Source organism: Spinacia oleracea, chromosome 6 (genome assembly GCF_020520425.1).
Source record: "Spinacia oleracea cultivar Varoflay chromosome 6, BTI_SOV_V1, whole genome shotgun sequence".
Lineage (NCBI taxonomy): Eukaryota > Viridiplantae > Streptophyta > Magnoliopsida > Caryophyllales > Amaranthaceae > Spinacia > Spinacia oleracea.
Window position 1 is genome coordinate 121,231,668 of NC_079492.1, and position 144,179 is coordinate 121,375,846.

At 35.3% G+C, this 144,179-nt stretch overlaps 11 protein-coding genes and 1 non-coding gene across 15 annotated transcripts; 6 read left to right on the forward strand and 6 right to left on the reverse strand.

Moving 5' to 3' along the window:
* Nucleotides 1–612: 612 nt before the first annotated feature.
* On the reverse strand, nt 613–11,535 carry LOC110805762 (protein ACCELERATED CELL DEATH 6). Of its 2 annotated transcripts, XR_008923119.1 has the most exons (10): nt 11,003–11,535; nt 8,911–9,046; nt 7,969–8,090; nt 7,126–7,195; nt 6,875–7,024; nt 6,448–6,583; nt 6,232–6,328; nt 5,709–5,792; nt 5,362–5,560; nt 4,707–5,248 (listed from the first exon to the last, which is right to left on the reverse strand). XR_008923119.1 is itself a non-coding variant. In XM_056831151.1 (4 exons), the coding sequence occupies exons 2-4, from the start codon at nt 4,354–4,356 to the stop codon at nt 711–713; spliced, it is 2,208 nt and encodes a 735-aa protein (XP_056687129.1). In that variant the 5' UTR covers nt 4,357–5,248; nt 5,362–5,560; the 3' UTR covers nt 613–710. The 2 variants fall into 2 exon arrangements, 1 of the variants encoding a protein (XP_056687129.1); XM_056831151.1 differs by lacking the exons at nt 5,709–5,792; nt 6,232–6,328; nt 6,448–6,583; ... (3 more) ...; nt 8,911–9,046; nt 11,003–11,535 and adding exons at nt 613–1,361; nt 2,499–3,025 and having other exon boundaries at nt 3,327–5,248.
* A 12,319-nt stretch (nt 11,536–23,854) lies between these two features.
* LOC110805754 (protease Do-like 2, chloroplastic) lies at nt 23,855–43,129 on the forward strand. The gene is made up of 21 exons (XM_056830904.1): nt 23,855–24,203; nt 25,504–25,683; nt 27,438–27,488; nt 27,798–27,871; nt 27,953–28,016; nt 31,179–31,223; nt 31,777–31,884; nt 34,098–34,175; nt 35,083–35,149; nt 37,944–38,002; nt 38,212–38,311; nt 39,032–39,111; nt 39,353–39,409; nt 40,031–40,134; nt 41,324–41,411; nt 41,521–41,606; nt 41,702–41,726; nt 41,840–41,911; nt 42,186–42,236; nt 42,321–42,381; nt 42,463–43,129. Exons 1-21 carry the CDS (start codon nt 23,991–23,993, stop codon nt 42,705–42,707), a joined length of 1,908 nt encoding a protein of 635 aa, XP_056686882.1. The 5' UTR covers nt 23,855–23,990; the 3' UTR covers nt 42,708–43,129.
* A 712-nt stretch (nt 43,130–43,841) lies between these two features.
* On the reverse strand, nt 43,842–50,987 carry LOC110805771 (probable indole-3-pyruvate monooxygenase YUCCA10). Its single transcript, XM_022011393.2, has 4 exons — nt 50,092–50,987; nt 46,499–46,732; nt 45,752–45,874; nt 43,842–44,284 (listed from the first exon to the last, which is right to left on the reverse strand). The coding sequence occupies exons 1-4, from the start codon at nt 50,728–50,730 to the stop codon at nt 44,114–44,116; spliced, it is 1,167 nt and encodes a 388-aa protein (XP_021867085.1). The 5' UTR covers nt 50,731–50,987; the 3' UTR covers nt 43,842–44,113.
* A 1,592-nt stretch (nt 50,988–52,579) lies between these two features.
* Nucleotides 52,580–61,665, forward strand: LOC110805770 (GTP 3',8-cyclase, mitochondrial). 2 transcript variants are annotated; one of them, XR_008923592.1, is made up of 9 exons: nt 52,580–52,736; nt 53,620–53,722; nt 54,395–55,003; nt 55,086–55,253; nt 55,362–55,553; nt 58,564–58,632; nt 59,124–59,240; nt 60,175–60,209; nt 61,308–61,665. XR_008923592.1 is itself a non-coding variant. In XM_022011392.2 (8 exons), exons 2-7 carry the CDS (start codon nt 53,660–53,662, stop codon nt 59,205–59,207), a joined length of 1,185 nt encoding a protein of 394 aa, XP_021867084.2. In that variant the 5' UTR covers nt 52,580–52,736; nt 53,620–53,659; the 3' UTR covers nt 59,208–59,240; nt 61,308–61,665. The 2 variants fall into 2 exon arrangements, 1 of the variants encoding a protein (XP_021867084.2); XM_022011392.2 differs by lacking the exon at nt 60,175–60,209.
* A 362-nt stretch (nt 61,666–62,027) lies between these two features.
* LOC110805772 (classical arabinogalactan protein 26) lies at nt 62,028–62,792 on the forward strand. The gene has a single exon (XM_022011394.2). The coding sequence runs from the start codon at nt 62,145–62,147 to the stop codon at nt 62,571–62,573; it is 429 nt and encodes a 142-aa protein (XP_021867086.1). The 5' UTR covers nt 62,028–62,144; the 3' UTR covers nt 62,574–62,792.
* Nucleotides 62,793–63,281: 489 nt separating this feature from the next.
* Nucleotides 63,282–67,928, reverse strand: LOC110805774 (protein NETWORKED 4B). Of its 2 annotated transcripts, none has more exons than XM_022011397.2 (3): nt 67,769–67,928; nt 67,463–67,578; nt 63,282–64,796 (listed from the first exon to the last, which is right to left on the reverse strand). In XM_022011397.2, exons 2-3 carry the CDS (start codon nt 67,551–67,553, stop codon nt 63,508–63,510), a joined length of 1,380 nt encoding a protein of 459 aa, XP_021867089.1. In that variant the 5' UTR covers nt 67,554–67,578; nt 67,769–67,928; the 3' UTR covers nt 63,282–63,507. The 2 variants fall into 2 exon arrangements, with proteins under 2 accessions (XP_021867089.1, XP_021867088.1); XM_022011396.2 differs by having other exon boundaries at nt 67,463–67,587; nt 67,769–67,926.
* Nucleotides 67,929–72,490: 4,562 nt separating this feature from the next.
* LOC130464205 (uncharacterized) lies at nt 72,491–74,018 on the forward strand. Its single transcript, XM_056833665.1, has 2 exons — nt 72,491–73,041; nt 73,131–74,018. Exons 1-2 carry the CDS (start codon nt 72,541–72,543, stop codon nt 73,929–73,931), a joined length of 1,302 nt encoding a protein of 433 aa, XP_056689643.1. The 5' UTR covers nt 72,491–72,540; the 3' UTR covers nt 73,932–74,018.
* Nucleotides 74,019–81,939: 7,921 nt separating this feature from the next.
* LOC110805758 (sodium/hydrogen exchanger 1-like) lies at nt 81,940–86,724 on the reverse strand. Its single transcript, XM_022011380.2, has 14 exons — nt 86,497–86,724; nt 86,284–86,402; nt 85,239–85,336; nt 85,070–85,129; nt 84,915–84,961; nt 84,632–84,832; nt 84,439–84,485; nt 84,261–84,327; nt 84,074–84,174; nt 83,880–83,981; nt 83,649–83,787; nt 83,486–83,548; nt 83,230–83,313; nt 81,940–82,495 (listed from the first exon to the last, which is right to left on the reverse strand). The coding sequence occupies exons 1-14, from the start codon at nt 86,629–86,631 to the stop codon at nt 82,199–82,201; spliced, it is 1,560 nt and encodes a 519-aa protein (XP_021867072.2). The 5' UTR covers nt 86,632–86,724; the 3' UTR covers nt 81,940–82,198.
* An 8,705-nt stretch (nt 86,725–95,429) lies between these two features.
* Nucleotides 95,430–95,536, forward strand: LOC130464521 (small nucleolar RNA R71). Its single transcript, XR_008924925.1, has one exon. It is a non-coding gene; the product is annotated as a small nucleolar RNA R71 (small nucleolar RNA).
* A 2,150-nt stretch (nt 95,537–97,686) lies between these two features.
* On the reverse strand, nt 97,687–116,437 carry LOC130463548 (factor of DNA methylation 4-like). The gene is made up of 8 exons (XM_056832708.1): nt 116,299–116,437; nt 116,046–116,182; nt 99,432–99,520; nt 98,703–99,285; nt 98,483–98,570; nt 98,200–98,381; nt 97,887–97,955; nt 97,687–97,781 (listed from the first exon to the last, which is right to left on the reverse strand). Exons 1-8 carry the CDS (start codon nt 116,435–116,437, stop codon nt 97,713–97,715), a joined length of 1,356 nt encoding a protein of 451 aa, XP_056688686.1. The 3' UTR covers nt 97,687–97,712.
* Nucleotides 116,438–118,604: 2,167 nt separating this feature from the next.
* Nucleotides 118,605–123,553, forward strand: LOC110805756 (tubby-like F-box protein 3). Its single transcript, XM_022011378.2, has 6 exons — nt 118,605–119,889; nt 121,349–121,436; nt 121,634–121,763; nt 121,934–122,113; nt 122,212–122,687; nt 123,145–123,553. Exons 1-5 carry the CDS (start codon nt 119,581–119,583, stop codon nt 122,672–122,674), a joined length of 1,170 nt encoding a protein of 389 aa, XP_021867070.2. The 5' UTR covers nt 118,605–119,580; the 3' UTR covers nt 122,675–122,687; nt 123,145–123,553.
* Nucleotides 123,554–133,841: 10,288 nt separating this feature from the next.
* LOC110805759 (protein FAR1-RELATED SEQUENCE 5-like) lies at nt 133,842–137,291 on the reverse strand. The gene is made up of 7 exons (XM_022011382.2): nt 137,168–137,291; nt 135,619–136,723; nt 134,509–135,529; nt 134,336–134,419; nt 134,216–134,257; nt 134,068–134,130; nt 133,842–133,979 (listed from the first exon to the last, which is right to left on the reverse strand). Exons 1-7 carry the CDS (start codon nt 137,289–137,291, stop codon nt 133,842–133,844), a joined length of 2,577 nt encoding a protein of 858 aa, XP_021867074.2.
* Between the last annotated feature and the right edge of the window lie 6,888 nt (nt 137,292–144,179).

The following is a 144,179-nucleotide window of genomic DNA, read 5'->3' on the forward strand; positions in this document are numbered from 1 at the left end:
TTCCTTTGTGAGTTTTTATAAAGAAAAACCTTAACTAATATTTTCTAACATCTTGTACATAACTTAAAAATCTAGCATAAGCTTATGTGTGCACTCGTTTACTACCAACAATAGCACCAGTATGAGATCTCCACCAAAGTATTGAGGTGTAAGAATATCGAACCATATGCCAGTTTTTTTTTCCTTTCGCTTTTGTGTGTGCAAAGATAGCCACAAAGACAATGATGTAGACGAGATTCGATCTCATGTCTTGAATTTCACCCCAAACACTTAATCAATCAAGTTAGTTGAAATCCATGCAATATCCACGTGGACGATGGACCATGTGCTATAACTTGTTGGTTTAAAATATTTTAGACAATAACATAATTTAACTTGTTCTTGTGAGTTTTTAAAAAGAAAAACCTTAACTAACATTTTCTAACAACTTGTGTATAACCTAAAAAGGTGGTTAATAAGGAGTGAAGTGATTTAAAGGAATGGAGGGAGTATCCCTTATGTAGTTATGTTAACCACTAATAGTATGCATTTGTGTTTGGATATCAGCAAGTATATTACGGCTTAATCATTGGTCAACCAAGGTAAAGTCAAGCCTGTAATTAAGAATTTAAGAGTGCTATATGAGTTATAATTAATCAAATTGAGTACTTGAATTCCTTGAAGATCACTTCAAATATATGACATTGCTCAAAAAGCTTTACAAAAATATCTTAGGCATACTCATTACTGCTGTTTTCACACACCAGGAGCAACAACAGGAAGGTACCCGAAAAGAAAAAACGAACAACAGAATTCCTAATATAAGACGGATTATAAAGTGGGATGAAGAACACAAGCACAACTAGCAAAAACACAGATCCCATCCCTAAAACCACATACGAAAGCCAAGTTACCGTCTTTAACACAACAAATATACCCATCATGAAAGCCAACGACATCATAGCGAGTGCAAATCCTAGCAAGGGAAGTGCAAACCTGAGGGAAACCAAGACTAACTTAAGATCACCCATGTGTGCCCAAATAAGAGTCACAACACTTAAGATAGAGCTGTATAATGCTGCTGTGTTGCATATTACAAACACCTTGAATGCCCATCTATGTGCCAAGACTGCCATGCCTATGTCTGGATCAGACTGGTTGTACCCTCCTGGGAGGGTAAACCCGGCTGCAAAGGTTACAGTAGCTACTAGTGTTGCTACTAGTAAGTGAGTGTCGACTCTGTCCTTGTAGCTTTCTAGCTCATTCTTGTCATTTGCTCTCTGATTTTGCTTTCTGGTTATGTCCTTTTGCACAAATCTCTTCCTTGTTGACTGTGAGCTTCGAGGTGCATCGACATATCTCAAGGCCATCCATGTCAACCGCTTCAAAAATAGAGAAGGAAACACGTTAAAATTAGAGCTGCCAATGGGTTGGATTGGGTCGGAATTAGGTTGACTCATTTATAAACGGATTGAGATTTTCCTAATCCAACCCGACCTATTTACTTAAACGGCTTGAGATTCTCAACCCAACCCGACCTGACTATAAACGGGTTCACCTGAATTTTATCCGTTTAAGTGTAAATTGACTTGTATTTATAACTAAGGGGAACATTTTTTTGAGGCAAATTTCATAGGAAAAAAATAATAACACTCCAACATGTATTGAGAAAAATAAGTTATGGCGGTTGCTAGACGTTTGTTTTAAGTTTTTCACTTATAATTTGTAAAAAGCTAAAAAGACCCAAATAAAATCTTTTATGCGGGTTGATCTGACCCAATTAGTTATTGTTTAGGCGGGTTGCTTGGGTTGAAATTTTCAACATGATCCAACCCTTTACTTAAATAGGTAGGGTTGAGTTGACCATTTAATTAAACGGATTGAAAATTTTGACCCAACCCTTTATTTTTGGGTTGGGTTCGGGCATGGTGTAAAAACTCGTCCGAGTTAACTCGTATCGCCCGAGTTAACAAGGTTTTGGAGGCTGGCGATACGAGATATCCCGAGTTGTAAAGGTGTTTTTAAAAACAGTGAGATCACGGCCGGTTCAACCGATCCGAACGAATTTTGTCCGCATTAAGCGTTATAAACCTCACATCTACTCGGTTTTCAGCCGAATTCCCCATGTTTTCGACAAAAAGAAAGGGGAAAAGGAAAGAAATGGAGAAACTCCATTGAAATAGAGTAGAGAACTCCATTTTCAAATCTTAAACAAGGGAGGAGAGAGAAGGTAGACAAAGGAACTCATTTTAATTATGCCACGTGTATGGTTTAGGGGAGGGGGACTAGGGTAGGTAGTGAATGGGGCTGACATGGGCTTATTTTTCAAATTTCAAATTCCTACGTGACAACCGCGACACGGTCCGCGACTAACGCATCATTTCCGTTACCGAGACTCCACGACCGTGACCGATACCGCATTTTTTATCTATGGGTTCGGGTTGGGTCAGCTTTAGTTAAAATAGATATTTTTCCATGAAATAATTGAATGAAGCAAGTCAAATTTAATAACCACATACCGCTTCAAAAGTGGGGAATGAGCCAGAATGGATCTCAGCCAAATCAAGAGCTGTCAAACCATCCTTGTTCTGCAGTTCACACTTGCATCTATTTTCTCGAGTCAAAATATACACCACCCTCGGATGAAACCCTTTTGTAGCCAAATGCAAAGGAGTATTTCCATCTTCATCTTTTAGATTAATAAGACCTTCCAACTCCTGCAATTTCAATAGATAAGATACTAGTTTGGATTTTCCACTTGCAGCTGCAATATGAAGAATGTTTTGCTCTTTCCTGTTCAGTAATCTCTTTGTATTATGCAGCTCTTTGATTACTTTTATGTTACCACCACTTGCTGCCTTATGAATAGGGAAGGAGCCTTCTTCGTCCTTATCACGTTTGAATGCACAGTCTGGGAATTCCTTAAGCAAGTATTGAACTCCTACAATGTAACCTTTGTATGCTGCATAGGATAATGGTGTACGACCTTCATCATCCATTGATACAATCAGGTGTCTATGATGGTTTAGTATCTCCTTCAGGATTTCTGTACACCATTCCAAAGAATTGGTATCAGTTTTCTGACATATTCCAACAAAAGAACTGTTTCTAGTTTTTACTACAGGAAAAGTTTTGTTACTAAAATAGGAAATATTCAACTTTCATCAGTTTTGCATTTATATTTTATACTACTGTAACTTCTTAAAATAAACATGAGTGTTGCACAAAATACAAACAGAATATATCTATCTATTACATTACATTATACTAAAACAAACATCAGGAATGGTGCAAAATAAGAAAGCAACAGAAGAAAGAAATATAATAAATATATCAGGCTTAGTTACCTAAATTCTTGGCCTCAATAGCAGCATGAACAATAGATTTTCCTCGAAGAAGAGCATCCTCTGAAGCCGCCTTCTGCTGCATTGTGCATGAGATCATGTGCTTCACAAGCATCCAGTAACCCGACTTGATAGCTAAATACAATGGAGAAATCATCTGCTTATTCAACTGATAACAAGCTTGATTAAACTCACCCACCAAAACCCGAGCCATATCTTGCTGGTTATTTTCCAAAGCAATATGCAGCGCGGTATTCCCTTCATTATTTTCCCACCCCAACATCTCCCTGCTAATTCCCTCCTTTACAATCCAATCAATCAGAGCTTTGAGTGCATTAAACTGTGCTGCTTTCGCAGCAGAATGAAATGCAAGATCACCTTTGCTGTTCTTCCACTCGATCATACCTTTACACTTAGGAAGAATATCAGTAATAAGCTCAGCTTGCCCTGCACTAGCTGCAATGTGAAGGACAGAGTTTTTATCCTCCTTAGTCTTTAACTCCTCAAGATTAACTCCAAAAGATAAAATCTCATCTTTTTTCCCATTGGTTAACAATCTGTACAGATGCTCTTCAATTGAAACAGAATGTTCATCGTCTGCAACTGATGCTGCGGTTCCACGACTCGAGTGGCTGTCACTGGTTGCCAGAGAAAATCTGTTGCTGTGAATTGGGTCCATGTTTTGACTTTCCAGTACTCTTAGGATGTCTTCAATGTTGCTCAGTTCTTCTGGGGTGACGTTATCTTCGGGTTGCGGGGATAATGGGGTGGTTTCCATGGAGGATAAAGCTTCTTGATCATTCAGGAGATTGCTCTCTGCAGTAGGAGAAGTAGAGTTGGGAGGAGTCATTTTTTTCTGAGAAAGTAGTAAAGTCGTTGAAGTCAATATATGCTGGTTTCTTGATTTCAATGTAAGTTTTGCTACGAAGTTTCCTTTTTTTGTGTCAAATAGACAGTTGAAGGTAGGCAAGTTGAGGCTTTTTGGAGTTGCTATGCTAGTACGTTGACTTGGCTCCCCACTTCGCAAGCACATTCATTTTTTTGTGAATTTAATTTAAGTTTCGATAATAATTCTATTTTTAAAAACTCATTCCGAAACGTTACCTTAATCATCAAGTTACATTAAAAAAATGCTTACCTCGAACAGTCGAACACAAGTAACTTCTACCCGTAATTATGCGCCAATAATACGACTCAAACAAGGATAGTCCAACTCCAAAATGGATGGATATAATCATATAATCATGAAATTTCAATCACAAAAGCGTTATGGAATATAAAATGTTTGCCAAAGGAGTAAACAAAATTTGAAATTTTACAGATTATGGCTAGTCAAAACTCAAAAGTAGAGAAAAATGACCAAAAAAAGGGTAAAATGTAAGATTGGAGCAAAAGGTAAATTATTTATATGTGGCTCAAATGAATGTGTTAGCCGCTCCAGTTACAACTTACAATTGTAATTAAACTGGGCACATAAATAATGTACTTCCTATATATAAGGGGAGGAGACCCAGAATAATAATCGCCTGTACAAACTCCTATCATTCTACTTATAAAACCTAATTTTAATTAGCACAAAAAATTGATGTGGAGGTCCTAGATGACCTAGAACACCTATTAAATTTCCGGCATAAGCGGAAAAAAAATTCGGGGAAATAATACCAAATTTTTGGTAAGAGAACAAAGATGGGAAGCTTTGAAGAGGAACAAAAACTTTGATTTTAGCCATATCCGTCAGTAGTATCACCTTCAAATGACAAGAGCCAATCATACCCGTAAAGAGGAACTTGACCACGCTTTTGAAGGAGGGCATGCATGACAACTGCCGGCCATGCTAAGAACAAGAGACCAAGAGTACCACGACAGATTTTATTCAGGCCGTACTGAAGTAAGGGCTGAAGGATGCCATGGCTTCAACTAGGATTCTGATTGTTCAAGCAGATAAGGAATGCAAAAGAAACTGTAATTAGTAACTCCATCAAAAGCAAACAACAAACAAGTGTTGTTTGAAAGGCTGAACAACAGATTCATTTGATACCGTTGTGGAATTAAGCAGGAAGTCTTGGAAGCACTATCAGATGCAAACATAGAATCCTTGAAAGAACCACAACATTCTGTACAAAGCTCCTTTGAAGAAACGAAGAGGAGATGTAACTGATAAATCCGAAATCAACCAAATGGAGCGCCTACCAACAGAATCTCTAGTCAACTTCTTCAGGGTTTTCTTAATTTATGTCCTACATAGGCACATAGAAAATAGAGAGATCAACTCATGTAAGTAATGCTCAATTGCTCACTGCCAGACAACATTAGCTCATGTCCACAACACACAATTATCCATTCTTCTAATACAAATCTAACAATAGAAATGAAAAGTTAGAATACCTTTATATTAACAGCTACGCAGCCAGTTTTCCAAACAGGATACCGCAAAAGATGAGAGCACCGAACCATTTATTTGAAACGAACCTTGCAATTCAGGAGGAGTAAGTAAATTTCAATAGGAGCACAGCTAAACAAGTTTGTAATGGCGTCAACTAAGAAATAAAAATGAGCCTTTGACAGTTTTACTAAACTAACATATATCACATCGTTTGAAGACAACTTCAAATTTGCATGAAATTTCAAAGAAAGTAAATAAAATTTGATAGGGTCCTTGAAAGCACACAATTACACCCTCCCCCCCCCCCCCCCCCCCCTCCAAAAAAAAAAAAAAAAGGAAGACCCATTGCATATTGCTGAGATCTCAACAAAACTGAGACAAGACCCATAATTCTTTGCAAGTTATGACAGCGTTTAAATTTTGCTGTTTGAAACGCTACACAAGGACATCAAAACTGATTCACCTACAAGCAATTGAGCATGAAATAGTAAAAACAGCAATTATATATATGGGAGAAGAACGCACTTTCTATTGCAATCAGCACGATTTGACAAGTCAGCTGCATAAATCTGCCATGCCATCTGCCCAGATGCAGCAGTCAGGCATGCATAATATGGCCATCCTGTTCCAACAGAAAAGAATAAAAGCAGGTGGGTTAAAATCATCAAATCCCATTAACTAGAACTCCAGGAAAAAGTGACAAATAAGAAAAATATAATCAGCAAAATACGACGTGCATACCCAAATGTGCGTTGTATCCGCTGAGAGCAAGACCACTGATGCTTACAAATCCAAACCCAGTAAGCCATTCCTTCGTTAAGTCCCCAAACCTCAAGGCTGTAGATTTCACACCCACTTTCAGATCATCTTCTTTATCCTGCAGCGAATTATAGTTTCACTGATCATATCCTGATCATAGATAATATTGGAAACTAATGATGGGTTACTTGGTTCTTAAGAAATAAAGGGAAGTTCTTATCATTTCCATTCCACAAGGCAACACAAATAAACAACCATGACTTGACACAGATCAACAACCTACACCTTGACAGGGAACAAGTCACATATATATATGCTTTTCTGTTTTTTAGGTAGGGGGATATCCTGTTATATCGGTCATTGATTATAGAAGATAGATGTTTATAAATTTATGAGAAGAAGATAGTACCTGGTGTGCATAAATAGTATCATAGACCAAAGTCCAACATACACCAGACACGTACAATGGGACGACTATATAAGGGTCTAAACTTCCTCTGACAGCAGACCATCCCAAAAGCGCTCCCCAGTTAAAGGTCAACCCAAGGTATGCTTGGGGCTGCAAAACCATATTCCAGACACATAAGCTGGGAATAACACTGATGTATACAAGCAAGGGCAAAGGAAAAGCATAATAGAATTCTTCACAAATATCATTACCCAAAATGTCAGCCTCTTCATGAGGGGATATGAGAAGACCAGAAGCAAGGATGAAGCTCCCAAAATGCGGCTGTTGATAAATGAATGTCAACACACTGATAGTCAAACAAAACATGGAGTAAATAAGAGTAAAGATACAATAGAAATTGAGTTCAAAAGATTCTCTCAAATTCACCATCAAGTTTTGTTTTGTATTATAATTACAATGTAGTTCGAGAGCAAATAAATAGTTCATTCTTCTGAATTTAGCAAGAATATTTTACCCTACATCGGAGGAGCTGCATGACGTAACCACAAATTAAGCACCAAACATGTTGAAATACTATTCGCCTCATTTTTTTATGTTAATTTACGTTTGAGGAGTCTCTGTAGCCGAACTCCATTGATTGACTAGGGTTAAAGCTATACCCGAACAGGCCTTTACTGTAATATTCATGAAATTTTATGGTAAAACTATGTAACATCAGCAACTGCTTTGCTTAGCAGGTAGTTTTGATCATTTAATCAAATTTAGGAGTCATGTATTTACTAGGGACACACAGCCACAGACATTTAGGCCACGTCCCCATGGATTACATTGTCCATTCCCCAAATGTGTGTGAGCTACACTTATAAGTTTGGTTGGACCTCAAAAGCTCAAATAGACAATAAAAACAGCTGCTTCACTTTGTTGGTGATAACCCATTTTGGCTTAAGTTGCAACAAAAACCCTCTGGAATAAGGATTACACGGTGTTGGGCTCATGGTATGGAGGCAAGAAGGGCAATGAAGAGTTGAAAAGTGGCAGATATCATCACTGAAGGAGTAGCTTGTCCATCTTAGTTACGCAGATGTAGAACTTACCTGTAATCATTCAGCTGAAGGAGAATTCCAAGACCCAATAGAAGCTGTACACCTAGAAATGAAATCCCTTGAAATGGAGTCAAAAGACCACTAGCAATTGGTCGTAGCTTAGTACGTTCCACCTGAAAAAAAATAACTTCATCATTGCTGAGAATTGTAAATCGGTTGAAGAAAACTCGCGGACAGCAACTACAAAAGGGAGATATTCTGACATTGATCGGCTATTCGGCTGGACGATATGTCTAATAAAATACTAAACAATGAGCAAAAACAAATACAAAGACTATAATATTGAGCCCACTCTGCTCCACACAAAATTCTAGTTCCGAATTCTTAATCCTTAATTCCTGATCCTAGTTATGACTTATGGCCGGTATTGTTCACAGTAAAAACTAACAATTCAAAAATCAATTCTCCTCCATGTAAAAACTAACAACACCTGAGTTTGAACTCAAGAAAGAACAATGGCTCCAATCTAAACAATTCATTACAAAAGACCCCTGTATACAGAACTACTGCAACTCCCTACAAGTTTTGATAAAAAAAATTATCGCTCACATCACATGATTATTTCGAACAAACGAGCAGGCTAAAGTTTTCTTTCCAATAAATTGAAAGGCATCTAAGCATGGGAAAATGAAGCTTTTATATTGCATCTTCATCAAACTAATAAACCCAAAAGGATGCCTAATAAAAACCTATAGAAAATTGATACAAGTTCAGAAAATAAATATTCTATAGCTGTCTATAGAAAACATAACCTGGATAAGTTAGAGCTAAAACCAAACCATAGCTAAGTGTTGGAGGGATAAAGAAAGTCAAGAAAATCATATGCAGGTACAAGTATTTAACAGCCAAGAAGTTCAGTTAAGCATTAACTCTGTTTACAGTATAACATGTGAGAGAGAGGCAAGCCATAAATAGAAAAAGTAAAGAAATTACCTTCACGTCAATATCCTGATCAAGGAGATCATTTACAGTACAACCAGCTCCCCGTAGAAGAAAAGCTCCACAACCAAATAGAGCCAGCATCTTAAAATCTGGAAGGTTTCCTGGCTCTGCTGCCAAGGTAATGGACCTAAGGACCAAAGAAGAGAAAAAAGAAGCCAAGTTGATTTTTCATTAATCAAGGACGACGTTTTTGACAATTTATGGGTGTAAGTGCGTGTAACTAATAGACATTCTTCAATATAGATAAAGAAAGAAAACTCGAGACTCATGACAACCAGTAAAATGAAGAAAGAGCAAGTATATAGCTATAGATTCAACCTTGTTTTTAACAATTCATTTAACAAGGTTTAATAAATCTATGTAAACAGAGAGGGAGGCCTTCGACTTATTTTAACTTATTTCAGATAAGATAAAATAATTCAGATAAGTTCAAATCAATTTAGTCCAAATAAGTAATTTTAAGATAGCAAATAAGTTTTTCTCGGACAATTTCACATACAAATAAATTTATTTCAGACAAAAATAAGTTTTTACCATAAGATAACTTCGGATAAAATATGTTAATATAAGTTCATATTAAAGTTCAGACAAAATAAGACGAATAGAACAAACCCGGACTAAAATCTCAGGTATTCATTAATACTCTCCAATTAAATAAAAAACTAAAACCTCTCCATGATAATAAACTACATGCACAAACTAATGAATGCAACTATTATGCCATCACGGGTAGTAGCAGGAACATTGCAAGAGCAACAGTAGCAGGAAACTATCTAAGGTAGCAGCATGAGACTAAATGTCAAATTTTGCAATGCATGAGATAGTATCATTGTATTACGGAAAAAAAAACATTGGCCCTGTTTGGTTAGAAGCTGTTATCTGTTAGCTGATAGCTGGTTTGACTAGCTGTTAGCTGTTTGCATTAGCTGATTTGACTAGCTGGTTGCATTAGCTGTTTGTGTAAAAGTGTTTGGTAAATTAGCTGATAGTTGTTAGCTGTTTAATATGTAAAATGACCATTAAGGACATTGACATACTATGTTTCTTATTAATATTAGACAAATATTTTTATTTTGTTACTTTTTTCTCTTTATATTTTTCTAATAAACATTGACTAAATAAAATAATTTTTTTAAAAAAATTATTCTTTATTTAATTTTTTAATAATATATATTTTTCAAATAGATAAATATTACTAATAAAATTTTAAGCATGATTGCAATATACTTCAATTGCTTCAAAGTACTAATATAAAATTTATTACAACAAAAAACGAATTTAGTAAATATGGTGAAATGAAAAAAAGTGTGAGTAATGTTTTTAAGAGAAAAATATATAGGGTACCAAGGTTGATAGTGGTTGTAATAATAGGCAATAGTAGGATAAAATAGTCATTTTCATCCACTTTCTCAAACCTCTAATTGCAAAAAGCTCCTATATTGAGCTTTTTCAAATTTAGCTTTTTCACCCAAAACTCTCTTCCAATCCTCTTCTAACCAAACACTCCCAATTAGCTTTTCTAAAGGTCAAACCTCTAATACACACCAAAAAGCTCTTTTTCCCTCAAACCTCCCCTAACCAAATACACAGCTGCTCAAACAACTACGAATGAGAACCTGTACTCCATAATTAACTACCAGGTCTACCACTATAGCCTCCCTAATCCCTCCATAGGTGGCAAACAGATCAAATTGTACATTGCTGAATCTACGACTTTACGAATTTGAGGTGCTAAGATACACAAGCACCATAAAGTAATAGCCTTTCTAACTAACTAAGACACGTTTAAGGTGCTTAGCGCGCACACCTGAACAGCTAAGAAGACATTCTTCTCTAAAATCCATGATCAGCAATTTCTACAGTGATGTTGCACTGCAATTCTCTCTTTATGAATTGCCAGATTATAAATAGTGATCAGTTACAAAGTAAGTACAGTCCGGGACAGCGACATAGAAAACCGCCTAATTAGTTGACACCGGTAGTGATGCCAGTATTGAATCATAAACAAAGTCGAGTACAATGAATATAATGAAAATCAAACTAAAAAGGGAAAACATGAGAAAACCCAAATTAAACCTCTTACCACATACATGGCCAAGCAAGCAACCAAGTACCAATGGGTTTATCCAACCGAGCAAGCTTAGCATAGGGACGGGCACTACGCGGCAAATACAAGTCAACCCACGAAGCCTCTCCCCGTTGCTTCGACTTCAACTGCTCGTCGTCATCGTCTTCTTTGCCAGAATTTGCAAGTTTTGAGCCTTGAGGCACAGTTGAATAGGCAGAGAAGAACGTTTTCTGGCATAATGTGAAATGGTCCCAAAAATTTGATATGAAATTGAAATTTGGTGTTGTGTAATGATTAGGAGATCGGGTGTGGAAGTAATTAGGGTTAGAATTGGGATGAGTAGATGATGGGGAGAGATGAGGAGAATGGTAGGAGAGAGAAAATGGGAGGAATTTACGGGTAGAGCGGGAGAGACGACACAAGGCCGCCATTGATGGAGTTATTGTAAAGCTTTGATCGGAATCTGGGGGATTTGCAGTTTTCCGCTGTGGATTTATTTATTTCAATTCTCAATCTTTTTCAATTTAACCAACGTTGGAGAAAGATTTTCCTAGAAATTGCAAAAATCATAACTAATTTTCCATTTGCATTATTTATCTAAAAGATTTTAGCCGTGCGATGCACGGATTCTATTAAATTGTTATGTTTAAATAATAATCTTATGTATATACCACTTTTATATACGAAGTATTATATTAGATTAGTTTTTTATTTTGCATTGAATTTCATTTTAGATTTTATTTATTTATTATGAAAGTGTTTGTTTTTGGATGAAATTGTATATGCGTAATATTAATAAATAAATAATAAAAAATATCTACGTGAAAGTTAATCATTTCTTTACGTGGCACTTGACTTTTTTAATTCAAAATTAATTTTGAAATATTATTTTTCATTGGCCGAAACCATTAGTTTTTCTATGTGGCGCTCTAATATTGGATTAATGTTTGATTTAAAATTGAATTTTATTTATTTTATTTTAGATTATTGCTTGATTTTGGATGAATTTTATTTTAGATTTATTTTTTAATTATCAGAGTGTTTGATTTTAGACGGAGTTGTATATATTAGTAATTAATTAAAATATCTACGTGGCACCTAATTAATTATCTACGTGAAAATCGATTATTTTTTAATTATTAGAGTGTTTGATTTTCGATGGAGTTGTATATATTAGTAATTAATTAATTAAAATATTTACGTGACACCTACTTAATTATCTACGTGTCACTTGATTTTTTAAATTCAAAAATAAATTAGAAATATTATTTTTCATTGGCCGAAACCATTAGTAATCCTAGGTGCCGCTCTAGTATTTCAGCAAATATTCCTCCATTGGCCGAAGCCATTAGATTTTTCTACGTGACGCTCTAATATTGGATTAATGTTTTATTTTAAATTGAATTTATTTATTTTATTTTAGATTATTGTTTGATTTTGGATGAATTTTATTTTAGATTTATTTTTTAATTATTAGAGTGTTTGATTTTAGATGGAGTTGTATATATTAGTAATTAATTAATTAATTAAAATATCTATGTGGCACCTAATTAATTATCTACTTGGCAATCGATTATTTTTTAATTATTAGAGTGTTTGATTTTCGATGGAGTTGTATGTATTAAAAATTAATTAATTTAAATATCTACCTGACACCTAATTAATTATCTACGTGGCACTTGATTTTTTTAATTCAAAAAGAAATTAGAAATCTTATTTTTCATTGGCCGAAACCATTGGTAATCGTAGGTGGCGCTCTAATCTTTCAGCAAATTTTCCTCCTTTATATATGTACTAGTTTTAAGCCCGTGCGAAGCACAGATTAATTTAATTGTTTCTTTTATGTATTATATATATTATTGCAGTCTAATTTTTTTATTGGTTGATTTGAAGCCCAATATTACAAGGTTTGTATTTATAAAATATCAAATTCAAATAATACAGGATAAGGGTTAATTTATGTTATGTTGTATTATTTGATTCTTCATCATTTTCTCAATCCATCAACTTAATTTATATCTGATTTTATCTTTTAGCAGAAAAAAAAAAAAGATATTTATCATATTATATCTTTTTCATATTCGTTTAATCTTATCTTTTCTTCCTAAACGTATTTACTTTGTTTTTACAATTGTTACATAAATCAAATCTTGTTTTAAGTGACATACTGATGAAAACTTTTATTCATCTTCTATTAATATTTCAAAAAATGTACCGAGTACATATATGCTTCTCAAAACATCATAAATATTTATGGGGAAAATATATTAGCATGTGCAAAAAGAAAACTATACGAAGTACTTGTTATTTATGGGGAAATATTTACAGAGTGTTGAGTGTTGACTAAGATGCAAATTATTTATAAGTAAATAAATTGGAAAAAAAAAAAGAGGAGAGAGAAAGGAAAATATTGGCCGGCAAAAAAGCATTAAACCCAATACTAACCAAATTGCATAGGAAGCACTACTTCCTTATGAAACCAACCGAGCCACACTGAAGTTGCCTTTTTATGTTAACTCTTTGGGTTTATATTAGTTTCAAGCTTCAGTGTTTGTGTCGATCCTCACATGGATCACTTTTGTAAAATCTATGTATTTGTCCACGTTCATCTATTGCTTGACGATAATTTTTATTATCTCTTTATCATATTAAGACTCTTATATTGACAATATCGTGGAAATCGTACGTGGAATTAATTCCTTTCCATCCTAAGATAAAAGTTGGGAAGTCTAAACAAGTAAAGCAACATCACAATGGAAAATAGGTGCGGAATTAGTAAAGTACAAGACCACCTAGAAATTGACTAGGAGGTGAAACCACATTGCCCAGAAGGACTAGGCAAGTAAAGTTGCGGAATTGAAATTGCATAATTGAAAGTGCGGAATTGAAATTGCATAATTGAAAGTGCGGAATTGAAATTGCATAATTGAAAGTGCGGAATTGAAATTGCATAATTGAAAGTGCGGTATTGAACTTGCATAATTAAAAGTGCGGTATTGAACTTGAATTTTAGCACATGAGATCCGAACGCCAAGCGACTCCTTAAGAATAAGTGCCCCGACACGGATTCAAAGCAAAAATCTCTACTTTAGGTCAAGTTGCTCAACCTAAAGTGTCTTGGATTTTGAACATAGAACTTGAACTTGAAAAGTTTGAATCTTGAAATATTGGACTTGAAATATTGAACTTGAAATGTTGAACTTTGAAATATTGAACTTGAACTTGAAACATTGAACTTAAGAGTCTTGAATCTCAAAGATTGGACCTTTTAATGTTGAAAAGGTTTGATCTTTGATATGCTCTTATTTTGAAATGATCCTAGTTTAGGGAAGTGATTACAAACAACCCTAAACATTATTGGATCTTGAAACTTGAACTTGAAATTTGAAGAGTGGAGTCTTGAATCTCAAAGATTAAACCTTTAAACATTAGAAAGGCATCATCTTTGATTACTCCATGTTTTGAAAATGATTCTAGTTCAAGGAATTGATTACAAACAACCTTGAACATCATTGAATCTCGAAAGCTTGCATTTTTGTATCACATAAAGTTTGGATTTTGTAAGAAATGTATGATTTTGTAAGTGACACTTTTAAGATTAAAAGTGCCAACTTACTAATCATTTTTTAAAGAGAAAATCAAGGAAACATGGTATATTAGGGTTGGGATTCGGAATTACCTAGTTAGGTTTAGGCAAGAATTCCTTTTAGAGCTCCCAATTGCTTAGAACTTGGAAATTGTATGTGATTTTGGAGGATTTTTGTATTTTGATTTGAGTGGCAATTTTTGTATTACGACGTTGTGTTTTCGATTTTGCCTCCCCATAATGCTCATAATTAGGGGTTTAAATAGGAGAATTTTCTGCTAAACGCCAGCTTACGCCAGCGTCCAGCGCAGCTGCCAACGCCAGGCGCTGCTGACGTGGCGTAGAAGCTGCCAAACAAGGACGAAAGATGTCGTCCTTGCTTTGGCTTGTAATGGTGTACCTTTGTACGAATTGTATGAAGTTGGCACGTAGTGTTTGCTTGATGATTAAGGCTTGGTTTGCATCTAAAAACAAGCCGTTTCGGGTTTTTGAATTCAGTTTTACGGGACGAGGCTCGGCTTGCTCGGTTTTGTAGGTCGGCGCCCGAATTTGGATTGCTTAGTGTCATTTCGACTGGAAAAGGCCTTGTAAAACCAATGGGATAGTCCATTGGGTGAGATTTTACTTGGATTTTGAAATTGATTTTTGGAAATTGTATTTTGTACCGAGTTCCGGAATGGGAACGGCCCCGGGGATTGGATTTTGGCTCTTGGACTTTGGAAATGTTCTTAGCAATTGGGACTTCCTCACGGAGTTGCTCCAACCGCCTAATAAGGATAATGGTATCGTCATCATCCCAATGGGGAGACACGATTTAGGTGTCTACAGGAGTGTTTTAAATTAAAGTACTAAAATTTTCAGATTTGATTATTTAATAAAGTGTCAATTTTTAAAGGTTTAAAGTGACTTTTATGGTAAATTAGGGTTAGGGTTTTACTCCCAACTTAATGATGGATTGATTTACATAATTTAATGTTAATTTCAATTATGGAAATCAAATATAATTTTCAGAATTATGTCAAGGTTTAAAAGTGTCGATTTTGAGATTTTAAAGGTGGAAAATTAATGTTTTCATACTAGGACTTTAGTTTTTCAATTGAGACTATTATTTCATTAATGGACAATTAATTTCTAACTAATTCAAAGGTTTTAGAATTTATAAAAGTTGCTGGAAATTTAGTGAATATGAATAATAAATGATTTTCATTATTTTAATGATAGGAGGTGATTTCTAATCTTGAATCGTGATTCACAAAGTGACTCCCGTACTTAAATATTCGAGGTACGTACATGTGACCACCGTTTACGTGAGGACTTTTGTGATACTTTATTATTGTGAATCTTGTGGCTTGAGTTATTATTGGATTCATGTTTGATGTTGTGAGCAAACATGTTATGGATTATTATTGAATTTATGAATTTTATGTGAACAAGCATGTTGTGGTTATTTATAATCGTTGAATTTAATGTCAAGCATGTTGTTCAAGTATTATTATGCATGTACGGGGTGTTGTTTCACATGCAAGGGATGATTATTATGCTATTGTACATAATGTCTAGCATATTTTGAGCCAAGTATTCGTGCCTCGTTGCACCATTTATTCTACCCCGTCTGTAGGGTATGTTTGGGAAGTCTATGTGAATTGAACTAAGGATTTTTCGTGCCTTATGCATACCCCGCTTGTTAACTGGAAATGTCGGATTATCTCAATAGTATATTGAGAAGGAACAATGGGAGTAATATCACTTGAGTCTTGTATGTTGATCACAAGTCCTAATGGATTAAAAAGAGTGTTGTTTGGTTGCCTTATTTTATGTCATGTTGTTGTGTCTTGAGTTCACCTTGTGAATAAAATATTAATTAACATAAAGTGCAACCAGAACAAGCTTCAAAACTCTTGGAACGTATATACCTTGAGTATGAACAGTGGGGGGAATCTTGCCGGAAAACTTGTACTCCTATGAATGATACAAGATGTTGTTTCATTCTTCTTTTTATGCGCTGAAATTCCGACACCTGGCATGGTCCGACATTTACTTTATTATTTATTTTGGTGTTTGGTGGGATCACAACACCCTTCCTTTTATGGATATTTTTTTGGGGCCCGTTCGAAGTTTTTTCTTAATTAATCTATGAGTCAAGAGTCGTGTCAAGTGTCGAGTCTTGTCTCCATGATTAATTGTTTATTAAATGGCTTTTGCTTGTGAATTATTTACTTTATTTGAGTGAAACATGTTAGACTAGGATTTCATTCTAGCTTGTTGGTACTCAGCTTTAGCTGACTTCATGCTTCATGTTTCCTTTTGGTCATGACATTTGCCTTAATGACCCTATGATGATCCATCATTGCATTTGCGTTGTTGGGGTGTAGATTTTAAATAACAGGTTTGTAGAGATAACTTGCGGGATAAGTTATCGAGCATGAGATTGAGTTTGAGAGATGTTTTTCTCCTGCATCATAAACTCTATTATTTTACTAGTCATGACTACTTAAATTATTTAAATTGTTAGTTAATGGATTTTAAACGTTTTGGGCTGTAATGGTTTCGATTTGTATGGAGGTCATTAACTATTAATTATGTTTTGAAAGTTAGTTAATTCCGCTGCGTAATTCTGATAATAGCCTTAACCGTTATCACGGTGGCGGTAATATCTTAGTAATTCCTTTATTTTAAGTTGGAAAATGGTTTTACAAAAGCAAAGAATTATTAGGCTGTTACATATACATTGTATTCATTGTTAGTTTTCTTGTTTTATTGGAGTTTCTTGAATTTCATGTTAGATGTTCCTTGTAAAAAGCATCTCTCTTGAAAATATAAAAGGGACATTTCTTGAAACTATAAAACTACATAAATACCTTGACTAAAACTACATAAGTGTCTTCCCTGAAACTATAAAACTATAGAAGTACTTCTCTAAAACTATAAAAGTACCTCCCTAAAACTATAAAAATACTTTTCTTGAATATTTAAACTATAGAAGTACCTTAACTAAAACTATGAAAGTACTTCCCCTAAAACTATATAGAAATATCTTGACTAAAACTAAAAAAGTACCTGGCTTAAAACTAAAAAAGTAAGTGTCCTAAAACAAAACTGCCATTGACCTCCGTTAATGGGCTTTAAACGCGCAAAACTTATTTACAAGTGTGAACATGATGCACCATCAAGTTGATGATGTGGTTGGTCACATATAAGACTTTAGGATTTAACAACATTCCACATTGTATTTTTGTTTTTAAGATGTTAGTAAAAAAACATTAGTCAAATTTAGTATATAAATAGTGAAAAAAGTCAAACATATTGGTTATTCTGAAACAAATGCAATAATGTTTATAGTGTCGATGTTTTGGAGGGAAAGAGTTAAGGCTCGAGGCGTTTTATGTTAAGGAAAATTGATTGTATAAATTACACATGGTTAGTAAATGAGACTTTCTCTTGATAAAAAAAAAACTAGAAAAATTAACTAAATAATCTTAAATATTTGTGGTTTTTTCATAACATCAACTACACTTTACTTGAAATTATCTTACGGGAGGGGAAGGTGGCGGTGCAACTTTCTCACGATGATTCACGCTTTCTCATGAAGCCCACAGTGGTGTACAACTGTTGTGAGGAGTGGGCGAGGTTGTGTGTATTGTGTAATTATCTGCCCGCACCTTCTATCTCCTATCATTTTTTTTGTCGTTTGAATGTGTTTCACTGTTTTTTTCGTGAAAGAAATTAAAGTAGGGAAGAAGGACTTGTAACATTTTTAATATTCTGACTCATAAATGATAACCACAAATATTATTAGCGATGCAAAAACAACAATCACCACTAGAGATTCTAATTATATAGGGAATAACTGTTAACACCACTAACATTTTACATGATTTAAAATAAATAAAAATGGGGTTGGTATTCGATCCTATGTTTTTATTCAAATACTGAGAATAACTCCATTAAATGGTGATATTTGGAGAATTAATTTTTTGACATATGCAAATGAAGAATTGATTTTGAGTTTAAAAGATGATAGGAAAGTCGTTCAACTTAGACCCTATTCTATTGGAATGGAATTTCTAAACTTAATTGACTCTTGCTTTTTGTTGTACTAGTGTTTGCCCGTGCATAAGCACGGGATATATAAAATGATTGAAGGTTAAATTAGATGAATATGATTCGAGCAAAATCACAAAAAAAAAAAATCATCATGCATGTTCACCTTACTTTTTTACCGTTTTGACAATTTCTTCTTGTTTAGAATATTTTTACACTCATTTGAACTATTACGATTTCTGAAGAAAATAAAAATAAAATCAACAATTAATGTATGCATTTTATAATAAACAATCGCTTAGAAAGTAACTTATTAAATACGGAGTATCAGAATATGGAGTGCAAGTGCCTTACCAAAAAATGTATTATTTGTGTTTCTTATTTCTAAATTCAAACATTGTATATTTCGTCTATCCCGTACTTGAAAACGGTTGACCCAAAATTTGGAAAATTTGTCAAACATATAAAATATTTGCATACAATTGAAAAATTAAAATTTAGCATGATATTAGTAACTTTAACATGTTGTCATACAATGTACAAACTTAGAATAGAACATGAACGGCTCAAGCAACATTAGAAAATATACTCCTCAAGAAGGAAAATTGTAAAAAAATCTAAAGAATTCTAAGAGAAGAGAAAGAGAAAGCATTTTTTCTTAAGGGCATTGCCGATAGAGTATAACTATGTTTGATAATATTGAAAATTTATCGGTAAAAAGTTAGAAATACTCATATGATTTTTTAATTTATTTTAACAAACCCTACGAATATGAAAGGATGTGATATATAGGAATTTTGTATACCAAGTACGTACTCCATGTCAGTTATAAATAATAAGAGCTGGTCAGTCACCCCTATTTATTTTAAGTCTTTGCATATTTAATACTCCGTATTATTTGGAATAATAAAAAAAAGGTTAAAAATATTTCATTATGCAACTGTTTGATGGTATGAATTCGGAAAAATACATGTCCTTTGGCAATAAGAGAACACATTGCACAAACAATATGATGTAGACTCGTGTAGTACTTTAACTTCATTATTTAACATCATCCATTTTACTCTTGCACCATAGTCAAAAGGTGAATCCTCTAAGGCATCAAACATTTTTATCATCTACTCTGAGCAATAAAATGTGCAGTTGGTTTGTACATTAGTCACATTGTCATCAACTAACTTTTTGAGTGCGATATCTTTCTCCACAACAACAACAATTATATTTCGATCCAACAAAAAATAAAAACTCTAGTAATTCAAGTAAAAGATCGAAACTTACATCAATGTCAAAAAAATTGGAATATTGACAAAAAGAAGTTTTTAATTGGGGAGAGCGAGGTTCACAATTTCACATTTGTCAGACATTAAGTCATGTATCTCAAATCAACATCATGTACAACAAAATCAGACAAAATCCTAGCATTGGGTTTTAAAATTGACGAAAATAGCAATTTGCATTGATTAAACGCAATGGACAAGAAGAATATTATAATTCTTTCCCTAATTTCGATAAGTCTAATCACAAATAACACTGAAAAAAAATCAAGTATCTAAATATGAGTGTATGTAAAATACCATAGTAGCAAGATTTGTAAGATATGAAGTACTTTAGGACATCGACTAAGTAATTAAGGAGTACCTTAGTAGCCGACTGTGTAGCATTAGGATTATAGTTCCACCAGCATGCATTATAGTGTTTAAAACCATAAAAAAAGTACCACCAATTCAAATCACCAATAATATATATATATATATATATATATATATATATATAGACACCTTAAAAAGAAATTTATCATTCTCTCCACCTTGAAAGCCAATCATCTACAAAAAAAATAGTTATTAACAAAGCGTGAACAATATTAAAAAGTATTATTAGTAAGGATCAAGATCAAGTACCTTTCATGTAGCAATCCTTGCCTCGATTGCCTCTAAAAACACAGTTAAACAAATTAACGCAATTCAAAAAAAAAAGAAAAAGAAAATCATCAACTATGTATAAACTAATTACTACATGTAGTACTTATTTGTTATAATTGAAATGAAAATAATAAACCTTATCAATTATAGGAGTAAGAAGTAGGCAAATACCTACATAATAAATTAAACATCAAAGGAGTAAACAGTAAACAAATTATAGTAAACAAACTAGTGTATGGCTTGGACGATGCCCCGATTGCTACATTGAATAGTTAAAATTTTAGATTTTTCTTGAGCGAAATATTTGATAAGATACATGTATAGAATTAAGTGAAAGCATTCATCAAGTTCGTCAACTACACAAACACACTAAGGCCCTGTTTAGTTCACCTTATTTCTCCTGATCTGATCTGATCTGGTCTGATCTGATCAGAACTTATTTTTTCTGATCTGATCTGATCTGGTCTGGTCTGATCTGATCTGATCTGATCTGATCTAATTCTTCAAAATTAAGTTTAAACAAAAATCTACATTTATTAATATTAAACGACTTACGTGTAAAATAAATGTTACACAAATTTATAATATTGTTATTATTTATTTGACTTTGCTCATGGTTTCACTATTCCTTATATTAGATAGACCTATACACCCCGTGGCGCCTGGTTGACGCTCGCTTCTCCGCGCCCGCTCACGCTTCGCTGATTGTATTACTAGTTCAGCCCACGGAAAATCTCTGGGCTTGGAATTTTGCTCTATGTTAGAACATTTCTGTCGATCAGGCTCGACGACCAGAAAAAGCAAAACGAAATCAGTCCGACGATTGGCCGAGCGAATAAGTCAACTTCAAAGTGGAGATCGATTATGATCTGTATATGATCTGTACAGATCGGTTTTGATCTAGACATGATTTGTACAACTCAGTTTTGTTCTAGACATTATCAGTTTTGATCTGGACATGATTTGTACGGATCAGTTCTTATTTGGACATGATCTGTACATATCAGTTTTGATATGGACATGATCTGTACAGTTCAGTTCTGATCTGGACATGATCTGTACTGATCAGTTCTGATATGGACATGATCTGTACATATTAGTTCTGATCTGGACATGATTTGTACAGATCAATTCTGATCTGTACAGACCAGTTCTGATCTGGTCATAATCTGTATAAATCAATTCTGATCTGAACATAATCTGTACAGAGTCGATATCTAAACCAGTTATAATTTGGACGTATCGGTTCTAATCTGGACATGATCTGTACAAATCGGTTTTGATCTGAACATATTGGTTCTGTAAGGATTGGTTCTGATGTATACAAGATCTTTGCAGATTTGAACATTATCTGGACATGATCTGTACATATCAGTTATGATCTGGATATTATCTGATCCTATCAGTTCTGGTCTAGATATAATGGTTCTGATCTACACAAATCAGTTCTAATATGGACATGACATGATCATATCGTTTCTAACCTGGACTTAATGGTTTTAATGGACATGATGAATTTGAATGTTTTGTTAATGTTTTTTTATGCCTTAAATAATAGATTTTAATTGCACCGACAACAATATTATTTTTTTATTAAATCAATAATAGTAATAAAATATTAAATATAATAACAATGATATAAACATATACCAATAATAATAATAATTAATAATAATAATAATAAAATAATAAATTAATAATAATAATAATAATATAATAATAATAATAATATAATAATAATAATAATATAATAATAATAATAATAATAATAATAATAATAATAATAATAATAATCTGATCTGGTCTGATCTGATCTAAACTTATTTTTTTTGATCTGATCTGGTCTGATCTGATCTGATTAAATTTGAAATAAGTAATAAGGTCCTGAAATAAGGTGAACTAAACAGGGCTTAAGTCATTTATCATGAGAAATAATTTTTCAACTGCATCATCTTACAATTTGTATAATTTGTTTTCTAGTGGAAATAAGTGATTCAAAATTAACAAACACCAAATTAGACATATGCAGTCATGCAAGGCATTTTTGTAGTTGATGTATGAGACTTATGACATCATGTTTATTCATGGTTGTCCTAATTCTTTAATTATTATTTTTTTTCCAAAATAGTCAATAGAAAATAAAAAGTCACATAAAAGTTTAGTTGTTGTAAACTTCATGTTAACATTCATTTATAAATTAATGTGAAGAGATAAACCACAAATGGTTGTTGGTTAAGATGGTAATGAGAGTTATCCTCCACACTTGAGGTCTAGAGTTCGAATCTCATTGCACGTATTGATTTTTGGTTGTCCATGATATGACATCTCATTTGGTGAGTGGATGATGTGGCGCAAAAGGAAGAGTACTACGTGCCACATAGACATTTTTCTCAACGCCTTTTAATTTATTAGTACGAAACCTAACAAATTTATTACCTCATGTGCTTGTAAAGTATAATACGAAGCAGATAGCAGGAGGTTGAAATATTAGGAGGAGATGAACCTATTAATTTTGGTGGAGTGGTGGGAAGGAGACAAAAATGGAAGTTCTTTTTAGTTTTAAGGAGTGGCGGTTTATACTTTTAAGTTGGTTGTAATTCTCACGTAGGATTTAATATAGAGACTACTTAATTCTTAGTTGGTTTCTACAATGTAATGTTTTTTGAATTGTTTCAAAGGTTTTTTTAGAGGAAAAACACATTCTTTGGGTTGTGTAGGAGATGTTAATGGGAGTGAACATAATTGCACTATTGAGGATTTGGAGGCCTCACAAAGGCCAATGACATTCTTATTATTATATACTACATCCGTTTCACAAAGTTCTTTACGCTTTGGAAAATGTGTCCAAAGTATAAAAACTTTAACCGTAAATTCTCACCATTATATACATCAAAATGTTACATGTAAGATCTTGTTAGATTGGTCTCGGGATGTATTTTCAAAATATCAAATTTTTACAATTTTTTCACATACGAAAATTGGATATATTAGTAGTTGAATATTGCATTGGAGTTCGTGCAAATAGTAACTGTAAAAATCTTTTTGAAACGGAGGTAGTAGGATATAGGATAGGATAGGATAGGATTTGATGGGAAATTTATTTATGTAAGTAATTCGTGAATAATGCAAATAACATAACAATTTGTAATTGAATTAGTAAGAAAAAAGTGAAAATAAAAAAGTAAAAAAAATAAAATAATGAATAAAATTTGAACTTCAATGAATAAAAAATAAGTTTAAATTCTATATTAAAAGTTTATTTATTTACAGTTATCGCCGTATAATTTACTACCTGACGGATTATTAATTTAGAATCACCCTATTTGACGGGCAGGGGGGCGCCAAAACATCCCACGGCCTCACTGAAGGGAGTACGTAAAGAGGATAAGAAAACCAACATTTTCTTCCTTCCCATTTTCTCTCTCCTCTCCCTCATTCACTGAAAACCACCGGAAAAATGGCGATTGGCGCCGCCAGTTGCAGCTGGTTAAACGGAATGACTTCCGTCGATGTAGCTCGCTCTTCTTTCTCCTCGCATTCTTTTTTCCCTACGCCGCATCCCACATTTCGCGCACTCATTTCAATGGGCGCCAATTGTAAGAGTAATGGTGATGCTGCTTCAAGAAGAACTGTCGCAAATTCTTCTTCTAATAGAAATGACGCTAAAGAGGTAAAAACCCTAACCTCTTTTTTTTCAATTTCCATTTGTAAAGGTTAGTGAATTGTGTGTATTTTGCTCTTTTTTTTAGCTCAAATTGCTGGAAATTTTGAACAATTGCGTTGAATTTATATTGACTTTGGTACTTATTTATGTTAGATAATTATAATTTATTACTTTATTTTGTTAATTTGCTAGATAAGATGCACATTCTCAATAACGGGCAGCTAAAATTCAACAATTTTGATGCAATTTGCATATTGTTTGAAATTCCGAAGTTGATTTATTAGTCTGAATCTTTCATGAATTGCTATGTTTAGAGAAAATTTATAATTTCTTGGCTGTCATATTGAAGACTCATAGAGTGTTCATCATGTATTTCTCAATAATATGGAAATGATTTTATCTGAGCTAATTGGTTATAAGTTTGCTGGTAATCTCATAGTGACGATGGTCCCAACACGAAATTTAGCTCCTTCGAGGATTGCCACCTGGTCTATTTCTTTGTTCATTCAAGAAGTGACTAACCTAATATTATGTACTTAGTGATATGATTCTCATGTAAGGCGACAGATATTGATGCCAAATCCTACTAATAGGTGTATGTTTGCAAATCATTAGTAGCAGCCTATGTAATTCCTTAACCTGGAGTACGTTATGATAGGAGATTAGAATAGCAGTGTCATAGAAATCTTGCTAACAGAGGCTTTTATTCTTTTAAGTTTTAAGAAGTGATTAATCAAATCATGCACCATGCCAGCTTCAAACTTTGGATCTTCGAGAAGCACTTGCTGAGGCTACTATACCATCATTACCAAGCCCTTTCAATGCCTGCGGGCAGTATGAGACTAACGGAATAATACTTTTTAACTTGCATGTGAGTGTAAATTTTGGCTAAAACTAGGTTATCCACATGAACTTAGATTTCCATAATTGTACAACATATTTTGCGAGTTAATAATTGCGGCCTAGGATTTAGCAAGAGAGAAAATCTCATGGAGTTTAAAACGTTCATATCATCAATTTTGATGAACATAGTAGGTTTACATAGGCAACATATCTTATGCTGGCGATTTGTCAATTGTCATTTGTGATGGAAGCTTGGAGCAGTGGGCTAATAATGTGTTTTTCTTTGCATCGAAGTCACTCCTTGATGGATGTATGATATGGGTCCCATTCATTGGTCATTAACTCATTAATGCTTCGGCATATCTTTGGCTACTTGTCTTTCTTTGTTGGTTCAATAGTAAATCCTGCGTTGAAAACTGGATGGTACTGGTTTAGTTGTTAATTAACTGTTATCTTCATCCAGGCAGATGTTATATCGCGTAAATATTTTTTCGGGAAGCCGAAAGATGAAAAAAGTTCTTCATATATACATCATGATGGCAGAAAAAAGGACATGGGGCGGTCACAATCATCTGGCTTTCAGTCATTTGGCATGCCAAAAAAAGACAAGAAAGGGTCTGCCTATGAACTCAAGGAGCAGCAGGTATAGACTCTGCTTTGACTTTCTTTTAACACAAACTAATTATAATTGTCATGGCAAAGTTACTGCTTTTGTGCTATCAGATTTTTGGTGTGACACTGGTTCTTTATTTAGCATCATTATCTGACAAACATTAGCTGCCGGATTAGTCTTTTGTTTGCCTCATTATCTTTCTCATATGTGTAATAGTATGCCACCACATTCATCTTAGTTACTGTCTATTACTCTACCGTGCTTCAAATTTATAGAATCTTATTTCACAAGAGCTCAAAAACCGATGGTAATTCATTGCTTTAGCATGTAGTGGCAACTGTAGTTGCATGTCTAAGCAGATTACAGTGTATCTTGCTTCTTGAGTTTGGTGTTATTTATTGATGCCTGTTGTCTCGCATTCTTTTAGTTTTCTGGTTTTGTTCGTCTTTGACAGTCTTCTAATATCGACGCCATTGAGACAATCTACCTTATAGAGCTCCCTCCATCAAGGATGGAATGGAATAATATAGTGTACCACAATAATGTCAAAAAGTATCTTACTTCTTATTGTGTTACCTTAATTGTTTTGTTTTGTCAAATAATACATCATTTTTTAACATCTTTTATATTAGCACCTTATGTTTATTTTCCAGTGACAACACTTTTCCCTCATTTTTTTTACCGTGCATGTGCATGTGCTACACCCAAATCCCACCTACCCCATGTCCCACTCGACACTTATGATAATTCATTCTCTGCCTTATTTCTGCCTTATAGAGATGATGGTAATAAGGATTTTACTCAATTTCTGAAGATTTTCAAACGAAGTCAGATCTAAAGTTAACGGATAAATCTAAAGTCATGGAATTGAGGGTTTCTTACGTCATGTTTAAGAGAACGCAAAATTCAAGTTTGTGTTGTGGTTTAAGCAAGAACCTAAGCTGATCAAAATTCAAAAAAATGAATATTCCTTTAGAATAGGCATTAAAAAACCAGATATTTAAGTAAAATGTCTATGGAAAATGCCTAAAGAATTTCCTAATTAGTGTAGGATATGAAATCCTAATAACTACTAACAAATTTTACTAAAAAAATATCCTGCAAGCACAAGGAAACTAGAACAAAGAAGGAAAATACAATCTTGCTTTTTAAGCATATGCATAACCACCAGAAGTTTTTTTTAGTTAGTATAGGAAATCAACCAAGACATTGGAACTTGTAAAACAGTCCATTTGCCTGTGAATGTGCTTGCTGCCCAAGTCTTTTTCTCTGCTCCAATACACTTTGCCATGAAGCCTAAGGAAACCCACTAACATATCTTGGAACCTATACCAAACAGTAGGATGTAACATATCTTGGAACCTATACCAAACAGTAGGATGTGATCCTAACCATTATTCTAAGGCAGAATAACTAAAACTAACAACTCGGAAGCCCAAATGGCCACTAAAAAACTAAAACTAAAACCCAATATATAAAATCACTCTTTGAAGCAAAACCATACTGGTCCTTAGGAAGCAATTGAAAAAATTATAAGAAGTTAGGACTTGGTACATATTAGATGATTCATACATGTTTGAAACAAAAGCAACTAAGCAAGTATACCTGACAATCAATTGAACCCAAGACCTCATATGATATATACTAGTGCACTAATGACCTTTCGGCACCAAGTGGTATTATTTGAGAAGTCTAGCAAGAATCAATTCGCTGTGATACCTCTTCTTGTGCAAGTAACTGATGTCTATTACTCTGTTGTTAATACGAGCAAAATTGTTTCTCAGGCTGAGGCAGGAAATCTTCAAAATGCGTCTTTCCTTAATGCTGTTGTGAAGGTACGAAAGCTTCTAACTCTATTTTCATGATTAACATTGTCATATTACCTTTTATACTCATAAAGATCTCTGCATTTGCTCTATGGAATCTTGACTGTTACTTGTTTGAGTAACTGATGCAATTTGAATCCTAGTTTTTTCTGCAGCAATTTTGGAATATGAAAATCAACGTTTATGCAACTTTTTTCTTTCTTGTTTACACTGAAGTTTTTCTTTATACTAAACATTACTACATGCTTTTTAATGATGAAGAAGGAATTTATGGAGAATTCTTTAACATGTTGGTCTCTTGATGCTTATGTTTTATAGGTGTATTGTACTCATACTGCGCCTGACTATTCCCTTCCATGGCAAAAGCAAAGACAATATACTAGTACTGGAAGGTATATTTTGCACTACTGAATCTCTCTTACAGTTCACACTTCCCTCCAGAATTATATATGAGCTTAAAAGACTGTATGCAGTGCTTTCATGATAGGGGACGGAAAGCTGTTGACAAATGCGCATTGTGTTGAACATTATACACAGGTGAGTTCATTTTTGGTGATTTCAAATAAGCCCTTCATCTTTTGTAACTCTTTTAAGTTTTATCTTAAAGAGATAATGCTTTTATGTCTTCTTGCTATCTTATAGGTCTTGTTTGTGGAGATTATATCATCTTGTCATTGACTTTCTAATTTAACTCCGTTAATGAGAAAATTTTAGAGCTGTGTCTAGAGAGCATATTTTGCAATTTGTTTTTTGCACTCGTTTCTGATCTGGTGGTGAATGAATCTCACAAAGAGATATCCTTGAATGCTTTGGTACATGATGATCATTCATCTGCATGAACCTTGTAGGCATCATTGATAGCATTATGATTTATGGCTGCAATGAAATACTTTAACATCATTTATTCACTAAGGATCTTTGTCATGTTCTGATTTATATATGTCCTTGTGTATAGCTAAATTTTAACTTGCCCATATGCCCCAATTTTGATCATGCAGTGAATTATACTAAGGTCATATTAGCATTGTGTTTTTGGTACTGTACCTTGTTCCCTAATTGAACGCGGAATGAGGAACAAAGGCACAATAAACTCCTGAAATAGTTAATTAGTGAACTACTAGCTCAATAATTAACCCTCATTATTTGAAACACATTTAAAGGCCCAAATTTATGAAACTGAATTTAATAATCGGGAAATAAAATTAGTTACATGTAAAAACCTCACTTAGAGAGTAAGATAAAGCCAAGCAACTCTGTAGAAAAAACATTAAAATGATAGGTAACATCACATCAACCACTATGCTGTTGGGAATAGGACTTGATTTCCATCTACATCTCTACTGGCGAATAAGATCAAAGTAATTGTTCTTTGATGGCAGAGTGTAGTAACTACTAATAGTATGTTAGTGACTCCTGTAATTTTTCAGAAGAAATAGTAACATTAGCTGGGGATAAAGAATATGAGAAACAGATTGAATGATAGATATGACTATATGAGGAAGACATGGTGATGGATTCTGTCATTGATTTCCATAAATGATCTTGAACTCAATGAAGTGCAATTTGCAAGAGATTTTGATTGTTTAGTTTCCGGCTACAGATTCAGGAGTAGGGTTTTTTCTGAAAGCATTTGATGCTGGAGACGCTTAAGAGCTGCTAGAAACGAGATTAGAACCGGTTTTGGAGAATAATTTTCTGAAGCTAACTAAGCTAGAAACGGGAAACATTTTCATGATTGTAGGTAAGATTTGCAGTTGGATTGAAGATTGCTTAGTGCCCAAGTTTGGTACAATGTGCTTTTGAGCTCTTAGTTATCAAGGACACTTTTACATCAGCCCTAATGTGTGCAAGCTACTCCCTCAGTCCTGGAATGATTGCAACAACTTCAATTTTTGTCCATCCCAGAATAATTGTAACACTTCCTTAAATGGAAAGGACCTGCTGGTTTTTTATTTATTTAATATTATCTCTCTTTTTGTTCAACTATCTCATTTCACGTCTTCTTTCCCAATAAAATAACATCTCATTACCCCCTATCATATCTACTTTTACAGTAAAATAAAACAACCTACGGCCTATAAGCCAGCTCTCCTGAAACTCTGTGCAAAGGCTAGTGTCGCGATTAGTCTGGGATACAGGGGGTTGCAATCTTTGCCTTAAACTTGGAAGATCATATTTTGGGAGGTCTGTATCACAGAAATTGCAGGAAGCTAAATCTAAGGAGAGAATCTTTTGTTTTGGTTTAGTTTAGTTTACTGTAAGTTAATTCATTCTAGGTGTAGGAGTAGCCGGATGTTTATTCTTTTGTTATGGATTATTTTCTGCTTTTAAGAAATTAGCGACCTTGTATATAATTTAAAGGGAGGGAAGATTGAGTCTGCTATCTTTTCAAAAGACTATATTTTAGTAATACTAGTTCCAGAGTATGTTTTTGCTAGTCATTGTTGATCATTGCTTCTCTGTCTGTACTCTATCTTTTAATTTAGAGCCTTTGGCTGTTTATTCCAATTTCTTTTATTTACTCTTTTGCTTTCTTCCATCGTAAAAATGCAGTAAACGTATCTTATTGCTTGCGCAATGAACTCCATTCGCTTGTTGCCAAGACGATTTCCTTTTATCTATGTTACTCCGACTCTTCATTTTACCTCTAGCACCTGTGTCGGATCCTCGACACTCCGACATGGGTACGGACACTCGACACTTCATTTTCGACTTAAATCTTGAATTTTTTTCACAATTTAGCCGAGTAGGATACTTGGACACGTACCCTTGTCTGACACTAGTACCCGAGTCCAAGTAACATAGCCTTTTATACTTTAGCTTTGGATTTTCTTGTTGGAACAGAGTTGTTTCTTTGTTGGCTTAAATCTCATGCACTTCGTATATGGAAGGGATATTTATCGGTTTTGGTTGCATTGCTTTCTGGGTATCATCATGCTCTTTCGTGTGATTGAAATGCATCCTTTAGCATGTGTATCAATACATTGACAAAAAAAAAAATGCAAACTGCTTCCTTTGGCTTTTGCTTGATGAATTTTTTTTGGGATTGTAACCTTGTTGTGTTTGGAACTTTGGGTGCCACCTTTGATGTCTACTTATTGGAAATAATAACAACAAAAAATACACCTGGCATTTATGTGTGTCATGGTTAATTGACAACTTATCTGAGCAACTATCGCAACATACTTGCAGCAGTTAGCTGAAACTGTCATAAGATGTTGAATAACCTGGAGATGTATAATCGAGGCGTAATGCCATCTCTATATACTCCCTCTAAAAAGAGGTGCTTTTTTTTTATGTATCCACTTTTACTTTATTCTATTTTTTGCAATCATTTTTTACCATGTTACCACCTTTTCCCCTAATTACACCTTTTCATCATCTCTCTCCTACTTTACCCACTATTACCCATTAATTATTACATCTCTCTTACTTTTCCCCCCTTTTTCTTACACCCAATCATCACTCCTCGAAACACGAGTCTATACTAAATGGGAACATAGAAAAAAAAAAAAAAGAGTATTTATGATATAATTTCTTAATATGTATTTTGACATTAATAGACATTTAAGAAAATATCGTGAAGTCTTTGACTGCAGCCTTCCTCATTTAGAGTCCACTTATTCTTCTTTTTGTACCATCATAATGCTTATACATTTGTCACAGACTCACAGCTGTTCTGCATTCTATGTAATGCAGGTGAAAGTAAAGAGGAGGGGAGATGATACAAAATATGTTGCGAAAGTAAGCATTTAATGGCTTGATATTTTGGGCTTTCTGTGTTTTGATTTCTAAATTATGCCTTTATTGCAAAGTGTATTTCTTTCTAGTCCCCTATGAGCATCTGATAGCATTTCAGACATTATTGAGTGATCTACCTAATTTTATTAGTTCCCATGTATCCTTTTAAATTGCCCAAAAAATGAATTCGTCAAGGGATCTATGCCACTACTGCTGGAGATTGTAAATATGTGATAAATTTTTTATTGAACAAGTTAGTGGGTTACCAAATCCAAATACCAATATGAGTTTTCTTTTATCCCCATTCCTAGTAGTTTGTTTGAATCTAAATTATGAAAATAAGTTTCAGAAAAAGTAAGTTTGATATGGGCCAATAAGTTCATATGAGTTAGCCTTTTAAATTTAATTTACTTTTTTTAATTTTTTTATTACAGCCTAAAAAAAAATTGAGTAGATTTTTTTCCGTGAAGGGCCAACATTCAGAATCTTCAGATGGTTCTTATGTTTGATAGACACTTCAACAACTAACTTTCCTCTCAGCTCATTTTGTGTACAGGTTTTAGCCAGAGGTGTTGACTGTGACATAGCTTTGCTTTCTGTGGAAAATGAGAAGTTCTGGAAAGGAGCTGAGCCGCTTCGTTTAGGTCGGCTACCACATCTACAGGTGCCGTTTTTCTTCCCGTAATATTGAAACACTTCTTTTTAAACCGGGCTTAAATACTACGTGGAAGAACAGTTTTTTTTATTCAATTTTCCTCAATGGTAGATTGGTAGTAACTTATTTGAAGTCTTATTCTTATTTTAGTGCAAAACAACACAAAGTACGTACTTCCGATCTGTACAATACTTTTGACAGAAGCAGATAAATTCCTTTTGTAAAGCCGGATCCGACTTTTAGATCAATCTTAAAATGTATCTATGTGTCTCAGACTCCCCGTAAGATAAGAAGAGATATAGTTTGAGCTTTTTTGTAGGTCCTGGCTCCTGAGGCTTGTTGATGCCTATGTGTTTTTTCTAAAGAGATCTTTTTTAAACTAAGTTTACTGTTAGGGTGAAATGACAAAAAATGGTGGTAGCCGTAGAAAGTATTTGGGTTTGACATGAATGAATAGTTCATGATTGTAGTACTCTATCAGACTTTTGAACTCTGTCCTTTCTTTGTATTCTGAGAGTCTTCCTACAATATCAGTTCGTAAAAGGAGGGGGGTGGGGGTTAAATTCTGCCTATTCTTGATTTTCTGGTGCATTAGGATGTCAGGTATAGCTTTTCCAGCAGGAGACAAAGGTTAATCCCCCACCTCCGACCAATTTTAGGCTGTATTTTCCATAAATGTGGGCATGGAGTCTTGCATGAAATTATGTGTTTTTGCTGATGAAAAGAAAGTGGTTTAAAAAGCACTGTTATTAGTGAAATATCTTAGTGAAGAGCAACCTTCTGACAATTCTGAGGGTTGGCTGACAATACATACTATAGCCACTGAAATAATTACTTGAATGCACTATCTATATCTATTAATTATTAAAAAAGTGTTGACAATAAATTATTTCCGCCATGTAACAGCCTCCCTCTTGTAATAGCTACACTCAAAAATTACAAATATTTGCAACAAGCCTGAAATACGTGACATCAACTATATATGAAAAGCACTTATCCACTACAATATTATTGCTCTCTTCTCAAAATAAAGATGATATTATTGGTTTTTTAATGTAATTCACATGTTTAAGTTACTTACAATGATAAATAAGAATAAAGTAACTAGTTCCACACTTAATCAACACTACACATAGAATGATTTCAATGGTTATCCTTGTCCACCACTCTCCACATTTAGGACACATAACACCTGGGGTATCACCCAAGTTAATCACCGGTTAGTCTACATTGACATTTCTCTAGTGTAATTGAAGGCAATATTATATGTGTACAACAAGATGCAGGCAGGTGTTGGTCCATATAGTTGTCAAGGACAAACATAAATAATTTTATTGAAGTGTCAAAACTAATTCTAAACAATAATCATATTATATTTAATGCTTACCTTTCTAAATTTATTTCTTTTAGAAGAAATAATAACTACAGCTGTTCAATAGACTTGGTTTTTGAAGGCTTCAGAGAAGATAAACTGAATGTCAATATTATTGTTGTAAGAAGTCACATTTCCCACAGTCTCTTGTGTTTTTGACACTTTCCAACCAGTATGTTGGTCATCTGTTTCCATGGGTCTTCAAGACCTCCTTCTAAACTGCTTCTGCTTGTTTGTGTCTTGAAAATGAAAAAGAAATCAGGTTTGCAAAGGCTTACCTCATACTTGAGTGTCCTTATATTTTTCTCATTTTTGTGGGGTAAGAACCAAGTGTTTATAAAGTTACAATTAAATACCCAAAACACACCTTTTTCCGGCGAGTGAGGTTCTTGTTAAATAGAAAAATACTCCATAGTTGGGGATCATACACTCACCCTTAAACACCTTACTCTGTATAAGCAAGTTGTTTTCTACTCGTTAAGGGATGTAAGTTAATAATTATAAGATGATCTGATGAAAATTCTACATAGACTGCTCGAGCCTTGTTGTAAATGGGTAGCATAAATCTCAGAGAAGAATTAAGAACTTCATGCATTAAGAATACAGGTAAGGTTTAGAAATATTGTCTACAATTCGTAATATTATTTGTAAACTCTCCTTTTTTGCTTTTCACATTTGTTTTTTCTGAATTTTCTGATTCCATTATAATTTGGTACTGTCCACTGTCAATAGAGCTGTCATAGTATCTAGATTTACATTCAAAATGTGTAGTAAAAAGGTATAACTTATCAGCATAATTTTCCTTTAAATTACTGTGAACTAATTATGATATGTTCATTTTCACTGGCAGGATTCAGTCACTGTTGTTGGATACCCCCTTGGAGGGGATACAATTTCTGTGACAAAGGGGGTGGTTTCACGAATAGAGGTTTGAATCAACTTTGAAGCATTAAACAAAATATTTGATTAATTCAATCTTTTATTTTGCTGATGCCTCTCATGTACACTTGGTACTTGTGGATTTGGTTTCTAATATTTTGCTTGTTGATTTACAGAGCATTTCTGTAAAATCAGTGATATATGTATGCATCCTAAAGAAATATTGTTCTATAGTGGTTCTAGTATATTCCTTTAGTTCCCACTTTATTACTTCAATATTTAGCTTCCAGAATTTGAGTTAATAGAAGGTAATTATACCGTCTAGGAAACAAATGATGAACATCTTTACTTCCCGTCTCCGGATCCTAGGCATGATAGTAACATTCTGTATTGCTATTATGTACTCCTTTACAAATATATAACTTTCCTGAAACAGTATAGATTTTGGTTGAATCCCAAGATACTTGTTTGAGCAAGGGAGAGATGATGGGGATGTAGAATCATGTAAAACTTTAAGTCCTTATGAGGGAATAAGAAGGTGTGACAATGTTTTTGGATGGTTGAATATATTATTTATTCGCAATGGTATTCACCGTTGTGAAAAGTGGGATGAAATGGTTCTTATATTTCTGGCAAATATTGTTGTCTTTTTACCATGTAGATGGACCACCTTCCGCGGTTTTGTTTTGGTATATGGTCTGAATCAAAACTTGCAAGAAAGTAAGATGCTAGATCATTGAGCTTTGGGTTCTACTGTGATATTTATCTATATATTTTAGATTAGGTTGGTTTCTCGCTTCTCAATATCTGAATGGAAAGAGATACTCAAATTTGTAAATTGTGGGTGCTGAGGAATGAATAATTCTTCTTTCAGTGTATTAGGGGATGCTACTATTTTCTCTCTTAGTCCTAGATGAATGTGAAGGCATAAAAAATCTTATCTGTTTATGTTCCAGGTTACATCATATGCACATGGGTCATCTGATTTGCTAGGCATTCAAATTGATGCTGCAATAAATCCTGGTCAGTAACGATTTTTTTGTTTTTGTTTTTGTATTGGACTAATATTTTGAAGGAAAAATTGATGGGAATAAGTCAACCTTTGTATCATTTATTAATATTAAGTCTAACTTTTAATTATATCTGATTAAGTTAATCTTTTATACCCATTTATTTTTAACAAGTTATCTTAAATTTTGACTGGTTATAGTGGGTAACAGTTATGAGGTGGCAACACTAATTTGACCTGTCATGTTATTTTATTTTATTTTAAGATTTTTTTTGTTACTTGAATTAGTTTCTGGGTTCATCTTCTATTCTTCCTCTTCTAATGCCTTCATCTTCAACGCTTCCTCTTCCCTTCCTCCATTAAACTTCCACCTTTTCCTTGTATTTCCAGTTTATTTCCTTTTATTATACATATGCATATATTAATAAATATATAGTTCCTAATTGCAATTCGTGACTAATGAAGAAGTCGTCTATTGGATCTGGGTTTTCTCCGAGTTTAATAATGGAGGTTGTTCAGAGAAGGCTTTGTACATGTGGGAATGTAGAAGAGACGAGAACGGTAAAAAATGGCCTGGAATTGGGAACGAAGATGAAAAACGATACCCTATATGATATGTTTAGGTGGATTAACGAGAGTAATATTGTGGAAACTCTCCAATATCAACTTGAGGAGAAGGAAACAACAATCTGCAAATTGGAGGCTGAGAAAAAAAATCAAAGATGCTAAGATACATAAACTGAAATTGAAGAAGGATATTGGAGATGAAAAACGAGCTTCACGAAATGCGTATCGAGGTCTTGAAGTGTACAAGGAACGCAAAAACCTTCTTGGCCTTGATAATTTAATGGAACTTTGCTGATACAGATACAAATAATCCTTTTTGGATAATGTGGAAGCTAGTGTTTGTGTTTTTTTCAAAGGAGAGGAAAGAGTGACGTTATCATTTGTGTTGCTAGCAGTAGTTTGAAATTGTCTCCTTGGGCTACTCTTAGTCGGTGACATCAAAGATTTAGGTGGGGCCCTTTTTGGTGTTAATTTTTTTGCATTACCAGCAAAAGGTGAAGGATGAGTAAGTGGTTGTGAATGTTTAGGATCAGTATCAGGATGCACAATTTCATCATCACAATGCAACACATATAACTCAATAGTCCTGCATTTTACAACGAGCTCACCAATCTCAGCCACTTCTTCGTCATTGAAAATTTGCCTCAACCCATCCTCTAAACTAATGCCTTGAACCCGATAATATAGTCCCGCAATTTTCTCATACTGTCCACATTTTTTTGCCAAGTCCACCAGATCAAAGTAACATAATTCATCTGGGTCAACTGCTACCGTCCTACATTTTCCTCCCATGTACACTAACTCCCCAACACCAACCCTTTTAAATCTCCCACCATGCCAAAACTTCAGAGTAATATCAGCAAACACACTAGAATTCATGATAATCTGCAATTCAGTAATATAAGGAGGTATCACTCAACTAGTCATCCTTGTAACTACGGTAGTACTACACGAGAATTATAAGCCACATATGATATTACACATTAAGCTTCTAGGTTACAGTTGGATACTTATCCAACTTACAAGTTTGGTAATTTATTGAAATTATTGCAGTACTAATCTTAGCACAAAAGAAGATGATATTATTACATTACAAGCGCTTTAGCCCATAAAGTTTGGTTCTACCCAAAATAAGAAACCAAAATGCAGGGCAATAATCACTGAAATCGTAACAAGCTTCCCAATCTTCCATGGATTCCCAAAAACCAATCCCAACACTTGTACAATCAACGTCCAAAAGGATAAACTGAATACTCCCATTGCAATCCATAAGCCCATTTTTATAAGATTTGCACTTTAAACACTTTAAACATCTTTAGTGCTCTGTTTATTGCAATTTGGCTAAAAGTTGAGAAATTAAGCCACTTTAAGTGAGAAATACATCTTATGACACCTCTTTTATCTGAAAAATAATTAAGAAACTAATTCAAAAAGTTCAGTTAACCCGATAAATTAGCGAATTTCGGTTTTTAGTTTTCAATTGAGCCCCAATTCAATTCAATTCAATTCAATTAACCCAACTCTGTTATGAAATTTTGTTAATAATTCATCCCACCAACAACGAAATTTACCCACGAAGAATTTAATTCCTATACTTAAGCAAATTACCTTTTTAAGTAATAAAACTAACCCATAATTCATAATTCAAAAAATTAGGGTTATCAAATTATACCTGCGAATTTTTCTTGGAGAATGAATTAATTGCTCTTTATTCCTTGAATTGTTGCGTCTCTATCAATTTTTCTCGGTGATTTCATCAATAAAGAGGAAGGTATGAAGGTGGGTGAAGCTCGGCTATGGCTATGGCTATGGCTATGGCAATGGCAATGGCAGAGAATGGCGATCGACCAAATTGTTGAATGTGTCGATTGACAAAAACTTTGAATGCCTTTATTTTATTTAATTTTTTCTATGTTTGTGGTATAAGTGAAGAAAATGTGAGGTGGATGGTATTTGTATAAGTTAGTGCCACGTATATGCATTTTTAGAGGGAGAAGTGAAAGCTTACCGGTTGATCCTTAAACTAGCTGGTTACCGGTAATGTAACTTGTTAAAAATAAATGGGTATAAAAGATTAACTTAATTAGATATAATTAAAAGTTAGACTTAATATTAATAAATGGTACAAAGGTTGACTTATTTCCACCAATTTTTCCTATTTTGAATCATTATAAGTAATGTTAATGATGTATTTAATCCCTTGAAATTATTTTACTATTCTCTAACACTATTCTGCTTCAGGTAATAGTGGAGGCCCTGCATTCAATGACCAGGGGGAGTGCATTGGTGTGGCATTTCAGGTATGGGCTATATAGGTCCTGTGCATACATCCTGTCATATTATTACTTCAATGTCTTTGATATTTGTTAAGATAGAGGTAAACTGCACTGTTCTAAGTATTGAATTCTGAAGCTGCATCTTTCTGTTGTTTTTTATGGACCCATTTTTCTTATGCATGTGTCAGTCATACTTCATTGTTGCTTTGATATCTAATAAGCTGTTATATCAGGTACTCAGATCAGATGATACAGAGAACATAGGGTATGTGATTCCAACTACAGTGGTGTCTCATTTTTTGGCAGACTATGAGAGGAATGGAAAGTACACAGGTAAGGAAGCCTTTTCTATTCTTTAAATAACAGTTTCTAGATTTTGCATCTGATATTATTTGAAATTATGCTTAGACTGATTGTGGAAACCTGAGACCTAGATTATGTCGCTGTGAGCCACTCATTTAGGCTTATTGTTTTCCTAAGATCACCGAATACAAAAGGAGAGTAGGGAAGAAAGGTGAAAGAAAAGAAGGAAAACCATATTAATAGTGTTTTGTTTACTATGCAGTAGATGGAACGAAATAACTTATTTTTCTCTGTTTGGAAAGAAAGAGATCTAAAAACTTGTAGTTTTCAGGTTTCTTTCAGTCCAAACTCTAAACGGGACAATTTAATAAACCAATATCAGAGTTTTGCTAACGTTTCCATCAGCTTCGTTTCTTTCACTTTATTTCTTTTTATTTACATAAATTATATTACGTGATCATTTGAGTTAGTTCTGTTGCTTTCATAATGCCATAACTCCACAAGGATAGGAATCTTGTGGAGAGATTGTCTCCTTCCTCTCCATTTTCAGGGCTCTCTCCCCCCCCCCCCCCCCCCCCACTAGCAATATTACTTGGATATGTACTGGCTTTCATGAAATGTTGATTGTTCAGGCTTATAGAATTATCTTAATCGCAAATGTTTTATGTTGTATGTAATTTAACACAAGTTGGATTTATTACATGAGCTGTAAGTTTATACACGTTTCAAAAATCAAAAATACATTTTCAGGTTTCCCTTGCCTTGGTGTATTGCTTCAGAAATTGGAGAATCCAGCTCTACGCTCCTGCTTAAAAGTGGAATCATATGAGGTTGTTTTTCATATACAGTTACAAAAATCACTTTCAGCTAAGATCTTTAGCCAAGTAGAGTATTGTCCTTTAATATCTCTGGATGGAATAACTCCTTCCCTCATGAATTCTGCTTCCACCTATACATTTTTTATAAGAAGAAAATATGATGTAGTTATCAGTAGAGAATGTTTTGCATATATAATTCAAGTATGACATTCACACAACACTAAATACATTAGTTTTGAATGCCAATTTTCAGGGAGTTCTCGTGCGGCGAGTTGAACCCACTTCTGATGCACATCATGTCCTAAAAGAGGTAAGTTGTCTCTTTTCTGAAGGCGTCTACATTCCGGGAAGTAATACTTAATAGGGAAACTAACAAATGAAGTGGTACATTTTGGCCTAATTTATAAGGAAGAGTACTGCTGGAAAAAGGAAAATGACACATTTTGGTTATTATAAGTTTGGAAGTAAGGCCTCTGTTTTAGGACTGGAAAGAATTTATTAAACGTCATCTAAGGTCAATTTACCAGTCATCTTTTATTGAATTTTGACTTTTGAATTTTCTAACTAAAGTGTTGTCAAAGAGAGTTGGAGATGCAAGTGTTCACAAGGAGATAACTTCTAGTTATTCATCAAGATAAGCAACTTTTGTAAATCTTCAAGAAACAAATTGTTACTGAAATTTGAGCTTCCTGTCCACAAATAGAGAATATTCAAAAGTAAACAAATGACTTAGAGCTTGGTATATCATGTGCATATTTCCAGCATCTTTTGTAAATTACATTTATGCCATCAGCTGCTTTCTGCTCTCAATTGTTGAACCTGCTGATCATGGATAAGTAATTAAGTACTGTTTCCGAAGAGCTCGATGTCATACAAATCTTGAATTGTTACAACTAGCAAAATAATGCTAAAAGGAACTGCTATTTTCCAGGGCGACGTGATTGTGAGTTTTGATGGAGTCCATGTTGGCTGTGAAGGAACTGTGCCTTTCCGATCAACTGAGCGTATTGCATTCCGCTATCTCATCAGTCAGAAGTAATTTTACGTTTCCTTATTTTATCTTTATTTTTTTTGTTACTTTTTTGCAATTAAAGGATATTTTGTTACCAAAAGCAAGGAAAGAATATCACCAAGCCATACATCGATGCCTAAACTGATACTGCTGAGTCCCCTGACTTCTAGGAAGGGTTGAGCTCAAGTACTCTTCATTAACGGCATTAATCACAAACAACAAATGCCTTGCATAAACAACGCTTATAAACATAATTAACTTCAAATAAACAGTCTCTTACTATCAGTGGCTTTACAAGTTACTTTGAACATAATTTCTCTATGTACAGCAGCAGGAGTAATGCAGTTGACTCTGAAATCTTCCCTTTCCTCTGTAGCCATATATGATAAATTGATAAATTGATTCTGTGTGGCTCTGTCTCCTGTTCTCTTCTCACATTTCATACTCCGGGCAAGCTCAGCAATAATTAGTAACACCTTAACCGGAATTGCAGCAGAATAAGGACATTGGAAGAACAGATGGTCAATGGACTCAGGAAGTGCATCATACACGCAACAAGTATATTACTAGCAACACCTCTCAACTGCAATAATCTATCCACACTGTCAGAGTGTCAGCCAACTAATGAAAACACTCCCAGGAGTGGCTTTATTAATGCAAAACACACTTTACCATGGGACTTAGGGTGGATTCCAGTTATCTTTTTGTACACCTCCTTAATGGAAACTTGCCCATTTTTAGTAACCTTATCCCAACCTCCAACAGCATTAACCAACTTAAACTACTGAAACTTTTCTTGAGTACCTAGGACATGTTAACAGGACAAGAGAACATAATAGCTGGCAACCCATCTGCACCATGTCTTTTTTGTGAGTGAATAGAAGTTTAGCAATAGCTGTCTTATTCTAAGAAATCATGTCTTTAACATTCGAATCACCTGCAACCTTTTGAAGGCAGATAGTATTCCAAGCAACCAAAGATTTTTGATGGATTCACATCACCAGTCCATATATACACTACACAAACTCTAAATCTTATTTTTCTTTTTTAAATTTAATTTTATAGAAAAGTAATACACATTTGTCTGGCGGCTCTAAATACAAAAATCATCAGGGCAGAATCAATAATAATTGAGGCCCAGTATCTTAAATTAGCAGTTGCCTCTTATTATTGGGACAGTTTGCAGTGTGTCCTAATAGTATCTTGGAATAGATTTTCAGGTGATCAGGTAGAGCTTGGCATCATTAGGAATGGGGATCATATGAAGGTTCAAACAATTTTGAATCCACGTGTCCATTTGGTATGTCTTTAGGCGATATGGGCCGATTTCTCTTGGCAATGATTTTCAGTAACTTAAGTATTTTTATGAAATTCGTTTGATACTAGTTCATTTATTTCTAATCTTGAAGGTACCATTTAACATTGAAGGAGGTCAACCATCATATTTGATAGTCGCTGGATTGGTGTTTACCCCACTTTCCGAACCACTTATAGAGTAATGTTCTGCTAAATTTATGCTCCGTAGTGCCCTCATCTTTTATGGTTCAACTTTTAAAATTCTAATAAACTGTTTAATTTCTTTTTGGATAGAGAGGAATGTGAAGAAGCTATGGGGGTGAGTTAATCCATGAGAAAATCATCCCTTTATATTGTTTGTGAAGTGCTTTCTTTCTGTTAATTCTTTGTGGATGTTGAAAATGGCTGAATCTCCTTCACTCCTTTTGTCAGCTAAAACTAGTAGCGAAGGCAAGATATTCTTTGGCACAATTCAAAGGAGAACAAATTGTGATCCTATCACAGGTAGGTTGATTTTGAGCTAAGTCATGCAAATATGATAATTGGTTCAAGTGCCATGTAAGATTACTGTTGAAAAAATAATTGGATTCATAGAAATGGTATTGACCTTGTATTCATTTTGGTCAAGCATATCCTTTTAGCCTCCTCATTTTCCGAGTAGAAATTATTAAGTTGTTATGCTTCCTTTTTTAACATAAGATTTGAATTATCACTGAATTTGTATTGAAGAATTGAAAAGCTATATTTATTTTAGCTCACTGGAAAATTGTTGTCCTAGGTCTTGGCAAATGAAGTCAGTATTGGATATGAAGATATGGGAAATCAACAGGTAAACTTCACCATATGTTCAAAGGTCCCTTGTTTGTTTGGGTTTGTTTTCATACTTAAGAAGTCCGAAAATCATTTACTGTAGGTGTTGAAGTTAAATGGCAAACAGATCAGAAACATTCATCATCTAGCTCATCTTGTCGATTGTAAGGATTCCATTTTTTTTCCTCACTTTGTTAATGCTAGCAATCCTTATATATTAATTATCTTTATTGTCTCTATCCCAGCTTGCAAAGATAAGTATCTTGTTTTCGAGTTTGAAGATAATTATCTTGTTGTATTGGAGCGGGAAGTAGCAACAGCTGCCTCAACATGCATCCTGAAAGATTACGGGATTCCTTCTGAAAGATCTTCTGATCTAATGGAGCCATATTTGGATAACTTGACGGGTAATAACGCTGTAGATCAGGATATTGGGGATAGTCCTGTTTCAAACTTGGAAATCGGATTTGATGGGCTTCTTTGGGCATGATCAAGTTTATCCTAGGTTTAAGTTTCACCTATACAACCATTTCCCATTTCTCTGATTTGGCCAAATATTCATCATCTAGATTATCCAGAGCCCTCTACTTGTTTTTTTGAGAGCACAAGGGCAGAGAGGCAAAAGGCGAAGTTCTTTAGATCATCCTTGTATTAGTTGTAAATTATTGTTGTTGTAACATTATAATCAACATAATAATATAAAGGCATTCTTTTCTAGTGGACTGATCCACCATACCCATATGATGTGAAGCGCCTGAGATTGTTACAATAGTGAAGATAAACGCCGATCTGAAGAAGGAAGTTGCAGTTTTGAGGAACAAAATTAGGTTCTTGAAAATTGTTGTAATTTGCTATGTTGTTTTTCGATATAATTTTGTGTTCGAAGGTGTCAGGTAATCTTATTTCCGGTAACGTATGTATACCTTAGAGTTTGTATTAGTCTTTAATTGCTTTCTTATTTGCTGATCAAGACCAACTAGAAATGTTTTCACGTAGAAGTAGAAGTAGAAGTGTAGAACATAAACGATTACATCTTGTTTATTATTCCGGTCACCAGGAAGTAATGCCATATCCTTAGAGCTCAATATGGAGTGATAATCCTTTGCAATAATAACACGAGGAATTGACTCATTGAGGGTTATTGTGTATACCAGCCGCGGTAAAAGAACTTTGTACACGCCCATCATTCATGTCAAGTTCATAATCAAACTACGGACAGGTTACCGTTCACATAAGTAAACCTTATTCTATAAATCTACAACTCCAAATGTACGAAAATGATTTAAGCCGTGTCACAATGATGACCTGACATGTTTGTGGGTCATGATTGAAATTGGTAACCAAAATATTTAACTTATATATCTTATTATACATGTTTAAAAAAAGATAGGAAAATCTTAATATTCTAATTTCTTTACTTCTTTATATCGATTATCTTATTTATATATTTTCGTAGTAAAAATATTGCATTAATAGTAAAAATATTATGATGACTCATAACCTATGTGGCGCCTATATGGCTATATGTACCAATTAAACTCCGAAACATAAAATTGCGACAACTAAATATTATCACAACTTGCGATCTTTATCATCATCCCAAATGTACACTAAAGCTTCGAGAAGCATGCAAACATGAGCCTTGTTTTATTTTCAAAAATATCCAACCTTTCTAATTACAACAAAATAGAATCTAACATTAATCGAACAAAAAGTATAGCAATATAGCATTAATGCATAATCACACATACTACGTGATATGCACAAAAAATGCCAAGGGGACGTGGTTTCCATTCGTTTTTTTCTTTTTTTTCTAAAGAGAGGAAAATCTCGTACAAGAAATAAATGGTTTACAATCGTTAGTACTATGAAAGGGATCTCACACCCTAAATTATCTCAATTTTCAATGTATGTTTTAATGTCATGAGAGATATTTTGAGCATCCATAGCAGCTCCATAGAGTCCCCTTCTTGCAAGACCAGCACAATACAATCCATTTTTACCCTTCCAATTGTTAGGGTAACTAGGTTTTGCCAATCCATCTTCATTTAACAAATAGTCGTCTCCCTATAAATTCAAATAATACGATAGTAAGCAAAAATCAAGTGAAAAATGACAAGGCCTAATGTTTATGATTCCACGATTATCTTTTCAAAGTGACGAATACAATAGTAAGAGAATTTTCATATAATCAGCATCACGTACTAGTTGAAAATATGGCACAATTTTGAAAGATGGAGTTTGACCATTATTTTTCCATACAATTTAAAAGACACTTCTCAAATTCAAAAATGACATAATTCCAAGATAATTTTAAATCAATAGTCAAACACATAAAATTTTGGCACTTTTAAAGTCAAATAAGAAGAAAATTACTCAAATGAGTACTAATCAAATCTTTTGTTGCTTTGACCAAGATTAATAATCAACGAAAATGATAAAGGTCGCAACATGTGACCTTTAAGCCGTGTCACAATGATGAAATAACGTTCTTATGTGTAATGATTTAAATTGCAAACTAAAATATTTAACTTACATAAGCTATTATACATGTTACAAAAAAAATGTGGGAAAATCTTAATATTCTAATTTATTTCCTTATTCGTATGGACTATCTTGTTTACATATTTTCATAGTAAAAATATTGCATTGATGGTAAAAAATATTCTGATGCAGCATAGCCCACGTAACGCCTATATGTACCAATTAACTCAGACACGTAAGAATGTTGTCGCAACTTGCGACCTTTATCATCACCCAATAATCAATCTTAATCTTAATCTTCCGGGAAAAAAATATTATAAAACAATCAATCTTAATCATGATAGTCCTCTTTTTTCCACCTTGGAACAGCGACTTGATCGAAGAGAATCAAGTATAAAACTTTGCAAGCAGTGATTTTACTAGCTTTTTATAATCTCATGCATGAATATCATGGTCGCTTTATTATCATTTATTTATATTTCTTTAGGAAAAAAAATTTAATGCGCCAAATCGCCAATGGAAATGTAAGATACTAAATGGCCCAATTAATTTAATTGGTTAAAATAATTTTTGGATACAATTTTTAACAGAATATTAAAACATGTATGTGATAATATAAAAGGAAATATTCTCAATGTAAAACATAAAAATAATACACCCAAAACAGAATACGCGCGTAAAAAAACAAAAAGGGATGGAAGGAATATTTCGTAAATATAATATGCTACGTATTTTAGAAGTAAAAGATTTTAAACTTAGGATTATATTATATACACTTTTAAATGGGTGCACTGCACATGAAATGAAAGCTAGAGGAGAATGCCATGTGGCTCATCATACACACCAAAGTGATTTTATCCCGATATTTAACCTTTTTTCTCCATAATACGAGGAGTTCTCACCGCATTTGGTAAATAGACTAATCTCTTACGGGAATTTGTCTGAGTATCTTGTTGGGCAAACCCCCTCCTAATTAAAGAACTTTGCCGAAATATAAATAGGCCATAAATAGTTACTCTGTAATAGGTAGTAAGACGTTAAGTAATTTACCTGAAGCCAGTGCGACGTGGACCTTCGAAAGCCAGTGGCGAAAATAATAGAGTCGAAAGAATACGACTTGCCATCCTCAAACACCACGTTATTGCCTCTTATGCTTGTTATTGCCGGCAAGATCTGTAGTGTAAATCCATAACCAAACATTTACATTTACATTTACAAAATTACAAAAACATGACTACAATGATAACGTATGTGACCCCATCACATGCAATTATGCAAATGCATGTAATCTGCTTTGTTTTTACTTGTGTCTAACGCATTCTAGGGGTTGGCAACTTGGCAATCCGGGTCAACGGTTGGGTTTGGAATCGAGTTTGGGTTTCGAATTGTGTCACAAAAAGTATCAGAAATAATATAAAATTTGATATTAAATATAAAATATAATAAATGGGTTAAATCCAGGTCATCTAAATTCGGATCATATTTCTCTCAATGACTTCATAAATCGGGTTTTAAGGGGATTGCCAACTCCAATTCACACAAACTTAGCAAACCAAAGCAAGTAACGAAGTGTTATTATGATTGGATAGATAATTATATATTGCGTTGAGATGTAAATACGAAGTATGATAAATTCCCATAGGCAAGTCGAAGGGAGTCTACCGGTTCAATTCGATCTAAAACCTATTGTTATTGATATGTAGAGTAGCCTATCAATCTCTAACTAGTCTCAACACTCACACGTGGATTACACTTTTAACAAAACACGAACAAAATGATTGGATTAGCAAACAATACCTGGATTTGACCCGATTGAATCTTCTGAAAGGTACCAACATCAATGATAGGGTATTTACCAAACGCAACTTTCAAAAAGAAGGGACCTTCTTTAGGCCTACTCAATCCGTATTTAGTGACGTCGCCATACACAAATTTGCTGAGCATCACCATTAAGTTGTCCACCCATTTAAATGGCAAATGCTTTAGAAGAAACAGTCCCATACTCACCATTCCTCTCGATAATATATGAACCTGCGATAAAAAAAAAAAAAAAAAAAAAAAAAAAAAAAACAAAAAAACATAGGTGATGATAAAGGTTGCAAGCTGTAATAACATTTAATTGTCGCAACTTTACGTGTTAGATTTTAAATGGTACATATAAGTGTCACGTAAGTGTTGCATCATCAACATATTTTTCTTATGAAAATATGTAATAAGGTGGTTGATATAAAGAAGGAAACAAATATTTATTATATTTATAATAAATTTGGGATCTTTTACCAAATTAGCTATTTCTACAACTTTATTTATCAAAATGGCTATTTTTAAATTATATTTCCCAAACTAGCTACTATTTTGACTTTGAAGTAAAAACCAATGAAGTGGTTTGAGTTTTTTTTAGTGAACCGGTTTGGTTTGAATTATTTTTTAAAATAGTGAACTGATGTGGTTTTTTTAGGGGGCCAGATTTTTATATATAAATTTTGGGTTCTTTTTATCTTTCTAATATTTAAGTTGACATCACTGGAGCCTGGCGTTTTCCAATTTTTCCAACTGACTTATTTTTCATGCATATTTGAGACTCAATCATATTTCATTATATTCAATGTTCTGTAATTTTGGTTTCAATCTAATAAAAAATCGAAACTCTAAATACTCCGTACAATATAAGGAACTTTTGATTGAATGTATTTTGTTTCATATGTTATATTCTACTTCAAATGCATGTTAACTTTGTTTCCTTATATTTGTACTATAGTTTTTTCTAATGTATAAGATGGAGTACGAAGCAATTGTTCTTTGGTTTGTGATTTATATTTTGGATTGATTATATTTGAGTATACTTTGCGGCTATTAGCAAAGCAAATGGTTCATTTTTGTTTTTTGCTTTTTTGATAAAAAGGGAATGGTTCATCTAAAAAATAAACTCAAGAAAATACAAATTACTTACATTTTAGTAAAAAATAAATAACAAAAAAAATATATATAAAAAGCCCCAAAAAATTGGTTCACTGTGTATTACGGAGTAAAAAAAATCAAACCAAACTAGTTTAATGGTTTTTTTTACTCAAAGTCAAAATAGTCATTTTGGTAATAAATAGTAGCTAGTTTGGGAAATAAAATTCAAAAGTAGCCATTTTGGTAAATAAAATTGTAAAAGTAGCCAATTTGATAAAAGGTCCATAAATTTGTATATCAATTTTTTTTGTAACATGTATAATAGATTATATAAGTTAAATATTAGTTTCTAATTACGTTGATAAAACATAAGCATGTCATTTGATCATTGTTATACGGTTTAAAGTCGCAATTCATTTATTTGGAAAAAAACATTTACAGTAATTTTAAAAGGATTATTGACAAAGTGCGTGTTATTACGTGTGAGGTGAAACAGGTTGAATTGTTTCGTCCAGGAAAATGATGCTCCGTAATAATATTACTCGATAATAATGAAGCCTCATTATAATAGTACTCCATAGTAAAAATAATATTACTCGATAATAATGAAGCCTCATTATAATAGTACTCCATAGTAAATTAATACTCCTTTCCGGACTATAGGGGTCATCTTGTTTAGAATATTTTACTCCTACGTAAATTAATAAATCACTAAATTGAGTATAGATCATGTTACTTTTATAGGAGGAGTATTATTTTACATTAAATATGTAGCTAATTTTGTTTTGGGAAATGGGAACTCGTTAATACTCTGTTTTTGGATTTTTATGTTAATGAGTGTTGAATAATGTTAAAAAGGCTGAGTTGATTTACTTGATTAGACTCCGTATCCATCTACCACTGTAATACGGAGTAGAAAATTTAATGACTTTGAATGAAAAATGAATTTTGGCACAAAAACTGTAAATATTAAGGACATATAGGTAAATAAAATTTTCTAAATAATTTAACATATCCAATTAAAAAAAACATGAAGATCAATAAGAAACGAATGGAGTAATAATTTATCTATTACTATATACTAAAAGAGACCCCGGAATGACACGTGTCAATTCCTGGTGCGACTTTTTCCCGCCAAAAAATTTTTCCTAAAAAAAATATCTACTTTATTCTATTTTTATTTTATCTCCTTTTGTATTAATGTTTATAAATAGAAAATATTGTAGGATTATTAAATATGACATTATTAAACAATTTTGGTAACATTAATTTAGTCAGATCATCATATCAATAATAGAAAACATTCTTACTCAATATTTTGTTCATATTAAGCATAACAAATATTAATTTGGTCAAACAATCGTATTAAACATATAAAATATATAATACATAATAGAGCGAAAATTATATATTATATGATAAAATGAGTACGTTCGAGATTTATTAATTACGCAATAGATTTAAGGAATAAATATTTCAGTTAAAAAAGAAGATTTAATTAATACTTTTAAAATAACCGTGCGTGCACGGAACCTAATCTAGTACTTAAAATATAGAACTTCGGGTTCACGTTTTTGTTGAAACAATTTGACTTTTATATTTCAGATGCGTAAAATCAGACGCTACTCCCTCCGTCCCGGAATACTTGACCTGTTTTCCTTATCGGGTCGTCCCTTAATACTTGACCTGTATCTAAAAATGGAAATATTCTAACAATATTATATTATTTCTCACTCCACCCCTATTAACCCACCTACCCCCTACTCCATACAAAAAATAATTAAAAATTCAACCCCTACTCTCCCCCAACCCCACCCCTTTACACATTTTCCACTAACTACATTAAAATAATACCCCACTATCAACTACTACCTATTAAATTAAATAAGTCAATTCAAGTCCCTTAAACTCTGTGCCGGTCAAACCGGATCGAGTATTCCGGGACGGAGGGAGTAGTATTTAAAAGTAAATGAATGAAGGTTTTCATTAATGAAACCGAGTAAATAAAAGCTCTTCTTCGTATATACTCCGGTGCAAGTTAATTCCTTGCAATGTTTTGATTTTCATGCTTATTAACGAACAATTTTAACCTTTTATTACGGACTATCTCCGTTTAAAAATGATCTTTATAGTTACTATTTACATAAATATTAAGATAAAAGAGAAAAAGTGTATTCAAAGGTGGGTGAATATAATAATATATGGAAAAAGTAAAAAATACTTGGTAAAATATAGCCGAGTGTAAAAAATAAATGAATAAAAGTAATAGAATTTGAGTTAGAAAGTTATAAATGTTGTGATAGTAATTTTTTTATGTCAAAAAATAGAATAATATAAAGCACAGTATAAATAACATTATGAAACAGACTAAAACGGAAAGTGTAATGATAATTTTGAAATAGAGCTAGTATGTAATTTTGTTTGTTTACCCTAGCTAGCTACATGCAAATTTGAAATTGAAATTATATATTAAAAAAAAAAAAAAAACTTACCGGACTTCTAACAACAATGGAAGTATGAGCACCATGATTAGCAAGATCAAGACCAATCTCAATGCCAGAATTTCCAGCACCAATCACCAACACAGTTTTGTCTTGATACTCTTTTCCAGACTTGTATTGTGTAGAATGGACAACTTTCCCTTGAAAGCTACTCAACCCTTGTATTTCTGGACAAAACGGGTCACATGTTTCACCACTTGCCACCACCAAATACTTCCCCTCATACTCCTCTTCTTCCTCATCGTCATCATCGTTGCCGTCGTCATTCGCTGATTTCTTAGCCGTAACACGCCATTTCTTCGCACCCTCATCAAACCTCGCACTCTCGACCCGCCGCCGGTACAAAGGACAAATACCGAAATGAGCGACGTAGTTGTCCAAATACTCCACGAAATCAGCTCTTGAAACGTATTTGGGGCTGTTGGGTGGTAATTTAAAGTGAGGAAGCTCGCAATATTGCTTTGGTAAATGAAGGTGAAGTCGATCGTACGCCTTTTTCTTCCATAAAGAAGCAGAGCAATCTTCTCTTTCTAGTAGGATGTACGGTATTGATTGTTGGGTTAAACACGCCGCCGTGGCTAACCCCGACGGCCCTGCTCCGACGATGATAACAGTCGATTCCGCCGCCATCGATATGATCGATCAACTTACGCGTTAGTTACGCTTCACGTTCGTACACTAGCTAGTTGGTGTGTAAGTGTGTTCGAATTGGGAGTATGTGAAAGGGTTTGGTGTTTGACAAAATATATATGGCTATATGCATACATAATTACATATGTGTGTATATATAGTTATATAGTCCTCGATATCATAGGGTATTGTTTAATTAGTGTATAGGAAGATGGAGAGAAATTTATTAGTCTTTTGCAAGATACATGTGGTGTGGAGATTTAACTATGTTTATTGAATAATTTATAGTATGATAACTTGTAAGAGATTAGTTAAGAAAGTAGGGGTAGGTGGTGGTATATGGTCAATTAAATCAATACAATAATAGTGGAATTGACTTGACGTGACGTATACTCGAATAATATGATGCATATGGTAGACAATTTTAAATCAGGCCGCCCACTCGCGAGAACCTTGTCCCAACTTATACTCCATCCTCTCTTAATATTCGACCTATTTTGATCCAAAATATTTGTCAATGTACAACTTTGACTACTAATTTCTTTAATTACATATTATAAAAACTTATAAAAATATTAATATTTTAAAAATATATATTAAGATGAAGTCAACAATATATTATGTACTAACATTTGTTTTTATATACTAAAAATAAAATAGGGTCAAAGTTAATTATGTGAATAGTGCGAAAAATCAAACCGAGTCGAGTATTAAGTGATGGAGGGAGTAATTTTCTATCCCATGATTTGTATACCATTAAAATCAATACAAGTTGTCCTTCAAGAAATCAACACAGGTAGATGGAGTCGATGGAAAACTCACCTTATGACTTAGAGGTCATAAGGCCGAGCCCCATCAGCTATGAAATGTATAAAAGTGGCTCTAAGTCTCTAACAAAGAGTCAAAGACCCCATGAATAACATTGGTTCAGTAAGATTCTATCTTATTTAGTAAAACCAAAATGATTTGTATACTTGTACCATTTGTGTACTATAATCTTCTATTACATACTTATGGATTATGACCTCCATTTTATAATGTTTTTATTCTTATGTGGGAAAGAACTAATTCATTATATTCTTAACATTGTTTATTTTTACACTAATCAAAAACTCTACTTTGACTATTGTTTTTAATTTATACATAAGAAAATATAGCTATATGAAATCTTGGTAAAATATAAGTTTTAGTATGATAATAAAAGTGTTTGACCAATTATAAATATCAACTAATGAGGAGTGACATGATTCACACTCTCCAATTACAAATTTACAATCCACAAACTATAAGTCGAAAAGATAAATGTGCCTACTCCTCATACACACACACGGCCCACTTTACTCCCTCTCCTCTAACTCAGCCCACTTTACTCACATTCTATGTAACCTAATCATTAAAGTAAAAATCAGTTTAACTCAAAACAGTTTAAAAAAAAAATTGATGAAAAAACAAAAACAAAAAAGTTAAAGAAAAGGATTTTTGTCATTTAACACCTTAAAAAAATTAGTTTTTGTAATTAAACACCTTACTTATTTTTTATTATATTTAAACACCTTAAAAATCTAAAAATTTATAAATCAATACCACTTAACGATTTCCATAAGAAAAAAAAACGTTGATTTTTAATCATGCTATAACTTCCAAAGCATAATTTGATGGTAGAAGGAGTTGTTTACCACCATATCATGCCTTGGGAACTTTAGCATAGTTAAAAACTAATTTTTTTTCTAACAAAAATTGTCAAGTGGTGTTGATTTCTAAATTTTTTTGTTTTTTAAGGTGTTTAAAAACAATAAAAAATAAATAAGGTGTTAAATTACAAAAACTAGCTTTTTTTTAAGGTGTTAAATGACAAAAAAATCCTAAAGAAAATAGCCATGAAATCTTCCCCCTTATTTTTCTCTCAATCCCGTCCTCACCTTCTCCCCTCCCATATTCTCCCACTACTGCTTTCTCCCATACCCGGAAAACTGCCGCCGGCGATTATTTCCGGCCACTAAGCGCTGGTATTGATCCTCCTCCCTCTTATTTTTTCTGTAAATATTATATATACTCTTGGGTCTGCTGCCCCTTTTTTTGCCGCCGATGGCGGTGGTGATGTTGTCTTTTAATGCCTTATTTCCCTGTTGATAAGCTAAACTGTTGTTTATATTATTTTCTAAATTAGAATATACTTGTTAATTTGCGTATTCTGGGTATCACCCATTTCTTTGATTGAAAAAACGAACTGAACTTTCAAAATGATTAAGTACTTGACAGAGCTTTATGCTTAAATTCGTTGTATTTGTCAATTTTACTTGATGCTGCGAAGAATTGAGCTTATTCTTTAGTTAAGTTCTGATTTTTTATTGGTGATGGAATATCTTGCTGTCCAATTTGCAACAATATTTAGGGATGATTGTTTTTGGTAGCTCCTGATGTATAAACTTTTTTTATATGTTGGATTTTTGTGTGGCGATTATTGTAGCCATGCATCTAAAATTATTTTAGGGGTTTAGGACTTTTGGTTAGGTAAGTATAGTAGGCTTCCAAATAAAGGGCTGATATTTGAGCTTTTCCGCTATTTGATTAATCATGAGTTATGGCATATTGTTTTGAAACTTCATTTGAGTTATGGGACTCGAAATTGGCTAATTCGTGAAAAAATCCGTGATTTAAGCCTAAAATGAAGTGTAGGAAGTGTTTGTATCTATGTTGGAATATCGAGGATGTGACACTAGGAATCGAAGGTGGAATGAAGAGTTCGAGTAACATTTAGAGGATGTTTTTGTTTTGAAGTGGGTAGTTGGGGTTTAACATTATGTTATTACCTTTTCTATAAGGTGTTTATGGATCGATGTATAGCTAACATGACAATGTTGGCTAATTGGTTGCTCTTGCTCTTTTCAGTTGAATTATTAAAAGACACCATTTTGTGGTCGCGTTAAAGATGTGGCGCTACTTACCAAGAGCTTTACAGAGCTATAGGCGAGCCAGTATATGTCAAAATGTGGTAAGTTTCATGGATGTTTGACTCTATTCTCTGATTTTGCTTTCTTTCGAACGAATCAAACCTAGACAAAACCAGCATAATTTTATGTTTGTTTCGCAATTGATGTTTCTACTCATCTGTTGTTTAAGGATCAAAATCGTAGTGGTTGTTTACTTAGAAGTAGGAAGTATCAGTTCCCAAGAAGTAATTTCTGGAAAAACTCGGTGACAAGTACCAATTTTTTTCGTTGAATGTAGGATGTTATACTTCCTGCGAAGTATCGTAATATTTGTACAAACTATTCTTATTTCTAAACGAGCATCTTCTACACAATTTCCCCTGTGTGATGGATATTTTTCTGATGGTTTTTGGCAAAAGAGACTGATCTTATCCTAGTTATAGACTTATAGGGGAATTGGAAAAACATCTACTTTGTATGTATCTTTTGAGGGGTACTATATTGACATTAAAGTGAGAACTTTTGAGTAGAAAAAATTGAGTTCGAAAAACATTACTGCTTGTTATATGCAGTCAAATAATAATTAAATTTCTAAATGAGGGAAATATACCACTTTTTGCTAAGACTTCAACTAAAATCTTTTTAGGATGTTTGAAATTTGCTTATGGAGAATGAAAATTTGTGGCTCGAGATATTATCAGATTGGTTGAACTGAATCTTACTCTTTTAACCAGTTTAATCGTGGGACTGGATATTATTCCATGGCCTGTAATGGCGTCTCTCGAAGTTTGAATGACAGTTTTACCCGCGATACATATTCAACATCTTGCACTAAGATGGTTGAAGATGCCACGAAAGGTGATCCAGTTTCTGACATGTTGGTTGATTCATTTGGGAGGTTGCATACTTATTTGAGGATCTCCGTGTCTGAACGTTGCAATCTAAGATGTCAGTACTGCATGCCAGATGATGGAGTGGAGCTCACTCCCAGCCCCGAACTTCTCTCCAAAGATGAGATAGTGCGACTGGCAAATCTTTTTGTCAATTGTGGAGTGAATAAAATACGTTTAACTGGAGGAGAGCCTACAATTAGGAAAGATATTGAAGATATTTGCTTGCAACTATCCGAAATGAAGGGATTGAAAACATTGTCCATAACAACCAATGGACTTACACTTGCAAGAAAATTGCCGAAGCTCAAAGAATGTGGCCTTACTGCAGTGAATATTAGCTTAGATACATTAGTACCTGCAAAGTTTGAATTCATGACCCGAAGGAGAGGGCATGAAAAGGTTATTGAGTCGATCGATGCTGCTGTAGACCTTGGTTATGATCCTGTCAAAGTATGTTTTCCATCTTTGAATCCGACTACTGTTCCTACCTCTATATTTGCTGTTTCTTTATTCTTTACTGTTGCTTTTTCAGGTGAACTGTGTTGTCATGCGTGGTTTTAATGATGATGAGATATGTGATTTTGTTGAATTAACGCGTGAGAAGCCTATCAATGTTAGATTCATTGAGTTCATGCCATTTGATGGAAATGTTTGGAATGTCAAGAAACTTGTGTCTTACTCTGAGATAATGGCGAGGGTGGTATGTCAATCATGTGCAATTATTAGGCCTGTATTGAAGGGTTTTCAATGAATCATACTCCATAATTCCTCATTTCCCCCAATATTCATTGTCACTCCTGAATAACAGGTCGAGAAATTTTCTGACTTGAAGAGACTAAATGATGACCCAACAGACACGGCAAAGAATTTTCGGGTTGAGGGACATCGCGGAACTGTTTCCTTCATCACATCAATGACTGAGCATTTTTGTGCTGGATGCAACCGATTGCGGCTTTTAGCTGATGGAAATCTTAAAGTTTGCCTCTTTGGGGCTGCAGAGGTAATTGTCTGCTTGCTTTAATTTTCCTAAAATTTTCATTGTGGATTCTGCCAATTTTCTAGAAAAAGCTCATTGGCACTTAGTGTCTCCCTCTGTTTATATATGCTTTCATCTAACTAGCAAAAGTACCTTTTACCTACCTTTCTCAATTTTTAGCATCAAACATAAATTATGCTTCTCTACTTTTCTATATTCCTTTTACAATGCATGGTCAACTTTTCTTTTTGAAATGCCATGGTTTGTAGGAGGATGTGGGATAAATGAGTCTTGTTGAAGTGCCATGGTCAACTTTAAGCAAATTGCTGCAACCTAGCAAGCAACTTTTTTTCTGCACTTGTTTGAAATGAAATTCCTTTTACATCGGGGCTGAAAGATTGAGTACTCTTTTGTTAATTAAGATGGTCTGATGTACTAAAATTGCTCTTCATAATGTATTATCATTGGATACATTATCAAATAGCCTGATCTAGGGCCTGATTGAAATAAATGGATGAACCTTTTGGAGCCGTCAATAAACCTTCTTTCGCCTCCTTTAGATAAACATCAAAGAAGAATGATGTAAACAAGTATAGAATGTATTTCCTTGCCTCAAGCCTGGTCTAGTCTTCCATCTCTCCTCCCAGGACACCCATCAACCAACTCTGGAAAACAAAAGGTGGAAAGACCACTAATCCACCTCCTCCACCTAACACTAGAAATCTTTCAATTCATCATCTTATCCAAAAAGCTCAATACCCCTATATAAGCCTTCTAACAATCAAACTTTAGATTGGATTCCAGAATGCCCTCCCTTGTGGAAAACATGGACCACCACATTCAGCACCAGATACGTCTACCCTTCGCAAAAGCAATCCTGTTCGAGAAAATCTTGTTAGGAGGAACGTTGTCCAATCTGTTAGAAAAGACTTTTGTCAAGATCTTGTAACATAATAGTGCTTTAATTGATTGGTCCAAAGTTGTAAGCTTAACTAGTCAATCATCTTAGACACTGAAGTGATTCTAGTGGGATTTCGGCTAACCAACAGCCACATTTTCAAAATATATTGAAGCAACGGAATCAAATTATCTTTGTCACATTCAGGGGAGAAAAACTAGGGAAAAAGGAACCGCCATGAAACCATAGACTTTTCAGGCTCCATATTGAACACGATCTTCTTCTTATTCTTTGATCAATCTAACAAGGCCTTTCTAAGATTTCCCTGTTGCTTGAAAAATTGTGGCTTACTGACCCGACAAGCTTTGGAACAATTTACAACCCCCTTGTATAGTCTTATTAGATACTCCAGTACTGATAACTTTTATATCACCAAGTTTCTGTATATTTTGCATCTTAAATTTTTCTTAGCGGGGTTAAAATTTATATTATCGATTCTTAGAAGTGATAATTGAATTTAGTAATTACTAGTAATAGTTGTAATAAAAATGTAATAATTATTGTGATTATAATTATGTAAAAATGTGAAAGTTAAGTTCATATAACTTGTTTAAACTTAGTTGCAGTTATCTAATGTTATTTGAACGAATCTGAACTTCATGGACCTTTTTGCTCAAGTTTTATTAATTTAGAACATTTCAAGGGATTTAAGTATAGGTATTCACAACGCGGAAAAAGGGATCTTGTTCATGTGGGCATCGCAACCATTGATTTTTTATTAGCCGCAAGAAAATCATGGGTTGTTTTTAAAACGGCTTTTCAAATTGGCTTGAATAACAAACTCCATAATTGGTTGTGATAATTGGTAAAGGACTACAACGGATTATGCTTGTCTTCTTTCAGCTAAAATTCAAGGAAATAAGCTACTCTTTATAATTTTGTATGGCCTATAAATACACGCCTAGATTGCTACACTTTCTTACGTCTTCTAATACTACTTTCTTTAAATTGTTCTAGTTCTTTTGTGGTTGTAGAAGAAAAAATGTGGTTGGATATAAGTAATAAATAAAAAGAGAGGCATGAACCTTTTATGTTTTTTCTTACCAAAAAATAAAATAAACCCTTGAATGCTTTTTGGCCATGATTAAGAAGAAAAATTGGAAATGGTTATGCAAATTAGATGGAGGAGAGAGAAATAAGGAAAGAGAGGGATGACTATGACTTCCCTTTTTTAGGTCACTACAGTCTCCTAAGAAAAATTAAGTTGTATAACAGTTTTCTACGTAAAATTTAGTTGAACCAAATATGCCCTGTAGAAACCTAACAAAAAAGTGAGCAAGATGATTACCTCATTATCCTATCTGGCCTACGAGGCTCCAGTATTAAAAACCAGAACTTGGTAACACCGTGAAGTGGACCAAAAAAAAAAAAAGTTTATTTATCTCATTGATTTACTACTGTATTCGAGGTTTAGAACCTTTTAATTTAGAAATTTGACAAGAATCCTCTTCTAACCTCTCTCATAAGCATTGTTAACCTTGATATGCTTCTTTCTATGGTTCTCGACCATTAATGTTTGTTTACCCAAGAAGATTTGGCTCCTTTAGGAAAAAGCTGAATATACTATCCTTCAAGAAGTCCTAGGCCCCAAAATTTGTACTTGGTGTTATACATGCTAGATTGTTAGACATCCTGCCTATTGGTCTAAAGTCTTAATCCTCAGAAACAATCCTGCTTTCGGACCAGAATTGATCAAGTAGCATTCAGCGTATGATATTCCAATAATCAGAAGAATAATGTATTCTGTAAGGTTGAAAGAAATTGTGTCAGTCCTCTCAAGAGAAAGGGCCGTATTTAAACCATCCAAGTCTGCAGGCTAGCTTACAAAAATATGACAAATCGCCTGAGCATTTGCAAAGTTTTAGGCTATATTTCTTTTTCTGTTGAATATGTTAGTAGGAATTAAGTTTGGTAACTATTGGGCAATTAGTCAAGTTAGTGCGAATGCTCATCGACACAGTCATAACTTACATGTTCTGTTTTCTAATCTTTTGACTTGATTCAATCTCCTTTGTCAAGTTGTCACTCCAACATAACAGCTTAATTGCAATCGTTAAGGATTTTTTTTGCTTGCAGGAAAGCCTTAGAGACCCCATGCGCAGTGGTGCAGATGACAGTGAGCTCATGGAAATAATTGGAAGAGCGGTATGTTCTACTCCTTCCGTCCCTTAATACTCGCACCGCTTTTCTTTTCGGGCCGTCCCTTAATACTTGCACCGCTTCTTATAAATGGAATTTTACCAATATTATATTATTTCTCACACTTACCTACTACCCCACCTACACCCCTACTCGCTACAAAAAATCATTTAAAAATTCACACCCCCCACTCACTACTCCCTACCCCTTACACATTTCCCACTAAATATATTAAAAAAATACCCCACTATCAACTACCACCCATTAAATTAATAAGTCAATTCAAATGTCTTAAACTCCGCACCGGTCAAACCGGTGCGAGTATTAAGGGACGGAGGGAGTAATGCCTAAAATACTCTGTCTGGATGTGTGTGTCTCATTCAGTCATACTTCTCTTTAGAAGTTAGATGACTGAAGCAATTTGCATCCTCTTTGGTTAAAATTTCTTCTTGGATAAGTTATATATTTATTAGGATTTACCTGTTATGCTGATGTAGGTGAAAAGGAAGAAAGCTGCTCATGCAGGAATGTTTGACCTAGCAAATACTGCAAATAGACCGATGATACGCATTGGTGGCTAAGGCTCAGCGGTGTATCTTCTTTCAGACCTTCAGGTAGCTTGTGAAGACGTTGTTTCATACTTCATTATTTCCCTCGGTAGTTTTCATTTAGTGATAGAACAGGAAAATTCTGAGATTAAACTTTTAATAAATGATATATATAGCATTATTTATCATATTTCTCGTCACAGTTCTCAGTTAGAGTGATTAGTAATATCAGTAACTATAACGTTCAGTATTCAAAATGGAATGAGTAGATGCTAAATCTGGGATTTGTTCTTGGCAATCTAATTAATTACCTATGCCTACAAGATAAAATAAAAGTTAGTGTATACATGAATTAATCACAAAATGGAATGAATAGATGCAAAATCTGGGATTTGTTCTTGGAATGAATAGATGCTAAATCTGCGATTAACCTACTTTGTTTTACTCTGCTTCTGGCTTTGGAAGCTTCTGCTTGCTTCATTTCCTTACAGGATATCTTTTTCGTGTAAGTTCAGTCATCCCAGGCTTAATGCATTTTACATCAAATCATCAATACCAGAGTGTCATAATGCTTCTTGAACGTAAATAGTCTGCAGTAAATATTCAAGTTTATTCTTCTCCCGACTGCCAAGTAGGTTAGGACTTGTTGGTCATAATTGAACAAATTTAATAGATTGTGATCCAACTTTGCTCGACTTATTCATGTTTGTGGGTGTGGCTTGTAGACGTCTTGGAACTTACTGCTTGCTGATATGTTGGTTGGTGTATACTTTTATTCCCCACAAACATGAATGTTGAAGTTACTAAGGCTTTGTTATCAAAGGATTTCTTACAGAACATAGTCATGTGTGATAAGTTAGAGTATAAGAGTTACTTTTCTTCAGCTCAAAATTTGTTTTTTTACATGCCAAAGTGATGTGACCTTGAATGTCTAAACTTGAATTTCCACAACACTAGTTAAACTCAGGAGCTGATAGCAGCTTTTTTTTTGTTTTCCTAGGCGATGTCCTGAGGTCCTGCCTATATACTTTTCAGGTTGATATTTCGAGGTGATAAAAGCTCACTTTTGTGTAAGAAATGTGTGGAAACTTGTCACTTACTTCATAATAAGTGTCATTTTCCCCTCCCTCTCTACTGAAATGGTGATTTGAGCCACACTTAGTAGGACATCATTCAATGCCCCCATGAGGATTGTTATTTTACAGGCTTATGAAAAATCTAGTAAATAGGATCTTTATCACTTGAAAACGGAAATTATCTTGTGTGTTCTTTGTTAAATGTTTATGTTTGGAAAATCACTTCATTTTTGGTGAATAACGGTGTGTTATTTTGGGGGAGAAAAGCTACCCTTACGTCCCATTCTGTCTACTCAAAGCACCTCTTAGTTTTAAAAGGGATCCTTGGCCTAAATTGCGTAGAAGATTGATACTGGTGAAAATTAAAAGCCTTTGAGGAAAAGAAGTAAATATATCAGTGAAGGGAGGCACTAGGACAAATACAGCACCGTCGGTAGCATCGAGAAAATACATGGAGGTCATTGAATTGGTCGAGAAAATACATGGAGGTCATTGGATTGGTCGAGAAAATACGTGAGGACATGCTGTGTAGAATTGGTCAAGTCCTTGAGGATTTGATGAGGTGTCATATACTCTTTTCTTAACATGTGCTTTTTAAGGTGTGCGCAGTCACGTAGCAAGAACTTGGTACTGTGTTGTTATTCAAAAAGAACTACGGGGTATTTAATTGCTTTCATTGGTAATTTACGCAACAAATAATAGTGCATTGAAGTGACGAATATGTAGTTATAAAAGGCTGTTAATTAACTGGACTGTATGACATACAAGTATCAATATAAAAATAATCTCAGACTTGGCCTTATTGCCTGGATATAGTTTAGTTTTCATGTCTGCTACATTCTCTGTTGGTTTCAACTTTTGTTGTTGAATATTATTGTTTATCCTTAATACGGAATACTGTTTTGTGCATTCGAGTAATGTAAGTCATGAACTGACAAATGCGAATCTGCTATGTTTGAGTAGTCTATATTTAATCAGTCTTTTCTTTGTCATACATATAGTCCTCTGTTCCTAAGTTTTCATATGAATGTTTAACTTATATTTCTTATGGTTTCAGATACAAAGTGAACAATGGCCATTCTTCCTCAAGCATGGTCACAAGTGGATTTGCTCACCCTACACTTAGGTTTTGAAGTGAAGCACGGTCATGGCACCATGTTGGAGACCGGAAAATCAAGCATTCTGTCAACACGTCTGAATCACACGTAAACAGATTCTGTATATCACACATCTGTCGCAACTGGCGAGAGATTGCAGCTGTTGAAATCTTACTCTGTAATACCTTGTGTACATTACCATACCATAAACAGACTCGTGATCTATGCACAAGAATAACACGAGTTTTCACTTGTAATTACAACAAACAAATTGCTCAATAATCAAATTACAATAATGTTGTATTCTCTGCCTTTTCACTTTCATTCTTCAGCAAATAACCCTGCTACAAATGAATTTACATACAGGTTACAAGTATCAAATCTGCAAATGCCTTCCGTGACATCTAGTATTGAATCCCGTCTACATCATTGTTCTTTGTGGCTCATGAATAGGCATCATACACCTAATAACATATGCCTTCCGCAACATCTAGTATTGAATCTCGTCTACATCACTGTTCTTTGTGCCTTGTGAATAGGCATTATACACCTAATAACATATGTAAAGAAAAAAAAGGTGCATATAACAAACTTGTCCCTTAGTGAAACATGACAAGCTGTAATTTCACTATAGATCCCCACTTACTCAATCATCCAACCTATCATTCAGTTTACCCACCAAATCCACTTCTCCTTTAAACCCCCTCTCAAAATCATATCATTAGCCCATCTTCCTATGTAACCTCACTTTCTCTCTCTCTTTTCCTATCACATTCTTAGCAACCTTAAACACAAAAATGGCTTCCTTAAACCATCCCAAATTACTCCTTAATCTCATAATCATCCTCTACATAACATGCTGCAACTCTTACACAGGTTCTGCCTCACATAAAACTACAACATTTAAGCTTTCAACTATAGCAGCTGAACCAAGTATACTACCATACGACTCTCCTGCATTATCACCTGATATAACTCCTCTGTTTCCTACAACACCAACCTCTGTTTCGAACCCGCCTTCGTCGGAATCTACACTTCCCATTATTCCTTCAAGTCCAAGTCCCCCTAACCCTGACTCCCTCTCCACCCCATATCCTGATTCTTCACTGCCCTCCTCCATTTCCCCTACAGGGTCCATGATCCCGGAATCCTCCGCTTTCGCCATGAAACTCTCTGTTATACTCAACTCAGCAATGGTGGTTCTTCTTCTCATTGCTTTCTGGTGAATTCAGCTTCAAGGTACTGCAATGATGTACACTGTGCCATCCCACTTTGTATTTTTTTTTTTTGTTTAGCTTACTTTTTATAAAGTTGGTATATATTTATTATTAATTACTTAAATTATTGAGCTTTATTACAATAATTTCCTAGAAATTATTCGAGTAGTATATAGAAATTTGTTTTTTGAGTTCAAAAGGTGAATGATGAGGCAATAGTTGGGTCTTTTTTAATGTGCTAATTCAGTGAAAAAGGCTGTTCTTTTTTCATTTTTAACTACTAACTTTGTTTAGTCCTCTCCAAAAAGCAGCTGTTTAATTGGCTTTTTCATGTTTATAAAATGGAAAAGTGGTTCACAGCATCTTTACTGTTGAATCACACGACCACCATAGACAGTGTTAGGTATGACTTCACATCGTGTGAAAATCATATTTCTTCCGTTTCTAAATAGTTACACAATTTTGTCAAGGTTGGTGTATTCATGAATATATAAGCATAGGTTGTCCTATACGGCTGTACGAAAAACCCTACTCGCTACGAACAAATTAATAGTGTATTATTACGTTATTTGGATGTTTAGAAAAAGTCGTCACTTTTCTGAATGCAGTTGTGGTTGTTTAAAACCCACATATCATATCCTTCATTCTGCAGGGTTTGAACAATGTGACAACACGGGGTGTAGGACTTTTAGCGTATATATCACATAACAAGAAGTATGAATAAACAAATACTACATAAGTATAAGTTAATATGAATACAAGCTGCAGTTTTACAATCTGACAAGATACTGAAAAATATATATATACCCTAGAGTAACAAAATTATACAACCTAGTAAAACATTCTTCATCTTAATCTAGATCTTCAGACCCTATGATTGGCTGGGACAAAAATTGTATTCTAGCTAGATATGCTAATATGTTCAACCAATGTCAGCTTACATCTACAGAGGTACAACACTAACTTGACTGCTTGAAGATAAATTGAAGAGCTTACCCAGATTAACCCCCTTGAAAATCTGATAATCAGCAACCTTTTTCTTATAGGAAACACTCACTAATGACTTCTTAAGCAGCTTACTCTCCTCTCTTAGGATTTCCATGGCTACACTTAGCTGCCTAATCGCCTCACGTTTCTGCTCATCTTTTTCTGCAAGTGCATCCTTCAGCTGCTTAATTACCTCTTTTTTCTCTGTATCTTGTTTTATAAATGCATCCTTCAGATGCCTAATCGCGTCTTTTTTCTCTGTTTCTTTTTCTATACATGCATCAGTCAGCTTCCTTATCGCGTCCTTTTTCTCCATTTCTTTTTCTATTAGTGCATCCTTTAGCTGCCTAATTGCCTCTTGTTTCTTCTCATCCTTTCGCTGAACATTCTCTCTTTTCATTTCTTCTCTCAGCTTCGCTAACTCAGACTTAGTCTCCTCGAATTTCGTTGTAACTTCAACGTTTTCTTCCTCTTTTAAAGCAAGTGCATCCTTCAAGTAACTGATCTTTGTATGTGCTTCCTCAATCTTCTTTGTCACCTCAATTACCTCTTCGTCTTTCTTCTTCATCTGATCCCTTTGAAACATGTTCTCTACCTTGAGATTCTCCATCTCTTCGAATGGTACAACTGCTTCACTAGTTTGCTTCATCATAACAAGCGGATGATCTTCTTCCCTGACTGCAGCCATTTCTTCCCTCATCTCCCTGAATACACTGATGTTGTCTGACAACTGTTTTACTAGGTCTTCTTTCTCCTCATCCTTTTGCTTGATAATGTTCTTCTGTGTCTCATTCTCTTCTCTCAATCGGTCCAATTCCTCCCTCAGCTTCATCAGTTCATCATAACTAGCACCACCACCAAACGGCTTTTCTATATCCTGATCAATGTGCACACTATCAACTTCTAGATCAGGATCGTCTATTTCAGACTCAGCACACTCCTCAGAACTATAAGCCGCCTCAGTGAAGCTATCAAGCGATTTAACTGAGTTGACCGAGTCAAAAGCATACTCATATCCCGCATTCAGCAGAGGGACTGAGTTTCTCAAGGGGGACCTAACACGAACAGCACGATCACTCTTAAGTAGATCATATCGTTCAGCTAGTGATCTATGAGCCCGATAAAAGTCTTCCACCATGCTTATCAGCTCTGGCCTTTTCTTGTAATACATCTCTGCACGTTGCGCAAATGAATCTGCATCTTCCTCTATTAGCTTCAGCATTGAATTTGCCTTCTGGTTCAGCTCTGCCATATAAACAGTATAACACATAAGCCGCAGCAAACCTGATCAAACTTCTTCATGATGTATCTATGTTCAACAATATATCAATCCAACTCAATACAGCAGAGAAGCAAGATCAATCATAACTCGACATAACATAGCATTGATGTTAAGTTGTTAACTAGCATACAATATATCGCGACATTCTTAACAAGCATCATAAACTGCGCATTTTCCTAACAAAAAGGAGACAATATAGAAGTGAAGAACATCAAAGAAAACAAATTACCTGCAGATTCATGCTAGGCCTACCAATTATAGTCTAAATCATTACAAATTTACAATCATTAATGTTTTTCTCAATCTAAAATCCAAACAGATAAGTCATTCATGCAAGGCCTACCAATTGTATGCAAGTCATTCATGTAGGACTCCATGTATTATTATCACAACTCATTCCAACTTTACTTCTAGTCATGTGACACACACAAAAAGCCATTTATCATGAATGATGGAGTACAAATGAATGTTTAACAGAAATATAGCGAAAGGGATGTCTAATTTTAAGTTCATAATATTACACGATGACATTCCGTAATTTTTATTTATGTTTAATTGTGATTTTCTATAATACAACAAATTCATACGAAGTATTAAATATTCCCTCCTTCACAAGAGTCGCTTGAGAGGGTCATTGAGATCAACTTCCCTTTGGTCATATTCAAGTAACGAGCCATTTAGATCAGTTTCAAATTCAATTGATACTGACCATGTTCGCATCATGTCATGTGTCAATCCGTTGCTAATTAGTGAATTATAATTATTTAACCAATATTTGTTGTATAGATAATGTCACTGATCTGTTTTGCCAAGTCTATTCGCAAGAGAAAATAAGCATGCTCTTTGGCACAAGTTTCTCTAAAACCATTGGGGTGATCTCTCACAAGTTTTTTTTTACTCAACCAACAACAATTATCAATAAAAGTTTAAGAGAGTTATTTTTCTAAGTTATGTAAACAAGAAGAAAAAGAAAATATCCCTAACAAGGAGGAGTACATTTGCTGAATTTCTTCTAATAAATTAATAAAAACAAAAAAGTGCAAAATGATCATAAACAAAAGAAAAAGTGGCCCCCACCACAAAATGAGCACTATGCTTGTTTTAAAAGTTTGAAGTAGACAAGACAATTACATCATTTTCTTTGTTGAACAATTTTAAAACAATGTATTTCAATTTAAATTGGCAATACATCAGTCATCTCACATGATAAAGTCAACATTCCACTACTTCACATTTTAAAAAATCAGACTGTACAACCTTCTTTTTAAATCTCCAACGGTCGAATTCAAGAATCAATATATTAGTACACTACATAACTTGTTTGTCACACAATTAGCATAGGAAATTGGTTAGTTATTCTTAATTATTTAAGAACATAAATCACAACTTCAGGATATTAGCAGAATTACAGGTTATTAGGTTAATCGTACTCCAATTAAGCAGGGATTACGGATTAATTATTTATTCCCAAGTCTCAGCTATGGTATGACAGGAGCGTTTTGCGATAGACACGAGCTAAATCATACTAATCAGGGGAGACTCTCATTAATTCTTTTCACATGAGGAATTTAAAGATTGAAAAAAAAAATTTACTTCTATAATAAATTCTTGCTCGTGTTCAAATTCTCATGATTTTTCAAGTGGAGCGCTAAAAACCGCCCCATATTACTCAAAACTACCCCACTGTTTTCCCTTATTTTCCATTAGTACCCTTACTTTATCTTACTTTCCAATTCTCCCCCACCACCGCCGGCCACTACCTCCGGCCACCACCATCACGGTATGTACCATGGTACAGGCTTATGAATTTTTAGCTCCTTCCATGGTACAAGCTTAAACTGCATAAGTCAATACCATGGTCGAAGCTAAAAACTCATAAGTCTGTATCATGGTACAAGTTTAAAATTCATAAGTCTGTACCATGGTACAAGCTAAAAATGCATAAGTTTCTAAAAAAAAATTCCGGACAAAAATCTTCTTGTGAAGACCCGGTCATTTTGTCGCCGACGACGTGATGGTGGCGGTGGTGGGGGTAAATAAAGGAGGGTATATGGGTAAATGAATGAGACGATTTTGAGTAATATGGGACGGTAAATAGTAAGCCCTTTTTCGATTCGCCCCATTTATTTTAGGCAACCAAACAAGCACTAATTAATGACATAATCACCAAATGTCAGGCAACACAACACAACTAATGAATCAACTTGAATTTTTACAGTTCATTAATCTAAGCATCCTACTATCAGTCTTTTAAAATTGCATGCCACATTTGAAACTAAAATTAAATAAATTTGACCATTAATTTGAATAAAATTGACTGAAGTACATGATTTTTAGTGACATAAACACAAATTCTTTACATTAATCAAAGATATGTAATTTCAATGAGAATTAACAAGAAATTTCCTGCATATATACTGATTATTATTTTTTATCATAAACAGAAACAAATCAGATAGATACACAGCAATTATTACAAAAAATATAAAAAATGTAATCTTAAACTTAACCGAATTGAAATAGTTCCTCCCTCTGAAATTAATAATCACTGATAACGAAAATTGAACTAGTAAAAGACAACTAAATTCGAACAAGTCGAGAAAGAATGAATAGTAAGAGAAGAAAGAACCTGAAAGAGTAGATTCAAGCCAAGGGGAACACTTAGCGGAATTGTAACTGTCAAACCACCAACAATGAGAAGATTGATTCTTTGTCTCCATCTCTCTGTCTTTCTTCCTTTCTTCACTTTTTTCCCTCAATTTTCATCAAAAACAACAACAAACAACAAACCAATTTAGCATAACATTTTGCTCAAATTACCCACTTTGCAATTTTGTTTTTTTAAGCGGTTTTCAATCAAATCAACAAGATTTTTTTAAAAAAAATATCAAGAAAATATATTAACAAAAAACAAAAACAGGGACAAAAGAAGAACCTGAAAATAAAATGAAAGAATTGCAGAAGGAGCGTGACAACCGTTTGGTTTTCTCTCTCCTCTCTTCCTCTCGGTTTGTTTTTGTTGTTGTTTGAGTTGTGAGAGAAGTGCAGAGGTTTTAAATTGAGCACAGTTTGCAAGAAATTGGACTCTCGATTTTCGTTCTTTTTTGTCAAGTTACGACCATTATTTATATCTCTTGACTACTGGGAATTTGACACGTCACTAAATCAAAGACTTGGGTAATTGAAATCTTAATGTGATTTTTTTTTTTTTTTTTTGTATTTTTTTTTTGAAGGCATGTGATTTTTTTTTAATTGCTCTATGATTTAAATGTAATCCCAAAATTTGTGGGATTTCTTTCTATAATTTCTTCATTTTAAAAAATTAAGTACATTTGGAGGATTGTTAAGTGTGAAATAAATTTTGGATAATAAAATCGGAGTACTGTTTAGAAAAACATAAGTTAATTCTAGCTAAACTGAACTGAAATTATTGGACGTGAAATGAACTCATGTGTTCTATTCGCCAATAAGGATGTCAACGAGCCGAGCCGAGTATTTGGCTATTCGAGGTAGGCTTGATAAGATAATCTCCTAAAAATCAAAATCTAACAAAATAATTGCAACTTATATTTACTATAAAATAAAAATTAATCATATATTTTTTAGAAATTTAATATAAACGAGCTTGAACAAGCTTTTAAACGAGCTTATGAACGAACACGAACGAGCTTGGAAACAAACATGAACGAGTTGTTCGCGAGCCTAAACGAGCCAAACACTAGGTTGTTCGAGTTAGTATCATTTATTAAACGAGCTTAAAATTTTTGTTCAGGCTCATTTATCTATTCATGAACGAGCTGAGCTTTGATCGAGCTTGTTCATAGGCTGTTCACAAGAGTATCTGCTCATTGACATCTCTATTCGCCAACTAAACATCAAACTTATCTAAACTTGTGGAGCTTATTGATCTGATTAAAACTCATTGGAATTGATCAGTGCTAATTGTAAGAGAGTAAACTTATTGGACCCGATTGAAACTCATTGACACAATTGAACCTGATTGTAATTTATCTGGACTTATTGGACATTAATTTTTTTGTTTTAAAGATGAAAAGAACCACCCCTTGTACTGTTAAATTGAACTAAATTAAAGTTGACATATTTATAGTGTGAAATTAAATTGAACTGATTTTTTAAATAAAAAAGTCCCAAAAACATAGTGGTAAATCCAAAATGACTAAGGTCTTGTTCTTTTAAGCTGAGTGAGCTGAGTGAACTAACACTAGTAGCGGTTCTTATGTTAAACCGATGCTGGTGTTAGCGGTTCTTTAATTAAGCCGCTAACATCGTTGGCCCGATTTTACGGTAAATTTAAATTAAAAAAAAAAAACTCGTATATGATCCTACGTGGACGACACCACGAAAAATAGTTTTCAATCTAGTGTAAACTTAAGTATTATTGTTTAAGCGACTTTTAGGGAAATCGTTCGGTTAGATGTAGTTGTTTTTCTCTAAAGCATATGCGGAATACATGTATATTGGACAAATGAAAACAGAAGGAAACATATCAAACAAAAATGGAAGTAAATCACTCACTAACGATACTATTTTAAATTACTCCAATTGTATTTGACTAATTGACTTTTGATAGTATGTGGTTTTAATCCATTTTGATAATGTCGTAGTAAATTTGTTAGTACACATACTAGTCCATCCAATTAATTTTTTTGCTTCAAAGTCCATCCAATTAATAGAAGTATTGAAACAATTATGGCGACTTTAGTTTAATGCATGATATCCTACCTATTTAGAAATACTGAACTTGTCCACTAAAAATATTGACAAAGAAATAAAAAAAAAGGTTGATGACAATTGTTCCGGTGTTGTAAAGATGGAAACAATGGGCTTCGAATGAAGGCCCCTTTGTATGTGTTGAAGATCTTGCTTGTTTGAATGAGTGGAGTCCGAATTCACCTGCACAAGAGCAAAGTCACTAGCCTCGGGGGTGTTTCCGAGGAAAGCCCCTCCGATGCCTAAGTAAGAATGATGCTCGGATTCTAGAGAGAAGTTCTCTAGAAGAGTAGTCTTAAGGCGGTAAATTGGACGTACCTTGAGGTGTGAGCCTTGGCGGCCTATTTATAGTGTTTGCATAATAAATGCCCATAGGTCATTTATTGCTATTGGGCCTTGGGCCTTAATGGATGGCTGAATAGCCACTGGTAGGTTCGATGTTGTTGTTTAGAGCCATTGGGCTTTGGACTTAGTGGCCCAATTGAGAGTCAATTGGGAGCCCAAACAACATGCCCCCCAGACCCGGTCCATTTAGAATTAAATGGGTGGGTTTCCAGCTGTCAGAAGTCCGAAAGTTCCCTCTCTTTTTTGAAAAGGGATGATTTGCATTGATGACGAGTGTTGGGAGTTGTATTGTGTCGTGGCGATCGTGGGTTGAGGAAGTTGATGCGCCCCTTTTCTTTTCTATAAATACGGGGTGCGTTGCTCTTTTCGAACTTTTTACTCCTTCTTTCAAACCCATTCTCTCTCTAAATTCCGGCGATCGCAGTGCAATTTGTTTTTTCAGATCTACGAAATTCGGCCAACTTTAGACTTCGGGAACTTGTGTTGTTCGTTTTATCGGCGAATTCCGCTTCGGAAAAAGGTAATTTGTTTCTGAATTCTCCTTTTTTCTTCGTTTTTCCTTCTACCCCTCAATCTCAACCCTAGACCGAGAATTCGCGGCCATGGCAAAGAATAGGGGCAAGAGCAAGTTCGTCGTTGGCTCCTCTAGTGAGAGGGAGAACGTGCCTTCGGGAAGGTTACCGAAAACTTCGAGGGGTCGGCCTTCGGAGAGGCCAGTGGAGAGGCGTTCGACTGGTTGGGATGCTTCAAAAGATGATGTTGTTGGCGGGTCTAGCGTGTCTGAACGCGCAACTTCTGGTAAGAAAGCTGGCTCTTCGGGTGTGCGCCGCTCTTACCCTGAGTTTCCAGTTCATTGGACTGAAGCTGATCCGCAGGGCAAGTATGCCCCGATTCTGCATGAGACCACTAAGATCGATGGTCCCTTGGAAAAATCGGTCAGTGGTGATTGGTTGGTGGAGGCGAAGCTGGGGCATTACCATCGGAGGGCCGAAGAGTTATACGGAATCCAGCACGCCTTGGGGTACTGGTGCGAGCTTCCCGACCAGGAGCGTCCTCGGGTGACTCATCCGCCGAGGGGGTTCATCTCTGTGTATACTCATCATTTGGAGAACGGTCTCCGCTTTCCTTTGGATCCCTTCGTTTCCGAGCTCCTGGTGTCGTACAACATCAGTTTGGCCCAGCTTACCCCCAAATCTATGAGGCACATCATCGGATTTAGATGGGTGTGCGATTTTATTAACTTTCCATGTTCTGTTGCCGTGTTTCGGGATCTGCACGATCTGTCTTTCAACCACGCTTCCAAGGGGGATGGGTATGGTTGGTGGACCATCATCAACAAAAGATCCCGAAGGAAGGGGGAGCCGAACTACATTACGGCCTACCCTTACCTCAGCTCTGATCATAATTGGAAGACGGAGTGGTTGTTCGTTCGTGTGCCGACAGATCCGAAGCATCCACATTTTTACCGCCCTCCGAAGTGGTTTGTGACTCCTGATCCTGATATGCGAAGCGTGGCTGCTCCGGATCGGAACCATCACCACTACGTGGATCTCCTCCAGTGGTTTTTGGCTCGGGAGGACAACTACAAATTGCCGTCCAACTGGCTCCCGAACCTCAACTATATCTTGCGGGAGGACATTCTTGCTGTTGCCGGTCTCAGCAGGATTTTTGACAGGGGTAGGTGTCTTTCGGCTGGGATCGTGCTTTAGTAAGTTTGTCCTCCTCCTTTTTGGTCTCGTTTTATTGACTTCGTTTTGTGCTTTGTTTCTGCAGAGTACGGCTTTAGCTGCGTTGATCCTGTGGTCTTGGGTATTTCTTTGGATCTAAAGACCATTCACGACTCGGCCCCTGATTATAAGTTCGGGAAGGAGAATCCTCGTAATCCTCGCTTGAAGGATTACGTGCTGTCTCCGTCGGGTGTCGCTCGGATATCTGAAGTTCGAGCTGATCCGTGGGATTCTGCCTCTTCTCCCGAAGCTGTTCCAGTGAAAGTCGTGCTCCCTGATTTGAGGACAACCTCGGATCCGGTGAGTGTTTCTATATCTCGAAGTCTTTTGTTTGTCTTTCTTTCTGGTTGGCCGTCGGCTAACGTCTTGGTCCTGGACCATCTTTTTAGGGTCCTGGGACTGACGCTGTGCCGCGTGCCGTTCCTTCGGTTTCATCTCCGGCTCGGATAGATATCTCTTTATCTAGGAACCGGGTACTTCGCGATTTTTCTTTATTCCTTCCTTTGTCTTCTTTTACATTTATTGACCCTTGGTTTCTTCTGTTTAGGATCAGCGCAAAAGGAAGGGCAGCACTCTTTTGAGGCCTTCTGCGCATCCGAAGAAGGCGAAAGCTTCTCAGTCTTCGGAGAAGGTATTTGTTCTGACTTAGAGCTTTTTGTGGTCCGTTCTCTCTTTTTCTGAAACTGACCTTTGAGCGTTTGCCCTGTAGGAAGTGGTTTCGGAAGTCATGCCTCCTCCCAAAAATCTCCTTCACTTCATGCCCTTGCCAGGGCAGAAGTTGAAGAGTGTGGTGGTTGCGGAACCGCCTCCCGTGGACCAACCGTTGGCTGAGGAAGATACCATCCCTTCTCCGCTGAAGCCGTCTGCTGCTTTAGGGATCGAGATCCAGGATATAACCAAGGTGATGGAGGCAATTGAAGCCGACCTTGTTCCTGGCTCGGATGTCCCTATTGTGGCCGAGCAGAAGGAAGAATCTGCTGACGTTTCTCTCGAAAGGGAGAAAAGTCCAGATAAGGAGATGGTGGATCTCACCGAAGCTCACATAGAGGTTCCCGAAGCTGAGAAGGAGGTCCCTTCTGCTGAGGAGGAGCAACCCGAGCAGGGTCTGACGAGGAAGAGGCGCCACTCGACCTTGGGCTCTACTTCGACCTCGGCCCTGGATAGACTGATCCACGCTGACCCTTGCTCGGATGTTCCGCTGAAACGGATCCCCGATGAGGTAAGGGAGGCGATGGCTCGCTATGCTAGAGCTCCGGTTTTGGGGGAGAACCCCATGGCTCACGTGGGATCTTTGGTGGGTCCCGAAGCTGCACGGGAGAATCTTCTTCGGGCCAACCCGCAGTGGAGGGTTCCTGGAGCTGAGGAGAGGAACCCAGCTATGATGGCCCAATATTATCTGAATGAGGTAAGTGTTGGAAATTTTGTTTTGAGTTCCGTTTTTGGTTTGTTGTTTTCTTCTTTCCTCATCTTTTCTCGTCTTTTCTTCTTTCCCAGGCTGTTTTCTGGTCCTCGTTCGCTTCCGAGTGTAGCTCGGTTGAGGAGAGGCAACTGAGGAGGTATCAGGAGGCTTATGCTCGTGATATCCCTGTCTTGGACCAGAAGGCTGGGCAGCTCATGGCCGAGATGGTGGAGATCAAGCAACTGTACCTTCAGTACAGTCGTGAGGCTAGGGAAGCGGCGGAACAGATCGGGGCCGAAGTTGGGAAGCTCACTTTCCAGGTTGAAGAGGATGCTGAAAAGATAGCTTCCTTCGACAGGGAGAGGAGAGAAATGGCTGCCAAGTTTGCGAGCGAACTTGAAGAAAAAGACAGTCTTCTCAAGGAGATGACGTCTAAATTTGAGGCGGCCATTAAGCAGAGCCAGGAAGCGGAGGCGAGGCTTCAGCAGTTTTTCAAGCACCGGGAGATTGTTCAGAATCAAGCTGACAAGGTGCCCGTTCTCCAGCTGAAGATCCGAGAGAAGGATGCTGCCATTCGGAAGTTGGAGCAAGAGAGAGTTGACCTCTACACTGCTGATCAGTGTAGGGAGCAATACTGGAATGGCATCCTGGGTGCTCGGCGGATGTTCGCGAAGCATATGCCTCATTTCCCTTGGAATGAGAAGGTTCCGCTCTGGATGAGGGCCCAGGATCACTTGGTGGAGTGCCAGGCCGATCGAGACGAAGCTGAAGCTGAACGCCAAGCTGCTCTTGCAGAGGCTCGGGCCCAGAAGGCGGCTTCCGAAGGTGATACTACTGCTGGGGGTTCTTCGAAGGATGCTCCTCTGGGGGATGCTCCTGAGACTCCCAAGAGTTAGGGATTCGGGCAGTCGTCTTCTTCAGAGTCGGTCGGTTCCAGTTGAGGACTTCCGAACATGTGCTTGCCTTTCCCCCTTTTGCCTCGGCGCTGCGTTGTACTCATTTCTTTTTGTTTTCTTTAGTACTTCGGTAGGCCGGTATTGTCTGTTGATGGCTGCCGATTTTAACTGTTTCATTTTGTTTTCAATTTTTGAGGTTTTCAATGTATTTGTACTCTCCCCAAATATTGAATAAAAAATGAATGTTTGTTACTTGGCTGCTTCTTTTCAACTTGTTCTTTCGCAATTTTAGGTCTTTAAATCCGTAGATTTCTCGAGCTCCTCTTTCTGTAGACTTGCTAAAAACCTTTTGATCTTGCGAGCTCTTTAAATCCGTAGATCTGTTAAGAGACTTTTTAACTTTTGCGAGTTCTTCAAATCCGTAGATCTGCTAAGAGACTCTTTGACTTTGTGAGTTCTTCAAATCCGTAGATCTGCTAAGAGACTCTTTAGTTTTGCGAGTTCTTCAAATCCGTAGATCTGCTAAGAGACTCTTTAGTTTTGCGAGTTCTTCAAATCCGTAGATCTGCTAAGAGACTCTTTAGTTTTGCGAGTTCTTCAAATCCGTAGATCTGCTAAGAGACTCTTTAGTTTCCAGACTCTTCAAATCCGTCGATCTGCTCAGAGGTTTGGATTGTTCTTCCGATCTCTTGTGGTTCGGAAACCTGGGCAAGAGATCGCTAGTCTGCCTCTTTAGTTATGCCTTCGGCGATCCGTGGATCTGAGCCGGAGTTTTATAACTTGATTCGAGCGACTGTTTGTTGCGAACAAATTTTATTAGGGTACCGCGAATCCGAGGATTCTGGACGATTCCCTGAAGTGTATGATTTGGTCATTTCTTGCATTTTATCAAGGAATGGGCAAAGTCAATCCTGTTTTTAGTCTCGGATTGATCAGACCCGAGGCTGCATGTATATATAAAGGGACAATAAATATAGAGATAAGTTTAATGAAACTCATGGTGCCAATGGCTTTCCTCTTCTCATTAAACAACTTACTTGGTTTACAGACAGAGATCATACAAAATATTTCTTGAGAACATCGGTATTCCAATGGTTCTTCAAAATTGTTCCATCTAACTGTTTCAGCATATACGTGCCTGGCCTTTTTTCGGAATGGATGATGTATGGTCCTTCCCAAGTGGCTGAGAGTTTGCCATGGATCCGTCCTTTCTGAACCGAGGCGGCGTTTCTGAGTACTAGATCACCGATTTTTAGGGGTCTGGCGTTGACTCTTCGGTTGTAATGCTTGTTGACCCTCTGCAAATAGGCTGCGTTGAGTGTCCTTGCATCGTTCCGAGCTTCGTCCAGTAGATCGAGAGCTTCGGATAGAAGTTGGTTGTTGCTTTCTCCTTGGAGCCCATCATACCTGTTGTATGCCTGGATCCTCAGGCTTTCTGTTCCGATTTCCACAGGAATTACAGCTTCGGATCCGTATACAAGGTGGAACGGTGTTTGTCCGGTAGCTTCTTTCTCAGTGGTCCGAAGGGACCATAGCGTTCCGGGTAGCTCTTCTAACCATTTGTTTTTGTCATCCTCGACTCTTTTCTTGAGTGCATTGAGGATGAGTTTGTTAGCAGCTTCGGCTTGCCCGTTGCTTTGTGGGTGACAGACTGCCGAGTACGCTAGGTGTATGCCGAACTGTTTGCACCACTTTTGCAACGGGGTGTTGTCGAACTGTTTCCCGTGGTCGAAGACCATCAGTCTTGGTATGCCGAACCTTGTGATGATGTTCTGCCATATGAACTTGCGGACCTGAGGTTCGGTGATGGAGGAGACAGCTTCGGCTTCGATCCATTTGCTAAAATAGTCGACTCCTACAATCAACCACTTCTTCTGGTTCGTCGCTGAGGGGAAGGGACCAATGATGTCTAACCCCCACTGTGCGAATGGTAATGGATACAGCGTTGATTGTAGGGTTTGAGCTGGTTGATGGATGGCTGGTGCGAACTTTTGGCATTTCTCGCATTTCCTTGCCATCTGCTTTGCCTCGGAAACCATAGTGGGCCACCAGTACCCAGCCCGAAGGGCTTTATGTGCCAATGTCCTGCCTCCGATGTGGTTTCCGCATATCCCGAGGTGGATTTCCCTTAGGATGTAGTCAGCGTCTGTTGGACCCACACATTTTAGCAGCGGAGCGGAGAATGATTTCCTCATGAGCTCTCCTTCGGCGCTGATGGTGAACCACTTGTTGAATTTTTTCAGTTTTCTTGCCTGCAGCCTATCCTCGGGAAGTTCTCCCCTTTCTTTGTATGCAACTACTGCGTCCATCCAGCTGGGTTCGGTACGTAAGCTGCATACTGTGGTGGGTAGCAAGTCAATGCTTCTCTCTTGGTGAACTTCCACGTGGACCGACCTGTTTAGGTCGATGAGTGTTGAGCTTGCGAGTTTTGACAGTGCATCTGCTTGCGTGTTTTGTCCTCGGGGAATGAGAATGACTTCAAAGGATCTTAACTTTGACGTTAAGGACTTGATTTTTGCTAAGTAAGCTGTCATGCTGGGCCATTTGGCCTCATACTCCCCTCGGATCTGGTTGGCTACAAGCTGGGAATCAGTTTTGAGGCAAACATGCTCGGCCTCCAGGGATAAACAAAGCTCTATCCCTGCGATTGCGGCCTCATATTCGGCCTCGTTGTTAGTTGCTTTGAAGCCGAACTTCAATGCATACTCTATGCTTTTCCCCGTTGGGGGGATTAGTACAACTCCTGCTCCTGAGCCGTTTATTGTGGAAGATCCGTCAGTGAAGACCTCCCAAGTGCTTTTCGTATCATTCAGCATTTCCTGGTATGAGCACTCGGCCAAGAAGTCTGCCAATGCTTGTGCTTTGATTGCTGTCCTCGGCTGATATTTGATGCCGAACTCTGATAGTTCGAAAGCCCAGGCAGCCAATCTTCCTGACCTCTCTATTTTGTCGAGTACTTTTTCGAGCGGTTGGTCAGTTAGCACTGTGATCTGGTGGGAGTCGAAGTATGGCCTCAGTTTTCGTGCAGCTACCACTACTGCATATGCGACTTTCTCGATGAGTGGGTACCGGGTTTCGGCCCCTGTAAGTGTTCGGCTGGTGAAGTAGATTGGCTGTTGCTTCTTTTCTTCTTCCCGAAGAAGCACTGCGCTGACGGTTCCAGGGCTAACTGCGACATATAGGTACAGGGTTTCCCCCTCCTTTGGTCTGGCCAGTGTCGGTAGTTGAGCTAGGTGGGCTCTGAGTTGCTGAAAAGCTTCTTTTTGCTCCTGTTCCCATATCAGTTCGGGATCCACTTTCCTCGGGACCCCCTTTTTCTTGACTGGTTCTGCTTCTCCTCCGGGAAGGTTCTTTGGTTTCAGTGCTTTGAAGAAGGGGGCTCCCTTGTCCGAGGCTTTTGATATGAACCTTGTTAGTGCGGCTAACCTGCCGGTTAGCCTCTGCACATCTCTCTTGGTCTTCGGCTCGGGTAAATCCAATGCTGCTTGGACTTTGTCCGGGTTCGCATCAATTCCTCTTTCGCTCACCATGAATCCGAGGAATTTCCCTGACTTCACCCCGAAGACGCATTTTTTTGGGTTCAGCTTCATGCTGTATTTCCTCAGATTTCCGAAGGTCTCTGCCAAGTCTTTGACGTGGTCTTCCTCCTTGATGCTTTTTACGATGGAGTCATCCACATAGACCTCCACATTCCTCCCTTTCTGGTCGGCGAAGACGTGATCAACTAGCCTCTGGTAGGTGGCTCCGGCATTTTTCAAGCCGAAAGGCATCATTTTATAGTTGAACACTCCTGCGCTTGTGATGAACGCTGTCTTTGCTCTGTCATCGGGGTGCATGAATACTTGGTGGTAGCCTGAAAAGGCATCCATGAAGCTGAGCAGTGCATGGCCGCTGGTGGAGTCAACCAATTGATCTATCCTTGGCAGGGGATAACAGTCTTTGGGGCAGGCTCGGTTCAGGTCTGTGAAATCCACGCACATTCGCCAGGAGCCGTTCGCTTTTTTGACCATCACCACGTTGGCCAGCCATTTCGGATACATGCATGGTTCAATGAATCCGGCCTCCTGCAACTTTTTCACCTCCTCGGCGATGGCTTTGTTTTTCTCCGAGGAGTAGTTCCTCTTTTTTTGCTTGACTGGCCGAGCTTCAGCGTTGACGTCCAGCTTGTGACAAATCAGCTTCGGATTTATCCCTGGCATATCTGCTGCTGACCATGCAAAGATGTCTTTATGATCCCTGAGTAATCGGATCAAATCGATTCGGAGCCCCGAGCTTAAGCCCTTGCCTATTCGGACGCTCCTGTCTGAATCCTCTTCGAGGAAGATATCCTCCATTTCTTGATCTGGTTCGGGAGATAGGGTTTCGGGGCGGGCATCAACTTCTGCGGGAGACAAGCTGCTCGTGCTTGCTCTTCTCCTTTTTGCCTCGCTTTCCTCTCCCGTAGCTCCCCTTTCTTCTTCGGGGTCGTCCCCTAGTTTGGGCTTTCGGACAGCAGTGTGGCAGGTTCTTCTCGCCACTTCTTGATCACCTCTGATTCGTTCGGCGAATCCTGCATCCGAGACGTATATCATCAGCTGGTGGTATGTGGAGGGGACTGCTTGCATCTTGTGAATCATGGTTCTCCCCATGATTACGTTGTATACGGAGTCGCAGTCCATCACCAAAAATTCGTCCCGAAGGGTTTTTGCTGCCTGGCCTTCACCCACTGTGACTGGCAGGGTGATCTTTCCTCGAGGGATAGCTGCGGATCCGTTGAATCCGATCAGAGGATAACTGACTTTCGTCAGTGCTTCCTCTGGCTCTTCGAGGATCAGCTGCTCGAAGCAGTTTCTGAAGATGATATTGACGGCACTTCCTCCGTCGACTAACACTCGATGTACGTTGTGGTTATTGAGGTCCATGGAAATGACCAGAGGATCGTCATGCTTGTACTGGACTCCGAAGCAATCATCAGCAGTGAAGGTCATGTTCGGGGGGTGTGGCTGGTTGTCTCCCACCGCGCTGAAGTTGACCCGATGGGAGAGGGCTCTTAGGTGTTTTTTGCTGGCCTGGCCAGACTTCTGTCCCCCGAACACCACTAGGATGTCATTCTTCTTGTGCCCTGTTGCTTCGTAGATCCTTTTCTGGGGTTGCTCGTGTTGTTTGCCGCTTGCGGCCTTTTCTTTTTCCTCCCTTCGGTCTAACAAGTACTGTTTCAGGTAGCCTCGGCGAACGAGGTCCTCAATGTTGTCTTTCAGCGAGTTGCATTCTTCGGTGTGGTGACCGAAGTCATCATGAAACTCGCACCATTTGTTCTTGTTTCTCCGAGCTGGGTTGGACTTGAGCTTCCCAGGTAGTTTCCACTTTTCGTCATTTCTGTTGAGGCTAAATATCTCTTTTCGGGGCAGAGCTAGTGGAGTGTAGTTGGTGTACTTGGGTTGAAGTTCACCCCTTCTCCCGTCTTTCTTCGGGCTCATCTCTCTAGCTCCTACTTTCTCTTTCCCCTTCCTTGAGCTGCCCTCGGGCTTGCTCTGGGTATTCTTTGTGTCTCTCGGATCCGACGATCCTTTCAATCTTGCAGCGGCCTTGTTGAACTCTTCGGTTCTGATGAACGCATCAGCCATTTGGAGCACGTCAGCTATTCTGGAGGGGTTCTTCATTGAGAGTTCGTCACGGAACTTCCCTTCCTGGAGCGCGTGTTTCAAGGCGAAGATGGCCACGTCTGGCTGCAAGTTTGGTATGTTTGTTGATTCCTTCATGAATCTGGCCATGAATTCTCTCAGACTTTCGTCTCTTTCTTGTTGGATTGAGGTCAGTTCTGCTGTGGTTCGCTCGGGGCGATTGTTGCTCACGAACTGTGTGCAGAATCTCTTTTTCAGCTTTTTCCAGCTCTTGATCGATCCCTTCGGCAGCGATCTAAACCACTCTCCCGCCACTCCGGTTAGCGTGGTTGGGAAATATTTACACCAACATGCTTCGGAGTAGGGACTCAAGAACATTTGCTGCTCGTAGGAGATGACATGATCCCTCGGATCTGTGATCCCGCTGTAGGTCAGGTGCGCTGGCAGTCTTACCTTCGGTATTTCTTCCATGATCAGCTCGTCCGAGAAAGGGGATGACGTGGGAGTCATGATTCTTTTCCCGATTCTAGCCCTGATGCCTTCGTTTGCCGAGGTTCTGTGATTAGAACGTTCGGGCGTACGATGGGGGCTAGGGGTTCGATCATGCCTCCTGTCTCTTCTTCTCTCTCGGCTACTGACCTCGGGTCGTTCGCCAGATCTGCTTGGCTCGCCCACCCCGAGTCTCGTATGGATCGAGGGTCTTAACCTTGAGTGGACCGAGGGCCTCAACCTGCTGAGCACCGAGCTTCGGACCCGAGTGTTACGAGTAGTCGATTCGCTTTGGAGAGCTGTTGGAGTAGGCGATGGTCTCGCAAACCAATCTGGTTGCTGTTGTGCCCTTTTTTGGGTGTCCCACGTGCTTTCCATCCACCTCGACGTCAAGTGTGTACCTGTCAAGGGAAGGAGTTCTCGTTCGGGTCTGGACACTTCCGCACTGGGTGGCTCGTTCAGCCTTCGCCTGGTCCTCCTCTCTTCTCTGCGGTCATTTGCCAGTCCTTGCTGCTTCTCATTGAAGAGGAAGTTTTGCATGATGGTCATGGCCGCAGTGAGCTCTTCCCTAGTTGGAATCGGAGGTCCTGCATTTGTGGCGGTCGTAGCTCTGCTTGGCTGTGACCTCGCCATCGATTGAGGGTGCCCCTCTTGGTCAGATTCTGAATCTGACCGCACCATCATATCGTCGTCATTGTTGTTAACAACATCATTCACCATTTTCGCGGAAAGAGGTGATTGATGTCTTTCAAAGGCTTTGAAGTGTTCTTCCCCACAGACGGCGCCAAATTGTTCCGGTGTTGTAAAGATGGAAACAATGGGCTTCGAATGAAGGCCCCTTTGTATGTGTTGAAGATCTTGCTTGTTTGAATGAGTGGAGTCCGAATTCACCTGCACAAGAGCAAAGTCACTAGCCTCGGGGGTGTTTCCGAGGAAAGCCCCTCCGATGCCTAAGTAAGAATGATGCTCGGATTCTAGAGAGAAGTTCTCTAGAAGAGTAGTCTTAAGGCGGTAAATTGGACGTACCTTGAGGTGTGAGCCTTGGCGGCCTATTTATAGTGTTTGCATAATAAATGCCCATAGGTCATTTATTGCTATTGGGCCTTGGGCCTTAATGGATGGCTGAATAGCCACTGGTAGGTTCGATGTTGTTGTTTAGAGCCATTGGGCTTTGGACTTAGTGGCCCAATTGAGAGTGAATTGGGAGCCCAAACAACAATAATGAAATTGTTAACAAATACTCCGTAACAATAACAAGGAGCGTGGTGAAGAAGGCGCACTTGCTTGTCAAATTGCACGAAGAAAAAATATATATGATGTGTTTAAGGAATACAACGGTCGAAAATTGTAGCTTTGTAGTTCCTTTACACTAAAGGAGATTTGCACCTTTTGTGTTTGATGGAGCCAATAAAACAAATGTTTGGAAATACAACCAAAAGATACACATCCTGACTTTCGCTATGTTCTATTCGACTTATCCTGTTTAAATTTATCTGAAATAAACTTATTTACATATAAAAACAATCGAAAAAAACAATTTATTTTTTCTAAACCTATATTATCTGAACTTAGACTCCGTTCTATTTAACTTATTTGGTCTGAATTGAACTTATCTGGACTTATTTCATCTGAAAACACTTATTTTGTATGAAATAAACTTAGTTGTGTGTGAAAATGTTAGAAAAAAATTATTGTTTTCCTAAATTATCTAAACTTATTTTGTTTGAAATAAGTTGAACTTATTTTGTTTTGTTTGAAATAGGTCGAACAGAACATAATCTTAAATGAACTTATTTTGTTTGAAATAAGTCGAACAGAACAGAGTCTTAAATGAACTTATTTTGTTTGAAATAAGTCGAACAGAACAGAGTATTAAATTAACTTATTTTATCTAAAATAAGTTGAATAAAAGAGAGCCTAACATCATGCAATACATTGATTCAAAGTCATAGGTATCGAGAATTTGCTCACAATAACCCGAACGTATAATGATCATATAAACACCATGTTACATGTACCAGTGTACCACCATATGTTACTAATTAATCCGGCCTACAAGTGTACAACCTTTACACAATATGTACATGAACTCCCTTCAATTAAATCTTGTTAGATTAATGATGCACATTAATTAATTACAGATCTGATGCATTCAGCTAATGAATGTACATTCCATTGTTAACGTACGGGATTACCTCCAAAGACAGGACGCATGACTGAATTATCAAATTTCCGCCAATAAAAATGGATGGTGCTACTTGGGGTTGTTATAAACGTTCGCAGGATGCTTCGACGAGCTAGATTACATGTCATGTTCACTTTTGAATCTTTTCCATTGCTGAACAACGGTAGACCTAAGTCTCCTAACAACGTTGTCATAGATGTTGTTGGTTCGGGAGATTCATTATTGTTGTCTACTTTCCTTGAAGAAGGTAGCAAAACCCAAACCAGGGGCTTAGTCAACATGCCAAACACCTGAGAATGTCAAACTTCGATCAATTTAGGATGGAAACTCAAGTGGCATTACAAAAGGAATAATCAATTGTTACATTAAAAAAAAAAAAAAGACGGTTTTCGGTATAAAATGCTTAAATATGTTGAAATTACCAAAATACAATCCTTTTAACATAATTTTTAATTTACCGTCTATGCAACAAGCAAATCCGTTTTTATTTTTATTTATTATTATTGGTAAGTACAATTGGCGGTTTATAAATTATTTGGTGGACAATATTCCACTTTACTTGTCATGTAGTAACCAAAGGAAACCGTCAACTGAATTGATAGTTTTGTCATAGATCGCATTGGTATTTCATCGTTGAATCTGGGAAAAAAAATGTATTCTTTTAACATAATTGATGACGTGGACGGTAGATTGAGAATTATGTTAAAAAAGGGAGATGATACACATACCTCAGGGGTAGGGGTATGCAGGACCCACATACCCTGGTCTTTTATTGGTCCAAGTCAACTTAAGGAAATTTCATTTTGAAGGAAGATGGGTTTATTTGGGGGTGAGACCAATAATAAACCAATCAAAAAATAGGGTATCTAAGAGCCCACATACCCCGAGACATGTGTAGCCTTTGCATTTTAAGGGGCGTGTTTTGGAAATTTGGACTTGTTTAAGCATTTTATATGGAAATCCCTTAATATATATGGATGCAATCGACCAGCGACAAATATATAATGAGGGTAGAAATTGTTACCAGCGTACTGAAAATAACTACAGTTATTGTGCTTGTAATGAGCATAGCGTTCTCGCGCTTCTGAGTTAGGGCAGATGTTGTAAACTGCAGTGTTGTGATATAGCAAAGTCAACCACCAAACAACAGCACGATGAAGAGAGGCGAAGAATTATTCCCTCATATTTATGGGAAATTGATACAAAGTGAAGTTTGATGAATTTTTCCATTATTATCGTAAGGAAAGTAGGTAGCTAAGAATGAAGAGTTTGGTTTATACCTGATGATAAGCAAGTGCCAAGGACACAGATCCTCGTATCAGACCAGCCCACCATATGAGAATCTGTAAAGAGTTATAAGACCATTAATGGAGTCAATCAAGCATCTGAGGCTGTGTTTGGGTGGTAACATCACATGAAAAAACCAGGAATATAAGTTGTTACCTGGTGTCTAAACCCTATCTTCTCAGCTGCACCCCTTCTTGTAAGACTAGCAAGGAAAGATAGGGGGAAAACAAATGCTGCTCGACTAACCAGTACAAGCCCTAGTAGACTTGCACTCACTCGAACACATGTACCAAGGCTGCATTATAAACAAATTTTAAAAAAATTAAATTGTTTATAAACATATATATATATATATATATATATCCATGTCTTCAAATGAAAGGTTACCTATGGAGGACGAATCTCCATCTCTCAACATCCAAGGCATCCATACCAACATACAGGAATATGAATGTTTCTGCAACAAATGACATTGCAGCTATACCATGCCTGCAAATCGTAGTAGAGAAAACATAATTAAGCATGAAGCTAGAATGATGCAAATCATTAGGTTGAAGGTTGAAGGTTGAAGGTTGACATACTTAATGGAAACTCTAGAATTTGCAGTGACGTTATGCCAGGCATAGTGTGACATGATTATCCCACAAACGAACGATGAAAGAATGCCGCTTAGATTGAAGAGCTGTCAGAGTCAACAAACTTGCAAATATTAGAATTAATTTCCCTATACTTAATATGTGTATATGATCATGTATGAGAAAGACTTACTATAGCCATCATGTAGGAAAGGTAAGCCATCAGAAACATAACAGCAATTTCACGATCACTCGAGTGCCTGATGTTTACCAATTTTCACAAGTTTAGCAGCAGTACGTTCATGTAGCAAAAAATCAAGTCAGAAGTAATGAAAATAAAACAATGACCAAACATGAAAACCAATACTTACCTGCCAAAGCACATTTTTTTTGTTACATATGCACAAACCAATCCAATCTGCACAGGAATTGATAAAGGACAAAATTCAACTTCTGAACTCAAATAGCAAACCTTTCATAAACATAAACCATGCAATTAATGCCGCGCTTAATCATTTAAAGAGGGGACTAATGGGAAAGTGATATAGCTAGAGAGAAACTTACAATGACACCAAGGAAGGTACTAGCAACAAATAAATAGACTAAATCTCCAACAAACTGTCGTGCAACAGTCGAGCCAACGACAGTAGTAGTAAGTTTAAATTTCTGGATGACATTGAAGAGTACAACTGATGTTGCATCATTCACCACACTTTCTCCAAAGACTAGGCTATACACTAAGGGTGTCTCCTCTTGCTTAAGCACCTGCATTAACATAATGAACTGTGTTAAAATAATGTATGATTTATCAGAAAAAAGATGCAAACCTTAAAGAAGTTGATGAAACCTGTAAGATGGAAACAGAATCTGTAGCTGCAAATATTACTCCGATTGCTGTAATGTATTCAACCAATTTCAGCAAATTAGTTACAGACGATACTACATATATATGCTAAATTGCAGAATAAAAATGAACACATAGGAAAGGGAGAAAAATATTACCAAGAAAATCCCCAAAGTCTAGGAAGCCAACGTCCAGGTGTTTAAACAACTGCTGAGCACCTGAGTCATATTATAAAAATAAAAAATTATCAGAGCCAAGGAAAGAAAAGTTTAGAATTATACCATAAGATAAAAATATAAGACGAGCTACTTGCGATAAAAAAAAAACCTTGTGATATGACGATAAAAGATATCAAAGTGCCAATTGCACCAAGTAACATGATTGTCGTGAAGTTGTGGAAGAACTGCTTCTTTTCAACCTTGAAGCTATAACAAACAAGCAACAAGCATTAGAACATTCTATAATAAGTGCAACAAAATTAAGTAAGAAACCATCAAATTGTAAGCTGCATATACTTGTTTTTTTTTTTTTTTTTATGCAAATGAGCCACAAGGACAATGCATGTAAATTATAAATAGGGAAGGAGATTCAATCCGTATAAAAACTATTAGTCTTAACCATTGAGGCAAGACATCATTGGTGACTTTACCTACTTGTTGCCGCTTTGACACCTCCTTTCAGGCGGGGATTAGAAAAGGTAAACGGACAAATTAATCAAAATAAATTTGAACACACTCATCCCTTTTACTAGTGTTCAATTCAATTTAATTAATTTGTCCGATTATTTCTTTTTTTTTTAATTACGGTTATTTTAATATCTGTTCATTTTCGATTGAGCCAAGATTTATTTGTTCTTTTAGTTGTGGGATGTAATGGACTAAATCAAAGTTGCTCTTAAAACCTTTATGGGGAAGATTCGTCCCGTTATCGCTTTTGGATCAATTGGAAATAACCTCTCTACATCATGGGGAGACTCTTTGAGGCAATGGGTAATGATAATGATAATGATAAAGAATGTTAAAAATATCCCTTGTTAAATCATTACAGAAATATTTATGTCGCGAAAAATATTAATCTTTGTAGTGAAATAAACAAGATTGCTAAGGACTAGTTTAACATCAAGAGGAATACAATCTTTGTCCCTAATGTAGACCAAAAACTCTATGACAATTAAACGACTACGATTTAGTTATCGGTCGTGACAGTGCTGGCTTAAATTACACTACTAATAGCGATTTTATTTTACATATCAAAATCCGGGCAAACGGAAACCAACTAATTATATACATTCAACGTTTTTTTATGGGAAAATAATTATAAACATTCAACTTAAATTTAATTAAAAATTAAAAATTAATAAGAACGAACATACCCAGCATTGAATATAATAGGAGGAAGAACATAATTGAAAAAGAGTTGCTCATCGAACTTGAAAAGTAGCGAACTTGTTCCTTTGGAAAGGTACAATATGATTGCTCCCGTGCTAAAACCCTACACATATGATCGTTAATCACACAATTAACAACCAAAAAAATCATTAATTTACCTAAAAAATTATCATTACACGAAATAGAGAGGAAATTACGATAACAAGGTCGATAATTGTGCTGCTAATCCATCGTGTTTTCTCCAGAAGATGACCAATCAAAATGCAAATACAAAGCAAAACTACAAACAACGAAATTGCATGAACGGAGGCTAGATTAGCCTCCAAAACCATAATTAATTTTTTATGGTTTAAATTTCTAATCAAGTTTAATTTAAGTTTTTAAACTTCTAATGAAGTTTAATCTAAGTGAACTTCTAAATTTCTAATGATGTTTAAGATTTTCCCGTAAAATATAGTGATTCAAGGTGAGCAAAGAACTTGAGTTTAGTACAAACTCCCATTATATTTTTATTTTATTGTATTAAGCGCTACCAAATATTATTATTGTTTTTTTTTTTGTTTTTTAACATTGATTAAAAGTTTTATATTAACTGAAAAAACAATATAGCAGATAAATTAATATAACGACAACCACAAATTCATAATTACACTTATTGTAAAGCGGATGTAAGAAATCCTCTAAGAAGGGAAATCTCACATCTTGAGCCAACCCTAATTCTTAAGCGGATGTAAAGTTGTCAAAATGTTTTAAAGTTACCTAATATACTACATATGAAAACGTCATTTATAATGATAACGGAAAATATTGATTAATCTTGACATATACGTACGAGTAATAACGAAGATTATTAGAGCATCTCCAACGTTGCTAAATTAGTTTGTCATGTCACGTAATATTTCCAGCTATTTCCTGATTTGTACCCTACTAGTTAGCTAGTAACTTGAATTTAATTTTATCGTACTTGTCCGCCAATATTTTAAATTTAATTTAAACGACAAAATAAGCTAAAGACAAACGCTAAAGGATAAAATCAATTTTTTTGGAAAATGGCATCAGTTTTTGAAAAATGGCATCTATGTTTGAAAAATGCATTTGTTCTTTGAAAAATGGCACCTGTTTTAATTCTTGTCTTATCCCTATTTTATCGTTTAATGGGGTGAGATGTATTTGTTAAATACATCTTCTGATATGACGCACGCTGCCCTCTAACTTGTGTCCTTTAATCCTATTAGTGTGCCACTTCTCTAATTGACTGACACTTGTATTTGGATAACCACGTCACTTATACCTTGTAATCTTGGATACTCCACATAGGAAATAACTTTGAAAGGATGCCATTCCGGATGTTAAATATATCCTTTACACAACAAAAACAATTGTTTGGCTTTAGAGTGTACTTCTCTCTGGCCACACTTTCAAAAACTTTACAATCTAGAAACCCCCTTAACTTTTACACCAAGGTTAGCATGGACATCTTTAATTCCTTTCTTTCAACCCCCTACAAGGGAATTGAGTTTCAAGCTTTTAGCACAGACTTGACAATACATGACAGTCCAAATAAGATAATACACTTACCATTATCAACTCCTCGCGTGCATCCTTCCTGTCAATTGCTCAATGCAATAATCTCTCAACTTACTCAACAATTACAAGAACAATTTACGTAAATAATAAAGTGAGTCTTTGATTAATGGAAGAAGACAAATTAGAGACAATGTTGTTTACAAAATTAACAGCTTTGTGACTTTAGACAAAACTCTCCAAAACACAAAATAAATCACACAATACTTTCCCTCCCTTTCTCCTCTCTACTTATTCACTAGAGTTGCTGCCAAGTACTCTTCATTAATTGCTATTATTGTCAGTGTCTTCTTGTGTCTTTGACAGGCTAAATCGCACTCCTATCAAAGATAAACCTAACGTTCACCAACTAAAAATATAGCAAGGGAAGCAGGGATCGTATCCACAGGGAAACAATGTTCTTTCTACTATTAATTAACTAATCTAGACTACTGGTAACAAAGAATTGGATTGGTTTGTATATTAAGCTAAGGCAAATAATCAAACTGGAATATAACAATATTAAGGGAATCTAGGGCAGCGGTTCACCACAAATGCAGACCGGGATTGGACAACGGACAATAACAATTAATTAACAATCATAACTAGGAAAACATGCATCTCTCGAATCTTATGAATTCCTTAGGACAGAACAACTAGCGGGCTCTCGCTACGTACTAGAAATAATTCCTATCTAATAGCCACAGACCAAAAACATCAGATTTATACCTCTCGGCGCATAATCTAAGGTTAATCAAACTCAAATCAAAATAGTCCGGCCGAACAGAATTGACGAGCAATAATAATAAGCTATAGAAATTATAATCAATCAATCAAATAATCAAGTCCACATATAATCCCAATCATGCATTCATGGATCCCCTAAACCCTAGAAATTAAACTACTCACTCATGATAACTAATAACAAAGCGATTAACATAATGGAAAACATGATCAAAGCAATAGAATAAATTAAAGTAAGAAACAATACCTAATTCTCCAACAATGGAAATTGAAAGCTTGTGTTTTTATATCAATCGAACTAAGTGTTTGAATTAATGTAGAGAGGAAATAAAACTTAGAAAAATAAACTAAGGGTTTAGTGCTGGAAAATAAGATGTCCCTAAAAAATAAAACAGGTTTGCTTAAATAGTTTTGCCAAAATAAGGCCTAAAAACGGAATTAAAAACGCGAAAAACTGCTGGAGGTTGGCGTCGCCCGATCGGGCGAATCACTCGATAGTCGGCCCGATCGGGCCAAAATCCGCCCGATCGGGCGGATTGCGAAATCTCCACAAAGCCTCCAGATTGACCGCCCGATCCGGATCGGGCGAGCTGCGCCCGATCGGGCGCGCGTGGATGAACTTGGCTTGCTTATACTTCCGCCCGATGGTTGCATTTCGCCCTCAGCTTCCAGGGCGATTTGCAATCTTCAAGGTATGTCGCCCGTATCACCAAGTCTATCTCCCGGGGCTCAACCATAAGCATCTAAGGCTCCCGAAAGTCGACGATGGAGGTCCCGAACTTCTCGGACTCATATAGTGGCCTTGATCAACAATGAAACGGGTCTAAAACGACCAATTTCTCATAATCAAACCTGAAACTCAAGGCACACTCAATAACACACATTAGTACTAGAAACGGCTCCTAAGAGCACGTTTGATACATAAAATTACTAAGGGACGGGGGTAAAAAACTCTATATAAAACGCATATATCAAACTCCCCCAAGCTAGATCTTTGCTTGCCCCTAAGCAAAGAAATCATCGATGAATACATAAATCAACTTCACCCCAAACACATCTTAAAACAATGGATACGATTCAAGGCAAAATCCAACAAGCATGCATCAATGTCAACCAATCAAATCCATCCAACCGCTAATCCGCCTTAACAATCGTCACGCAAAGCGAACCAAAAATGCACATTGGAATTCAAGACTAGTGCTCACATACTCGTCACTCATTTATGTGGCGGATAAAAGATGTACCAGTTCGCTCTCCTCCCAACATATAAGTGAACAATGCCCTCCCAAACTCACAACACTCGTGTGTCTAGAAAAACATACACTCAACCTAATAGTCGACTCGAAATGTGTCATGTCATAACTTGCATTGATAAACAACTACTTTCACATTAATACAACTCTATGCACAAAGGTCGGAAGGTCTTTCAAGCTTGTAATGTTAGGCTTAGGTAAGGGTGCGGTAAATTTGGGTAAAATGTGAGCTTAAAGCCTTGGCTTTGGGGAGCATAAATCCTAGCAAAACCATGGTCAACCACAAATGATGACCGCAACCACAACTTCCCACTCAACACATGATGAAACAACAAACAAACCACACTATACTTTCTTGCCTTTCTTTCACAATTAAAATCAATCACTCATAAAGATAAGAAATTACAATACTTGAGTGAAACAATGCTTTGAATTTTCTTGAGAATAACGATTTTTCCTTCTTTTTTTTTTTTCTTGCTCAATCTCTTTTTTTTTTTCTTTTTTTTTTTTTTTTTTTTTTGGAACCTTCACACGATTTTTTTTTCTTTTATTCTCCTCATCTCATTCATTCTTTCATTTCATTTTTTTCAACAACAATCATGATAAGAAGAATTTCCCTTTTCAATACTCAATATGCTCAAAATGTACCACACTGCAACTCCCTCACCTCACTACTATTAGCTCCCCCAAGCTAGGCTTGGGACTAGTAACCAATGGGGAATTTACGGGCTTGTAATGTGGTTAGTCACCGAATAAATGGCACAGGCACAACATGGGTAGAAAAAGAGGGAACAAACGTATCTAATTTCATCTGAAGGCTACCTAAATAGAAAAATGCCTTCGTCCTCCACAATGTGCATGTATATGAGTCATAAAACATTACTAATAGTTGCAAACCAATACTCAAAATCAACGGCACACCAGGAAGCTATCACACATCCTAACCAAGTCAACTAGTCAAGCACCAAGTCCACAAGTAGTTGGTCAGAGTTGACTCATGTCAAGGCATCAAAGTAATCGGATCTCAAATCATGGTTAACAAATCAACAATGCTCGTCATCAAAAACCAAGAATCAAAACAGTTTACAATCAAGGGGCACAGGGAAGCATGGTTTTGTATTCAAGAAAGCATTAAACACACCAAAATAAACACACCAAAATAAAGAAATGCAATAATAAAAGAAAGACATACCTACAATGTACAAGTAGTGTGAACCCCCCCCCCCCCAAACCAAATTAGACAATGTCCTCATTGGCTCAAGGGTATCGAACCTCATCATCAACATCATCTCGGCATCACTGATGGCCTTGGCCATCATCACCATCATCATCACCATCATCTCGGCCAGCATGCCCACTAGGACCCGCTCCCCACCCTCCGTACTGGGTGGGTGTGAAGGTGCCCATAGAACCCGGAGCTCCATATCCCTCCGCGGGATAGGTAAACCAGGTAGGGTGCTCGTAATCTGGGGCAATATAGCCCTGCCTGGCATACTGATCATAAAATGGGAACATGGTCCTCAAAATGTACCACACTGACCCCTGATCCTCATGAACTACCGGGCCACTCTGGGGCCTCCCCGTGTCTCGACGCCCCCTCCTGAAGTAGGTGCGAGGCTCTGGCTGGTACTGATGGGGCTCTGGCTGAGGGTCAGGCTGAGGCTGGGGGTCAGGCTGAGGCTCTTGCTCAAATCCAACAAATAGATAATGAGCCTGACCGGGTCTGAAACTAGTGCGGCCCTGAGGGTCGGGCAAGGTGAAAAGCCTGTTTCCCTCGAACATCCAGTACATGGCTCCCGGCCTAAATAACCCATGCTCCCCCTGTAGCCTACAGAGTCCAGCAAAATAAGCCAAATCAAGCAAGTTGCTACCCAGAACTGGAATCTGGTTAGCCTCAGTAAAATTGGCCGTGGCCATGGCTATGTGGGTGATCAACCCACCAATGGTAATCTTGGTAGTATGTGTGGATGTGGCTATGGAGTAAAATTGAGAGGCCATGTGATGTGCAAGGTTCATTTTGTAGCTCTCCTCTCCTTCGGAAACGTAGCCACCTAAGATCTCTAGCTCCGTACTCCTAATATTCTGGGTCTCATCCCTACCAAAGATCGTAAAACCAAGAAACCTGTAGAAGACAATGGGTACCGGGTGTTGAATCTTGGAAGCATGCAAATGTTGCATACTCCCGGGATTCGCATTGCCCGTAAGCTTTCCCCACATGGTGCAGTTATTGTGAGTCTCCTTGGGTTTCCTACTATATGTGGTAGACAATCCAAAAATCCTACCAAAATCAGATAAGCTCATGGTGTAGGTCCGGTTCATCACACGAAATTGAACCGATGACACGGTTCGATAACCATCCCTACGAACATTAAAACTACTCAAGAATTCTAGAGTCAACCGCCTAAATGTGAGACGGAGCAAACCATACATGCTACTCATACCAACACCAACAAAAACACGTTTTACATCACGCTCAATTCCCATATCATGCAATGATTTTTGACATATAAAGCGAGTAGGGATTACCTCCCTCAATTTGAGGTGCATGAATCGTGCTCGTTGCTCCTCCGTAATAAAGATGACATCCGGAAAATCCGTGTCGGGCTCGAATTGCGGTGGTGGAGGTGGTGGTGTCGGTTCCCGAGCTCGGCTTGTGGAAGCCTCATGTTGATTTCTTGGTACCCTCGTGCATTTTCTTTGTGGTCTATTTGCCATTGATGAAAAATCTGAATTTTTGAGTTTTTTGAGCTTTTTGGGTGAATTTGGGGATTTTGTGGGGATGAGAGAAAACTTAAATCGGTTAGGTGTAGGTTGTAGAGGATGATGAGAGGATGATTTTGATGAAAGAATTGTTGAATTTGGTGGAGATTTGAGGGAGATATGGTGGTTTGAAGTTTTTGGAAGTTGGGGTTTAATGGAGGAGTGAGAGAAAGTTAGGTTGAAGATGAAGAGGAAGTGAAGAAAGATTGGGGAAATCGTGAGTTTATCGCTGAAATCGCGTCTCGCCCGATCGGGCGACTTTCCGCCCGATCGGGCGGGATGCGATCCTTTTCTTTGCATGCGTGCGCGCCCGATCGGGCGCACCTCGCCCGATCCGGATCGGGAGATTTGCGAAAGCTCATTTTCTTGACTTTTTCCTGCCCAGAATCATCCTTGACTTTTCACCCGATCGAGCATTCCACTCGCTGGACCGCCCGATCGGGCATGCTGCGCCCGATCGGGCGGAAATAAACTGCAAGAAACTCATCCGTGCGCGCCCGATCGGGCGCACCTCGCCCGATTCGGATCGGGCGGTTTGCAGCGTGCTTGGCCTTGTGCGTAATTTCACTTTCTCGAACTTGGAGCTTTAGGCCTGTACATTATTAAACACCCAAACAGCGTAATGCCCTCTTCTCGCCTCACTAACACTAAAAATAATACTTAAACACACGTAGGTAATGGAAAATACTAACTAAACACACAAAAATTAGAATCAACAATCAAACTTATACTACTAAGGCAATAAATGGATAATGAAATACTCATCCCCTATGAGATTGATGTAATGTCCCCATTACACAATCTCCGTTTATGCGCAGACAATGGACATGAAAGGGATGAGAGCCACGACAGCTCATCGAATGGGGGCACCAAAGATGGTGCCATCTGGTGTCACATCGATTACCTTGGATGAGCTGTGTGGTGCGGGAAGTGACAGATCACGACCCCGATCACGAATACGATGTCCACCGTTTACAGAACTTTCGGCCCTTTGGGTCGTGGCATCATCAATCCGTCCCTTCTTTCGAACCCATGCCGAAGAGTGCATACTCCGATCACCTCCACCTGCAAGATAATTTGAAACATGTGCTTTTTCCGAGGAGTTATTAGAGTTAGTATGAGTCAATTCGGTATTAAAATAATCATTAGAAACATTGACTCCAAAACATGACTCTTCTACCATAGGGTTCTTAGCAACATGGGTTAAATTGAAAGTAACCTTATCATCCCCCACATTTAAGGTCAGCTTGCCATTTTTGACATCTATGATTGGCCCCGTAGTGTGTAAGAAAGGCCGACCTAAAATAATAGGAATTTGCCTATCCTCTTCCATGTCTAAAACAACAAAATCAACAGGAATAAAGAATTTACCTACTCTAACAGGCACATCTTCTAAGACACCTAGGGGGTATTTTACAGATCTATCGGCCATTTGCAGAGTTATGTTGGTAACTTTTAAATCACCCATGTTCAACTTAGTACATACAGACAGGGGCATGACACTAACACTGGCACCTAAATCACATAAGGCTTTGTCAATAAAAAGGTTGCCAATATTACACGGGATAGAGAAACTCCCGGGGTCCTTCAACTTGGGTGGAGACTTATTTTGTAGTAAGGCACTGCACTCCTCAGTAAATGCAACAGTCTCCACCTCACTAAATTCTCTCTTCCTAGTCAAGATGTCTTTCATATATTTAGCATATGCAGGTACTTGAGTAATTAATTCAGTGAAAGGGACTGTTACCTGCAGATTCTTTACCACTTCTAAGAACTTACCAAACTGCTTGTCTAGCTTGTTCTTTAGCTGACGATGAGGGAAGGGAAGTTTGATAGGTGGAACTTGTATCTCAACTTTCTTCTCAACCCCTGTGTCAGCTTCCTTATCCTTGACCACCTTCTCACTTTCTCCTGGCACAGCACCACTAACAGATACTTCAACCCCTTCCTCTATAGTCATAGGTGGCCCATCATATTCATATCCACTCCGCAGAGTGACAGCATTTACAGACTCTCTGGTCACAGGCTGTGAAGGGAGTTGACCTTTGGGTCTCTCTGCAAGAGCGGTAGCCATTTGTGCCAACTGTTTATCCATGATCTTGTTATGAGCAGTGAGGGCATCGATTTTGGCATCCTTTTCGCTTAGAGATCTCTGCAATTCCAACATCATATTCCTCATCTCTACAAGCATGGGATCAGGTTGTGTGGGTTGAGGTTGTGGTGGTAAGCCAGGTGATCCACTAGGTTGCGAGTTGTAGTTACTCCGCGGTTGGTAGGGTTGTTGTGGTGGTGGAGGGTGTTGAATCTGGTGGGGGTTCTGAACATTAGTACTCCTATATGATAATAGGGGGTTGTTTTTATACCCCTCATTGTATGAGTTGGAATACGAATTGTTCTGCTTGTAGGACTGGAATGCATTGCATTGTTCGATGGAGCTCCGGCATACCTGTGCATAATGGCCTTGCATCCCACAACTATTACAGACATTAGCAGATTGGGCACTCATTGCAGCGACACTAGCATGTTGGGTGGATTGGGAAGATGCGATCTGTATATTGTCGAGCTTGTGATGTAGGGCAGTTAGCTGAGCAGTAAGCTGTTCAATAGAATTCATCTCATGCTTAACACCTCGGTCGGCAAAACCTCTAGGATTCCCATATTGGGCACTATGGATGGCCATCTCCTCAATCACCTCCAAAGCTCTAGGCACCTCCAGTTGCATAAATCTCCCTCTGGCAGCTGAATCTAAAAGACACCTAGACTCATTACCCAGACCATTGTAAAACTGCTAAACCAGGAACCAGTCATCCAAACCATGGTGTGGGCACTCTCTTTGCAAGTCCTTGAATCTCTCCCAGACTTCGAACAAACTCTCATCTACTTGTTGAGAGATACCTAATATCTGACCCCTCAGACGAGCTGTCTTCTCAGGTGGGAAATATTTAACATAGAATGCAAGGGCCAAAGAATTCCAATTGGTGATTTTCATAGCTGCGCGGTTGAGACTGTTAATCCATAGCTTGGCCTTCCCACTCAATGAAAATGGAAAGAGTATCTCCATAGTCTGCTCCGGTGTTAAATTCTTCTGCTTAATGGTGGCACAATACTGAATGAAAGACTGAATGTGGAGATTGGGATCTTCACCCTTTTCCCCACCGAATTGGTGTCTCTCGATCATGTTTATCAGTTGGGGTTCAATCTTGAAATTCTCGACCGCAATGGAAGGCATGATTGCCTTGGGAAGCATAGACAGACTTGGTTTTGAATAGTCTGTAAGCCTTGGCACAAGTGGGGGTGGTGGTGCTTGGTCACCCATCTCTGAATCTGTACGGAATAGATTGCTTATCAGATAGTGGGATTCAGAGTCAGAATAGTCTCTCAACAGTTCAACGAATCTACGCCGTCTACGAAAGGTCCGTTCAGGTTCAGGATCGAACGAAGTCAGATCGCTGGTATGGACAGTCCTGGGCATAAACAAGCAAGAACTAGAAAACAGTCGTGAGATCTGGTCTCAAGGAACGGGAGTCCCTTGAGAAGTGACAAACAATAATCTAGAAAAACAATTAATAACAGAACATAAAACCGTTTCCCCGGCAACGGCGCCAAAATTTGACAGGCTAAATCGCACTCCTATCAAAGATAAACCTAACGTTCACCAACTAAAAATATAGCAAGGGAAGCAGGGATCGTATCCACAGGGAAACAATGTTCTTTCTACTATTAATTAACTAATCTAGACTACTGGTAACAAAGAATTGGATTGGTTTGTATATTAAGCTAAGGCAAATAATCAAACTGGAATATAACAATATTAAGGGAATCTAGGGCAGCGGTTCACCACAAATGCAGACCGGGATTGGACAACGGACAATAACAATTAATTAACAATCATAACTAGGAAAACATGCATCTCTCGAATCTTATGAATTCCTTAGGACAGAACAACTAGCGGGCTCTCGCTACGTACTAGAAATAATTCCTATCTAATAGCCACAGACCAAAAACATCAGATTTATACCTCTCGGCGCATAATCTAAGGTTAATCAAACTCAAATCAAAATAGTCCGGCCGAATAGAATTGACGAGCAATAATAATAAGCTATAGAAATTATAATCAATCAATCAAATAATCAAGTCCACATATAATCCCAATCATGCATTCATGGATCCCCTAAACCCTAGAAATTAAACTACTCACTCATGATAACTAATAACAAAGCGATTAACATAATGGAAAACATGATCAAAGCAATAGAATAAATTAAAGTAAGAAACAATACCTAATTCTCCAACAATGGAAATTGAAAGCTTGTGTTTTTATATCAATCGAACTAAGTGTTTGAATTAATGTAGAGAGGAAATAAAACTTAGAAAAATAAACTAAGGGTTTAGTGCTGGAAAATAAGATGTCCCTAAAAAATAAAACAAGTTTTCTTAAATAGTTTTGCCAAAATAAGGCCTAAAAACGGAATTAAAAACGCGAAAAACTGCTGGAGGTTGGCGTCGCCCGATCGGGCGACGCTTCGCCCGATCGGGCGAATCACTCGATAGTCGGCCCGATCGGGCCAAAATCCGCCCGATCGGGCGGATTGCGAAATCTCCACAAAGCCTCCAGATTGACCGCCCGATCCGGATCGGGCGAGCTGCGCCCGATCGGGCGCGCGTGGATGAACTTGGCTTGCTTATACTTCCGCCCGATGGTTGCATTTCGCCCTCAGCTTCCAGGGCAATTTGCAATCTTCAAGGTATGTCGCCCGTATCACCAAGTCTAACTCCCGGGGCTCAACCATAAGCATCTAAGGCTCCCGAAAGTCGACGATGGAGGTCCCGAACTTCTCGGACTCATATAGTGGCCTTGATCAACAATGAAACGGGTCTAAAACGACCAATTTCTCATAATCAAACCTGAAACTCAAGGCACACTCAATAACACACATTAGTACTAGAAACGGCTCCTAAGAGCACGTTTGATACATAAAATTACTAAGGGACGGGGGTAAAAAACTCTATATAAAACGCATATATCAGTCTTCGGTTGTAGACAAGGTGCACAGGTAGTTGGTTAGGGTTCATCACACTCAATCTGCAACTCTTCACGCTTGCCTCTGATCATTCTCTTTCTCCAGATCAATGATTCTCTTCTGGAGTGCCACTTTTTCCCTCTGGAAATCACAATGAAGGAACCATGTATGAGACAAATAAGCACAGTAGGAACTCATTACATGATTGATCTACAAGAGCATATAGATGTGAGTTGGAGTATTTACCTCATGCTTCTCAACAAGTTCTAGTACTTTCTGTTCTAATTGATGTTGTTCCTGTGTTGCTAACTCATTCTGAAAACACAAATAACTAATATTATAATAATTGAAAAATGAAAGAATGCTTCAAAAGTAGGCAATTCAAGAAGAAATGCATTCCATGACTAGGTAACAGTGTTCAGTGTTGAGTGTTCAGTAACCAGGGGAGAAAAAGGCTTCTGAATTTAATTACTATCACATAGATAACATTGAAGCCATTGATTTTAAGTCTCAACTTACTAGTGATGCAACCAAAAGAAGAAGTAGAAGAATTAAGTACCAATTTCCTCTGTTGTTGAAGCTTGATTATTTTGTCTTCAAAATCAGCTTCGCGTCTTTCAGACAATTTTTCATGTTTTTCTAGCTCATATATCTGTGATCTTAGTTTGCGCATAAAGTTCTCATGTTCACTTAGTATCTTCTCTTTGTCATCAACAATCTGTTTCCACATCCTTTCCATCTCTGCTCAAGAAAGAAAGAAACAACAAATTTCTCTTTTACTTAAAAGCACAAATCGTAGGTTTTGCCAAAACTGATAGGAAAGAAATAAAATTTTAATCTACCTGTATTGAAAGTGTGCGTCATTTTATCAGTTTCTTTCATCACCTCCTCTAAAGAAGCACATGTCTCACTGAGGACTTCTATTTTTTGCTTGTCTTTTACGTGAATGGACTGGTTGACGCTTGAAAATAGGCTTTTTTCCATCGATTCTTCATTTTTAATAATAGAAAAGGTCCTGAGATCGCCATTGTCACGCAAATGCTTTCCCCAAAGATTGTTAACCATTTCTGTTTTTTGCTTGTCTTTTACTTGAATGGTCTGGTCAAGGCTTGAAGATGGGACTTTTTCCATCCATTCTTTTTCATTTTTAATATCAGCAAAGGTCTTGAGATTGCCATTGTCACGCAAATGCTTTCCCAAAGGACTGTTGGAGATGTAGTCTTCCTCCCTTGCCAACCATCCAAAAAGTTTATCTCCACGAGCCTTTGTTGAGTACCAATCTCTTCTTCCTTGGCCATTTAACTCAAAGTCTTTCTCAAATAATCTTGCATTCTTAAATCCCATAATATCTTTACCAAAATTCACGACAGTAAACCCAGTGTGACCTTGAGGACTCCACAAAGTAATCACCTTCCAAGGGTCAAGACCGTTTACAACAGTTTCACCTAGCAACTTGTTTCCACTCTTTCCAACATAAACTCCATTTTCAAGCTCAACAGGGAAATTAGCCACAATGCCTTTCCATGGCCAGACAAATTTCTCAGTGTCTTCGTAGTCATTGGCTCGTGAAATGCTTCTTCCATAAGGTGTTGATGATACCAGTGTACTGTATTCATCATCACGCATCATCTTTGCACTGTAAACACTGTCAACATAGAACAGTCAGTTACCTCAGAACCATAAGATTTGGAATAATACAAGTAACCATGAAGCATACAAGTTTAAGAAATATTCGAGTAATAAATTTCATTTGTTCATTGATCACACATTTTCTACAATTGTAAAGCACACCACTTAATCAGCTTAATATGTAACATATGCACTGTAAACACTGTCAACATTTGTTTCCAATTGTAAGCAGAACTAACAGGACATAAACCCTTGAACGAAAAAATGATTGTTCACCAAACAAAAGTTTCACTGAAACTCACAGAAACTAAACATCATACTACAATATAACACACAAATACTATCAAAATACAATAAACATATTGACATGTACTACTAACTACTCCCTCCGTTCCTAAAAAATCTTCTCATTTCCCTTAATTGGGTACATTTTGTATAGTTGATATCTCTAATTACATGTTTAGTAAAAGTTACAAAATTTTGATATTGTTAAAGTATTCATTGAGATTAATCAAACAAGACTAGTCATGACTATGTTTATTCTTATACTGCATGTTGGAAAGAACTTAGTGGACCATAGAGATCGAGTACATAAATTGTCAGATTAATCACCAACACGAACATAAGTTTACTCTTGCAGTAGATCGTACAACAAAATGTCTTAAACATAGACCATTAAACCTAACACAGAGTACATAAGAAACATATAGTTTTTCGCCTGAAAAGATGAAAATTGCAGACTAGCAAGGCAGCTTATACCTTTCTCGACATTATCGGGTCAAATGAATCACTATCATGAAGTGCTGCAATGCTTGTATTGGAAGCACTAATTCAACTTACTAACAGTGACACAAAAAGTTGAAGCTCGTTAAACATGAAAATTACTGACAAATCAAGAGGAGGAAAACAATTCTCCACATTTTTGCAACAAAAAACAAAATAGAAAATAACTCTTCAATTATAAAATTCACTAATAACCAAACATGCATTTAAGAAAAATCTAATCCAAAGAAAGCAAAGCATCTATAATTAGGAAGTGAAAAAAATCACAAACAAAAACTTAATTTAATCTGCACCCACGTCTCCGTTTACAGCATGGTAACAAAACCCATGTAAGAATTGAACCAAATAAATCAAATTACAAGAATCTCATAACAATAACAATAAAAAAAATTACAAAAACCTTCATCACTACGCGAAAATGTATGATAAAAGAAATGATTCTTGTAACAAAAATCGAAAATGTATGGAAAAACTAAAACCCTACAAAACCAAATAAGAAAATGGGCAAAGGTTAGAATCCAGAAATCTCACCAGTGCGATTTAAACGGAATCAGTAGATACGAAATTGTGAGTTTTTGGAAAGAGGGGGGAGAAAAGGGAGGAATAAATAGGATGAAGAAGGGATGATCAGAAGTCAGAAGTCGAACTGAACAGGGGATACATTGAGCGGGAAGGTGAGATTTTCTTTTGCAGCAGATGAAAAGTTTTTGAACGGTCAAAGTCAATGAAGTTCAATTAATGGAGTAAACAAATTACCGGGAAGGGGTAACTCACTAACTCTTCATTCCTGTCCATTTCTTAATCTAACGGTTGTGAATTAAAGAAAGGAGGAAATGAAAAATGATTGAGTGTTTTTGTAAATCTATCTATTCTAATATTTTAAAACACAATGTTTGCATGTAATGATGCCACGTGTCATATCTTTTATATTATTTTATTTTTTTGTTAAATCATCATTTATATTCATCCTTTCCAATTCCCCTCCTTAATTACTTAGATATTCATTTTATTTCAAAAACACTTTTATTTATTTCACATTCTAAATTTAATTTCATTATACTCCAAATGTATCACATTTTATTTTTTCAAAATTTGCTATCCTACTTTATATGACATATATGATGTACCCGAATTTTTGAATTAAGAAACCCGTGCATCGCACGGGGTAAAAACTAGTTAAAAAAAAACTAGCTTATATCTCATTTTATATTGATTTTATTCTGGGAGTTCGATTACATATGTGAAGGGGGAATTCAAACTTAAAATTTAATGTACATACTCAGTCTTAAATTTTACAGTAGTAATCACTAGATCAAGACATTATTGATATATTCGTAAAACTATTTCGATCGTCCCTAAATTTTTTTTCCGTTTGATTTTTCACGATAATTAAGAAACTTGGAACATTGTATGATTTACAATTCTTATTATGCAACTGTATTTGTATTTTTATAGGAAATTACAAAATTCATTGGGAGAAGATAAAATTATTAATGTTTTGTTATAATCAAGTCAATTTTTTAATTAAAAATAAAAAGTCAATTCCCTATGTATATTTTATTCAATGCGGTCACAATTATCTAAAAAAAATGTGTCACTAAAAACTATTATAAGGGTATTTAAGAATAAAATATGAATTTAAAAATATTTTTAAATTAAAGTGAGAAGATTATTTTAAGACACCATAAAAGAAAATGGGGAAACATGAGGGGGTATACTGTTTCTAATGCTAACATAAACATACAAAATCATAAAGCTAATAAGTAATAAGAGTTTCTCTGTTGGGCCAAAAAAGAAGTCCATGTGTTAATGATCAGACTCAGGCCAAATCCATGATTGTCAATTTGTCACCCTCTTTAAAGAAAGAAAGGCCTAAATCACTTATCTTCTTTTTGTGATTTTGTCTCCTTTGTAAAGCTTAACTAGCTTTTGAACCCGTTCATAGAACGGGTGGTTGTATAGTGGTTGTTCAGATGTCTTTTGAAGTTTTAATTAGTGAGTACTTGTGATTTTTGGTAATATATGAATTAATTAGAGGTGTAATTTGAAGGTTGAAAAAATATAAAAATTATATGTTGAATAAATATTGGATGTTAAAGGGGTGGAGTGGAAGAGACTAATGAGCATATTAGACTATTAATAACTTGATGTTGAATAAGGAAAATGAAGTGGAAGAGGCATTAGAAGTTGTAAATCATATAAACAATAAAGAAAAAATGGAAAAAAACAAAACAAAATGATGGATAAAAGGAGAGTGCCACATGGCTTCTAATAATGAGATGTCACATGGCTTCTAATAATCTATGGTGTTCCTTTTAAAATACTAACTAGCTTTTGGCCCGTTCTATGCACGGGCTATATTTTAGGAAACTCAATTAAAAAAATGGTAAATTGATATACCAAAATGATAAAAATATAAATGTATAATACTTCACTAAAAACTTTCACCTATAATTTTGATAGTACGTAGACAAACTAAAATTTCCAAGATATATTGGGTGGGAGGATTACTTTTATGGAATATATTATGAGCTCCCACAAGACCACAAATACATTCTTAGTTTAGGAGTATAGCTTTTATCCAAGGGGCTTTTTAAAAAATGAGAATAAGAGAAATATGCTAGTACGGAGTAACTAAGCTAAGCATATGTATTATTTGGATTAAACCAAAGAAATCCACAAATCTTCAATATGCTAAGAAATTCACCATTGTTGTTTGTTGGATTAAAAAAACTATGTTTCAATTGCCAAGTATACATGAAGTTCAGCACCCTATCCTCCGCATCACAATCAAGAAAACTACCAAAAAGGAAAATGAACTAAGAATTAAGAGTTGTTGATCAAGTTAACCAGACGTGATATGTCAAAATTCTGGAAAATATCAAAGATTAAACCATTTTTTTAAAACTCGAAATATGATGATTCCATGTTGTCGGTTTTTTAAGTTGTTTGTAAAAGAACTTGAAATATGATGATGATTGAGGCAAGTCAGGCAACGGGATGCAAAGAAGATGCACCGTTGATTTAAATGGACTAAAAAATGAATATAATGATAACATTAACTAATACCAACCTCATTAGAAGAAATATTTTTTCATAAAACAATGGGGTGTGCATGAATTAGAAGAACATAATTTTAACTTCCACCCACCTATAGAAAAATAGTAAAATTCTTTAGAATGAAGAAATTTAGCAAAATAAGCTAGGTAGGAATGCCAGTCTATAAAAAATTGTAAACATGTAGGTTTAATAAATAGTCAAATTCATTAACCCGGGAATTATAACCATCTGAAACGTTTCTCATTTTATATTCACCATAACCGCCAATGTATTGATCAATATCTCTAATTAAATTGTTCTAAACGGTTAAACTAAAATTGAAAAGGGAAGGATGAAAAGTTGAGGTACTTTATTATGTATTAAATGAATAATTGATTATGTATTCTTGGCCACGTGTCTTCTAAGTGGTGATGATTATGTGTCCGCCACGTGTCTTCAAAATGATGTTGCTTACGTGTCCTTAAAATAGAGTTGGTTTTCCTTTTTAAATACTAGGTATTGATATATATATATAGATTTTGCCAATTTATCTTTGTTAATTTTGAGTTATTTTTCTTTGAAAATAATTACCTAACGCATTGTTAAGGGTGTAAGTGGATTGAGAAAAGTTTAAAGTCCAATCCAATCTAGTTCAGTCCAACTTGTCGAACTGGACCGGACTTGAAATTGTTTGGATTGGACTCTGACTAAAATTTTCAAGTTCAATTAATTTTGGAATGGACTTGGACTCAACCTTTTGGAGTCAAAAAATCTAATTAAGTCCAAGTTTTAATTTTTTTTTTTTTTTTTATATATAAAAATACATAGTATGTTATTTTAAAACTATTATGAAATATGTGATTTATGTGCTTTTAATTAGTATGTGCAATAAAACACAACCAAATGTTACACTCCATATAAAAACCATAACCCAAAAAGATCCTCTCACCCTCTTTTTCTTTCGCTTTCTCTCGTCGGATATGATGGTTGGTTATTATGTTTTAATATAATTTAAAATTTATATTTTTTTAAGAACTGAAACTTTTTTCGTTTGAGGCCCTGTTCGGCAAAATTAGCGGTAGCGGTTAGCGGTTGAGTAGCGGGTAGCGGTTAAAGTAGCGAGTAGCGGTGAATAGTAGCTGGTAACGGTTAGCTGTCAAAGTAGCGGGTAACTAATATGAGTGTTCGGTAAAAGTAGCGGTTGATATTATAAAATTACAAAAAAAAAAGCATGAAAATTATTTAAAACTTTATTATAAATTTGTCAAACGCTACCCGCTACCTTAAACGCTAATAATTTTAACGTTTGACAAAAGCTACCCAACCGCTACCTCAACCGCTAACCGCTACCTAAATCGCTACTTTACCAAACACTTACAAATTTTACAAGTAGCGTCTTGACTAGGTCAAAACGCTACCCGCTACCTCAAACGCTACCGCCGAACACAGTATTTAGATATGTAAGACATTTTTTTTTGAAATTATATTTATTTCTTAACCGAATTATGACTATTTATTTTCCCTTTATATGGAATAGTGACTTATAGTTATAGGCGTTAAAGGATTTCATATCCAATATTTAATACTCATATATTTTATTTTATCTGTCAAAAAGTTTAGCCGGTAAGAGTATAATTTGCATTTATATTCGAACCATTTCAATTTAAATCTTAAATTTATCATTAAAATAAAGTTTTTTATAAAAAAACATCGGATAGGATTGAACCGGATTCGGACTGAAGAAAATTTATATGGATCGAACTGGATTGGACTCAAAAAATTTGGATCGGATTAGGACTTAAATAGCTTTTTGATTGGATTTAGATTTGGCACAGTCCAATCCAGTTCATCCAATTTACACCCGCATATTGATGTAGTTGTTCATTTTTCAGTTTCTACAAAGCTTTTAAAATTTCTTTTCTACTAAGTATGTACAAAAAACATTCATCTCTGTTGTATGTAAACATCATATTGTAATAATCTTTATTTTATTTTATGTAATTTGGAAAACAATAGGGGTAGTATAAACTATTTATAAGGACGCTTCATTGGTTAGTTGTCAAAGATAATGTCATCCTAATTAGATGCTAGGACACACTTGGAACATAATTTCTATTCTCTATTTTGTAAAACTTGATTATAAGTTCCCATAAGATCCTTTACCTCTCTCCCGATCCATTATGAGATCAATTTCTATTACGCAGTATTATAAACAAATTCTTTTTTTTTTACATAGAGTTTATCATACAACAATTAAAAAGTTTTGGAATATGGGACTTGAGACTTGGAAGATTGAACTTAGTACTTCGAACTTGAGGTTTGAAATATAGAATGGAAAAATCGGCATTATGTCGGCATGGATTTGGAACTTGAAATTTTGAGTATAGGACTTGAAGTTTGAAAGATTAAACTTAGGAATTCGGTCTTGAAGCTTGAATTGAAAAGTTGGCATTACGCCGGCTTGAGTTTGGATACTTGAATTTGAGGTTTGAGATTGGAATTGGCAACTTGAATTTGAGATTCGAAGGATGGAATTTGAAGATTTGAATGCTTGAACTAGAAAATCCGGAATGACGTCGTTGGACTTGAATTTGAATTTGAAATTTGGAATTTTGACTAGAACATCCGGCATTATGACGCCGTTGGATTGAATTTGGGAATTTGAAACTTGACATTTGGACTAGAAAATCCGGCATTATAACGCCGTTGGATTGAATTTGAATTTGAAACTAGAAAATCCGGCGTCATAAACTTGGAATTTGAAACTCGAAAATCCGGCATTATGACGCCGTTAGATTGAATTTGAATTTGAAACTCGAAATTTGGACTAGAAAATCCGGCATCATGACGCCGTTGGATTGAACTTGGAATTTGAAACTCGAAAATCCGGCATTATGACGCCGTTGGATTGAATTTGAATTTGGCATTTGTTCGTGAGGCGTGTTTGAGGGTTTTGAATCAAATGAAGTGGCACTCCTAAAAGACCTTAAATCGGCGATTTTAGATGCATGAGGCTTGAATGATGCTCCTAGGGGGTTGGTTTCCTAGTTGGAGGCTAATGGTTTTTTGGCAAAGCTAGAACTCGAAGTTAGCCATTCACACGTGCAAAGACGCCCACACAATGCACAAGTAGCACGTTGTCACACTAACATGAATATGAATGCGACATGCAAAGTTCTCAACCTAAGGTCGGTCTAAGTTTTGTATGATGAAAGTGGTTGAGGGCGGGGCCAGAATTGTAGGGGGTATTTTTGTATTGCTCTTTTTCCCCTACGGGGGCGGTTGTTTTAGAAACCATCGTATCTTTGTACTTTGAAGGAGTCGCCACCAAACATTATTTAGGGTCTCGTTTGGAAAGACCGCAAAGATGACTCTATTAGGATAAGACATTGAATCTTAGAAACGGATGAGTGAGATCCGGGCAAGGGAACGAGATTCTTATTCCGCGAGCTTTAAAAATGATTCAAATGCGTGGCACAACATTTTCGAAAATACCCTAGTTTAGACTATGTGGGTTTGAATTTAGAACAAATCGAATTTCTAGTTTGTATTGTGGTCACTTTGCTTTAAAGTTAATTTAAGGGAACCTAAGATCGGTTTGTCCATGAAATTATCTTTGTTAAGCGTGGCGTAACCTTGTATCTTGTTGTATTTAGCATGTTAGGTGATGAAAGCAATAAGCAAGTAAAGCAACATCACAATGCAAAATAGGTGCGGAATTAGTAAAGGACAAGACCACCTAGAAATGGACTAGGAGGTAGAACCACATTGCCTAGAAGGACTAGGCAAGTAAAGTTGCGGAATTGAAATTGCATAATTGAAAGTGCGGTATTGAAATTGCATAATTGAAAGTGCGGTATTGAACTTGAATTTAGCACATGAGATCCGAATGCCAAGCGGCTCCTTAAAAATAAGTGCGCCCGCCACGGATTCAAAGCAAAAATCTCTACTTTAGGTCAAGTTGCTCGACCTAAAGCGTCTTAGATTTTGAGCATATACTTGAACTTTGAAAAGTTTGAATCTTTAAATGTTGGACTTGAAATATTGAACTTGAAATGTTTGAACTTTGAAATATTGAACTTGAACTTGAAATATTGAATTTAAGAGTCTTGAATCTCAAAGATTGGACCTTTAAATGTTGAAAAGGCTTGATCTTTGATGAGCTCTTATTTTGAAATGATACTAGTTTAAGGAAGTGATTGCAAACAACCCTAAACATTATCGGATCTTGAAACTTGAACTTGAAATTTGAAAAATGGAGTCTTGAATCTCAAATATTAAACCTTTAAACATTAGAAAGGCATCATCTTTTATTACTCCATATTTTGAAGGTGATTCTAGTTCAAAGAGGTGATTACAAACAACTTTGAACATCATTGAATCTTGAAAGTTTGCATTTTTGCATCACATAAAGTTTGAATTTTGTAAGAAATGTATGATTGTTGTAAGTGACATTTTTAGGATTAAAAATGCCAACTTACTAATCATTTTTGAAATAGAAAATCAAAGAAACATGATTGATTAGGGGTGGGATTCGGAATTACCTAGTTAGGTTTAGGCAAGAACTAGTATAGTACCCGTGCAATGCACGGTTTGTAATCTAAAAACTATAGTGGTGGACAATAATCATTAAAATAGAGGTTATAAATATTCTCCTAATTAAAATTAGTGATGGATAATTTCGTTATTAACCTATGCATTGTCTTACTTATTAAAAAATAAAACAAAAAAGGGTACATGGACAAAATTATATTCATCCTCATTCATCACATGTGTCAATTTTTTATTTTTTTTCAATCCACCATTCCCATCGATAGTCATTTCTCCTTAATAATCATCCCATTTGCTTCATTCCGACCACTCAACACACCCGGCCCCACCATTTACTTTATTTAGTTAGAGATGGGGCGCGACCTTTACACTATACCCGCCTAAAAAATTCCATCTCATCCCGTCACCGATGATAGGAACGATACTCACCCCTCTCAATTCTCGTTTCGAGGGGTAAAAAAAATTCATCTCTGCTCCACCACCCACCCATGTTCCACAACACGCCTCAAACCAACCCCTTTACTCACCTATTTTTTTCGGCAAGAGAGTGTTGAATTCTAAATCTTTTTTCTAGAGTATTCAACAATTCGGTTATCTGGTTAGATTAATTGAGTAAAAAAACAAAACTTTATACTACATAATGTGTAGGATAGTATTCTATCCGTCCCAATTTAATCGTCACATTAAGTTTTCATGGAGTTTTATATAATAAGTCGATATTGGCTTATCTATTATTTTTAAACATGTACAAAAGTATTTCAATTGAATGAGAGAATAAGCGAGACCTTAATTTTTTATTGAGAGAAGATGGATGTAATATATTAGTGAGTCCATGCCATACAAGAAGTATGAAAATTAAATTGGATGGTTGAAAAAATAATGTGTGACGATTAAATTGGAATAATAGGAGTAGTAAACAAACATTGACGTATTTATAATGAATTAGATGAAGGATAATCAAGGAATTGAAAGGCAGGTCCATCATTTACCAAACTTTCCTCAATATCCGCCCGGCCATGAGACGAATTTGCGGGGAATCTCCATACTATAATGACATAGATATTTTTAATTAAATAACAATATAATCAACTTTTAAGGTTTATGGGAGAATATTTAGCATAATATATGAATCTTTAAGAACGGTATTTTTGGTAGTTTGCATTTTTAGTACGTACATTATATTTTAGGATGTTTATTATCAACGTAATCTTTTAAATTTTATAATGGCAATCAATAATATCTTCTTTGATGCTTTCTTAAATAAAACAAAATAAATATATTTAGACTAATAATTTAACTTTTTTTAATTTAAAAGAGAGGCCAATCAATGATCGAGTGACATTTGTCATCACCACATTAACTTTTATCAACAAATTAATTAATAAGTGAAAATTGAGATAAAAGAAAAGAAGTTTGAAGTAAAATAAATGCATTAAAAAAATTAGTAGAATTTGAAAGGAAAAAAAAGATGAAATGATTTTTATGCCCTTATTTTCATAAATTTGTGTTTTTTTTTTCGAGTGTGCATTATTTTTGAGCTAAGATTTTAATGGCTCTGGTATGATTTAGTTTATGGTATAACAAATGACAAAATCAATCAAATAAATTTTAATTTCAACATTTAATATTACTCTAAGTTTTTTAGGGGAATTTTGTAAGTTTTATTGATTGTTTCCTTCTTTATATTGTCGACATGCTTATTTGTTTTCTTGATTTAAGTCATTTCCTTATTTATAATAGAGGTAATATAGTTTAATTAGTAACTTAATAAGTGGATTTTAATCTTTTTACATGGACACCAAATCATCCCCTCTTCCCTTATAGAATAGAGATTAATATTTGGTAATTTTGTTAAATGGTGTAGATAATCGTATAAAGCTAAGTAGTATTTGGTAATTTGAATATCTTTAGATAGTCATATGGGAAAGCTAAGAAGAATTTAAAAAATAGTCGTGCAAATACTTTATAAATATGATCATGATTATTCACGTAGTATGAATTATTATTTTAGACATATTTGTACTTTTTTTTATAGAGTTTGATATTAATTACACACTTAGTTTATGTAAAAAAAAGGATATTAATTACACATCATATTGGCAGCCATGATTGCAAATTTAAGCACATAAATGTCTTTCTGAACATCCATATTTAGATGGTCAATAGCATATGATTTACTTTGCCTCGTAATTGGCCATATACGAATACTACACCAAAAAGCTGAGTTAAGCTAAAAGTTAGGGTCTAACCTTTCATAGTTTTCACCGTTTGGGACCTATACATTTTATTTTCACCGTTTAGGAACTACTATTCATTTTCCGGCCAAAATTAATAAAAGTAAAACAAAAGTTGAGTCCCTTGAGTTAAAAGTTGAGTCCCTTGGGTTAAATTCCACGTGGCATTGCTTCATTTGTTTGTAATTTCACTTAAGGTTATTGTTAATCTGCAAAGAATCATCAACTCCACGGATCAATTTCACGTTCTTCCCAAATTCATCAATCACCAGAACTCCCTACATTCATTGTCATTTTTTAATGAAAAATAAGACAACCCATATGAATTATTCATCAAGATCAGATTGAAATTGGGAGTTTCATATCAGATTTGAGAGTATCACCTACTTTTTGAGAGTGTCATATACGAATTTTGTACTGCACTCCATTAATGAGTTCTTCCCTCCACCACCATTTTCTTCGCTCTTCATCGTAAATACTCGGATAACAAGTCATTATTTAAAAGAAAATCAAGAAAACATCCAACCTTTGCAAATTAAATAACTTGAATGATCAAGATTCATTAAATTACGAAGAAAATGTCAAATTATTAAGATTTTGGGTTAACAATTTGAATTATTGAATTTAAAAACACTGCCCTAGCTTGTAATTGCAAATTATGAGAGAGAAAATGGGAATTTAGTTTTACGGTTTTGAAGAATTAATTGGAAAAAAACAAACCCAGAGGAAGTTATGGTGATTTTAATTAATTTCCTTAGTATCTGCTTGCATTTTATTGCAATATGTTTTTTAATATTGTTGATGTGGTTACCGGTGAGTTTGTATTTGGTTAACTCATCGGAAATTATGTTTGAGGTCCTAAAAGGTGAAAAAAAAAATTACGGGTCCTAAAAGGTGAAAAGTGTGAAAGGTTAGGCCCCAAACTTTAGCTTAACTCCCAAAAGCTACTATGTATATATATACTCCGTATGACTATGACATGTTTCGAATATTGCACCTGTATCAATCATATTAATTATACCGAAGAACATTGTTTTATCTTATAATATATGATCAACGAACATTAATAAAAAAATTGTCCGCCAATGTAGAAACTCTTTGATTGTGACATTCATGATGTATATACATACGGAGTATATACATTGTAATTGTATTAAAACCATGATTTCCAATTTCATGGCTTAAGTAATCAAGTAACATATAAGAACTTTTATCTTTGCAAGTTAATTTGGCATAATTTATTATATAATAGCGTAGATAATAAAAACATTCATACTTAAGCATCTGACTACGTGCATAAATATATGTTCATATATTTTTCATAATATTTTTAGCTAAGTCAAAATACTATAATGACATGGATAATTTTTAATTAAATAACAATATAATCAACTTTTTAGGTTTAGGGGAGAATATTTAGCATAATATATGAATCTTTAAGAACGGTATTTTTGGCAGTTTGCATTTTTTGTACGTACATTATATTTTAGGATGTTTATTATCAACGTAATCTTTTAAATTTTATAATGGCAATCAATAATATCTTTTTTGATGCTTCCTTAAATAAAACAAAATAAATTAATTTGGACTAATAATTTAACTTTTTTTAATTTAAAAGAGAGGTCAATCAATGAGTGACATTTGTCATCACCACATTGATTTCCTCTCTTTTAGTATATTATATAGATTCCTTTTAGAGCTCCCAATTGCTTAGAACTTGAAAATTGTATGTGATTTTGGAGGATTTTTGTATTTTGATTTGAGTAGCAATTATTGTATTACGACGTTGTGTTTTGATTTTGTCACCCCATAATGCTCAGAATTAAGGGTTTAAATAGGAGAAGCTGCTGCTAAACGCCAGCTCACGCCAGCGTCCAGCGCAGCTGCCAGCGCCAGGCGCTGCTGACGTGGCACAGAAGCTGCCAAAAAGGACGAAAGATGTCGTCCTTGTTTTGGCTTGTGTTGGTGTACCTTCGTACGATTTGTACGAAGTTGGCACGTAGTGTTTGCTTGATGATTAAGGAAGTTTGCGACTAAAAACTAGCCGTTTTCGGGTCCTCTCATCTTCCTTGCATTCCTTATAAATAAAGTTAACTACCAACCATTTCATTATATCACTTACACAATGAACTCTATATCATCATCATGTGCACCAAAAAAATATATTATACCATCATTCATTTTCCCGAGGTAATGTGTGTGTCTTTTATTTTATGTGTTGCGTCTAGCTATCCTCATTTTCTATGTCCAAGTTTCAACTTTCGTCAATGTTTATTGTGATTATTGTAATAATTATTTGTTTTGCTATTAATAATTTGTTTTTCTAGCTATTGACATTATATTGTATGTTACATTATCACTGTCGTTGATTGTCCCCTCTACATATTGTTTAGATTAATTTGTAATTAATAACCTTAAATGTTATTTATTTGTTTATTTATATCTTACAATAAACAAAAATTTAGTAAATTTACATAAATAATTAAATTTTCATAATACCTAAAAGTTGTTGTGTGTCAATGTAAGTTCTTCTACCACTTTATAAAATTCCCTCGTGCATTGCACAGGTCAAATCGCTAGTCTATCTTAATATTTTTAAACAGAAAGATTTGCATGCCACTTGTCACCCCAACTTAAAATCTCTTTTTATTTTTATATATTTTAACTTATTTGTACAACTCCCCTAAATATGTAATAGAAAAAATTTAACAGTCTTAAAACTCTTAATTAATCAATGCTTGATTATTTAGTTCATTGCCTCTTCAATTTAATTTTATATGCAAGATCATTATTTAGTTTTATTAAAAAATATATACCGTGCGTCGTACGGACCAAAAAACTAGTTCATGTATATGAAAAAAGGAACTTTGAATATTAATTTTCAAGAGAATATCAACCATTACAAAATATTGGAATTAATTTTTTTTAATTACGAGGATAGTTATAAGACAAAGAAACTACTCACTCCGTTCTACAATAATCATCGAATTTAGATTTTTGACGCTATTCACAATTGAAGATAATCTTTTAAATTATTTCTAATACATAAGAAAAAACATATTCATGTGGGGCCTTGTTTGATTCGTCTAAATAAACACTTTAATAATATCAAAATTTTATAATTTTTATTAATGTATAATCTATTACCATATACTAAAAGAGACACCAGGAATGACACGTGTCAATTCCTGGTGCGATATTTTCCCGCCGAAAAACACTTTCCTAAAAAAGTGTATTCGTTTTATTTTATTTTTATCCTCTTCCTTTTTTTATAAACTATTTATGTATGGAAACAAAATTTAGTTTATAAATTATGGCAATAATAGATACGACGTAATAATAATTATTCTAAATTGGTAATATTTTAGTCAAATCAATATATTAATAATGGAAAATATATCACTCAATATTTTAGTCAAATTACCATATTAGCATTTTAAATATGCATATTAGATGAATAAATTTAAACGAGTATGTTAAAAATGTTATAACTATGCAGTAGTTTGAGAAATATTCATTTAAATATTTTGTGGAAAAAATTGATAAAAAAAATCCGTGCGTGCACGGGATCTAAGCTAGTTAGAGATTAAATGATAAAAAAATGTGCATTGATAAACGTAAAATGTGTAAATTAGAACATCACTCTGGAACGGATCCCACCATTAAATTATAGTATAAACGCAAAATAGATAATTATCGAGTAAACTATAATGGAGGTCCCTAAACTTTGGCAAAAGGAGCAGTTAAGTCCCTCATGTTTCAAAAGGAGCATTTTAGTCCCTCAAAATGGATGGAATCAGCTACTTATGTTAACACCGTTTCATTTTCTGTTAAGTTCAATAAAATAATAATAAAACCGCTTTAAAGAAAAGGAAAATTAATTTACACGTGTATAAATAAATGAAAACAGCTGATTTTAATTATGACTTAGCTTTTTCAACTTACTTAGCTTTTTCATATGGCTTTTTCTCCATTTACACGTTTCACCCTTTATATTCCCCTTTTCTAGGTTTTTCCACAACTCTTCCTAATCAAATCGAATTTAGTGAGTAACCCAAGCAAATTTACTCTAAATTTTCAGCAATTATCGCCATAAACTTCAGCTAATTGTTGTTCTTCCACAACTCTAAAGTTTCAAATTCTCTTCTCCCAGATGTCTGCTACTACAACTAGTTCTTCTTCTACCTTTTTTCTCTCTCTTTCTCTCTCCTCTTTTATTATGGATTCTCTTCAATCTGCTTCTCTTTCTTAATTCCTGGATTTCTCCAACAATTCCATTGTAATTTCACATTTTCACTGATTTTCCCCTTTTTTTGTTCCCCTGTTTTTTATTTATTTTGGGTTGGTTTCGATTTTTTTTCTTATTTATTCTGGGTTGGTTTCAATTGAAGAGATTCTGGGTGGGTTTCGTTACCACATGGTGACCCACACCCCTGCTCCCCCATTTTCTCTCTCCTCCCTTTCTGAAAAAAATTGATCTCCGATCTCATTTGGGGAAACCACTTTCTTCTTCATAATCCTATTCAATAATTCTGAGAAAAATAGTTACTTTAATATTTCAAAACTTACTCCGTGTTTCAAAAGATTGTTACCAAGAAAAATAGGACGATGATGATTGATGGTGATCATGATGAGGATCAACGATGATTGATGGTGATCATGACGAGGATCTCAAGCTCAAGTTGATAGATGATTATTGTGATCTTTTAAGGTGCACGATTATTGTGATCTCAAGCTCAAGTTGATAGATGATTGATGGTGATCATGATGAGGATTACAGTGGAATTTTACACTTAGACCCCGCATTGTTGTTTGATCCACAAAGTTATGTTAGCTAGCTAGGCTGTTGATAAGAATATAATTGAAAGAGTGTGGTTGAGCAGAGTACTAGTAGTCGTAGGCTCGTTAGATTTCATGTATGAGTTGCTGACTTGCTGATTAAACATGAGATTGAAGATGATGATGATGCATGGAGTTTATGGGTTTGAGCTCGGATGAATTTTACCGGAAATGTAAGTTACTTGGGTGTGCACACAAGGTGTTTGATAAATTGTCTCTGAGAAATGTTGTTGATTAACCTATGCTTGTTGGGTGTGTTAATTTGGGGGATTTGATTAGTAGGAAGCGTTGATCCTTTATTTTATTTTATTAAGTGTTGAATAATTTGGGTACAAATGGCCTTGTTAAATACTTTGAACTGCTAGTTTTTGTAAAAAGCTAACTTAAAAGGGTTTTCCTTTATTTAATTATTGTTAATATGTAAAAGTAACTGTTATTTTGTCCTTTTCTGCCCTTTATATTAATTTGCCTTTATTTTTAATTCATTTAACAGACGTTAGTAACAGAAGTCAAAAAGCAGCGGTTTCCATCCATTTTGAGGGACCTAAATGCTCCTTTTGAAATTTGAGGGACCTAACTGCTCCTTTTGGCAAAGTTTAAGGACCTCCAGACCTATTTACTCGATAATTATCTAAAAATGTAAGGGATATATAATAGGGTTGACTTTACCCTATAAGAAAGCAACTTTATTAAAATAGGGATGACTTTGAATAATTTATATCCATGACTAATGTATGTTGACTTTTAAGTTCTAGTAACCTAACTTTTGGAGTTTTATGAGCTTTATTGTCGTTTTAATGTGTCATCCTTTTGGATGTAACTTTGTTTAATTTAATGGTCACTTAGATCAATTTAAGAGTCGTTATGTTCGGTTGTCATGTTAATTAATACAACAAAAGTTGATTTTCCTAAAAAATAGATGTATATAGGTTTTTTATTTTTATTTTTTTACATAGGATAAACTTCTATAAATTGAAATTGTTTACATAGTACAAACTAAATAAACTATAACACTAAGGCCTTTATATACCATTACACAAACTACTAAACAAGAAAAGCCATAATGTTGAAAAACGTAAAGTAATTACGATCAACTCGCAATGACCATTGATTGTTGATATATAGGGACTTGTTTGCACCACCAACTAGGATTTATCGTGCCAAAGCCATTTCTGGTTGTGATTTCTTAGGGAAGTTGAAACTCGTCTGCGAAATACTAAGAAACTCCATGAATAACCTATGATATTTGGAAGATAAGAAAAGAAGCGGAAGAGTACATATGTCACGGGATAGTTGGAGAGACATTGTGATCAAATTCTACACCACTCACTTGAGTCAGTAAACTTAACTCGATTAGCTTACTATGAATCCCCAGAAAATGAGTAGCAACGTTCAAATATAGGATTATGTAAGTGTCGAGAATAAATCTCAACACTGACCTAAATTGAGGGTTAACCAAAGTTAATCCTACGTACACACCAAACAACAACCAAAACGTAACCCGAGAACATAAGTCCTTCCTAAAACTTACTACTCCCTCCTTCATCGAAGAACCTAGCACAAATTAGCTACTCCATATATACCATATTCAAATAAGGTAAAATCCTTCAAAACACTCTCTATTACACTTCCTCCAACACTCGACATCCGACGACCTTTGGAAGGGGAGGGGACTTTACCATTCAAAGACTTGTTAAACCAGTAAACAAAATCCAACTCCATCACCGTCTTTATCCTCCAACATACACATACATAAATAGTTGTCTAATAACATTCCATATAAACAAAAACCACAAATACACACCACAATTCACAACATCAAAGGGACAACTTCCATCCAAACCAAAAAAGACCAAACTAGTACTACTCATGTCAGCACATCATACCAAAACATAGCAAAACCTAACAAATCAAACAAGATACCACTAAACCAAAAGAACAGGGAGGATAAACAGAGGACACGAAATTGACCAACTCATTTCTAAGTCTTTAACTTTACCGTCAAGATCGACGCTTTTTCACGCTATAAGACGACGACTACTAAGAAAACTTCGAAATTAAGACCAAAACCCCCTAAAAATCAAATCATAACCTTACAACTAGAAAATCCTAATCCAAAATAGAAACTCTAACCCTAAATTTTACTTTTTATCGACGAGATTATTGGTGGCGTGTGTTTAGCATCGATCTGAATTAAGTGTCGGTGGTTTAAAATTCGAGCCAACAATCCTCCAATCTCAACATGGCTAAACTTTACTTATTTGGTTGAACTGACTACACTAATTGACACTTATTACCCCTAAGATTCGGCGAGAAGAGTATCGCACTAAGAGGAGGGAGAAGCGTTCGTCAACGGCGTAAAGCTTGGCTCTATCTTCCTCTTCTCTCCCAAACAACTGCTGCTAATAAGAGGTGTAGAACGACATCACTATTGATTGCCAAAGAAGGCTCGTCGACAACCTTATACTCCGGCTACCAACGAGCCTGTGGCGGTGCCGACACGAAGTATTTGTTTTAGGGTTCTTGTGATGAGAGGAAAGCTAGAGAGAAAAAAAAAAAGACACTTTTTATTTGGTTGACAATTAATATGACTGTGATGAGAGGAAAGCTAAAGAGAGAGAAAAAAGAAAAGGGCATTTTTTTATGATCATATAGGCTTATTTGGTTGTCAATTACTACAAATTATAAATCTAGGAATTTTCAATACCCACAAAATTGAGGAATTAGCTTAGCAAGGTAAATAAAAATTTAAATTCTTACCTTCAATCAAATAAATATTAGCATTTTCAGTGCAATCTTTGAAAAACGATACGTGGAAAAAAGAAATAGAAAAGTTAGAATATGATTAAATGATATGTGGTACAAATGTTTCATTATCAAATACTCACTCCGTCTCTTTTTGTTTTTTACGTTTTGTATTTTTCACGCGTTTTAACGACTAATTATTGTGCATTGAGATTTTTCTAAGTTTTTCATGTAAACGAGGAAAATTACGTTTATTTATAATGTTTTCACTCTTATCAAAATTCTGATATTGGGAAAATGAGAAAAAGTTAATGTATTTACGGAAAAGTGTGAGGGATTAAATGACTCAATTGATTTAATTGGTTAATATAATAATTGGGTATAAATTTTGATAGAATATTAAATCATTTATGTGATAATATAAAAGGAAATGTAAAGAACATTTTGAAACACCCAAAAAGGAAAACGTAAAAAACAAAAAGAGACGGAGGGAGTATTTCGTATTACTTACATAAATAACAGTGTAATAGTTAAATGTGGTTGAATAAACAAATTGTACCATATTGGGACATGAAAAATTAAGCGAGCAATGCTATAAAATAGACAGTAGTAAAAAAACAAAAAAAATGAGGGAAGAGTAGTGATACAAAATATTAATAAAATCAGTTATGTACGTAGATCAAATTAATATATTTCCGAGACCAACCCCTTCTTCCTCAACCACTATCACCGTCCACACGACCATCACTGGTGATGAGCCTGATAACCATCAATCCAAATCCATACCCCCTCAAGATTTCATTATCTCAATCACCAACTCGAACAAAAGATAGAGATAATCAGGTGTAGACTTCTACATATCAAAGTAAGGAGAAGAAAAAAAAAAGTAAACTGTGGTTAAATTCAACCTCAAAAATCTTCAAAAACTAAGTCTTATTTGTATGTATTGGATCAATATATAAAAATCAAAATAAGCTAACATTAATAATCATATTCCCTACTTAAGAAAATAGCTCGATAACGTGTGGTTAGTGACTAATGACGGACAAGAATAGTTTTAAGTGAAGAGATATTTACTAGTAGGGGCTATACTTGTTAAATAAATGCAATTAAAGTTAGATTTTTTTTTTTCCAAAAACAAACCAAACAATATCAAAAGAGATACTACTTGTTTACTTATAGTTAATTAACCAAACTATTTATGAAGTTACCCTCTTATGGATATCTTACCTCATCCTCCTACTCTCTTTCCTTGTTCGTTCCTCTTAAATTTCAAATACGTTATCCAAACAATCTCTAAATAAAAACGCAAATTAAAAAAACACCCAAGAAAATCAAAAGGGAAACTTTCTACTACTCCGCATGAAATTATATCCATCAAGCCAACAAATTTTAGTCTTCGGCCAGACTTGCCAAGAGAACAACAGCAAGAAACACTCAGATGTACTTCCCCACTCAAAATCTTAGCTTCTTCTTCAAACCCTAAAAATCTGAAATGTCGGGCTCACACCCTCTTTCCTTTCTCCCATCCTCACCAACTAACTTTTAAAATACCCAAATTTCTAAAATAATCCTTAAACTTACCACCAATCTCTGAAAGTCTGTACTTGCATTTGGTCATAAAAAAAATGGTGTTTTTCTGGTAATCTGTAACTTTCTTTAACCTGGGATTTTGTCAATTGGGTGTTTTGATTGCTTTCTGAAGTGGAAAATGTGAGTTGTTTAGTTCTTAGATCTGGGTTTTCTTTATTGTGTTAAATTATGTTGAAGAATTGAAGAAATGGGGGGTTTTCGTTGATCATTAATTTTGATGATTAGAATTGAATTTTGGAGTGTTTTTCTTCCAATTTGCAGCAATTAAAAGTTGAGAACTTGTTTAGTTACTGCTAATTAGCTTTTCCCACAATGCTGTGATCTTTCTATGGCTGATTTTTCTCATTGTGGATCGATTCGTCGAAATTAGGGTTTTGTGAGTGTAAAGATATTTGGGTGATGTTGTTGTTGTATAAGGTTTGACTTATGGTGTAGGAAATGTGGAAGTAATATGTAAATCAAAAGGGGTGACAGCCTGACATGAAGTAAAGTATATATAGTATACTATATATAGTAAGATTGTAACAATGTCGTTTAGGAGCATCTTACAAGACATGAAAGATGTAAAGTATAGCTTTAGATCAAGATCCCATAGAGTGGTCCAAGATAATTTGGTGGTTGTTGATGCTTTGAAGCAGAGTTGTTGGGCTAACATGCGGCCCGAGCTCTTGAGAGAAGTGCTTATAAGAATTGAGACTTCTGAGAGCACCTGGCCTCCCAGGAGGAATGTCGTTGCGTGTGCCGGTGTGTGCAGGAGTTGGAGGGATACTATGAAAGACATTGTCAAAACACCTGAGATTTCGGGCAAGTTGACATTCCCCATTTCTGTGAAGCAGGTTTGTCATGATACAATTTTCCCTTCCTTTTTTGGAAATTTATGTGTGTGTTACCAGATGATCAAAGTAGAAAGTTAGTTGCAAGTACATGTCAATGATGTCATTCATTAATTCCTCATTACTTTGATACCAATTTACTGTTATGTCAGTGTTTTATCCGGGTGCTTGCCATTTTTAGTTTCAGAAGTGTACATTATAAGAAATTCTTGCTTTACCATAATATGTTGCTGTTCTAGGTTGATACAATTGGGAATGAAAATGGAAATATAAACCAAAAAGTAGTGGAGGTTATCCGTACTTCCTTATTCCTATAAATGTGATGAAACCATAAGATTATGAATTGATTGTAAATATCTGTAAGAAGTTATTACCCTTCTTAAATTTGTCAATCATTTGCTAGTTGTGAGTACTTGTGTGTTTATTGTTTCTTTTAACAAATATAGTCTAATAGAGAATCTATAGACTTCCTTTTTTGTTCTTGCCTGTTCTGTAAAATATTTTCTCTTTTCGTCTTATGGGTCATTAGAGCTTTAAAAGTTGTGTGCTTTCCTATTTGTGGCATTTTACATTGCGAAAGCTCAAATATGATGCGAATGATTGGTCACTGCTCAATCCTTATTTCATGTTGCTCAAAAATGAATTTGACATGGATATCATTGGCATAATGGCATTTGGTTCGTGGCGGCTGGCATTCTTTTTATTAGCCTAAAATCATAATTGTTTGAGAGAATTTGACATAGATTGCATGAATCACTATATTTCAAACAAAGTCTTTATTTTGTTAATTAAAAAAAGTCAGAAATTAATCCGCACTTATTTCATTAAAACTTTCTGCTTCCATGTAATTGTTTTATATGAAGCCACCCTGCTACAAAAACTTTTAAGCTGACTGATTATGTGTGAAACGCTTATTTCATTTTCATTTTTGCTCTGATAGTTCTTAAATGTTCAAGATTGGTTCATAGTAGCCTACTCATTACGGAGAACTTTTTCTTAGGTGTGAGCTTAAATGAGTCTTACTTCTCCCATGGTTTTACTGTTTGAAAGGATCAATCCAACAGAAAGGACATTCTATGTAACTGCTAATGATGATGTCATTTGGTTAATAATCTCTGCATTTGCACTTATTTTAAAACAAGTCGTGGTCAGACCCTATTTGTCTTAAGTTAGACGATTCACAATTGTTAAAAGAATTTTTAAATATGGATAAAGCTGCCTCTCCTTAGGACGCATGTATATTGTATCCTTTAGCTGATATCGGTTTAAGGATTTTGTTTGGCAGTTGTATTTTTCTTTTTTGTTTTGATGAATTCATGGTCATTGGATTATCTCAGTCACGAGCTGAAGGAACCAGTTTCTTTTGATCTCTTGTATAGTTGTATTTCTAGTTAATATTGGATGTTATGGAACTAGTTGCTTTTCAACCTGAGCTAATGCTTATTTATGCTGCTTTATTCAGCCTGGATCAAGAGACACTATTATTCAGTGTTACATAAAGAGACACCGGGGCAACCAGACATATTATTTATTCGTGAGCTCAAGCTCAGGTGAAATTGCTGTACCTTCTTTTAATCTATTCAGTTATCCATTTAAATTGATTTATCAAAGATAGTCTTGATAGCAAATGACCTAGGTCTAGAGCTTATTATAGACAAAATCCTAAGAGTTAACATGATTTTATTTTCTGTTTTTTCTCCTGCTCCCTGTTTGCACGGGTTCTCATTTACTCTCAAATTGATCTCAGCTTCGTATGATGATGGCAAGTTTGTTCTTGCTGCAAAGAAGTGTAGACGCCCAACTTGCACAGACTACATCATTTCCCTGAATCCCGAATATGTCTCCAAGGGGAGTAGCGCCTATATTGGGAAATTGAGGTACGCATGATTGTGTTCTATTCTCCTGAATTTCACTTATCCAAACTTTTTAGCCCTTATTTAAACTTATTTGTACTTGTGAATTGAACTTGGTAATGGCATATCAATTTATGTTTTGGACATTTCCATGATATTTGGATTCTGACCCTCATTTTTTTTTTTTACCCCAGATCCAATTTCCTTGGCACAAAGTTTACAATCTATGATGCACAACCTTCAGATGCTGGAGCAAGAATCGTAAGAAGTCGCTCCACGAGACTAGTGGAATCCAAACAGGTTTCCCCCAGGGCTCCTGCAGGCAACTATCCTGTTGCGCACATCTCGTATGAGTTGAATGTCTTGGGTCATAGGTAAGCAACATGGAGCTATTTGTTCTTGTCTTACCATATATTCTTAAAAACATGTGCGTGTTGTATTGTTGTTTTCTGAAGATGGACTTTATTGACAGGGGCCCGAGGAAGATGCATTGTATCATGGATAATATACCTGTTTCTGCTATTAAACCTGGAGGACTGGCTCCCACGCAGACTGAATTTCTGACAAGCAATGTGGATTCTTTTCCTTCGATCCCTTTTTTTAGGTCAAAATCGATTAGGGTGGGCAATTGCCAGTCTGAGGTTGTTCCCAATCAACAAGAGGGAAGGTTAAATCTGCGGAACAAGGCTCCTCGATGGCATGAACAACTTCAATGCTGGTGTCTTAACTTCAATGGTCGTGTAACAGTTGCTTCTGTTAAGAACTTTCAACTGGTTGCTTCCCTAGAGGATGGATCTGAGCATGAAAGTGTCATTCTTCAATTTGGAAAAGTCGGAAAGGATGTATTCACCATGGATTATCACTACCCAATTTCCGCTTTCCAGGCGTTTGCCATCTGTTTGAGCAGCTTTGACACCAAAATTGCCTGTGAATGATATTGCACTTGAGGTACTAATCTAATTCATATCCATCCTTGACTTATGTGTTGCATTCGCAATCTAGTGTGTCTATTTGGTTGACTTATTTACTTAGATGGATCTACTCTACTGCCATGAGACAGTGAAACTAGATTTGTACAGCTGACATTCAAAATCATAAAATGTTTTCTCACATTGACCAAATGCCGATTTGACCTGTTAAAACATTATATTATCCTTCTGATTGGTTGGTTAGTGCTATTCTCATTTAAATCTTTAAGGGCATTTTATACACTAGTAAAGTAAGCCATAGTTCTGCTAAAGCTTGTAAGAATTTAAGCTCGAGCAAATAGCAGATCGACTCCAAATAGTTATCTTTAGCTATTTGATTTACTTAAAGTGCTAGATTTCGTGATTAGATTTGTGATTGATTGGCTTAATGGTCTTTGAAATCAACTTATAATTCCCCTCTGATATTTATATCCCAGGTAATTTAACATTTATGTGGAATGGTGACGCTGTTGGGCACTTATCGACATGTTGATGGGTTGGTGAGGAAGATTCTGACTTGGTGATTTTGGTACCGTGTGATTAAGTTCATTTACTGCCTTGACTCTAATTTTCGCACCGCACCATGTACATATAATTGAAGTTAGTTGTGTTATAGGGCAGGCTGTATGTAGCTTGCTTGACTGTATCTGTATGTTGGCGATTCCCTTTTTTTTTTTGCTTTCCGGGGTGAGAATGTGTTGCTGAAATCCAACAGCCGGATTTGTCAACATTAATTTTCTTGCTTTTTGATGCTGTTATGTTAGATTGGCCAGGTTTGTTGTACGAATTTATCAAATTTTCTTGTTATATATGGATCGATTGATCGTGTGATCAAGGTTTTTCTAATTGTCTCCTAATAAGATTAGATCTTAGAGGTAGTAGTAGTTGTAGTAGTAGTAGTATTCTTCCCCATGGCACAAATGCATTCAGGCTGATCTAATGTACTTCAAGTGTTTACATACATAGCAGTAATACTTGAATATATAAAATCAAGGTACCGAACCATCAACCGTTTTTATCTTTTTTCAAGGGGGAAGGCGGGAAGGAGACTAATGACTACCCTCGATACAGAGCATAATATAACAGCTCAAAAATGACAACTGGAGGTCTGGAGTATGTGTTATGTATATCTGGTGATTAGTCTTCCAAAACCATTCAGTATAATCAAAATTACTACTAACCATTGACTTTACATCTCTAGTAGAGCTGATCAACGATGGCCTGGCCCGAAAATTACCGGGTTTGGGGCAGAATTTTTCAGCCCAGGTTTCGGGCCTGGTCCGGCCCGAGCTTTTAAAAAAATTTGCGGCCTTTGGGCAACGTAAAACAACAATTTTAGTTATAAATTTGGTCCGACCTGAATTTTGGCTCATTTTGGCTTGCCCGACACAATGGGCAGATTTTTATGCCCTTGGCCCGAACCTGGCCCGACTCGCCTTTTGATCAGGTCTAATATTCTCTAGATTTGCAGTAGGTAGGTTTGATGCAAATTTTTGGCTATACCCGGGTACAGCCAAAGCTGGCTGTACCCCCATCCAAAACGATGTCGTTTTGTGTTGTTTAAAATGAACATTAATATACTGGTACAAAAATGAACATTTACTATTTCGGAAATGAACATTTATTTATTTATTTGGAATGAACATTTACTATTTTGGAAATGAACATTTATTTATTTATTTGGAAATAAACAATATAGGCACTTGTAAAAACATAAAAATGAACATTAACTATTTCGGAAATGAACATTTATTTATTTATTTGGAATGAACATTTACTATTTTGGAAATGAACATTTATTTATGTATTTGGAAATAAACAATATAGGCGCTTGTAAAAACATAAAAATGAACATGATGTCGTTTTGTGTTGTTTAAAATGAACATTAATATACTGGTACAAAAATGAACATTTACTATTTCGGAAATGAACATTTATTTATTTATTTGGAATGAACATTTACTATTTTGGAAATGAACATTTATTTATTTATTTGGAAATAAACAATATAGGCGCTTGTAAAAACATAAAAATGAACATTTACTATTTCGGAAATGAACATTTATTTATTTATTTGGAATGAACATTTACTATTTTGGAAATGAACATTTATTTATTTATTTGGAAATAAACAATATAGGCGATTGTAAAAACATAAAAGACCAATGAAGTGAACAATTTCATTATGAACATTAACCATATATTTATTGTGAACAAACAAATAAACAAGAAAGAACAAATAATTCAACAAAAAAGAACAAACAATATAAAAAAGAACATAAAATTCCAGATAAAAGAACAAACAATACAACAATTATGAACAATTTTATGATGAATTTTAAAGCCAACATGAAATAATAAACAATACAACAAGAAAGAACAAATAATAAAGCAGATAATTTATGAACAAACAAATAAACAAGAAAGAACAAATAATTCAACAAAAAAGAACAAACAATATACTCCGTAAAAAAAGAACATAAAATTCCAGAAAAAAGAACAAACAATACAACAATTATGAACAATTTTATGATGAATTTTAAAGCCAACATGAAAGAACAAACAATACAACAATAAGTTTGATGAATGAATTTAAAAAACAACAAGAAAGAACAAACAGTACAACAAAAAGAACAAACAATACAAAAAGAAAGAATAAAAGATTAATGAAGAGTTTAATTATGAACATTAACCATATGATTATTATAAACAAACAAATAAACAAGAAAGAACAAACAATATAAAAAAGAACATAAAATTCTAGAAGAAAGAACAAAATATACAACAATTATGAAAATTATGAAAATTTGATGATGAATTTTAAAAAAAAACATGAAAGAACAAACAGTACAACAAGAAAGAACAAACAGTACAACAAGAAAAAACAAACAGTACAATAAGAAAGAACAAACAGTACAATAAAAAAGAACAAACAGTCGACAACAATGAACAAACAATATGAGAGCGTCGTTTTTGGGGGTACAGCCAGAGCTGGCTGTACCCGAGTACAGCAGTTAGCGATTGAAAATTTGACACCCAGGGTAACCCGAATCCCTACCCATTACGACCGAACCTGACTCGACCAAGAATCAAATGTAGCTGAAATACGAGGGCCCGATCCATAAAATTGGGTTATTGAGACGGTAATTATTAATATATAGATAGGTATCCACCTATCTATATATGCATATGCAACTAAACAGCGTCGTTTCATCATTAAATTGCACGCGCGAAGCACATGCTTCTTACCAGCAACAGGTATAAAAGCATTATCTGACGTCATTTGGAAGAGAATTCGACATTTTCTCTCTCCTCAACATCACGCCATTTTCTCTCTCATCAAACCTCCCACTCTCTCTCATCAAACCGCCCACTCTCTCATTTCAAACCGTCAATTTCGCTCTATAAAACCTCGATTTGCAGTTCAAAAGCGCAATTCAGTGACAAAACTGAACATCGAGGCGGTTTCGGAAAATTCGAAACCCTAAAAATGGATATCCGTGATGAAGTGAAGCTCAGTAGAACAAAAATTACATTTAATAGAGGAAAAACGCAAAAGTAAGTAATGTACATAATTTATCGCGTTTTCCAGATTTTAATTTGATTTTTTTTCATAATTTTTCGCGTTTGAACATTTTTATTTGATTTTTGTTCATAATTTTTTGCATTTTCCAGAAAAAAGAACAATCGAGTGGAATCGAGTACTGCAGATGCTGTGTTGTAAGTGAATTTAAGCGTTCTAAACATTTTTTACTCAATTTAGAAGTTGTATGTGAATTTACGTTTTGAAATTGATCATGTTCATAGTTTTGGACCAAATGTTCATTATCATTTACTATAAGATCTGAAGTGTCCCTGTCTAAATATTATCATTGTTCTAGAGCGTGTGGAAGCATGAAATATTCATGTTCAAAATAAGAAAAAAATGTTCAAAATGTGAGACATCATGTTCAAATAGGTTATAATAAATTTTTTGGTTTAATTAGCTGTTCAAATATTCGTGTTCAAAATAGGAAACAACATGTTCAAAATATGAAACAAAATGTTCAAAATGTCAAACAACTTGTTCAAATAGATTATAATAAATTTTTTGGTTATATTAGCTGTTGAAATATTGATGTTCAAAATGTGAAACATAATGTTAAAAATGTCAAATAACTTGTTCAAATAGGATATAATAAAAAATTTGGTTAGATTACCTTTTGAAATATTCATGTTCAAAATATGAAACAACATGTTCAAAATGTAAAACAACTTGTTCAAATTATGAAATAACATGTTCATATATATTGTAAATTTTTTTTTGGTTTGATTTTTCTGTGCAGAAATCCAAAACCGTTGAATTCTGTGAAACCAGTGACAGCAGATGAATCTGATTCTCAAACGTGAGTGAATTTTTATGTTCAAAACTGTTTGGCAGTTGATCATTATAAGAAGCTAATAGTTATATTTGCAGCCTCAGGCTGATCGATGCAGAAGAACATATTCCATTAGCAATCCTACAGAAGAGAAAGCAACGAGAACCTGCAACAACTTCAAAAGTGGTGGATCCAATACTGCTGAAAAACATAAATGAATCATATATGGAGGAAACCGTGAATGATGCGTATGTAACTGTTTATATTCACTTTTATAATTAGAATATAAATATTATCAAATGTTGTTGTGGTTTGTGGTGCTGTTGTTGGAGTTGCTGCTTTTTTGATTTCATGCATTTTATATGTTCATTTCCTAATTCATCGTGTTCAATATATTATCAGTAATGTTCAATTGATGTTTAAAATTGTTCAGTGTGCTATTCACTTTTGTTTAGATTGATGTTCAAATTCTTAACTTATAATGTTCAACATACAATGAATCATGTTCAAAACGTTAATTTTTTTAAAATATGAATGCAGGAATTTTGTTCCTATATGGTTTATAATTTTAAAAAGTTGTTGTTTATATAGGAACCCTCAACCAAAGAATCAGAAAAAGTCCAAAATTACATTCACAGTAAAAGCTCCAGCTGAAAAAGTTATTGATCCAGTTCAAACTGCTCCGGTTCAAGCTGCTCCGGTTCAAGCTGCTGTGGTTCAAGCTGCTACGGTTCAGGAGGAAGACAATGACGATGGTATGCATGCTGCTAGGACAAGGATTCTGCGTAATGTATTGAAGTTTTCTAAACACAAAAAGCATATTCAGCATAACAATCGCAGGATAAGTATGTCCCCTGGAAGGTAATAATTTGATCTTATTATGTTCTGAATAAGTATTCTATTGTTATTGTCTTTAGTTTTGGGATGTTCAGTTCCTAAAGGATCATGTTCAATGTTTGAAATCTCAAGTTCAAATGTTTTTAAAGGATCATTGTTAGCAAAACTCATGTTCAACTTTTAAAATATCATGTTCATATTTTAAAAAAATATTGATCAATTTGTAAATAATAACTATATTTGTTGGATAAATTGTGGTATTCAGTTTTTTAGGGTTCATGTTCAACAATTTGATAACAATGTTAAACCTATAATAACCTAGTACAACTTATGTTCAACTTACTACAACCTATGTTCAACTTCCAAAAACTAATGTTCATATTCACCATATGTGGTGTAGGAATGAAATGGCAAGTCCAGAAGCAATAGCATTAAAAATAAAGAAGCAGCAACAAAAGAAAAAAGATGATTTTGAAATGGAGAAGATGAGAGAGGCTGCTATAGCTGAAGAAGCTGGAAGAAAATGAAAACAAGAAGATGAGAGGAAGAAAAAAGAGGAAGATGAGAGGTTGATAAAGGAAGCTGAGAGGAAGAAGAAAGAGGAAGCTGATATTAAGAAGAAAGAGGAAGCTGAAAGGAAAAAAGCGGAAACTGAAAGGAAAAAAGCTGAAAAAGAGGAAGCTGATAAAAAGAGAAAGGAAGTTGCCGAAGCTAAAAAATTAGCTGCGAAAGAAGAAGCTGAAAGAAAGAAATTAGCTTTAAAAGAGTTAGCTGAAAGAAGGAAGGCCGAGAGGGAAGCTGCAAAATTGGCAGCAGAAAAAAAGAAAGCTGAATTGGTAGCCGAAAAGAAGAAGGCTGAATTGGAGGTTGCAAGGATAGAGAAGGAGAAAGCAAAGCAGGCTGAAGTTGAAGATGAACCTCCATCGAAAAGAAAGCATATTGCTAATAGGAAGCAAAAGGAGAAAAATGTGACGAATTTCTCTTTCGAAAAGAGAATGACAAGAACATCTGCAAATGATATGGAGAATGATATGGAGCCTGAATATGAGGGAAGTGAGAATGTGTCCTCATCTGAAGATGATGATGAAGATGATGAGGATGTCAACATTACACAGTTGTCAGAAAATTCTGATAGTGATAGAGACGATGACAATAACCCGTCAACGAAAAGGAATACACAAAAACAAGTCATACAAAAGACAGAAACTCCAGTTCGTAAAGCTGGCAAGGAGGAGGATCAGAAGAAAAAGGATATCAAAAAGACAGGGGTGAGGGTTAATCATACAACTTTTATGGAATGGGTTCCTAAACTAACCGAAAATCAAAGAAACGCTATTCAAGAAATCGGGTTAGGACCATTGCTCACTGTTAATCTGCCCCAAAATGATCAGGTAATTTTTAGTTTTTAAAAATGTTAAAAAGTAAAAAACACAGTTTTGTTTAGGTTGATGTTCATATCTTAATGTAGCATGTTCAATATATAAATAACGATGTTCAAAACTTAATTAAATTTTAAATATGAATGCAGGCATTTTGTTATTGGCTTATTGATCAGTATGAAGAAAATTCTTCAACACTGTACTTACCGCGTGGTAACACAATCCGATTGGAGGTGGATGATGTACACATTGTGTACGGTCTTCAAATGGGTGGTCGCAGAATCATTGAGTCCAAGTTTGACCATGATACCGAGGAATACAAAAATTTTCTCACAGAATGGAGGAGAACCTGGAATATCAGAACTGGAGCACCTAGTGTTTCAAAGATAATCAAGCGATACACAACAGAAGTTGGATTCATAGGTTGTGAACCGCATGATAACTTCATGACTGACTTCTTAGTGGTTGCGGTGAATATATTCATGAAGTCCAGTCAAAGTACACAAGCAAACTACAGATTTCTGTTATCCATGATGGATCGTAATGAGATCAGATATTTGGATTGGTGTGAATATGTCCTATCGAGTTTGGATGCTACAGTGGAAGACTGGAAACAAAACAAGAGAGGATTTTTCAAAGGACCATTGCCTTTCTTACAGGTATTCAACATTTAACCAATAATGTTAAGTACTTTTTAATTCAATGTTTAATACATGAAATTCAACTTTTAATTCATCATGTTCAATTATTTTTATGTTCAATGATTGCATGTTGTTTTTCATACTCATGTGCAACATTTAATTAAATATGTTCAACTTTGAATTCAACATGTTCTAATGTTTAATGTTCAATGATTGCATATTTTGATTCATACTTTTAATATGTTCAATATGTTCAACTTTTGATGCATCATGTCCAACTTTTAATACAACATGTTCAACTTTAAATACATCATGCTGAATACACAGTCATGTCTGATTAATACGTTTAATACGTTTAATATAACTCATTGTCACTAACAAATATTCAATTTTTAACTAGTTATGTTCAAATGTTTTTTAATATTAATACACTTTTTAATTTTAATGCATAGCTATTCTACTTCGACCGCGTCATGAAGAAAAGGGTAGAACAACCAAGAACATTTCCCCTGATATCAACTTAGACAAAGAAAATGGTTAAAGATAGAATAATAGAGGAAAGGAAAGGGTATGGGCTTGGCCGAATTCTTGACAAAATAGAATTGCCGGAACCAGAAGTGCCTCAAGAAAATGTGCCTCAAGAAAATGTGCCTCAAGAAAATGTGCCTCATAATGTGCAAGGAGAAGCTGTGCAACAACCTGTGCAACAAAATGTGCAAGGAGAAGCACATAATGTTCAACAACAAGAAAACCCGAAGGTAAATATTATTATTTTTTTAATGTTCAGAAATTTATATTCAACGTTCAGTATTTTATGTTTTTTGTTCAGAATGTTGGTTTAAGAATTATGTCATGTTCAGAAAGTAATTTTCAATGTTCATAAAATGTTCAGAATTTTATGTCCTATGTTCATTAAGTTATCTCTTATGTTCAGAAAGTTATTTTCAATGTTCAGAATGTTGTGTTCAGAATGATGTCCTATGTTCAGATAGTTATTTTCAAAGTTCATATAATGTTCAGAATTGTATGTCTAATGTTCAGAAATTCATGTCCTATGTTCAGAATTTGGATTTTCATATTTAAAATATTTACATGTTTTTTTTTACAGGATTTCATGATGGATTTCATTATGTTAATGAACAATTTAGGGGCTAACTTGTCTATGTTGAGCACGAAACTGAAAAGGGCTCAAGAACTCTTCCCGAACAACAATTTGGTGAAGAATGTTGAAGAGTTCATGGGGAAAATGCCAAGAGAACCATCAATTCTTAGTCAAGAAGAAGAATTGTATGGGACTGATGAATTCTTGATGGCTGTAGAAGAAATTGAAAGGAGTATTGCAGAGGGAGTTGCTAAGGAGAACATAAGGATTGCAAATGAGGAAGACGAATACGTCCAGTTTAATCCAAATCGCCCCTTTAGCCTAGGAATTGGCCTAACCCCAGAAATACCCAATGATAAGGATGGAGCATCAACTTCAAAATCCCCGGGACAAAATAAAGACGAGCACCTGAACCTCGATCTAAATCTGGGATCATCAAAACAAACTGATGATCATGTTTTGGAAACACCTGTGACTGGGAATGTCAGGGATGGCACAGCAGCAGTGGCTGGTGAACTAGTGGGGGCACCACAGACTGAGAATGTTCAGGAACACACAGCAGCAGTGGCTGGTGAAAAAGTGGTTGCGGTTACCGATGTCACAGAAGGGTAGGATTCAAGTGATATGAATTTGAATGTGGAACACTGAATATTATAAAAATATGTAATTATTAAACAAGTATTTTGAAGTTATGAATGATAAAATGGTTTTTGATAAATGTTCAACTTTTACTATTAAATGTTCAACTTTTAATGTCATATGTTCAAATCATATACTTTGAAGTAATTACTTATATAATGGTTTTGTGTAAATGTTCAACTTTTAATGTCATATGTTCAAATCATATATTTTGAAGTAATTACTTATATAATGGTTTTGTGTAAATGTTCAACTTTTACTGTTATATGTTCAACTTTTACTGTTATATGTTCAACCTTTACTGTTATATGTTCAAATTACTTTTATATGTTATATGTTTAATGTTCAAAATTCTTCTGGAAAATGTTTATATGTTCAATGCAGAATACCAGAGCCCCAAAAACGGCCTCAGCGGGAACTCCGAGACGTACCTGCTTGCTTCAAATCACCGTTCATGGTCAAGTACAAAGATTTATTCAAGACTGTGGAGAACATGAGAGCAATAATTACAGACTATGCGTTTGATGATGGAGACGACAAGTACATAATTAAAATAACATTCATAATTAAAATAACATTCATTTTATTATTTTTATCTTTTGGGATAATTTTTCATAACATCGTTGAATCAATATTGTAGGGAAGTATTATATTTTGATGGAGAAAACTCGATAGACAGAGATGAGATGAAAACATTGGGTCGTGATGGATACATAGACAGCGCTATCGTTGATACATGGTCTTCAATCTTAAACGGGAAATGTTCCAAGACTAAGTTCTACTTCTCCACAGTCCCCTTTGTAAGTATAATACTTATGGTATACAGTTCTGGATATTATTATTGATTTCAATGTGCAGAATTGTATGTCTTATGTTCAGAATGGTATCCCTTATGTTCATATTGTTATGTCTTATGTTCAGAAAGTTAAAATCAATGTTCACAGAATGTTCTGAATTTTATATATTATGTTCAGAAGGTTATGTCTTATGTTCATATCTGTTAAATGCAGTTGATCATCAACACCTTCAAAATCAGTCCAGAAACAGATAGCTGGGACACAAGGCTTCATAAATTCAACAACAGATTGACAACTGAAATGAGGAATGCTAGTGTTCATAGCCTTAAGACGTATAAGGAGATATATTTTCCGGTATGTGTAAGTGCGCATTTTTATGTGTTGTGCGTTAACTTCTATGATCGATCAATAGATATTATAGACAACCGGAAGCTGCCACAACATGTCAAGGCGGGCACAAAATACGAAGGACACCCAACAAAAATGGTAAGTTAACATCCAATGTTCATTAAATGAATATATATATATATGTACATTAAAAATACTTACCTGCTCTTAAAAAATCGAAAATATAGATCGAAGCTCTAGAATATTTTTACAAATATAATGATTACAAGGTAGGACAAGGATTGTCAAAGTTCAAAGAGGAACTGATTAAGATGAAATGGCGAAGCAATGAGGATGCAATAAACTGTGGAGTATACCTGTTGAAACATATGGAAACATACACAACAGACCCTGAATTAGAATGGAATCCTGGGTTAAAAGCAAACAATGTAAGTCTTTTGTATAATGTTCATTTTTTGAAAGCGAATGTTCAATATATTATTATAAATATTCAATATTTTCTTTAATTTTCTTCTGGGTGGTTGCAGCTTGATCAGATAAGGAAATTAAGGATGCATTATTGTGCTGAAATTCTATTGGACAATGGAAACAGACATAAGTACCGGATCCAGACTGCTGCTAAAAGAAAAAACGAGGAGAACTGGATGCAAAGCGGAAGCTAGCGGAAGGTAGCGGAAGTCAGGTGGATTGCCTTGGAATTATAGTTCGTTGTTTGTGTATAGTTTATGTAGATTTGATATGACATTTTGGTTGACATGTTTGATTGTGAAATGTTTGGTTTGAAACAATTTGCGAATTAAGTACATATAGTTAAAGGCTATTTGTGGGTTATAATTTCATTTATTCAAATTCGCATTTAAAATGTTCAATGATAAACACCAAATGTTCAAATATGATACAGTAACAATAATGTAAGAAACATCAAAAATTATCTTAAACCAAAGTTTAACATAAATCGAAAAACGAGTTAATCAAACGTATCACATATGAAATTCAAAAAATAGAAAATATCGGAAATTACATATCACGAAAATTATTTATCAAAATTGGCCATAATCTCATCATAAAGCGATACACGAGCAGCAGGAGAATTCAATTCCGTGTTAGCAGAAATTGGAGCGCATTCCGAATATATTCCTTTCCTTTTCTTAGATTGTGAACCAAAACCACCCTACATTACCAAAAACATAAAATATTAGAAAACAATGTACAATATATGACTAAAAATGTTCATAAGTAAGAGATATATGTTCAAATACCTGAACAAAACATTTCAAAGAGTCCACAACATCTGGTATTGCTTTCTTACCACAAATATCCTCCTACATATGCATCAAATTCGTATATTCAATTAATCAAATGTAATATTCAAAGTTAAAAGAACAATGTTCATAAATAAGATAATACCTGCACAGAATCAGGTACTACACTCTTTCCTGAAATACCTTTCTACACATTATAAAGAAATATATTTAGTTTTGAAAGCATATTCTCAAACTATTTTTTTATTCATATTCACACACTAACCTCAAGGGATGAACCTAATACACGCAACTCTGAGTCAGAACTTGGATGAGAATAAAGGAGAGGATTTCCCAAAGCATCAAACTCCTAAAAAATTGATATTCAACTTTTCATTAACAATGTTTAAAATTTAAATATAAATGTACAACATATAAAATTCATGTAAAACAAATAACCTGAACAGAAGCTTGCGCTTTAGCTTTAACATTTTCAGCATGTTTTTCAGCACGTTTCCTCCAAGCCTTCTTTTTGTTACACTCCTTCTCAACAATACCCTTAGGCCTCTCGTTTGTCTCACCCTTTTTCCTACGCTTTTTTGGATCTTTAATGGATGGACCATCCTTTCCATCGTGACCAGGAACATCAATGCCCTCAACCGGCTCTGCAAAATCAATAGCACCCCTAACACTCTCAACCTTTTGCCTTAACAAATCAAATGCGGTATCAATTTCTACTCTAGCTTCAAGGAAATCTTGACAAGATGTAACCAAACGAACAAACTTCCTCATAGTTTGAAATCTCCAAACAGAAGCAGGAACAACATTTACTTTGGAGGATTGTTCATCAACAACAGCGCTGCACATAGCTGCTTTCGTCCACCTCTTCAAAATGTATTGTTCGGGTAACATAGAAACACAATGTATACTATATATACGAAGAATATGAGAACACAATAAACCCACTTCAGAAAAATGCTTGCATGTACAATTGGACTCAAATGTAATTTTGTTAAACGTAACCTCGTGCCTTATCAAATCAGCAGTAACAGGCTTCCATATCAGATAAACAACTTTTTCTGCATCTTCAAATGTACGTTCCTGATTCAATGAAATTCCTCTCAGAAACTGCTCCTCAAACTTCACATATAGATAACCAGTGTACACCTTCCTTGCATGCACAAGTATACTAACATTGGCAGCAGCCATATGCCGATTTCCCCTCAATACACGATAATCATGGTGATTTTCTTTGCTATGCCATGCAGATATAACATCTAAAAACAAGTGATAAAAATCACATAAACCATCTGTTTTCCTCAACCTATCTTTAATAGAATTATTAGTCGATTCACTCCTTTGAGAAGACAAAGCTCCACCAGAGAATGTATCCTTAGAATACGCACGGCACCAATGCTCTCGAATCACATACAAATTATTCAACCATACATTCTTCTCACACTTATAGTGCTTAATGAACCTGAAAGTTAAAATGAATATGAATATTACGTTTTTATAATTGAACAACACCTATAAAGAATTGAACATGAGAATAAAAAGGAAATATACCTTGGCCAATAATGTTCAAACTCAGCAACAGTATCACAATACTTCAGAAGATAACTAAACAACTCAGTAAAACCTTTCATAGCTCTCTGCGTAGCAATATTCTTCTTTGAATTCTCTCCAAGATGCCATGTACACAAACGGTGACTAGCACCCGGAAACACATCCCTAATAGCAGCAGCAATGGCAGGAGCTTGATCTGTCATTATAGTTTGAGGTATTCCACCACCCATTGATCGCAAAAAAGATTCAAACAACCAAATAAAAGAAGGAATACGCTCATTAACCAGGAACCCCAAACCAAAAACTACATTATTGCAATGATGATTCATTCCAACAAATGGTGCACATATCATATCATACCGATTTGTCCGGTATGTCGTATCAAACACCAATAAATCACCAAAATATTCATAATCCCTTTTCATCCTTCCATCCCTCCAAAAGAAACTAATTAAATGTCCATGTTCATCTAACTCAAAATCATAATAAAAATCACTCTCAGATGATTGTCTTTGAGCAAAGTACCTAATTAACTGATTACAATCTTTACCATCAAGTTTCATTGCCTTTTCAGCAGCCAAAGCGTTGTATGCATCAGCAGTAATAAACCATAAATTAGGAGATCCTCCGACTTCTTTTCTCATTGCACGAAGCAAATCAGACACTCTACAACCACTGGCTTTCATTGAACTAAGATACTTGAGTTGCTCCCCTGTAATATCTCTTTGAGACCTAAGCAAGTATCTCTTGGCAGCGGGAATCATATGATGATTGTGAGTCATGTTATGCCTCACCACAGTCCAAACACCTTCATTGGTAATAGAAAACTGAATAAAAGCAGTACAACCTGTACGCAATTCAGACCTCTCATACTTCCTCAACGTTTCCTTCTTCACATCTTTAAAGCCAGAATTAGAACAAAGAAATCTGCGCATAATCCACAAACCAGTTCTACGACTAGTCCTAATTAATCCCTTACGAATACTGAAACCCTTCCTAAATGCATAATCATTATACATTTCATAAGCTTCATCATCACTCCTAACTTCTTTTAACATTAATTCTGATGCAGATGCTTCTTCAACCACTACTACTTCTTTAGACACTGTTAAAAAATAGAGGGAAAAGATGATGTTCAATTTAGATTGTACGATGTTCATATATTAAAACCAAATGTTCATAATCCTAAACTTCAATAAATGTGTTGCGATAATAACATAATCACAACGAAAAAAACATTGACAAAAGTAAATACCAAAGTCATGTTCATAATATAGGTGAATAATGTTCGAAATCATCAAAAACAACAAGTGTAAATTTTCCAGAAAATTGGAAAATCTGAAAAATATTCAAAATATTAAAAAACGATACAAAGTTCATCAAACTAAAACCTAATACAACTATAAACGTAAAAAAAACAAATATAAAAAGAATTTTAATCACAATTGAATCTAATCACAATTGAAAATCAAAATCGCAAAATCAGAATCGCAAAATCAAAATCGCAAAACAAAAAAAAAACAAAAAAAAATAATTGAATCAAACTCACATTCCTTCATCAACGCAGAGAGTATTGAGGAATTATCAGCATTAATTTCAGCAAGTATAGCATCAATGGAAGCTTTGCTAGTAAAATCATTCATAGAGCATAATGTTGAAACAGAGGAAGCCATGAAGATTGAAATCAGCAAAATTGAAAGAGAAAAACTGCGTAATGGCTTTAGAAGAGGAGAGAGAAAATTTTGAATTGATCAACGTGATTACAAAGCAAAAGGAAAGAAGGAAAATAGGAAACAAATCTGGCGCTAAAATTAATGCCGTGATCAAGAAGGAAAGGAAATCAAAGGGGAAAAACGAAATCAACGCTTTCAGAAGCTTTAGAAGGAAACTAAAGAAGGAAGGTGAGTTTAGGACAAAACGACGACGCATAGGAGTAAAACGCTGCGTTTAGGCTCGTATGCACGCTGAGATGCGTGCATACCTATGCAGCCAAAAATTTGGGATTGAGACGGTGGATCTTTTCTATTCAATTATGAATTGGATAAATATTGTTCGGGCACATTAGGCTGATAATGTAGCGGATACAAAGAATTATTGGACAAGTTGGCGTGCTCCTTTTTCAGTATCTTCTAGTCAATGCTTCTATATAAGTTTTTTTTTTTTTTTTCCTATTATGAGGAGTTTCCACCGCCTTTGGTGAGTGAATTAATTTTCCGCGTGTGTTTGCATAATCAATGTTTTTTTAAGTAAATGAACTTAATATCACACTTGAATTGAAATATGGAGTTTTATGATATTATTCTCCTACTGGTTGATCAATTACTTCAGTTTATGATATAGGAAAAAAGAAAACCCTGATTAATCCAATAATGAAAATCAGAAACCTAATTCATGAAAAATAAGCCGGACACATGAAAATAGAAAACACAGTTATGAGAACAAAATATGGATATAACACAAAAGAACAATAAAAATCAAAGACCTACTAATAAATTCGAATAACAACCACAAAAGTTTGTGAATTTCAGCAAAAAACATTGATAAACTTTTTAACTCAAAATCGAATTGATTGTCACAAAAACAACAATAAACGAAATCAAAATTTTAGTGGCAACCATTACTTCAGTAATGTTAAAAAAATATTTTTTTAGGGGCAACGTAAAATTTTACTGATGCTAAAAAAAAAACATTTTAAATGCAACCATTATTTTATTAATGCTAAAAGTATTTTTTTTAGGGGCTAGTTAAATTTCATTGATGCTAAAAAAAAGATTTTATGAAGCAACCATTATTTTATAATGCCAAAACGTACTTTTTAAGGGTAACTAGGATGCTAAAAAAGAGTTTTAGATAAATCAATTATTTCATTAATGCTAAAAAATACTTTTAGAGGCAACATAAATTCCACTGATGCTAATAAAATTTTTTAGAGGCAATCATTATTTCATTAATGCTAATAACTACTACAACCGTTTCAAAATGATCTTTACACTTTTCGTTTTAGTCCGTTTCATATATTTTTTTCAATTTGATTTTTTCCATTTTTGGACAAGATTTTTTTTTACTAATTTACTCTTTTTACCCCTGAATATTTACAATTTTCCATTCACTTTTTCTTACTTTATTCAATTTTTTCCTACACCCATCCACCTTTTCCAATGTTCTCTTACTTTATCCATATGTTATTATATTCAACTAACTTTTTTACTTTTTTCTTAATATTTGTGCAAATAGTAACTGTAAAGATCTTTATGAAACGGATGTAGTACATTTTAGGGGCAACTTAAATTTTATTGACGCTAAAAAAAGTTTTAAATTAGTGCTAAAAGGTACTTTTTAGGGGCAACTTAAATTTTATTGATGCTAAAAAATATATTAGATGCAATATTATTTTATTAATGCTAAAAAGTACTTTTAGGGGCAGCCTAAATTTGTGCAGCGCTAAAAATATTTTTTAGAGGCTACCATAATTACCTAATGCAAAAAAAACATTTTTAGAGGCCATAAAAAATTAATTGGCTCAAGGTGTTGCCTCTATATGTAAATTTTCTTATAGTGTAAGAAGAAGCAAGAAGCTAAGAAAAGGTAAAGTCGACCTACGAGTGGGAAATGGAACAAGAATTGTTACATTAGCTTAATATATATGTTAAATAACTACAGAAGTACGGAGTATTAGCTTCAAGGCAGTTGGGACTTTGTGCGAGTCGCCTTGTGCAAACGCAACAGTCGATGTTGTCCAAGCGGATATCTGATATGTGTGGGAACACACATATCACCCATAACAAGACAAATTAGGGGAAATGCAAGAGGAAGGACAAAACACAAAAATCAGAACAAAAAAAATATGAGAGAAAAAGAGAAAAAAAAAAGTACAAATTTTTTAGAAAGGCCGATCTACGATAATATATTGTGTGGCGGCTTAAAAGAGGAAGGTTATCCGCACCTATTCTGTTCTTTTAGTTACCCTTATTGATGTTATAAGTTCTCTTTATTGTAGTTATAAGTTACTTTATTTTCAAGGCATAGAAACATCTTATTCAAAAATCATTAAATGACAATTTTGGGTTGGTTGGTTGGCTTTTATGGCTTAGTTTATTTGTTAGAAAAAAATACTTTTGACTTATTGCAAAATAAACAATTATGAGTATTAATTAGACTTAATATGGATTTTGAGTTAGCCTTTTTATTATTTTGACTAATATGTATGAAGATCATTTTAGAAAATTGGCATGATCCCACTATTTTTAAAACAATCTTAAAGTTAGTTAGGAAGTCACATCTTTTCAATGGTTAGGGTCACATTTATCCTTGAGTAAGGTAACTTTAGTTCTCAAATAAGGTCACTTATATCTTTAGTCTGGTTCACTTTTATATTTGGATGTACAGTAAAATACCGTAGATCGGGGGCACACAAAAGTTTTTGAAAAAAAAGTAAAGAGAGAATGAGAACAAAATAGTACAAGTACCATTTCTTAAAAATATACAAGTATCATTCCTTTTAAAACAATTGTCATTTCTTTAAAAAACAGTACCATTCGTTTTAAAACTAGTACCAATATTTTTTTAAAGTATTATTTCCTCATTTTTTTCGTATTCATAATCAATCTCGAAAAATAAATTGGCAGCAATTTTTTTTTTGTCTTTTTGCTATTTTGTCTTTTGCTATGATATTTATGTTACTGCACATATTATATATGTATTCGTAGTTCCTCCACAACAGTCCGACCCATAAGAAAAGTAACTCAAACATCCCATTAGACCTATCGGCTATTCTCATATTTTGGATCCATTTAAGACTAAACCCAAATTCAAGGATCCGTTAAGACTCTTTACGGTGGACATTTTGTCTTCTCCTCCTCTACTTGGGCAGTTGGGCATAGGGCCGAGAAAAACTATCCGAAAAACCAAAACCCCGAAATCCGAACCGGTATTCAATTCGAAAAAGTGGTTGCCCGAACCATATGGTTATCGGTTCGGGTACCCGATCCGAAATTTGGTTATTGAATATGGTTACGGATATCATTTTATAAATAACGGGTACCCGATAACGATCCGATAAGCCATTTTTTTTAAGTTTTTCCCAATTTTAATATTTTTTTTCCCAAATTTCTCAAAATCCTAAATGTTAATAATCAATGTATAATTTGAGTCAATTCTAATTTCATTAGTGATATAGTCAAAATCATGTGTTAATGTTGGTATTTAGTGTTGAAAGATATACTATTTTTTCCAATTGGATATCATAACGGGTACCCGATATCCGATCCGAAAGTTTGGTTACGCGAATTATGAATACCCGAACTTAACGATTCGGTTGATGAATACGGAGTATCAATTTTCCTTATTGATTATTGGTTACCCAATCCGATAATGCTACTGATTCGGGTACCCATGCTCACCCCTGGTTGGGCGTATAGCACCTTTTTCTAATTTCCCTCTCCAGTGTCTCCACTTCCAAATCTGTATAGTAACGAATTAGTATAGTACCCGTGCGATGCACGATTTATGATATAAATATTAAATTTGCATATTATCATTAAAATAGAGCTTATACATAATCTTCTTATTAAAACTAATGATGGATAGATTTGTTACTGTCACATTCCGTGTCTTATTTATTTAACAAATTGAAAATAAATAAATAAATAAATAAATAAATAAAGGAACATAGATAAATTTACGTTCTTCGAGCGATTTCCTTCAATATTGTTTAAAGAACGTCAAATTCCCAAAATGCGCCACTTTTAAACTTAATTCCCACCATACCGTCCACGTCAGCATTAAAACCGGTCTTTTTTTTTTAACGAAGCGGCACTAAACCGCTATCTCAGGTAGCGGTTTACTTAAGTAAACCGCTATCTCATATAATCACCATTTATAAATGGTAAAAAAAAAACAACCACGTCAGGTAGGGGTTCGAACCTACGACCTTCTGCTCAGGAAATAAACGCTCTATCCACTGAGCTACAGACACTGATGTTGATAAGTGAAATTTGGTAATGTTTATAATTAATATTAAGAAATGGTTAAAAAGAAATAAATGCGTCAGGTAGGGTTCGAACCCACGACCTTCTACTTAGAAAAAACACGCTCTATCCACTAAGCTACAGACGCAATTGATGTCACAAGAGGTTACTTCTAAGTTATATTTCTATTTAAACTGTAATTCATGTTAAAAATAATTTACAACTAAGCAAACCTCCATCTGAGATAGCGGTTTTGTTTTAATGCAAACCGCTATCTCAGATAGCGGTTTATAACATTGAACCTCCATCTGAGATGGCGGTTTTCTTTAAAACGGAACCGCTATCTCATATGGCGGTTCAATGCTGAACCGGAAAAAAAAATTACTTCTCTTTCTCCCTTGCTTACGTGGACGGTATGGTGGAAAATAACTTAGAAAGTAACGTATTTAGGGAATTATTGGATCTTTATGCAATATTGAAGGAAATCGCTCACGTTCTTCATCTTTCATAACCCATGTCAAACATAAATCTATTCTCATCCACTCTTTATTTCGATAGTCATATTACATATATACTTTAATACTCATTTATCATCTACATCATTACCCCATCATCTAACACCTACCCCCACCATAAACTTTATTTAGCTAGTGATAACTTCGAAGCACAGTGGGGTTGGTCCCTCAACACTTGTACGGTTGTACCTGCCTAAAATTCTCATCCCCATGCCCGTTACAACGATAGGTACGATATTCACCCCCTTCCAAATCTCTGCCTCGCGATAGGAAAATAAAATTAACCCTGCTTCATCACTCGTCCGTGTATCCACACCCGCCTCAAACAAAGCCCTAGGTGGCTAGACCCGACATTATTTTTTGATAAGAGAGTTTTGAATTTTAAAACTCTAAAAGTATTTGACAATTTGGTTGTCTGATTACATTTTACTTTGGACACATGTAGCTTATAGATATTTTCCTAGTTAAAACTAATGTTGGATAAATAAGGTACGTAGACAAAAATATTTTCATCCCCATTAACCACATGTGTCAAACCTAGCCCTAGATGGCTGAACCCGACATTATTTTTTGATAAGAGAGTTTTAAATTTTAAAACTCTATTCTAGAGTATTTGACAATTTTATAGTCTAGTTACATTATAATTTGAATGCATATAGCATATAGATATTCTCTAGAGCATATAGCATATAGATATTCTCTAGAGCATATAGCATATAAGATCTTAGTTAAACTAAAACTCTATATGCATATAGCATATATAGCATATAAGATCTTAGTTAAACTAAAACTCTATATGCATATAGCATATGCATACAAGATCTTAGTTAAATTAATGATGGATAAATTTGTTATTGACTCGGTCATTCGATGTCTTATTTATTAAATAGATAAAAATAAAGAAGGGTACATAGACAAAATAATTTTCATCCATACTCATGACATGTGTCAAACCTAGCTCTATACGGTTGGCCCCGACATTATTTTTGGTAAAAGAGTTTTGAATTTTAAAACTCTATTGTAGAGTATTAGACAATTTGGTTGTCTGATTACAATATACTTTGGACACATATACCTTATAGATATTCTCCTAATTAAAACTAATGATGGATAAAAATTTTATTGCCTCATTCATTGTTTTATTTATTAAAAAAGGAAAAACAGATAAGGGTACATTAACAAAATTATTTTCATGCTCATTCATCACATGTGTCGATCATAGTGTTATTCTCATCCACCCTTTACTTCAATAGTCATACCTACTTAATCATTCTTTTTTATTTATATCATTACCCGATCACTTAATACCTACTCCACTATTTACGATATTCAGTTAGTCATGACTTTTAGGATGGTCGGGGTCTCCACACTCGTACTCGTCTACCATTCTCATCCCAATCTCCGTCAACCAAGTTAGGAAAGGTACTCACTCCTGCCAATCTACTTCTTAACAGGTAAAAAATAAAATTTATCCATGATCTATCACCACCCGTGTACCTACACTCGCCTCAAACCCACCCTTGGACTCAACATTTTATTTGATAAGAGAGTTTTATATTTTAAAATTCTACTATAGAGTCTTCTACATTATCACTGTCTTATTAGAATAATCGAGTAAATAAAAAAAACATTATAATACGTACTCTCTCTGTCTAAATTTAATCGTTACAATGGTCTTTTCACGAAGTTTTATGTGATAAATTATTATAAGCTTATACATAATAATTTAATAGAAAAATAAGTATTCCGGGAGATATTGAGATTTTTTTTTATAGAATCAAGTATATATAAGAGAGGTAAATCATAGAGCGACATAGCTTCACATCGATTTCCGTTATCCAAAATTGTGCGAAAAGATCTTTTATTAGATTACAATGTAAAGTAAAGGCGAACAGATTACCCATCAAATGATCAAAGACAAATAAACTAATAATATAAAATGAAGCTAAAAAAACTCTTAATTTTGTTTCATTTAAAAGATTAAGGAACTATTAAATAAAGGATAAGTCCTCCCCTAATACTTCGGTAGTCCTCCCCTAATACTCACCCACCACCAAATCTCATTAGTCGATCACTTAAC

Coding starts and splice junctions, on each gene's coding strand:
- LOC110805762 (XM_056831151.1), bottom strand. CDS start 4,356: ATGTGCTTGCGAAGTGGGGAGCCAAGTCAACGTACTAGCATAGCAACT. Junction 3,026..3,326: donor TATTGAGGCCAAGAATTTAG/GTAACTAAGCCT, acceptor AATGGTGTACAG/AAATCCTGAAGGAGATACTA. Junction 1,362..2,498: donor CATTCCCCACTTTTGAAGCG/GTATGTGGTTAT, acceptor CTATTTTTGAAG/CGGTTGACATGGATGGCCTT.
- LOC110805754 (XM_056830904.1), top strand. CDS start 23,991: ATGGCGATTGGCGCCGCCAGTTGCAGCTGGTTAAACGGAATGACTTCC. Junction 34,176..35,082: donor GGGTGGTTTCACGAATAGAG/GTTTGAATCAAC, acceptor TTTATGTTCCAG/GTTACATCATATGCACATGG. Junction 39,410..40,030: donor CACATCATGTCCTAAAAGAG/GTAAGTTGTCTC, acceptor GCTATTTTCCAG/GGCGACGTGATTGTGAGTTT.
- LOC110805771 (XM_022011393.2), bottom strand. CDS start 50,730: ATGGCGGCGGAATCGACTGTTATCATCGTCGGAGCAGGGCCGTCGGGG. Junction 46,733..50,091: donor CCATTGTTGTTAGAAGTCCG/GTAAGTTTTTTT, acceptor TTTTTATCGCAG/GTTCATATATTATCGAGAGG. Junction 45,875..46,498: donor TTCAATCGGGTCAAATCCAG/GTATTGTTTGCT, acceptor TTTACACTACAG/ATCTTGCCGGCAATAACAAG.
- LOC110805770 (XM_022011392.2), top strand. CDS start 53,660: ATGTGGCGCTACTTACCAAGAGCTTTACAGAGCTATAGGCGAGCCAGT. Junction 55,004..55,085: donor TTGGTTATGATCCTGTCAAA/GTATGTTTTCCA, acceptor TTGCTTTTTCAG/GTGAACTGTGTTGTCATGCG. Junction 55,554..58,563: donor GCCTCTTTGGGGCTGCAGAG/GTAATTGTCTGC, acceptor TTTTGCTTGCAG/GAAAGCCTTAGAGACCCCAT.
- LOC110805772 (XM_022011394.2), top strand. CDS start 62,145: ATGGCTTCCTTAAACCATCCCAAATTACTCCTTAATCTCATAATCATC.
- LOC110805774 (XM_022011397.2), bottom strand. CDS start 67,553: ATGGAGACAAAGAATCAATCTTCTCATTGTTGGTGGTTTGACAGTTAC. Junction 64,797..67,462: donor GCTTGAATCTACTCTTTCAG/GTTCTTTCTTCT, acceptor TTTATATGGCAG/AGCTGAACCAGAAGGCAAAT.
- LOC130464205 (XM_056833665.1), top strand. CDS start 72,541: ATGGAGGCAATTGAAGCCGACCTTGTTCCTGGCTCGGATGTCCCTATT. Junction 73,042..73,130: donor CCCAATATTATCTGAATGAG/GTAAGTGTTGGA, acceptor CTTCTTTCCCAG/GCTGTTTTCTGGTCCTCGTT.
- LOC110805758 (XM_022011380.2), bottom strand. CDS start 86,631: ATGGTTTTGGAGGCTAATCTAGCCTCCGTTCATGCAATTTCGTTGTTT. Junction 84,486..84,631: donor GTACCTTCCTTGGTGTCATT/GTAAGTTTCTCT, acceptor ATTCCTGTGCAG/ATTGGATTGGTTTGTGCATA. Junction 84,328..84,438: donor AAAAAAATGTGCTTTGGCAG/GTAAGTATTGGT, acceptor GGTAAACATCAG/GCACTCGAGTGATCGTGAAA.
- LOC130463548 (XM_056832708.1), bottom strand. CDS start 116,437: ATGGAGTTGGATTTTGTTTACTGGTTTAACAAGTCTTTGAATGGTAAA. Junction 116,183..116,298: donor TTTTACCTTATTTGAATATG/GTATATATGGAG, acceptor GTGTGTACGTAG/GATTAACTTTGGTTAACCCT. Junction 97,956..98,199: donor TTCAACAACAGAGGAAATTG/GTACTTAATTCT, acceptor TTGTGTTTTCAG/AATGAGTTAGCAACACAGGA.
- LOC110805756 (XM_022011378.2), top strand. CDS start 119,581: ATGTCGTTTAGGAGCATCTTACAAGACATGAAAGATGTAAAGTATAGC. Junction 119,890..121,348: donor TCCCCATTTCTGTGAAGCAG/GTTTGTCATGAT, acceptor TGCTTTATTCAG/CCTGGATCAAGAGACACTAT. Junction 121,437..121,633: donor ATTCGTGAGCTCAAGCTCAG/GTGAAATTGCTG, acceptor AATTGATCTCAG/CTTCGTATGATGATGGCAAG.
- LOC110805759 (XM_022011382.2), bottom strand. CDS start 137,291: ATGGCTTCCTCTGTTTCAACATTATGCTCTATGAATGATTTTACTAGC. Junction 136,724..137,167: donor CTCTGCGTTGATGAAGGAAT/GTGAGTTTGATT, acceptor ATTTTTTAACAG/TGTCTAAAGAAGTAGTAGTG. Junction 133,980..134,067: donor CTTTGAAATGTTTTGTTCAG/GTATTTGAACAT, acceptor TTGGTAATGTAG/GGTGGTTTTGGTTCACAATC.